This window comes from Dipodomys merriami, unplaced genomic scaffold (assembly GCF_024711535.1).
Source record: "Dipodomys merriami isolate MVZ:Mamm:240054 unplaced genomic scaffold, mDipMer1.0.p SCAF_7, whole genome shotgun sequence".
NCBI classification, from domain to species: Eukaryota; Metazoa; Chordata; class Mammalia; order Rodentia; family Heteromyidae; genus Dipodomys; species Dipodomys merriami.
The window spans coordinates 34,201,596-34,345,774 of record NW_027206290.1 but is presented as its reverse complement, the minus strand read 5'-3'; the positions used below and the strand labels follow the sequence as shown (position 1 = coordinate 34,345,774).

Sequence of the window (144,179 nt, the reverse complement as noted above, 5' to 3'; positions counted from 1 at the left end):
AAGATCCTGATTGGCTAAGATCAGGTTCAAAGGCTCTATCCTTGGCCAATCAGGTATAAGCAAGAAACAGTGGGATGGGTGACTGTGGTCAATGAGAAATCCCTGCGAATCCTATAATCAGACTTTCCTTCATTCTTATTGTATTCTTTAAGACTACAACTAGGAAGGGGAAGCCCTTCACTAAGAGTACATTCAGTAGGGAGTCAGAAGTTTCCTAATGTCTCCATGGAGTCTCTTTTTTTTTTTTTTTTTGTCGGTCATGGGGCTTGAACTCTGGGCCTGGGAGCTGTCCCTCAGCTCTTCAGCTCAAGGCGAGCGCTCTACCACTTGAGCTACAGTGCCACTTCCGGTTTTCTGGTGGTTTATTGGAGATAGGAGTCTCACGGTCTCTCCTGCCCGGGCTGGCTTTGAACCGCGATCCTCAGATCTCAGCCTCCTGAGTAGCTAGGATTACAGGCGTGAGCCACCAGCGCCCGGCTCCATGGAGTCTCTTTAGGTCTGTGAGTAACCTGGAACTTATTTGCAAGGCTTATGGGTTTCTGTGCTTTAAAAAAATGATTTTTCTTTCCACTGTCAGTCATGCTGGTGAATAGGTCTTATGTACCCCACTCTCTGATAAACTGATAAATCTGATAAACTTTAGAGATGGCAGAAGCCTGAGGATTTTCTGAGGCTATGACTTGAGGGAGTTGGAAGTAAGGAGAAAGGCATGTGAGCAAGGGTGAAGCTGTAGAGAAACTCTATTGTCATCTGGGGGCTAAAGAGAAATGTGCTACTTTCCGAAGTCTAATTTGGGTTTATCCAAGTGAATAATTTCTTCAGGCAGCCAGGAGGAGCCATAAGCCCCCTGAGACCAAGGCTGCTCAGAATTCAAACTGCAGTTCTGACAGCTTCAAATTGGAATCAGGCTCAGCCTTGGGACTTGCAGTAGGAGGGGGGGGCTGTACTGCCTTGCTCTCTTCTCCAGGCCCAGGGCAGAATTCCCGGGGACTGAAGGCAATCACTCTGCTAAGTCTGCATATATATGAAGAGGACAGTTGAGTCTTAGGCTACTCATCTTTTATCACTTGCTCACCCAACAACTGGTTTAATGTCCCTCCACCTCCTTCCTTTCCTGCCTCAGCAGCCTGGGGAGTATGAAGCAGTCTGGCCCTAAAACAGAAATCTTTGCCTATTCTTATTGGGAAGTTTACTGCTCAGCATTTTCCTCATTCTCCCAGATGTCCCTAGCTGGTTGGGTGGGCTACTGTCCTAAGTCTGTTAGAATCTCAGATTCATAGGCAATCAAATATGGAAGGCATCTCAGGTATGCCCAGGAGGAGGTTGAATGTTGTTTAGCACACCTCTACTGTCTATGGAGGACTTGGTATTCTGGGACCTCAGAGCCAGCTATCCCTCTTGCTGACACCCTCCTTCAAGGGTGGCACTGGTTTTAATTCAGCTCTGGGAGGAAGTGCAGTTCTCATACCTTCCTCCCTTCCATGACAAAAAAGATCTTTGGTTTCTGGGTCCAAGAGTCATGTCCAGGCTTAGCCAAGGAGAAGGAGTTTATTCATCCATGTGAGGAGCCTTCCAAGCTGGGCACTGGTAGCTCACATCTGTAACCCTAGCTATTCAGGAGGCTGAGATCTAAGAATTGAGATTCAAAGCCAACCTGTACAGAATCTGAGAGATTCTTGTCTCCAAGAAGTCAGCAAAAAAAGCTGGAAGTATAGTTCAAGTGGTAGAGTGCCAGCTTTGAGAAGAAAAAAAAACCTGCCAAGTGCTAGCAAGAAACCTTGTTACAAATTAAAAGAAAGGAGAATCTGGTCCCTGAACCTGAGTGGCACTGGGGACAAGTGTTCTATTGGTAGCAGGCCCCTTGTCATATCTGAACTACAGAGGAAAAAGGAACTAGGTTACTTGTTATCTTGGAGACTTGTTTTTTATGTAATTTTTTTTCTTTTTTTTGGGGGGGTCCGGTCATGGGGCCTGAACTCTGGGCCTGGGCACTCTCCCTCCGCTCTTCAACTCAAGGCTAGTGCTCTACCACTTGAGCCACAGCGCCACTTCTGGCTTTTTTCTTTTTGCTTATGTGTTGCTGAGGAATCGAACCCAGGGCCTCAGGCATGCAAGGTAGGCGCTCTACCACTGAGCCACCTTCCCAGCCCTCTTTATGTAAATTTCTATGGATAAAGTAGCAGTGGTAGCACTTCAAACACCTTGAGGTCTAGAGATTGTATGACCTGTGGAAGGCACTCCCCTTGCTGTCTCCAAGATTCAGCCAGCCCTTAAGATGAGAGATGATCTGGTTCTATCAATCTACCCCTTTCTTTTCTTCAGATTTGAATGCCAACCTCACTTAAATGATATTAATTTGATCTCTTTTTTAGAAAGTTGTTTGATGTTTTTCTTTTTCTTTTTTTGAGTAGGGAACAGTAAAATGATCAAAAGAAATATTTGCAGGTTCATATAGAAATCATTTGGAGATCTGATTAGGAATTCTTATTTATTTGGTATAGTATGCTGCTTGGATATTAGGCTTTTAAAAACTCACTAGCTTTCCCCCCCCCCCCCCATGATTCAAGATTGAAAACCACTGGGTTTTAACCAGGACCACATGAGAATATAATTTTTGTGAGAGCAGGGATTTTTTTCTCTTTTGTTTGAGGTTAGATTCTCAGCATTAATGAAAATATGTAAAGTATAGGACATCTTTATCAGAAAACATTTACTGATGAATGAATGTATCCTTTGTACATCATATACTTACCATTTTTATTACCTCTTCATGGGAAAGTAATGGTTGAAGTGAATAGAGAACCACCTTTGTCTTAGATGAGTAGGAAGTATAGTTGTGTCTTTGGCTGACCCTCAGTTAAAATGATCCAACTAGGGCAGTTCAGAACTTGCTGGCACAGGGGAAGAGCTCCAGGGTCACAGTGCCTGTGAAAGAGAATGGATTGAGAACATGACGACAACTTTGTGATTAATTAATGTGGATCCAGAGGGATCAGGAGCAGAATTTAATGGAAACTAAGATTACCCACAAGCTGGGAAAAGGTCATATCAGATCAAAGGAAGTATCTGGAAGCATGGAATAAAGCCTCTTTGAAAAATAGGCAGATCTTTCAGTGGCTGGAGTTTCTGTGAGGAGTTTCTTGTTGGAAAGAACTAACCCTAGGTGGTTGGAAGGGCCCACTGTGAAGGCTGCAGCTGTAGCTTGGAGTCCATAGGCTCCTCCTGTCTCCAGCTACTGTCTCTTTGGAGATTGGGGGGCATTTGTCCATTCCTCTCTGCTATCTTCTATCCTAATTTGTGTGTGTGGCTTCATAGTGGGTTCAACAGGGAGAGTCAATGTGGAATCATATAGAAGGATGAGGGAAGGGCATTGAGTACAAGAAGATAAGCTGAGAGCCTGGGTGTGACAGGGTACAGGGCACATGATCCCTGGGGCAGAAGGAACCCTATGGGGCAGATTCCCAAAGACAGACAATGTGGACATGTAAGGAATGTCGCTGGGTGCTGGTGGCTCACGCCAGTGATCCTAGCCACTTAGGAGGATGAGATCTGAGGATCTCAGTTTGAAACCAGACCAAACAAGAAAGTCCATGAGATTCTGATCCCCAATTAAGTATTAAAAAATAAAGAGGGAGAGTTCCCGGGAAGATGGCAGAGGAGAAGCTGGAGGCTAAACAAGGTCTCGCATAGAAAGCAGTTTTAGTGTTCCAGTGAACAGTCCTAGACCAGAGAATCACACCAAGTGTGCCATCACAGTACAGAGAGTTTGGCCAGAGAGGGAAAATCCAGGCAAGGAGACAGATCTGAGCACTTGATGGCAGCTGAGGCTATGGCTGCAGCAGCTGTGGTGGCAGCTGTAACCGCCATACCCGCAACACAAAGAGTCTTGGACGAAGGCACCAGATGCAGCGGGCGAGCAGATTCTACTCAACACCAGCAAGAACTGAAGGGAGCAGACATCTTCATCCTGCAGATCGCAGACCAGAGATGGCCCAGGAACCAAGACTCTGGGGTGAGTAGAACCCTGATATCCTCACTACTACTACTCAGGGAGCAGAGGAGGGAAGGCCACTTCTCACCCCCCTCCCCACACTACCGGAGATCTCCATCTTTGATACTGACAAAGGCTTGGCTGAGCTGCTAGCTCCAACTCAGGCCTTGGAAGAAAACAAAAGAATCATTTAGCAGGTCACAGGAACCTGACCTGACCTGCCAGGCTCAGCTCCATCCGAGGAAAGTCACCCAGCCCAGGCAGAGATAGCTCTGCCCCCAGAGGAGAGGCTTTCTTCACTGGGTAAACAGAACCAGAGGTTGCCCCTCCCTACAGTAGCCTAGACAATCAATTGAAATTTAGTAAACATAAATCCTGAGAATGGCTCCAGGCTGGGCTCTGTGAGTGTCTCCAAAGCTAGCCCCTCAGGGAAAAGCCACTGTTTACTGAAAGGCCTCAACTCTACCCAGAACCTAGCCTCATCACAGCATCTCCAAACTAGAGGAAACAGCCATCTCCCTCTTTTGTGATACTCAAAGCAGATCTCCCTCCCACTGAACTAGCCTGGAAGGAGGATCACAACATCCTGGGTAAAGCAGAGCATTTTTCTGCCTGCCCAAAAAAACTGACTTAAGAAACCAATCAAGCCACAGGAAAACCAAACACCACAAGCAGACCAGAGACACCACTAAGAGACTGGTTATGGACACAAGGGAGATACAGGATCTTCCCATCCACTCCCCCACTCCTCCCCCCCCAAAAAAATCAAAGAACTCTTTTTTTGGAACCTTTTTAAAAATTTTTAATTTTTAAAATTGTTTTCTATTAATCTTTTTTTTCTTCCTCTTATAATTTTTATTTTAGGTGTATATGTGTGGGGTGCTTTAAAAAAATCTCTACTGACATTATGATCCTTTTTTTTCTTTCTTCTTCATTCTTTTTTTTTCTCTTTTATTCTTTTTTGTGTGACTTAATTGCTGTTCTGCTCATCCTCAGATATACCCGTCATCAATTATTAGGCCTTATCCCCCATTGTACACACTCTTAATCCAGAAATTTATTACTTATTCCTTAAAAGCAGTATTCTCTCTTTATACCTATATAATATTTTAAGTATTTTTATTTTTTAGTTTTTCATGTTTCCTTTCTATCCCTCCCCTCCTCTCATCCAATCCACGTTCTTCTCTCAATATTACTTCTTTAAACTTGCATAATTTTTAAGTGTTGAATTTTTTAAATTTAAATTTTTGTTTTTCCATTTTTTCTTGTCTCTTTTTTTCTTCTTATTTTCTCTTCTCTCTCTCCTACCATTCTGTCCAATCCATATCCCTCTTTGAGATTAGGACTTGGTTAATTTCACTCTCCTTTTACCTTTCCATATCCCTCTAATCCTATTTTTCCCCACATTTCTCCCTAAACCTAATAATTTCTGGTTTGACAAATTCCTCTTTGCTGTTCATAGCCCATTAATACATAGTTGTTTGATGTTGAATAGATTGTATCTGTTGAACTAGATTGTATCTTCAGACTTTTGACTGTGCAACTTACAGGACTTTGGTTGATTCTTGCCTTAAAATAGTGTTCTAGCACAAAACTGGTGTTACTTCCATACCAAATTGGCAGAACAAGCCAGAAAAACACAAGAAAAATGGCAAGTCCAGGTACTCATGATAATCAGGTGGCAGAACAGACAATGAATAATCCAGAGGATAGTTCCCAAAAAATTCTAGAAACACTACTGGTAAAAAAGGTGAATGAAAAGATTGAAAACCTGCAAAGGACTTAGTGTGAGCCTGATAGGGAGAAAGAGAAGGCAAACCAAAGAAAATACAGGACGCTCATGAGAGTGAGGAAGCCACTCAAAGATTGATAAAGGACTTGCGTGAGCAGGTTGAGAACACTCAGAAATAAAGGAATTGCGTGATCAGGCTGACATCAGTCAAAGAGATAGACAGGAATTGCATGAGCAGGCTGAGAACAGAAAAAGAGAAAGTCAGGAATGGCATGAGCAGGCTGAGAACACTCAAAGAGAACTATAGGAATTGTGTGAACGTGAGGAATTTAATCAAAGAGTAATATAGGAATTGAGAGAGTGGGATGAGAATAGACAAAGATCAATAGCGGCATTCATGGAATCCATAAACAGACAGCTGAAAGAAGTCAGGGAGACCACAAAGGAAATGCTGAATGGAGCCCAACAGAAGGAATGGGAGACCAAGGAAATCATAACCAATCAACTAAGTGATTTGAGAACAAACACTGAACACCAAATTAAGGAAGTAAAGAAGTTCATCCAAGACCTAAAACAAAGCTCCAACAAAGAATTTGAAGCCATCAAAGCCGACCAATTAGAAGGAAAAGAAATAAAAATCAAAGTAGAAAGTCTTGACAGTAGGTTAGACCATGCAGAAGATCGAATCTTGGGGATTGAAGACAGCCTAGATATTATAGAGAAAGAACATACAACTATCCAAGACAAATCCAAGAAATATGATAGATCTATTCAACATCTGGAAGACACCATCAGAAGGCCTAATCTGAGGATAATGGGTGTAGTGGAGCACCTAGAGACAGAAGTTAATGGTCTAGGAAATTTGTTTAACAGGATCCTAGCAGAGAACTTCCCAAACATGTAAAAAGATAGTCCTATTCAGATACAAGAAGCTTTTAGAACCCCAAATAGACCAGACCAGAACAGGACATCCCACCATCACATTATAATCTGCACAGGATCAATTCAGACCAAAGGAAAGATCCTTAAAGCTGTCAAGGAGAAAAGATCAATCACCTATAAAGGAAAACCAATTAGAATCACCTCAGATTTCTCAGCAGAGACAATTAAAGCAAGAAGAGCCTGGAATGATGTATGCCAAGCCCTAAACACAAACAGCTATCAACCAAGAAAACTTGTACCCAGCTAAACTCTCCTTCATAACCAAAGGTCAAATAAAAACCTTCCATAGCAAAGAAAAACTGAAAAAATATATCTCCACAAAACCAGCACTACAAAAGATACTTAAAGATGTCCTACACATAGAAAACCAACAAGACCACAATAAAGGCCAAAAAACCACACTCAAACTGAGAATCCAAGAACCATAGGAAGAACCCAGTTGCCGCAACCCCCAAGAAGGTGGATAAAATGGCAGGAACTCCCAAATACCTCTCAGTCCTATCTCTCAACATTAATGGACTTAACTCTCCAATTAAGTGACATAGACTGTCTAGTTGAATTAAAAAGCAAGTTCCTTCTATCTGCTGCCTTCAGGAGTCATACCCTGCCCATTAAAAGAAACACATTTTGAAAGTGAAAGGCTGGAACAAAATCTACCAAGCAAATGGCTCCCCAAAACAGGCAGGAATTGCAATCCTAATATCAGAAAAAATAGACTTCAAAATAAAATTAGTGAGAAGAGATAAAGGTCCCTACATACTAATTAAGGGATCTCTTCTTCAAGAGGATATTACAATTCTAAATATCTATTCACCAAACAACTGAGCACCCGAATATATCCAAAAACACCACTTTCCCTCAAATCTCACATAGATCCAAAGACATTAATTATTGGGGACTTTAACACACCACTATCTCCACTAGATAGATCAACTTGGCAAAAACTCAAAGAGAAACCACAGATCTAAACAGCTGCATAGATCAACTAGATTTATCAGACATCTACTGAATATTTCACCCAGCAGCGTCAGAATACATGTTTTTCTCAGCAGCACATGGAACATTTTCCAAAACAGACCACATTTTAGGTCACAAAGCAAACTTGTCCAAATTCAGAAACCTTGAAGTTATACCTTGCATTCTCTCAGATCACAAGCGAATAAAATTAGAACTCAACAACAAAAGCCACCAAAGAAAGTCCTGTAACACATGGAGGCTGAACAACACACTGCTGAATCATGAGTGGGCCACGGAAGAGATTAGACAGGAAATTCAAATGTTCATGATATTCAACAAAAATGAACACACAAATTACCAGCTCCTCTGGGACACAGCAAAGGCAGTACTCAGAGGCAAGTTTATAGCTCTGAATGCCTACATCAACAAATTGGAGGTATCTGAAACCAAAAATTTAATGACAGATCTAAACCTCCTTGAAAAAGAGCAGCAGGATAAACCCCAATCCAGTAGAGGGAAAGAAATAATTAAAATTAAATCAGAAGTAAATGAATTAGAATTTAAAAAAAAATAGAAAGAATCAACAAAACAAAGAGTTGTTCTTCAAAAAAATTAACAAAATTGACAGACCCTTAGCAAATCCTATCAGAAAAAGAAGAGAACACACCCAAATAAATAAACTGAGAGATGAGAATGGAAACATCACCACAGAAACAACCAAGATTCAGAACATTATAAGGGAATACTTCTCAAACCTTTATGCTATTAAGTTTGAGAACTTGGCAGAAATGGACCTTTTCCTAGCAAATATGGACATGCAGAAACTAAACCAAGATGAGTTAAACCATCTTAACAGGCCCATATCAAGCATTGAAATAGAAACAACAATAAGAGACTTTCCATCTAAGAAAAGTCCAGGACCAGATGGTTTTACAGCGGAATTCTATAAGGCCTTCAAAATAGAACTCACACCAATACTACTCCAACTCTTCAATGAAATTGAAAGAGAAAGTTCACTACCGAACTCATTCTATGAAGCCATCATAGCCTTCATCCCTGAACCAGTCAGAGACTCATCAAAGAAAGAGAACTAGAGACCCATTTCTTTGATGAACATTGATGTAAAACTTCTCAATAAAATTTTGGCCAATCAACTTCAACAATTCATCCAAAAAATCATACACCACGATCATACATGATTCATTTCAGGGATGCAAAACTGGTTTAATATACCCAAATCAATTAACATAATTCATCACATCAACAAGAGTAAGGATAAGAACCACCTGGTTATTTCAATTGATGCAGAAAAAGCATTTGACAAGATCCAACACCCTTTGTGATGAAGGCTCTGGAAAAATTAGGAATCCATGGAACATTCCTCAATACAATAAAGGCTGTATATGACAATCCTACAGCCAGGATTATACTTAACGGTGAAAAACTAAAGCCATTTCCTCTTAACTCAGGAACAAGACAAGGATGTCCACTCTCTCCACTTCTGTTCAATCTAGTATTAGAATGCCTAGCTACAGCAATAAGACAAAATGCAAACATAAAGGGGATCCAAATAGGGAAAACTGAAGTAAAACTCTCCCTCTTTGCAGATGACATAATCTTGTATTTAAAGAATTCCACAGACTCCACTCCCTAATTACTCAAGCTGATTCAAAACTTTGGAAAGTAGCAGGGTATAAAATTAACCCTAAAATATCAACGGCTTTTCTGTATGCCAACAATGAGGAAAGCGTGGCTGAAATTTGGATAGCAACTCCATTCGTAATAGCCCCACAAAAATAAAATACCTAGGAATTAAGTTAACCAAAGAAGTGAAGGACCTCTATGATAAAAACTTTAAAAACCTGAAAAAGGAAATCAAAACAGAACTTAGAAAATGGGAAAAACTCCCATGCTCCTGGATTGGAAGGATCAACATCGTGAAAATGGCAATACTTCCCAAGGCTATCTACAAATTCAATGCGATACCTATCAATATTCCAACCTCATTCTTCAAGGAAATAGAAGAGGCAATCCAAAAATGCATATGGAACAATAAAAGACCCCGACTAGCAAAAACGATCCTCAACAGAAAGAACAGTGCTGGAAGAATATCAATACCAAATTTCAAACTCTACTACAAAGCCATAATAATCAAAACAGCTTGGTACTGGCACAAGAACAGACCTGAGGACCAATGGAATAGAATTGAAAACCCAGAAATGAACCCACAGACCTAGAGCCACCTAATCTTTGATAAAGGAGCTAAAAAAATAGAATGGAAGAAAGACAGCCTCTTCAGTAAATGGTGCTGACAAAATTGGTTAATCACCTGTAGAAAACTAAAGCTAGATCCTTATATATCACCATGCTCTAGAATCAACTCCAAATGGATCAAAGACCTTGAAGTCAAAGCAGACACCCTGAAAACATTACAGGATGGAATAGGAGAAACCCTAGGTCTCCTTGGCACAGGCCCAAATTTTCTTAATAGAGACCCAGAAACACAACAAATCAAAGAAAGGTTGGACAAATGGGATTGCATGAAATTGCAGAGCTTCTGCATGGCAAGATCAATACAAAGCCTATGAGACAAGGGTCTCATATCTAAAATATACATGGAACTCAAAAAACTAAAACCCCAACAACAAATCTTCAAAGAAACAACAGCCCAATAAATAAGTGGGCTAAAGTGTTAAAGAGAAATTTCTCTGAAGAAGAAAGGAGGCCAATAGACACATGAAGAAATGCTCAATCTCCCTAGCCATAAAAGAAATGCAAATCAAAACAACATTGAGATACCACCTCACCCCAGTTAGAATGGCTATAATCAAGAACTCTAATAACAACAGCTGCTGGAGGGGATGTGGACAGAAGGGAACCCTACTGCATTGTTGGTGGGAGTGTAAACTTTTCAACCACTTTGGAAAGCAGTATGGAGGTTCCTCAAAAGACTCCACATAGAGCTCCCCTATGGCCCAGCAATCCCACTTTTGGGCATTTACCCAAATGATCACAAGCAAGACTGTACTAAAGCTACCAGCACGACTATGTTTATTGCAGCATTATTTACCGTAGCTAAGATATGGAACCAGCCCAGATGCCCCTCAGTAGATGAATGGATCAAGAAAAGGTGGTATATATACACAATGGAATTCTATGCCTCCATCAGAAAGAATGACATTTCCCCATTTATTAGGAAATGGAAAGATTTGGGAAAAATTATATTAAGTGACACAAGCCAGGCCCAGAGAAACATAGGTCCCATGGTTTCCCTTATTTGCAATAACTGGTATATGTCTGAGACAAGCAAAAAAGGTCAGGTAAGTTGATGTTAGGTTAAATTAACTCCAAGATAAGGATTCAAATGTTTTTCCTTTCATGCAATTGTTTCTAACTTATTTATAAGATGATTTCTTTGTTACTTTGTATGTCCCTCCCCTACGGTATAACCCCTGCTTTCACTGTATTTGATGTTGGTATAATTTGTGGAGGGGAAGGGCAAAAGCAAATCGTTTAAATAGGTATACAGGTGGACCTGTTAGAACAATGAGATGTACAAATTGTTATGTCGAAAAATGAACTTTACAACTTTTTGGGGGGTGGGGTATGGAGGTGGGGGTGAGGGGGAAATGGGAAGGAATGGGAAGGGGAAACAAAGGAGGAGGTGACAATGCTTGCTTGATAAGAAATGTACTCATTATCTCGCCTGTGTAATTGTAACCCCTCTGTAGCGTATTTTCACAATTAAAAAAAATAAACATACTAAAAAAATAAAATAAATAATAAAGAGGAAAAAAGCTAGAAGTGGAGCTATGCTTAGGTGAGGGCCTTGAGCAAAAAAGCTCTGGGAAACTGCTCAGGCCCTGGATTCAAGCCCCAGGACTGATATGTGTGTGTGTGTGTGTGTGTGTGTGTGTGTGTGTGTGTGTGTGTGTGTGTGTGTGTGTGTGTGTGAGAGAGAGAGAGAGAGAGAGAGAGAGAGACAGTGACAGAGAGAGACAGAGAGACAGTGACAGAGAGAGACAGTGACAGAGAGAGATAGAGAGAGACAGAGAGACAGAGAAACAGAGAGAGAGACAGACAGAGACAGAGACAGAGACAGAGAGAAAGGCTTAGATAGATAGGACTTAAAGGTCCTCAGAAGTCAGCAGGTAGAGCCTTTGTCTTGGTAATCAGGGAGAGCAAATTAGCTTCTGCCAGAGATGTACTCTGTGAGAGACAATGTATGCATGTTTCCCTATGTAATTCTCATAACTCTCCTATGAACTACAGAGTATTAACTTTTTCACAGATAAGTACATTGAGTCTCAGAGATATCAAATGACTTGCCTAAAGTCATCAAGCCAAGTAAGTTGAGAGTTGGCTTAAGTATAAATTTGCCTGTCTCCAAAGCTTGAGTTCAGAGGGACAAATAGAGATGCTTGAACTTCAAACCTCCAACCTCAGTGTTTACTAAGTCTGTATTAGTATAAGAAACTCAGAGGAGAGTGTCTTAACTTCCAATTAATTTCCCAGTCTGTATAGAAACCACCAGACAATCAGGAGAATATGAGTTGCTTGCAGGGAGAAACAGTACAGATCTGAATCCTTTACCCAAGGTTTTGGCTTTCAGATTCCCTTCAGATGACATTCACTTAGACAGTGTGTGTGTGTGTGTGTGTGTGTGTGTGTGTGTGTGTGTGTGTGTGTGTGTGTGTGTGTGTGTGTGTGTGTGTGTGTGTGTCTATTTAATGCCAACTACAGTTGGGGTAGTTTGTCTTTGTTTTTCCTTTTCATCTGGAAATATGAAGCACTTATAGTCAATTATAAAAAGGAAAGAGCCTAGGCATGGAAATGGGACATTTGAATTGCAAGAGGTTTCTTTCATTGTCTCTTCACATGTTTTCTCCTTTGTTTTTTGTTTTTGTCAGTCATAGGGCTTGAACTCTGGGCTTGGGCACTGTCCTTCAGCTCCTCAGCTCAAGGTGAGTGCTCTACCACTTGAGCCACAGCACCACTTCCAGTTTCCTGGTGGTTAATTGGAGATAAGAGTCTCTTGAACTTTCCTGCTCAGGCTGGCTTTGAATCTTGATCCTCAGATCTCAGCCTTTTGAGTAGCTAGGATTACAGGTGTGAGCCACTGGCACCTGGCTGTTTTCTCCTTTGGACTAATAGAAACCCTCTTTTCCATGGGGGAATTCATTGTATGTAAGCTATATGGAACTGTCCCATGGCTTTTTCTGCAGCGGTACTGTAAGCCAGAGCTGCTGAGAGATGAACAGAGAGTACTGACAATGTTTGAGTATCTAAATCCTTCTGTACTAGGTTTTTACTGATGTTGGTTAGAAGACAGTTTCTGTAGTATAGTGGTTATCATGTTTGTTTGCTTCACACATGTTAGATGCCCCAACAAGTCACAGATTGTTTGAAAGATGACCCCAGCAACTTCTACAATCACTGTGTACATGCTCGTTTGCAATATGACTTTGTTTATTCCCAGAGTGAAATAAAATCTATTTCCCCTGCCCTTGACTCTGGCTAGGTCTCTGTAATGTGATTTGATCAATAGAACAAAGCAACAATGACACACGTGGCTTCTAAACTTTTGTCTGAAGAAGTCAGGCAGCCTCAGTTCTTTTCCTCTTGGAAACTGAGAATACCACACTGAGAAGCTTGGGCTAGTCCCCTTTAGGATGGAAGAATTTATGAAGCAAGAGGCTCAGCAAACCTACCAAAGGAAAGAGGCTGCAAAGAACCCTGGCAAGATCTGAATCCAGAAAAGCCATATCATTATGAGAGATAATAGATTGTCATTGGTTTCATGTCTCTAGGTCTGGAGTAGTTTGTTATGCAGTGATAAGTAATTCATTTACAAGAATATAGTCACCAATTTATTCCATGACTGTGTATATTACAGTTTTGTATTTTGATAAAAATTAAGTTAGCTTTTGCTAACTTGGTGTGTATAATAACTTATCTAAAGGATGTTATGTTGTCAGAAAGATTGAAATAACATGATCAATGCTACTCAACCAGAAATATGTTCCTAAATTTGCTCCACCAAGTGTTGTACCAGGTGTTTAATTGTGATACCAGAAAGAATCCCTTACTACTCTCTTTTCTTTCCTTGTTTCTTTTCTTATCACCAGTTTCTGGTTCAAAGAACCCATGGTGAGTGCTTCTAATTTGATCACTCTGGGCTATGTGACTATTTCCTAGCTACAGGGAATCTGGAAAAATAAATATATATCATTTCAGATTGTTGTAACAGGAGGTATATTGGAAAGATGGTGATTTTTTTTCAAATGTAGTACCATAGTTCTAGCATATCATATCCTCCAAAGCTGATCTGCTGGAAACACAATCTTGGTACATTACTGTTGGGAGGTGAGATCTTTAAGAGGCAGAAAGGTGATTAGGTCACAAAGGCTCTGCTCTCATGAATGGATTAATATTATTATGGGTTTATTATTGGAAGAATGTGTTTTTTTAAATAAAAGTAGGTGTTTTTCTTTTTGTGTCTCTGTATAGCTGTCTTTGTCTCCGTGTCTCTCTGGCTACCTCAAACTCTCATTCTCTTTCTCTCTCTGTGTGATATCTTCTACTATGTAGCCCTCACCAGAAGTGCCCCTTGTTCCTGAACTTCCCAGCATCCTGAACTGTGATCCAAATAAACTTCTATTGTTCATAAAGTACACAGTTTTGGGTGGTATTCTATTATAGAAGGACAAAGCAAACTGACACATGTAGGAAGTGGACCAAAAATCAATGAGCACTGTGCTACAGTTTACTCCTGTTTCCAGATCATCACCAGATTCATATTTCTAAAAGAAAAAAAATTCTTCCTAAGAAAATTTATCTCTTTTTTTAAAATTTTATTTTATTTTATTTGTGAACATACTGTACAGAGGAGTTACAATTACATGGGCAGGACAGTGCGTACATTTCTTACCAAGCATTGCAGCCTCCTCCTTTGTTTACCCTTCACATCCCTTCCTAGCCTCCCCCCTCCCCCCCAGAAAATTTATCTCTTGTTTTACCAAAAATAGCGTATCTTCGCCCAAATCCTTCCTCATCTGCATTTAGCTTCAAGTTTAGGACTTGGGTTTGATAACCATTTTTCTTCTAGCTCTGGCATGGATTTGCATTAATATTCTGCAGTGTACAGAATACATTATAAACCTATTTATGGTGAAGAGACCCTATATTGTAAAAGTGAGGGGAAAAGGAGAAGAACGGAGAGTAACAGTGGTTGAAATATATAAATATATTCCTCATGCTATGTGGAAGATAATACAAATAGATATCTGTCCTTGTATTAATCATATTTGAAATATAAAGTTGCTTTATATTACTATTTAAGGTTTTATCTTCCATTAACTCATTCATGTTTTCTTTATTTTCATTTAGTACTCATCAGTTCAGGTGTTTTTTGTTTTGTTTTGTTGCTTTTGATGTCTTTTTATTGTGAAAATACTGTACAGAGGGGTTACAATTACATGGGCAACATAATGAGTACATTTCTTATCAAACATTGTAGCCTCCTCCTTTATTTTCCCTTCCCATCCTCCCTCCTCTGCCCACCCACCCAATCCTCCCCCCCTCCCACCAAAGTTGTAAAGTTCGTTTTTGACATAACAACTTGTACATCTCATTGTTGCAATGGGTCCGCCTGTATCCCTATTTAAACGATTTGTTTTTTCCCTTCCCCTCCACAAATTATACCAACATCAAATACAGTGAAAGCAGGGGTTATACCATGGGGGAGGTACATACAAAACAACGAAGAAATCATCTTATAAATGTGTTAGAAACAATTGCATGAAAGAAAAAAAACACTTGAATACATATCTTAGGGTTCATTTCCCTAACATCAACTTATCTGACCTTTTCTGCTTGACTCAGACATATACTAGTTATTGCAAATAAGGGAAACCATGGGACCTATGTTTCTTTGGGCCTGGCATACTTCACTTCATATAATTTTTTCCTAGTCTTTCCATTTCCTAACAAATGGGGCAATGTCATGTTTTCTGACAGAGGCATAGAATTCCATTGTGTATATATACCACATTTTCTTGATCCATTCATCTACTGAGGGGCATCTGGGTTGGTTCCATATCTTAGCTATGGTAAATAATGATGCAATAAACATAGTCATGCTGGTAGCTTTAGTGTGTTCTTGTTTGTGAACATTTGGGTAAATGCCCAAAAGTGGGATTGCTGGGTCAGAGGGGACCTCTATGTGGAGCCTTTTGAGGAACCTCCATACTGCTTTCCAAAGTGGTTGAACAAGTTTACACTCCCACCAACAATGCAGTAGGGTTCCCTTCTGTCCACATCCCCTCCGTCATCTGTTGTTATTACAGTTCTTGATTGTAGCCATTCTAACTGGGGTGAGGTGGTATCTCAATGTTGTTTTGATTTGCATTTCTTTTATGGCTAGGGAGATTGAGCATTTCTTCATGTGTCTATTGGCCATCCTTCTTTCCTCTTCAGAGAAGTTTCTCTTTAAGTCTTTAGCCCACTTATTTATTGGGTAGTTGTTTCTTTGAAGATTTGTTGTTGGGGGACTTAATGTTTTGAATTCCATGTATATTTTAGATATGAGACCCTTGTCTGTTTTATGGCTAGTGAAGACCTTCTCCCAATCCGTGAGCTTTCTATTGATCTTGCTAGCTATGTCCTTTGCCATGCAGAAGCTCTGCAATTTCATGCAATCCCATTTGTCCAACCTTTCTTTGATTTGTTGTGTTTCTGGGTCTCTATTAAGAAAATTTGGGCCTGTGCCAAGGAGACCTACGGTTTCTCCTATTCCATCCTGTAATGTTTTCAGAGTATCTGCTTTGACTCCGAGGTCTTTGATCCACTTGGAGTTGATTCTGGTGCAGGGTGATATATAAGCTTAATTTTCTATATAGCTTAATTTTCTACAAGTAGTTAACCAAATTTTCCAGCACCATTTACTGAAGAGGCTGTCTTTCTTCCATTCTATTTTTTTTAGCTCCCTTATCGAAGATTAGATGGCTATAGGTCTGTGGGTTCATTTCTGGGTTTTCAATTCTATTTCATTGGTCCTGAGGTCTGTTCTTGTGCCAGTACTAAGCTGTTTTGATTACTATGGCTTTGTAGTAGAGTTTGAAATTTGGTATTGATATTCTTCCAGCACTGTTCTTTCTGTTGAGGATCGTTTTTGCTATTTGGGGTCTTTTATTTTTCCATATGAATTTTTGGATTGCCTCTTCTATTTCCTTGAAGAATGAGGTTGGAATATTGATAGGTATCACATTGAATTTGTAGATAGCCTTGGGAAGTATTGCCATTTTCATGATGTTGATCTTTCCAATCCAGGAGCATGGGAGTTTTTGCCACTTTCTAAGTTCTGTTTTGATTTTCAGGTGTTTTTTTTTGGTTTTTAGTTTTGTTTTTTTTAGTGCTGGACATCAAACCCAATGCTTCATCCATGGGAGGCAAATACTCTACCAAATGAACTGCATCCCTTTTTTTTTTTTTGTCAGTCGTGAGGCCTGAACTCTGGGCCTGGGCACTGTCTCTCAGCTCTTCAACTCAAAGCTAGCGCTTTATCACTTGAGCCACAGTGCCACTTCTGGCTTTTTCTGCTTATGTGGTGCAGAGGAAGCGAACCTAGGGCCTCATGAGTGCAAGGCAAGCGCTCTACCACTGAGCCACCTTCCCAGCCCTCCCCCCGTTCTCTTTTATATGGCAGTGTTTTACTATGTTTTCTAGACTGGGAGTTGACCTTGTGATCTTCTTGCTTCAACCTTCCAAGAAGGTGGGATTATAGGTATATACCACTACACTTAAAAAGATAATTGGAGGTTATGCAAACATCTATTTTTAAGGGCTTTATCCCCTCAGTAGTTATTTTTTCTTGTTTTCTTTTGTTTTCTTTCTTTTTCCTTTTTTTTTAAATTGTGAAAATACCGTACAGAGGGGTTACAGTTACATGGGCAAGGTACTGAGTATATTTCTTATCAAGCATTGTTGCCTCCTTGTTTGTTTCCCCTTCCTATCCCTTCCCATCTCCCCGCCTCACCGCCCCCACACGGTCCACCCCCCACCAAAGTTGTAAAATATTTTTCAACATAACGACTTGTACATCTCATTGTTGCAATGGGTCCACCTGTATCCCTATTTAAATGATTTGTTTTTCCCTTCCCCTTCACAAATTATACCAACATCAAATACAGTGAAAGCAGGGGTTATATTGTGGGGGAGGGACATACAAAGCAACAAAGAAATATCTTATAAATATGTTAGAAACAATGGCAAGAAAGAAAAAAAACATTTGAGTCCTTATGTTGGGGTACATTTTGTCTAACATTAACTTATCTGTTTCTGCTTGACTCAGACATATACTAGTTATTGCAAATAAGGGAAACCATGGGACCTATGTTTCTTTGGGCCTGGCATACTTCACTTCATATAATTTTTTCCTAGTCTTTCCATTTCCTAACAAATGGGGCAATGTCATGTTTTCTGACAGAGGCATAGAATTCCATTGTGTATATATACCACATTTTCTTGATCCATTCATCTACTGAGGGGCATCTGGGTTGGTTCCATATCTTAGCTATGGTAAATAATGATGCAATAAACATAGTCATGCTGGTAGCTTTAGTGTGTTCTTGTTTGTGAACATTTGGGTAAATGCCCAAAAGTGGGATTGCTGGGTCAGAGGGGACCTCTATGTGGAGCCTTTTGAGGAACCTCCATACTGCTTTCCAAAGTGGTTGAACAAGTTTACACTCCCACCAACAATGCAGTAGGGTTCCCTTCTGTCCACATCCCCTCCGGCATCTGTTGTTATTACAGTTCTTGATTGTAGCCATTCTAACTGGGGTGAGGTGGTATCTCAATGTTGTTTTGATTTGCATTTCTTTTATGGCTAGGGAGATTGAGCATTTCTTCATGTGTCTATTGGCCATCCTTCTTTCCTCTTCAGAGAAGTTTCTCTTTAAGTCTTTAGCCCACTTATTTATTGGGTAGTTGTTTCTTTGAAGATTTGTTGTTGGGGGACTTAATGTTTTGAATTCCATGTATATTTTAGATATGAGACCCTTGTCTGTTTTATGGCTAGTGAAGACCTTCTCCCAATCCGTGAGCTTTCTATTGATCTTGCTAGCTATGTCCTTTGCCATGCAGAAGCTCTGCAATTTCATGCAATCCCATTTGTCCAACCTTTCTTTGATTTGTAGTGTTTCTGGGTCTCTATTAAGTAAATTTGTGCCTGTGCCGAGGAGACCTAAGGTTTATCCTATTCTATCCTATAAGGTTTTCAGAGTGTTATATACCACATTTACTTGATCCATACATGTACTGAGGGGCATCTGGGTTGATTCCATATCTTAGCTATGGTAAATAATGCTGCAATAAACATAGTTGTCCTGGTTGCTTTAGTATGATCTTGTTTCTCTCAGTTTTTGTCTGTGTGAGATTTCAATAGTGTTCCACCACTGGAAATTGAAGAAGTATAAATCACTATAGGGGATCCTTGGAGCCATTCTTTTTTTAAAAAAAAATATGTTTTTAATTGTAGAAATACTGTATGGAGGGGTTCCAGTTACATGAGCAAGGTAATGAGTACATTTCCTATCAAGCATTGTTACCTCTTCCTTTGTTTTTCTCCTACCATCCATTCCTTCCCACCTCCACAAATACACCTCCACCCTATACCCCCCCCCCCCGGCCTAAATTGTCAAGTTCATTTTTCAACATAGTGTCTTGTGTATCTCATTGTTACAATGGGTCAACTTGTATTGCTATTTAAGGATTTTGTTTTTTCCCTTCCCTTCCCCAAATTAGAAAATTGTATATACAAGATGCAGGGCACAGACACCAAACAGTGAAAACAGGAGTTATACCATGGAAGAGGAACATAAAAAGAAACAAAAAAAAATCACATGGTACATTAAAAATACGTTAGAAACAATAGCAAGAAAGGAAAAACCACTTGTGTCCCTCTCTTGGGGTTCATTTCACCTAACATCATCTTATCTGGTGTATGTACATAGCTCTTTGGGGTCATTCTTTTTATTCTTCCCAAATTTTTTATTTTATTTTATTTTTTCTTTTTTTCTAGTCTCTTTTTATCTTTTTATTGTGAAAATACTGTACAGAGGGGTTACAATTACATGGGCAAGATAATGAGTACATTTCTTATCAAGCATTGCAGCCTCCTCCTTTGTTTCCCCTTCCCATCCCTTCCCATCCTGCGCCCTTCCCTCCAATCCTCCCTGCCCCCCCACAACCAAGGTTGTAAAGTTCGTTTTCAACATAATGACTTGTACATCTCATTGTTGCAATGGGGTCACCTGTATCCCTATTTAAACGATTTGTTTCTCCCCTTCCTTGGGGTTATTCTTATGTGACCCCAAGAATCCTTATTCACCTTGATGGTTTAGAGCACTTACTCTAGGAATGCCTAATTCAATAAACTAACTATTGCTTTTCTTAGTAGAAAACCATAGGATCCTCAGGGCATCAGTGGCCCATGAATATAATACTAAAGACTCAGGAAGCTGAGATCTGAGGATCCTAGTTCAAAGAAAGACAGGATGGGAGGTTCATGAGACTCTTATCTCCAATTGACCACCAAAAACTAGAAGTGGAACCATGGTTCAGTGGTAGAGCACTAGCCTTGAGCATAAAAGCTCAAGGAAAGGGGCTGGGAAGGTGGCTCAGTGGTCGAGCGCTTGCTTTGCATGCATGAGGCCATGGGTTCGATTCCTCAGCACCACATACGCAAAAAAAAGCCAGAAGTGGAGCTATGGCTCAAGTGGTAGAGCGCTAGCCTTGAGCTGAAGAAGAGCTGAGGGACAGTGCTCAGGCCCAGAGTTCAGGCCTCATGACTGACCCAAAAAAAAAAAAAAAGCTCAACGAAAGCACCCAGGCCCTGAGTTCAAGCCCTAGGACCACAGACACACAAACACACACACACACACACATACATACACACGAACACACACACATATGCACAAAAGACTATGGGATTCTTGGAGATGGAATGAACGCATTTTGTATTATGAGATGGGCAAAGCTTTTTGGAGACTGGGAATGGAATGTTACACTTTAATGAGATACATTTAAGTGTTAACTTGACAAGTGGTTTGTGATGCAATGCTTAATCTTGACTGTCAACTTGATTGTGTTTAGAATTGTCTAGGAGATTAGTAAAGCACACTTTTGGGTTTGTCTTGAGCGTTTCCAGAGAAGCTAAATGAAGGAGTAAAGATCTAATAATGTGGTTAGTACCACCTTACAGGTTTCCAGAGAAGCTAAATGAAGGAGTAAAGATCTAATAATGTGGTTAGTACCACCTTACAGGTTTGGGGCTTAAACAGAATGAGTGGGAGAGGCCTTCTCTCTCTCTCTGCTTCCTGGCTGTTATGACATGAGCAGCTCTACTTTACCAAGCCTTTCTCAGCGATGATGGACAAGCCCCTGAAACAGTAAACAGAATAACTTCTTCCCCCGAAGTTGTTCCTGTCAGATATTGTATTACAGGAATGAAAATTCTGACGAACACATAGCCCCAGGTTAGATCACTGCAGAATTTTTAAACAAGCTAGGATGCATAGGGAAGGAGGCACTGATTTGGTTGACAAGAGAGATTGGAATCAATGCAGTTTGGAAATTCAGTGCTCCCTGAGTCATCTGAATTGTTCCATAAATCTGTTTCAAGTCTTAGATCTACCTACTTTCTAATCAATGTTCTAATTTTTATCTAAGCTACAGTGTGAGCCTGCAAGTTAACCAATCTTATTATTCAGCAGCCTGAAGGATCAAATATTGGTTTGTTTTGTTTATTTCAGCAATGTAGATAGAACAGAGTCTTCTTGTACATAGGAAATCATTGTTTTTCATTTTGTACCCTAAGTTGAGAACTTAAAGATTTGTGTTTTTCTGATGATGATGATGATGATGATGATGATGTGTCCCAACCATAATTGGGGCTTGAACTCAGGGAATAGGCTCTGCTCCTTAGCTTTTCTACTCAAGGCTGTGCTCTACCACTTGAATCACAACTCTACTTCTGACTTCATGGTTAATTGGAGATAGGAGTCTTACAGACTTTCCTGTTTCAGCTGAGTTTGAACTGTGATCCTCAGATCTCAGCATTCTGAGTAGATAGGATTACAGGTATGGGCCACCAGTCCCTGGCTTATTTTTATTTTATTTATATTTTACAAATCTGGTTAGCAGTATTAGAAGCAAGTATTTTATCCTGAGGCCCTTGGATTTCTCATGCTTTTTGATATTTGTTTGTTGGTGGCATCTGGCATACCCTACATCTTGATTAGATATTTTACTTTAGGTAACCACAGGTAAACCAGTATTGGTTTGTTATTCATTGCCATGTTTTGAAAGGCACAGCTTATATTCCTACCTAGATTTTTACAGCTTTCAGACATGAGCATGCCTAACAAATCATCCCAGATTTCTGCTAATTTCTGCAGGGTCTGTTTTTGCCTAATACTTGATATCAGCTAAGGTTTTTATTTACAAATAATAGAAAAATACTGGATAAGTTAGGAAGGAAATTAAAAGAATGATTAAAAAGTTATTTGGTAATTCATTGAATCATGAGTTTTACAGGGAGGAATAATATCCAGAGCTATGGTCCTGGAGGTAAAATTTTCCTTTAGCCCTTGTCATTGAGTGACTTTCTCATAGCCATGGTATGAGACAGAAGTGTTTGGTTGGTAAGAAGCATGGAAAATTATTTTCTGGAGTTTCCAGCTTTTATTGTTGAAGACAGATCTTAGGATTCACTGATGCCCCTGAGGTGGGAAATCTCCCTCTCTCCCTCGCTCCCTCTCTCTCTCTGTCTCTCTCTTTCTCTCTCTTTCTCCTTCCCTCCCTTCCTTCCTCCCTTCCTCCCTTCCTCCCTTCCCTCCTTCCCTCCCTGCCTCCCTCCCTCCCTCCCTCCCTCCTTCCTTCCTTCCTTCCTTCCTTCCTTCCTTCCTTCCTTCCTTCCTTCCTTCCTTCCTTCCTTCTTTCCTCCCTCCCTACCTCTCTTCTTTCCTTCCTTCCTTCCTTCCTTCCTTCCTTCCTTCCTTCCTTCCTTCCTTCCTTCCTTCCTTCTTTCCTCCCTCCCTATCTCTCTTCCTTCCTTCCTTCCTTCCTTCCTTCCTTCCTTCCTTCCTTCCTTCCTTCCTTCCTTCCTTCCTTCCTTCCTTCCCTCTCCTTTCTTCTGCAGATGTCAGGGCTTGAAATTGGCCTTGTGCTCTTGTGCTTTCTTACTCATAGCTGGTACTCTACCATTTGAACTACAACTCCACTCTGGCATTCTGCTGCTTAATTGGAAATAGAATCTCAAAGACTTTTCTACCAGGCTGGTTTGGAACCTCGATCCTCTAGATTTCAACTTCCCGATTACAAGAATTACAAGGATTAGAAGAATGAGCCACTGGTGGTGGGCTATGATGGAGACTTCCTCAACAAAGCTCGAGCAGTGTTACAGTCCAGTCAAAGCAAATGCGAAATGTTCTGTCCTAGAGCAAGTCATTGCCTTCCTTGCTTCTCAGCTTCCTCATCTACAGAGAAAAGGCTTAGAGTAGACCATCATGAAATCGCTCTCAGACGTGTGCTGTGAAGGATCTACTCCTCTTTGGTTTGTGTAGACAGACTAAAGCTCCCATTATGTCATTGAGAGGTTATGGATGAGACCTTGGATGGCTTCCAGGCACAGGGAAGAAGGGGCTAGAGGACAGAGGCCACTCTTCCTGGCTTCTGGTAGCTGCTGTGCTGAGAACTGGTGCAGCTGTTTTTGCAGCAGATTTCACACTGTTGCAGAAAATAGAAGCAGTGTCAGGCCAGAGCTCTGAGCGATCCAGAGAACAAAGTCATTTCTCCAGACAGTGCCCTGTTTGAACACTGGGTGTCAAGGTGACAGATTTTGTAGACACTTTATGGGTGAAAAAAAATCCACCACTTTGACTGATTTTGAAACCTTTAGAAATACTTGGCAAGTGTGAACAGTTGGCTCCCTACATATTGTCTTTAATCCATTGCTTCTTGAAGAAATGGCTGTGCTGAAGGGAGAGAGAGCTGGATGTTTCTCCTCCCACCCCACACCTCTGGCTGCCTTTCTAGAGCATTGGTTTTTCAATAGGAAGAAGCAAAACTTTCACCACAACTCCCCAAATGGTTCCTGCATATTAAAATACACCAGCTTTTTTTGCTGTTTGCCTGCGGATTCGTTTCATTTCATACCTCACTGAAGCCTCCTCTCTGTTCCGAACACGCTGTACCCAGTTGTAAAGAGAGAAGGGAGGGGAGGGACTTGAGAGAGCATCGTTTGTTTTCTTAGCAACCTCAAGCAATGCTGAAATTGAAGTTTGAACTTTGAATGGACTCAAAAATAATTTTAATTCACTGGCTTGCCAGGAGCTTTAAGATTTCTTTTTCTCTTCCTCATCTGAAGATGGAACCCAGAGATGACCTCTCAAAAGATAGGCATTGGGTCTACATCACCATTACCTTTGAGCCCACATCCAGTAAGGATCCAAAAACATATCTTGCCTGAGTGGCTAGAGCAGATATTTGCTTCACTGACTGTGACAGGCTACATGAGACATCAATCCTTTCTTTTATATTTGTTTACCATCAGTGGTAGTTTAAATGTGTCTCCTCAAACATCGTTTTCACCCCAAAACTTTGATGTTACTTGGAAACAGGATCTTTGCAGTTATAATCAAGAATCTTGAGATGAAACCCTTTTAGAATGAGGGTGGACCTAAGAAGGAATCTCTCTCTAGGAAAAGGAGAAGGCACAGAGAGCTAGCCAAAGGAGGCACCTCAAGGTAGAGGCTGAGATTGGGGTACTGAAGAGTTTACAAGCCAGGAGAACTAAGGGTGGCCAGCAACCACCAGAAACTGAGAGAGAGGCATTGGGTAGTTCTTCTGAGCCTCCCGAGGGAAGCTAACTCTTGACATCTTGATTTTCTGTTGTGTTCAGCCGTTCAATTGTGGGTAATTTGTAATGGCAGCCATGGGAAACCAATATGTCCTTTGAACATCCTCCTACTACTCTGCCCTCAGCCCACAGTGTCCTCTAAAACTTTCTCTTTCCCTAAGTTTCAGCTCAAATGTCATTTCCACAGTAAAGTTCCCTGAATCATCATTAAAAATTAAACCATTTTTCCCCTCTGTGCTCTAGCAGACTTTTGCACTGTGTTCTTGCATTTAGTTAGAGGTTTACAAAGAGTGTTCCTCTCTCCTTGATCATGGGCTTTTGGAGGGCAAAGACAGAATTTTCCATCTCTCTTTCCAATGCCTGGTAAAGTCCTTGGTACCATAACAGATCCTAAAAAATTTACATTCAGAAAGTAGAGGTCTTCTACCTCCTTGGTAAAATTGATCTCTTAAGTATTTAATATTTTTGGTAGTTATTCTAAAAGAGATTGTTTTCTTGATTTCTTCCTCAAATTGTTTGCTGCTGGAATATGGTACTGATATTTTTGTATGTTGACTTTAATCCTGTAACATTGCTGAATTTGTTGATTAGTTCTTACAGTTTTTCTTTTGTGTGTAAAGTCTTTAGGGTTTTTTTCTATATAGGATCACATCATAGGTAAACAACATCTATTTGGCTTCTTTTCTAGTTTGGATGCTCTTTCTTTCTTTCTCTGATTCTGTTAAGACTTCCAGTGCTGTGTTGAATAAATGTAATGAGAATGGGCATCCTTGTCCTCTCCTGGATCGTACAGAGAGAACATTAGGCTTCCTTGCATTCAGTATGATGTTTAGGTATGGGTTGTATACAGAGATGGAGGGAAACTTTGGCATTCTATAAAGATGATATGACAGGTGCCTCTGAACATCTGCACAGGCAGCTTGTCCCTGGTGGTCTTTCACACCCTATAATTGTATTCATTTCTTCTCTCCTGATGTCATCTCGGTATGCTTTGCTTAGCTGCTGACTTGTTAATACATCTCTGTGGTGTTAAATGGAGATTTTGGTGTTGGTGGGTCCCAATTTAAGATGAGACTACACAGACATGAGCTACAGAAGCATCTGTCCTTAGGAACATCCAATGTGGGGTGGAAGGATGACCTGCTGGTTCTACAGGGAGATGGATGATATGAAAGAGCCTGGGCTTCTTATGTCACTTTTGAAACAGTATCTTTTTGAGAAGGACTCCATGGTGGCTCTCCCTCTCTCTCACTGTGTCCATTGTGACTCTTCTCATTTGATCTTCTGCCTAAGTCTTTCCATTACTCACCTCCAGTTCTTGCTCACTACTAAGTGATTTAGATCATTTGGTAGAAAGAATACTGTCCCTTTTTCAATGATAAGTTTTTAGTGTTCTTAGATTTCTCAAAAGGAAATTCCTTAATTTGGAATCACTATAAAGTACTATAGAATATAAATAAATACTAAGAAAATTTCGGCCTGTGCCAAGGAGTCCTAGGGTTTCTCCTATTCCATCCTGTAATGTTTTCAGGGTGTCTGCTTTGACTCCGAGATCTTTGATCCATTTGGTGTTGATTCTGGTGCAGGGTGGTATATAAGGATCTAGCTTTAGTTTTCTACAAGTGATTAACCAATTTTGCCAGCACCATTTACTGAAGAGGCTGTCTTTCTTCCATTCTACTTTTTTAGCTCCCTTATCGAAGATTAGATGGCTATAGGTCTGTAGGTTCATTTCTGGGTTTTCAATTCTATTCCATTGGTCCTGAGGCCTGTTCTTGTGCCAGTACCAAGCTGCTTTGATTACTATGGCTTTGTAGTAGAGTTTGAAATTTGGTATTGATATTCCTCCAGCAGTGTTCTTTCTGTTGAGGAGCGTTTGTGCTATTCAGGGTCTTTTATTGTTCCATATAAATTTTTGGATTGCCTCTTCTATTTCCTTGAAGAATGAGGATGGAATATTGATAGAAACATAACAAATCAAAGAAAGGTTGGACAAATGGGATTGCATGAAATTGCAGAGCTTCTGCATGGAAAGGATATAGTTAACAAGATTAATAGAAAGCCCATGGATTGGGAGAAAATCTTCACTAGCCATATGACAGGGGGTCTCATATCTAAAATATACCTGGAAATCAAAAAATTAAATCCCTTAACAACAAATCTTCAAAGAAATAACTGCCCAATATATAAGTGGGCTAAAGACCTAAAGAGAAACTTCTCTGAAGAGGAAAGAAGGATGGCCAATAGACACATGAAGAAATGCTCAACCTCCCTAGCCATAAAAGAAATGTAAATCAAAACAACATTGAGATACCACCTCACCCCAGTTAGAATGGCTAAAATCAAGAACTTTAATAAGAACAGATGCTGGAGGGGATGTGGACAGAAGGGAACCCTACTGCATTGTTAGTGGGAGTGTAAACTTGTTCAACCACTTTGGAAAGCAGTATGGAGGTTCCTCAAAAGACTTCACATAGAGCTCCCCTATGACCCAGCAATCCCACTTTTGGGCATTTACCCAAATGATCACAAACAAGGCCACATTAAAGCTACCAGCACGATTATGTTTATTGCAACATTATTTCCTATAGCTAAAATATGGAACCAATCCAGATGCCCCTCAGTAGATGAATGGATCAAGAAAAGGTGGTATATATACACAATGGAATTCTATGCCTCCATCAGAAAGAATGACATTCCCTCATTTGTTAGGAAATGGAAAGATTTGGAAAATATTATATGGAGTGAAGTAAGCCATGCCCAAAGAAACATAGGTCCCATGGTTTCCCTTATTTGCAATAACTAGTATATGTCTGAGTCAAGCAGAAAAGGTCAGATAAGTTGATGTTAGGGAAATGAACCCTAAGATATGTATTCAGATGTTTTTTTCTTTCAGGTGATTTTTTTTTTTGGGTCTGGTCATGGGGTCTGAACTCTGGGCCTGGGCGCTGTCCCTCAGCTCTTCAGCTCAAGGCTAGCACTTTACCACTTGAGCCACAGCGCCACTTCTGACTTTTTTTTTCTGCTTATGTGGTGCTGAGGAATGGAACCCAGGGCCTCAAGCATGCAAGGCAAGCGCTCTACCACTGAGCCACCTTCCCAGACCTCAGGTGATTGTTTCTAACACATTTATAAGATTATTTCTTTGTTGCTTTGTATGTCCCTCCCCCATGGTATAACCCCTGCTTTCACTGTATTTGAGGTTGGTATAATTTGTGGAGGGGAAGGGAAAAAACAAATCGTTTAAATAGGGATACAGGTGGACCCATTGCAACAATGAGATGTACAAGTCGTTATGTCAAAATGAGCTTTACAACTTTGCGGGGGGAGGAGGCTTGAGGGAGTGGGGGGGGGGAGTATGGGATGGGAAGGGGAAACAAAGGAGGAGGCTACAATGCTTGATAAGAAATGTACTCATTATGTTGCCCATGTAATTGTAACCCCTCTGTACAGTATTTTCACAATAAAGATAAAATCAAAAAAGAATATAAATAAATAAATATTAGCTAAGTAATGGTAGTAAGTAGTGACAAAACATATAAAATATGCCAAAGCTATAAGAACATCAACATTCTTGTTATATAAAATTAAGAACCAATTTTAACCGTTTTAAGGAATACTTTCTATTGTCCCTATTGGATTATGAGACAAAACTCCAAGAATTTGATAAAACAAAAATATTATTTTGTGTGTGTATGTATGTGTGTGTTTATTAGTGTTTGGGCTTGGACTCTGTACCTTTCACTCTCTCTTAACTTTTTTACTTTAGTATGGTGCTCTACCAATTGAGCAACACCTCTACTTTTGGCTGTTTGATAGTTAATTGGAGGTAACACCCTTATTGATTTGTCTGCCCAGGCTGGCAATTCTCAAATCTTACCCTCCTGAATAGTTAGAATTATAGGCATGTGTCACAGGTGCCTGGTTGAAAATGAAATTATTTTTTATTGTTTACATTTTAAACAAAAAAGAAAGACAGAAAGAAAGAAGATTTTAAAAAGGAAGAGGGGAAGTTATGTTCACCAACTTTTTAGTGTATAGCAAAGGGGAGGTGATGAGTCTCAGGGTGATTTGTGGACCCCACAGTCTCCTTCTGTGTCCTGGAGCTGTATATGCTGTTGGTGCCATGTGGTCTCAAGGGTTTGGGTGATATCCATGAGGAATTTTCTCAGTGTGACACATTAAAGATGGGACACAGACTGCTGTGACTTCAGCAAGCTGGCACATGGAAGGGGCCTGGGAGAAGGCATCCAGGGAAAGGCAATTTTCCTCCTTAGTAAGAAAGATTGCTACCTCTGTGTCTCCAAATGTTCTCCTGCAGGTTCCTGGGGCCTTTCCTCCCATGGCTGCACCCCAGCAAGTCAGGAGAGCTTACAATACTCAGCTGCTTGGAGAATTGGCTGAGTGGAGCAGGAAACTGTGGGGACCATGACGGATTCTGGCATAGAAGCCCCAGACTCTGAGGCTGAAGATGATTTATGAGAAAGCTTTAGTCTCTCTTACTGCAGCTCCCTCTGGAACTCTCTGGAAGAGTTTGGCCATTTAATTTCGTTTCTAAATCTCCAGATTGCCCTTCACCCTTTGCACCCGGCCCTGGAACTTGAAAAGAGAGCAGCTTCAGTGTAGCCATTAATCATAGAAGCCTGGTGGGGATTGGGAAGTGCTCTCTTCTCTCCTTCCATGGTCCACTTAAATTTCAGGATTCTCTGCCCTTTCAGCATCGTAGTCAATGACTTGGATTTACCAAGAGTGGGCCTTCTATGGAGTTTTGTTTTTTTAGAAAGAGCAAGAGAAAACTTCCCACTGCTATAACAAAAGAACCCCACAGAATAGGAAGATTAGCTTTTTAAATTTTGGCATCCTTGGTTTGTTAATAATTTTATTATCTATCCAAGTAGACCATTCAAATCACAAGTAGAAGTTAAGATTGTCCAAAGCTTTTTAGAGGATTTTTGACATTACCAATTTGATTTCTCAGTGATGAGCTAACTAGGTAAACTGTAGAAGTTTGGTCAACAGATAATTTTGTTAAAGCTACAGCCATTTGACACAAGTTTTAATTTACCCTTAGCTCCTTTATGAGCTCAGATGTCTTGAGTCTTTGAGGAAAGTTTAATGAATGAGGACCATTTCAGTCAACTCCAAAATATTCTCTACAGTATCTTTTCAAGTTTTGAATGTAAACTTTCATCATAAATCAATGTAAAAGAAACCATCAGCTTTCAAAATTTAAACTCTAGACTGCATAAGTAGCCACTTTTTCATATTAACTTTTCTGTTCTTGACTTTTTCTAGATAAAACTTGATTCACAAGGAATATTGCGTCTGCTTATTCTCGTAGATCACTAGTTCTGGGGGAAGCCAGAGGCAAGCTGTTAGTCAAGCAATCCTATGGAGGCACCTATCATACTAGGAATTTTTTTTAAAAATCAAAATTTATTCCTCACGGTTAAAGGAGGCTGAGATCAAGAGGAGGGCTGTGCTGTCCTCAAATGGCAGAGCAGGTGAAGGACTAGGGTGCTCCCTGATACCTCTTTTACACGGTCACTCTCATGCATGAGGGTGGAATAATGATCATGACTTAATCATTTCTCCAGAGGCTCCATATCTCCATACTATCACTCTGGAGGGACACATGCCCTCAAACCATAGCAGAAAAGACTGGCTTATTCATTTATTCATGCCATCAATATGTATTGAGCATCTCCTTTGTGCAAACCTTCATCTTAGGTTTGCCATGAACAAACCACACACAATCTTCCCTCATGAGAGCTTATACTCAAGTTCTAGCCTCAAGTCAGACTAGTATATGTGTTGTGCTTTCTTTCTGGGGGTTTCAAAACAAGGAAAGAATAGGAAGGTTGTACTGCCATGCTGAGGTAGAGAGTAAATGAGAAGGATGGCCAAGCATTCACATGCAAGTCTCTCTCCCTCTTTCCTTCTCTCCCTCTCCCTGTCTCCCTCTCCCTCTCCCTCTTCTTCCTTCCCTCCCTCTCCCACCCCTCCCTCTCTCTGTGCTGGTCCTGGGGCTTGAACTCAAGGCCTGGGTACTATCCATGAGCTTATATGCTCAAGGCTAGTTCTCTATCACTTGAACTACAGTTCTACTTCTGGCATTTTGGTAGCTATTAGAGATAAGACTTTCACAGACTTTCCTTCCAAGGCTGTCTTTGAACTGTGATCCTCAGATCTCAGCCTCCTGAGGAGGCTAAGATTACAGGGGCTAGCCACCAGTGCCCAGATCACACAAGTCTTTATTATCAGACACCTTCTTGTCGGTGGGGTTGCCTGGGGATCGCGGGATGTTGCCAAACGTATTATTTATTTTATTTTATTTTATTTTATTTATTTTTTACCAAAGAGGTTGTTTCTCGCTTGTAAATCTGTGGATGGGGATGGAAGGCAGCCTGCACAATTCCCCTAGCCTCTGCAGGTAGGTCCCAGAAGAGGCCATGTACCATCTTGGGAAGAGATCCAAAGCTGGAAGGAAACATGAATGTTTATCTACCTATGTGACAGGGACAAAAGTGTCCTGAGCAGTGAGAAGCCTTTATTTTAGCACTTGTTTTCCTGGTTCTGTGCCTCTGCTAGCTGTGGAAGGTGCTGGCTTGATTAGAGAGGTAGAATGCCCTGCCAAACGACCTTGGGACCAAGTTGTCTAAAGAAGGGCTACAGGGTTTGCCTCACCCTTCAGGGGGCCAGGGAACAACATCACACCAGCGAGTGAATTTGAGAAGAAAAGGGATGAGGAAGGCAGAGCTGGGAGGGTGAGCCACAAGGAGTACAATGAATGAATGGCTGAGCGGCAGAGCTGTCAGGCCCTGGGCTCCTGGCAGTGCCCTAGAGCGTCAACAGAAGTTAGAAGCAGCAGGAGAACAGCCTGGGCTGGAAGGTCTCTGGTCTCCAGGGAGAGAGCAGTCACAGGCCCCAGGCACCTCTGCTTGGCTGTCTGACAGTCCAGACATCTGCTGGGCCACTGCACAGCCGGTGCTAGCTCTAGGCCAGAGACTTGCTTATACAAGTTCCTAGGTCTCCTGATCTCTATAAACAAGGCTTGGCTTTGATCTGTGGTTTTCAGCTATTTTCCTTTTTTTTTTTTTTTTTTTTTTAATCGGAGAACTGCCATTTCAACAAAACTTCACAAGGATCCTGGTTTTAGGACATTGGGAATTTTATCTCACCCTGGTCAGAATGGCTATCATCAAGAACACAAACAAGAGCAAGTGCTGGCAAGGATGTGGAAAGCAGTGAGTGTGGAGATGTGGTGGGGACAGAACCTTTATACACTATTGGCAGGAATGGAAATTACTGTCACTATTATGAAAATGAGTATGATGTTTTTAAAAACAAACTGAAAGTAGCAATACCCTACAACCCAGCAATACCATGTTGGATAGTTATCCAAAGAAATTCATGTCAGGATACAATAGAAGCCCTTGCTTTATATTTTTACAAAATGATTCACAATTGCCAAGTTATGGAGATGGCCTAGGTGGAATATTATTCAGCCATAAATACGATGGAAATTATGGTGTTTACTGAAAATGGATGAAAGTAGAGATTATCATGTTATATATATGTATACTATATATACATATATCACATATAGATATAAAATTGTAATTATAAGAGAGTTACCATCTGAGGAGGGAGGGGAGGACAGGGAAAAGAAAGAATGATGTGGGGTGAATAGTACCTAAATATAGTGTGCTTATGTATGAAAACAGCCCAAGGCAATCACCTGAAATCTCTTGAAATATAGGGGGAAGAAGGATAGGGAAATAGAGCAACAGAGGATTAATCAGTCTATGTAGAATATATACATGTGTGAAGTACTACATGAAACCCATTTGTGTAATTAATATACACTAATATAGAAAGCTGTCTCCCATACTCATTAGCTGACCAATTAATCTGTACCTCCTCTATATATCACAGGTTCCTCAAAAAAAGTAAAACATAAAAAAAGTGAAAATATGTCTCCTACAAAAAGAAAGGGATCGTGTGTGTGTGTGTGTGTGTGTGTGTGTGTGTGTGTGTGTGTGTGTGTGTGTGTGTGTGTGTGTGTGCCAGTACTAGGATGTGAACTCAAGGCTTGGCAGCTTTTGTGTTCAAGGCTAGCATTCTACCACTTGAGCCACAGCTCCACTTCCATTGTGTGTGTGTGTGTGTGTGTGTGTGTGTGTGTGTGTGTGTGTGTGTGTGTGTGTGTGTGTGTGTGTGTGTGTGTGTGTGTGTGTGTGTTTAATTGGTGATAAGAGTCTCAACTTTCCTGCCTGGGCTGGCTTTGAACTGCAATCATCAGATTTCAGCTTTCTGAGTAGCTAGGATTACAGGCATGAGCCACTGATGCTGACAGGCATCTCATTACAAAGTAGGCTATTTTGGTTGAAGCAAATCAGGTAGGGGCTGCAGTCCTGTCTTCTCCCCTCACTATGGCCCTCAGTGGACTCTTGAAGCCCAGGTTCTTGACAGAGAACTACTGGACAGGTGGTTTTATGCAAGGGCCCTTTAGCTTGTGACATTCATACTATGTTCCATGGACAGGCAGAGAAGCAAAGGGCAAACAGTGCCAAAGGTATGAATGAGTATGAATCACTAGAACTTTCAAATGGGGCCTAATTGTTAAGTGATCTTCTTTATGAGTTCCTGCTTAGCTTCCCGAGTAGGTTTTTTCTGTTTAGTGTCTTTTTTTCATTTCTTTTTTATTTTTGAATATTTTTATGTTTAAGTAGTTGCACTACTGCACAACTGAAGAAGTTATGAATACAGTGCATCTTGATCAATGTCATCCTTTTCAGAATTCTCACCCACTCTTCCAACCCACCTTTTCCCTTACTTATCTTAATTTTAGGTTATGTATTGCAATTTTTTTTGCTTTTTTTTGTGTTTGATTGTGGGGCTTGATCTCAGGGCTGAGCGCTGTCCCTGAGCTCTTTTGTTCAAGGCTAGTGCTCTACTGCTTTGAGCCACAGCTCCATTTCCACTTTTCGGGTGGCTGATTGGAAATGTGTCTCATGTACTCCTGACAGGGCTGACTTTGAACTGCAATCCTCAGATTTCAGCCTCTTGGTTAGCTAGCGTTATAGGCATAAGCCACCAGCAACTGGCTTTTTTTTTTTTTGCCATTTAATAAAGCAGTTTATGTGAACAATGTATCTTTTTTCTTTTAAGTATTTTTTATTGAGATTAAGTGATTACATAAATTTCACAAATTTCATAGTATGTGGGCTAGTGATACTTAGTTACAAACACATTTTAACCTTCACAAGGCAAATTGTCATTATCATGGTCTATAACGTTTGTGAATCCTATGAGCTTTGACAATACAACTATTTCTTCCACATTGCATGATATGTACACTTCTTCCCTTTTGCTTAACATAAGCTGCTCCCTCTTTCCAGCTCATTCCTTTCCTCCCATCACTGCCCTTGAGTTGCTTAGCTTGTCTTTAGTCAATGTCCAGTGCAGCTGATAGGCCCCTCTGTTGTATATTTCCCCCCTGTTTCCTTCTGATTCTGGCCCAGGGTTCAAGCTCCATGACTGACAAAAAAAGAAAAAAAGATTAAGGGTACATCTTCAACATATTCACCCCCATTCAACCTATACTTTCCCTTATATTTCTCAGTTCTGTGATATATACAATGAATTATTGTCTGCATTTTCTTCCCATTTTCCCTTTATTATTCTACTCCTCTCTTCTTGGCATACCTTCTCTTCTTGCAAGTACCCATTTCCTGGTAGTTTGTTGGGGTTAGAATTAGTCTTTAAAAACAATTACACTAGTTGCACTCTCCATAGAGTCTATTATACTTCAGTTAATTCATTTGTAACCCATGGCTTTCTGCCCAGTGTGTTTACTTGAAGATTTATAGCCACAGTCTCGCTACCAAAAATGAGGGAAATCATGCACCTTATGTTTCTCTGAGTCTGGTTTACTTTACTTAATATAACTTTTCCCACATCTTTCCATTTCCTTATAGATGACACAGTATTACTCTTTCTGATGGATGAGTAGAATTCCATTGTGTAGTACATATACCACATTTTCTTGCCATCCAATGAGGGGAGTCTGGGCTGATTCTATATAATAATGCTGCAACAAACATGGTTGTGCTGGTAGCTTTAGTGTAGCCTTGTTTGCGTTGTATTGGATAAATGCCCTGGAGTGGAATTGCTGGGCCATAGGATAGCTTTATGTTTAGTTTTTTGTTTTTGAGGAATCTCCATACTGTTTTCCTAAGTGGTTACACAAGCTTATATTCCCACTAGCTGTGTAATAGTGTTCCCTTTTGGCCACATCCCCTTCAGCATTTGGTATTGTTAATTTTCTTGATATTGGACATTCTAAGTGGGGTAAGGTGGAATCTGAGTGTTTTGATTTTCATTTCTTTTATGGTCAGAAATGTTGAACATTTCTTTATGAATCTATTGGCCATTTTTACTTCTTCTGAGAAGTCTCTAAGTTATTATCCCATTTATTAATTGGGTTGTTCTTCCTTTGAGAGTGTATTTTCCTTTAAAATGAGGAACAAGACAACAATGTCCATTCTTTCCACTCCTCTTCAATATATAGTACTGGAATTCCTAGCAAGAGCAATAAAGTAAGAGCAAAACATAAAGAGGATCCAAATAGGAAAGAAGAAGTAAAACTGTTCCTCTTTGCAGATGACATGATTCTGTATTTAAAGAACCCTATAGATTCCTTCATCAAGTTACTTGAGCTTATCCTAAACTTTGGCAAAGTAGTAGTATATAAAATCAACCCATAAAAATCAGTAGCTTTTCTGTATGCCAACAATGAGAAGAGAAGACTGAAATCAGGAAAGCAACCCTATTTGTAATAGTCTCAAAAAGAAATACCTAGGAATTAACTTAACCAAAGATGTGAAGGACCCCTATTGTGAAAATTTTTAAAAATTTGAAAAAAAGTTGAGCTGATATAAGGAAATGGAAACACCTTCCATGCTCCTGGATTGGAAGAATTAACTGCGAAAATCACAGACTGCCCAAAGCAATTTATAAATTCAATGCAATACCCATCAAAATCCCAGCAACATCCTTCAATGAAGTAGAAAAAGCAATCAAAAAATTCATTTGGAATGATAAAATACCCCAAATAGCAAAAATAATCCTTACCAGGAAGAACACTGTTGAAGGACTATCAATACCAAACTTCAGATTCTATTACAAAGTCAAAGTAATAGAAACAGCTTTGTACTGGCATAAGAATGGGACTGAGGACTAATAGAATAGAAGACCCAGAAATGAACCCACAGACCTACAGCCACCTAATATTGGCTAAAAGAGCCATAAGCACAGGATGGAAGAAAGACAGCCTCTTCAACAAATGGTGCTATCCACATGCAGAAACTGAAGCTAGATCCTTGCATGCTCTCTCTCTCTCTCTGTCTCTGTCTCTCTCTGTCTTTCTTTTTCTCTCTCTGTCTCTCTCTCTCTTTCTCTCTCTCTCTCTCTTTTCCTCCTTGTGTGACAGTACTATGCTTTGAACTCATAGCCTTATACTCTTGCTTGACCTTTTCAGTCAAGGCTGATGCTATACAATTTGAACCATATCTCCACTTCTGGTTTTCTGCTGGTTACAGATGAGTCTCTTGGATTTGTCTGCCCCAGCTGGTTTTGAATCTTGATCCTCAGTTCTGAGTCTCCTGAATAGCTGGAATTATAGGTGTGATCTACTGGTGCCTGGCTATTTTCTCCATTGTTTTCATCATAGGCTCTTGTCTGCTATTGACTAATGTTTGAAAACTATTCCCTTATTCTGTTTCTCAGATCCTTGGTTCTACTCTACAGATTGCAAGCCTGCAGTCAGCAAATGTGTGGATGGCACTGCCCTATGCCCCAGTGGATGCTTTAACAGTTTCTATTTGGTTCCTTATTTTAGTGCTTTCCACTCCACAAATGACTGGTGCTGCCAACTCCAGGGCACTTTGAGGGTTCAGTGGAATCTCTTGGGCTGCCTCTTAGCTTTCCTCACTCCCAGTTGACTTAGATTTCTTTCTTTCTTTCTTTCTTTCTTTCTTTCTTTCTTTCTTTCTTTCTTTCTTTCTTTCTTTCTTTCTTTCTTTCTTTCTTTCTTTTCTTCTGTTGGCTGTGGGGCTTGAACTCTGGGCTTGGGTGCTATGCCTGTGCTCTTCAGCTCAAGGAAAGTGCTCTACCGCTTGAACCACAGTGCCACTTCCAGTTTTCTAGTGGGTTAATGGAGATAAGAGTCTCACAGACTTTCCTGCCTCAGCTGGCTTTGTACCGTGATCCTCAGATCTCAGCCTCCTGAGTAGCTAGGATTACAGGCAAGAGCCACCGGTGCCAGGCTATATTTCTTTCTTTTACTTTTTGTTTAAGTAGTTATATACAAAGGGGTTTTAATACAGATCAGATTCTGAGTACAATGCATCTTGATGACATAGATCTCTTGAATCTGTCATGTTAATTATCCTTTGTATATGTACTTGACAGTTTCAAATGTTTATGCCTTTTATTCTCCTTTCCTGCTTTGTCCATGTTTTTGTGGGTTTTCCTTTTTGTAAACAGTGCCTTTGCTGTAGCCCTCAATCTGAAGCCAGGCCCTGTGTGTTATCAGGAAAATCTCCACTGCCCCTGTTGGCATCCACTAGATCACTGCTCCTAGTTTCAGGCCCAGCACCTCTGCCTCTGTCCTGATGATACCCCAGCCATTCCTCTGTCTTACTTCATTATTTTCGCTATTTCTGTACATCATTCTTTCCACTTAGGTGCCCTTGAGGCCTTGTCAAAACATTTTTAATCCATCAAGGAAAAATAAATCAGTGGGTTTTTTAAAAGTGATTTTTTAAAACGGAGTACCTAGGTAGGTATGCAGGCATGGGAATCAGACTTTTCTGGTCTCAAACTGAGATTTTTTTTTTGTTCTGGGCTTATATTAAAAAAGATTGTTTTGCTGATGGAGGATTTTTTAAAATTAAATTTATTTTTAAAACAGAAACAGCAAAGCAAAAATTGCTGCAAACTGCTATATCAACTGTTCATGTTCATGGAGTACATATAAGGTTCCATGCATGAATTCATGATGTGATATTTAAATCAAATTAAACATATTTAGTTTTTAAGCATTTGTCATTTCTTTAGGGCAAAACATTCAAAATCCTTTCCTCTATTTTTGACATATATACTACATATTTGTTCTATGGATGTAGATTAAACACTAATATTTTTTTTTTTTTTTTTTTTTGTCGGTCGTGGGGCTTGAACTCTGGGCTTGGGTGCTGTCCCTCAGCTCTTCAGCTCAAGGCGAGCACTCTACCACTTGAGCCACAGCGCCACTTCCGGTTTTCTGGTGGTTTATTGGAGATAGGAGTCTCACGGTCTCTCCTGCCCGGGCTGGCTTTGAACCGCGATCCTCAGATCTCAGCCTCCTGAGTAGCTAGGATTACAGGCGTGAGCCACCAGTGCCCGGCTTAAACACTAATATTTTTGAAATTCAGAGGGCACCAGATAGAATTCTTCCAATCTAGTGTAGCCCAGAGAAAGGTGGGATAGCCCTCCAGAGGCATCACTGGAGGAGAGGAAGAGGAGAAATTGGGTCTTGTTTGGATTGAAATAAATGGAAGCACCAGAAAAAGACAGTATTGAACAATTTGGCAAGTGCCAGATAAACAATATGGTGTCCTAGGACACCATAGAGGACAGGAGATTCTGGAGGTGCTGGTCTGGGCAAGAGAAAAGAGGCATTCTGGAGACAGGCTGTAAGGATAAGATTTGCAAACAGCTGGAGCTGGGCGAGAAAGTTAAAGCACACTTGGCATCAGCCTTTCCACCTACCATCTATTATTCCTTCTCTACTAGTAACCTTCCACCAACTGGTTGGCAAAAATCCCTCTTTGTATCAATTAAGATTCAGCTCAGCTTTGAATAACAGAAATTCCAAAAAATGAAGGTTTAGGTGAGAATTATTATTTTCCTTGTGAGTCCAGTAAGCTACAGTTTGTTTTCATACTAATAAACCAAGAGGGATATTAGTGCCCCAACCATCATATCTACAATCCAAACTGCAGGCCAGCAGAAGGAATAAAGAAGAAACAGGAGTAAAGAACAAGTACCAGCCATCTTATATTCCTGTAAGTGATTATATAACATATGTATGTCAGATAGGCCATAAGTTAGTCAAATACAAATTGGGTACATAGGCAATGTATGATGGGATGGCTAGCTTTTGTTCTCAGTATCATTATTCCTATAAAAAAGGGGAAGAGTGAATACTGGGACAACTAAAAGTCATGGCTACACTGTTGCCATTAATCACACCCAGTTCTCTTTCGGCCATCCTATCTATTTGTCCTTCTCTCCTTGGTACATTCTTCCATCAATCTTTCTCTGAGTGGCTCTCGTCATTTAAAGTTGATGAATGTCAGCTGCAAACAAAGTAAAACATTTCATTTGATCTTTTCCTTGAGCCATTGAAATGAAGGTGCTAAAAGGGATGAGTTGGATAAGCTCAGTCACATTGCTTAATTGTTAGCAGAATGGTGATTAGACCACCAGAATAAACACGTGTGCAAATTGTATACCTAACTGCTAAGGAATCAAGAGAGAACGAAAGTGCTCAAAGCCAGGCTGTCAAGATGTTGGGTGAGGCCGGCAATGGTAAAAGTGTGGGGAGGCTGAAGTAATTTAGAAGGAAAGGGAGTATTTCTGGAAATGGTCTAAATAAAGCCAGAGTCAGGTTAAAACACTGTGGTAGGCCTGTGAGTTTGAACCAAATGGAAGATATGCTGTCAGAGAGAATGGAAACTGAATTGAGGGAAGGGATGGAGGATTGCTGATTGACTGGAGAGATGGTTGATTGAGAGAGCTGCTTGTTAAAGCTGGTTGACTGTACCTAGGAGCTAGGAACCAATAAGAAATATGTCCATTTGGGACTTTAGTCCAAGACCATCTCTGTCTACCTGTCTCTGTCTTCACCCCATTTCTGTTTCTGATTCCTTCTCAGTTTCTATTTCTTTATCTTGTTTGTTCTCTCTCTCTGGTCCCAGGCAGTGGCTTTTATGTGCACAAAATGATTCCTGTAATTCCCTAAATAAGCATTGATGGGTTTTTGACTCTGAATCCACATAGATCTCTAATCCCACACCTCTGAGGTCGATATTCCCTTTGCCAGTCTCCTGTATTTTATGAAAAGATCCAGGCTGCTGTTCTCTGTCCTGTTCTCAGGGTAGGGCTAATGCTGAAAAGTCTGGATAATTATTCCTCTCCTTTGGGTTTGGGAGAGAGAAATCACTCCACACACTGTGTGGACTCAAAGCTTCTCTTTTCCCTTGAATTCTATCAGCTCAGAAATTTATGATGAATTCCCTGTCCCTACTCCCAGAGGTAGCTGCCAAGGAGACAGGTTAAAAGCCCATATTTATGGCAAGTGACAGGTTTTGAACAAGATGTTGATTAAGGAGTATGTTGGACCCTGACTGTGCCACCACTTCCAGAGGCTGAGCGATGACGGTGAAGACCATGTGTGGGCGAAGACACCCACCTCCTGTCCAAGCTCCCAAGCCCTCAGGAAAGTGTGGTGAGGTGGGGGGCGCAGGAGACCTGACTGAGCTGTATAGAAGCTGGCTTACACTGGCAGATTGTTAAACGTTCAGGAATCTTACAAGCTGCTTGTTAAAGCTGTTGGTTGCTTGAAATTGGTCATGGTGGGTGTTTTTACACCATGAAAATTGGCAAACACTGTAACTCAGGGTTTATTTTGTCCCCCTGGAGAGCTGGTTATGCAGCACTTTGTGAGGAAACCTACATTTTGGAAGCTCTGTGGGCAGAGAGGAAGCAATTGGAGGATCCACGAGGCTTTGTTCAAGAATTGGGTTGGAGGGATTCTTGGCCTGCCTGTGGAGAACCGATTCCCTGGAGGGCAGGAAGGCTGGTATTGGGAGAGGAACAGAAAAGCAAATGAAACAAACCTTCAATCTATAAAGCAAGGCAGAGCTGTGGCCAAGCTCCTGTTTGGTCCATAGTCTCAGGGCAGGGGGAAAATGCATCATGATGACTCTTGTTTGGTTACAGTGGAAAAAACCCCAGTTGTTTGGATATATTTGTTAGTCAATTTATTCCTCCCATGGTTATCTTAAGTCTACTATATCCTTGCTTCCTTACCAGCTTCTTCCTTAAGTAGAGGGCAAAGCTGGCTTTGTGATTGTAACCCCAATCTACAAATGTCTAAACATGTCATGATAGGCATTTAACAGCTGACAATGTTCACAGTGTTGTAAAAAGCAATTAATAATCTAAACTATAAGACATTTTCGTAAATGTCTAACTTGCGGTGTCAGTCCTCAAAGGTCAACTATGGCCTTTTTTTTTTGCAGGAAGTGAAAATCTCTTCTGAACACTCTAGTAAATGTTTTGGCTTTAACTGAACCTTTTTTGGGGGGGAAGAGGGAGGAGAGTCCTGGGGCTTGAATATAGGCCCTGTACCTGTGTTTTCATGCTCAAGGCTAATGCTCTACCACTTGAGCTACAGCTCCACTTCTGGATCTTTGCTGGTTAATTGGAGATCTCACAGACTTTCCTGGCTTCAAACTGCAATCCTCAGATCTCAGGCTCTTGAGCAGCTAGGATTATAAGCATGAGCTACTGGTGCCCAGCTTTCACTGAATCTTTAACCAGTGGGATCTCTTAGGTTAATGTTGGATATTAGTCTATTGGTAAACATGAGACACTGAAGATTATTTCCTGTAACTGTTACAGTACACACTATACATGCATTGAAAACACAGACCCTCTGACATGTAGAGAAGGAAGCTTTGGAGAGTCAGTGTAGGAAAGAAACCCAGAGCTATAAACTGCTGAGAACAAACCCGAGGAAAGTAATGTAATTGCTATTAACCAGAGTGAATGGCCCAGCTGATGGATGCCAGCAACGTGTGAAGGCTTAATAATCGCCTGCTCATCTCAGGATGAATGTGATGCTCTCATTTCCCCTGCAAAGTATTTATTTGTGCAAGATTAGATTTGACTAGGGAATGCTTCTCCCTTTTCTAAATTATTAACATCTAATAAAAGATTATAGCCAAATTCCCTGACAACCTCACATGTGGAAATAAAACTACCATTTTTTTTACACAGCGTTTTTTTTTTCTTTACACAGCATTTTCCCTTCACTATTGAGGAATACAAGAAAAGAGGAAAAGGAACTGGGATTGTGTTCAGTGTTTCTTTTGCCATTGGCCTTCCTTCCCGGAAGTATGTTTCTTGAGGGTGAGAACCTCTATCTATCTATCTATCTGTCTGTCTGTCTGTCTGTCTGTCTGTCTGTCTGTCTGTCTGTCTGTCTGTCTGTCTGTCTGTCTGTCTGTCTGTCTGTCTGTCTGTCTGCCTGCCTGCCTGCCTGCCTGCCTGCCTGCCTATCTATCTATCTATCTATCTATCTATCTATCTATCTATCTATCTATCTATCTATCTATCTATCTATCTATCTATCTATCTATCTACTATTTTCCATTTACAAAGACATCATTTTGGCTCTTTCTATTCATGTTTAGCTTCATCTCTGGGCCCACTTTTAGGCAAAGCTGCCACTGTGGGTAGATTATGAAGGAAGGGATTTCTGACAGAGATGGGCTTCAGGTTTAGAGGCAGTGTGTCAATCAGCCTGTCTATCAGTCAGTCAACAAGTCTTTATTTATCTCAGTGGGAGCAGAGTGGCCTATTAGATAGGACACGTGGTCTCCCTGACTTCAGTTTCTCCCCCACACATCATCCTACACACAACTGTCACTTTAACTCTCTCAGACTCAATTCTGATCTCGTTGAACTCGTGCTTAAACATTTTTAATGGCTCCCTATTTCCTGAAAGGAATAAAATGTCCATGCGTTGTCGTAGACTAGCATTCTGGGGTCACTTCACTCTGGCCATCTTCTGAGTTTCGTTCTTATCTTTAGTAAAGCCTCTTTACGACCTCAAGGGAACAACTTCCTGCCTTTTTAATACATTGTGCAACTTTTCATCTCTCTGCCTTTGTTTACTCTGTCCCCATATTAACTCTTCTAAATGTGTACAGTTTCTTCTCATCCTCATAGGCTCTGCTCAGAGGTCACCTCTTCTCTGAGGCCTCCCCGCTCAATCCAGTCAGAAAACACCTTAATAGCACTACAGATAGCTCTCTGTGCCTTTTGTTTCTAACTATTTTTTTTGACACAGTAGTTTTTATCTTGTTACCCAGGAATTTGTGGGGCAGAAGAGTGCAGTAAATTTTAGCTCTGATAAAATCGATGCCCGAACTCAGTCATCTGTTATTGTATCTACTTGGTGAGGATAATTTCAAAAATTAAAAGTCTTAATTTATATAAAAATGCTTAGAGGGGCTGGGAAGTTGGCTCAGTGGTAGAGTGCTTGCCTTGCTTGCATGAGGCCCTGGGTTCGATTCCTCAGCACCACATAAGCAAAAAAGAAAAAAGCTGGAAGTGGCGCTGTGACTCAAGTGGTAGAGCGCTAGCCTTGAGCTGAAGAGCTGAGGGGCAGCGCCCAGGCCCAGAATTCAGGCCCCATGACCGGACCCCCCCCCAAAAAATGCTTAGAATATGTTCTACTATATAGCAAGGGCCATAGTTATATTAGTGGTCATTAAAAATTGGAACACTATTAATTTACAATAGCTGAAATTCACTAAAACTCATTGGTCAACTAAGTAACAAAATTCCAACTCTAAAAAGCCTATATAATAATAATAGTGACATGTAAAAGTTAACATTTATAAGCATCTCCTCCTCTGTGATTCAGTTCTACCAATATTCAACAAGAGTAAGCTCATTTTTAACTTTTGTTATGAAGGATTTTCCTCCATCTTGAAGCACAAACACTAAAATTCATAGAGGTTCAAGGACCTCTCCAAGGAAGCTTTGCATGAATGGATTAGAACATGGTCTTCTCTCAACACATTTTCTTTTTTTAAAAATATGTTTTTATTGTGAAAATACTGTATAGAGGGGTTACAATCACATGAGCAAGGTAATGAGTACATTTCTTATCAAGCATTGTTGCCTCCTCCTTTGTTTTTCCCCTACCATCCCTTCCTTCCCATCTCCACAACTACATTCTCTCCCCTCCCACCCCACCCTGCTTAAATTGTAAAGCTCGTTTTTTGACATAGCGTCTTGTACATCTCATGGTTGCAATGCGTCAACCTGTATCCTTATTTAACTAATTTGTTTTTTCCCTTCCACTCCCCAAGTCATACCAACATCAAATACAGTGAAAACAGGGGTTACATCATGGGGGAGGGACATACAACGCAACAAAAAAATCACATGGTATCTTATAAATACATTAGAAACAATAGCAAGAAAGAAAAAAACCACTGTGTCCTTATCTTGAGGTTCATTTCGCTTAACATCATCTTATCAGACCTTTTCTGATTGTCTCAGATATATACTAGTTATTGTAAATAAGGGACCTATGGGACCTATGTTTCTTTGAGCCTGGCTTACATCACTTAATATATTTTTTTCCAAGTCTTTCCATGTCCTAACAAATGGGACAATGTCATTTTTTCTGATGGAAGCATAGAATTCCATTGTGTATATATGCCACATTAGCAAGATCAATAGAAAGCCCACGGATTGGGAGAAGATCTTCACTAGTCATACAATGGACAAGGGTCTCATATCTAAAATATACCTGGAACTCTAAAAATTAAATACCCCAACAACAAATCTTCAAAGAAACCACTGCCCAATAAATAAGTGGGCTAAAGACTTACAGAGACACTTCTCTGAAAAGGAAAGAAGGATGGCCAATAGACACATGAAGAAATGCTCAACCTCCCTAGCCATAAAAGAAATGCAAATCAAAACAACATTGAGATACCACCTCACCCCAGTTAGAATGGCTATAATCAAGAACTCTAATAACAACAGATGCTGGAGAGGATGTGGACAGAAGGGAACCCTACTGCATTGTTGGTGGGAGTGTAAACTTGTTCAACCACTTTGGAAAGCAGTATGGAGGTTCCTCAAAAAACTCCACATAGAGCTCCCCTATGACCCAGCAATCCCACTTTTGGGCATTTACTCAAATGATCACACACAAGACCATACTAAAGCTACCAGCACAACTATGTTTATTGCAGCATTATTTACCATAGCTAAGACATGGAACCAACCCAGATGCCCCTCAGTAGATGAATGGATCAAGAATGTGGTATATAGATACAATGGAATTCTATGCCTCCATTAGAAAGAATGACATTGCCCCATTTGTTAGGAAATGGAAAGACTTGGAAAAAACTTATATGAAGTGAAGTAAGCCAGGCCTAAAGAAACATAGGTCCCATGGTTTCCCTTATTTACAATAGCTAGTATATGTCTGTGACAAGCAGTAGAGGTCAGATAAGATGACGTTAAGCGAAATGAACCCCAAGATAAGGATTCAAATGTGTTTGCTTTCTTGCTATTGTTTCTAATGTATTTATAAGGTACCACATGAATTTTTTGTTTCTTTGTATGTCCCTCCCTCACGGTATAGCTGTTTTCAACTGCATTTTCTTTACTGCTATCTTCCATCTGTGATTCAGTTACTGTGCTATGGCTTTTGTGTCCATGGGGGATGGTGGACAGCTACAGTAAGCCAGCCATGAAATCTGAACCATGTTCCACAAGGCATAATCTCAGATCTTAACAAGTGAAAATGTGAAATCAAAGCAAAACTGGGCAGGCTACTATGGTGGGCTAAATATGAGCAATCAGCTTGTTATCCAATTCCAGAAACTTCAGAGGCCAAATTGCTTTGTTAGTACTTCACAGGTAGCAGTAGTATATGTGAACACCAGGAATACTAACTCTCTTCACTAGTAGTCTAAAGAACATTAATTAGATAAGCATATTTGCAGCAGAAATCCCCAAGCAAATCAATGGTGTATTGTCTAATCATGCTAATCAAAGCCAAGCGGAAATATTTTGGGATCATTTGCAATTTGTGTTCTACCACCAAGTTTAGAAATAGAACTGCTTTTCTATAGATGTTCAGCCCTCACAATACATTGGCTCTCATTCAGTAGGATGATCCAACCCTTTCAACCCTTGCTGCCTGGCTAGGTATTGGTTTGGGCTGTCTTTGCCAAGGGCATGTACTCTACATAGTGGTCTGAGTCCCTTGCTCGATGCAGCAATGAACCCAATGCAGTGCCAAGCCAACCATGGAACTAAAGCTTTGATAGCAATGACAATTAATGTGTCTGTGTCTGGAGCAAATTAAAATTGTCTAAATTATTCAGGCATGGATTCCTAGGGTTTTGATGAACCGGGTTCAGGTTCCAGCACTTATTTGTTGTGTGTCTCAGTTGGAGTCCTGGCAAGAAACAGTGGACACTTTCTTTTTTAAATTTTTTTTTTTATTGTGAAAATACTGTATAGAGGGGTTACAATTACATGGGCAAGATAATGAGTACATTTCTTATCAAGCATTGTAGCCTCCTCCTTTGTTTCCCCTTCCCACCCCTTCCCATCCTCCCCCCACACTCTCACCCAATCCTCCCCGCGGGGGGCCTCCCCACCAAAGTTGTAAAGTTCGTTTTCGACATAATGACTTGTACATCTCATTGTTGCAATGGGAACAGTGGACACTTTCTAAAAAGGCAACACAAAGGGTTGAAAAAAGGTGTGCATGCATGCATATATGCGTGAATCCATGCATGTGTGTGTGTGTGTGTGTGTGTGTGTGTGTGTGTGTGTGTGTGTGTGTTTAAAGAAGACCAGCTAGGATGGTAGAGCACTCTGGGGCTGGCAACACCGGGGACAATACTGCCTCCTTAGGCATGTAAGGTAAAGGAAGTAATTGATTATCTGGAGTTGGAGAGACCCATGGCTATTGATAAGGACAGGCTACCTGGCAGATCCTGAGACTGTAATAAATGAACATATTCAACCACAACCCAACAGGGAAGGACCAGTGTGGGGAATCTCAATTTTTCTCTTCTTCCACCATTTTCTTGTCATTGCCTCTGATTGGCCCAATGCAGCTAGAAGCCAGAGAGTAATGTAGCCTGACAGAGTTCCTTGAATGCAGCTTCCTAGGGCTCAGAACAAGATAGAGAAGGCTAAAGAATGCATCTGGGGTGGAGCAGGAGGGTGCCAACGAATAGTATTCATTCCTAGCCACAGGGTTGTTAAATATGAGAACTTTAAGACATGATGTGCAATTGAACTTTCAAAATTGCTTAGCTGGCTTTTATTTGTTTGGATCAATTTGACAAGTCATGAGAGATGCAAGCCTAGAGCAGTGAGCAAACTCTAGCAGGCACTCAGGAGGCCAGTGGCCATGAAGGAGCCAAGCTTTTCATTGCTACTAACTCCACAGAAGTTTGAATTTGTTCTTGATTCATATTGAAGTTATCTTTTCTCTTTGCTGCAATTTATTCAGGTTTATGGAGCACATAAAGAGCTACAAAGGCAGACTTTTGATGTAGTTATGCAGCTATAAACTTATACAACTGTAATAATTGCATTTTAATGATTTCTTTATATTGCCATAATTGGTAGAGTTAATGATCACGTCAACTGGATGATGACAAGGATGCTTATTGTAGCCAATGCCCTTTCTCAGCTGCTTTCTGGAGAGTGTGGAAAGATAGATGTTCTTTGAGTTCCCCTTTATCTACAACTTATAGACCTCCAACTGGTAATCACTGAACACTCCTACTTCTCTTGAAAAAGGCTACCATTTGATACATACATTTAATTAGCCCCTATTTTGGGAGCCAAGTACTCACTTCTTTCTCTGGAAGGAGCTGGCTGGCATTCTACTCTTTGTCTTGCTACCACAGTTTCTCTGCACAGTAATTTTCCATTTCAGGCTTCATTACTGTAGAAAGAGCTGGGAAATGAAAGGGACCAGGGATGGTGTGTGCACGTGTGTCTTTTATTTAATCATGTCCCAAGTGCTGAGAAAAAAAGTCCCTTTGAGATCAGAGCTGGATGAAAGATCTTGATTTTAGCTGGAGGGGAAAGGGGAGCTAAAAATCAGCTTGCCTGAAAATTCTCATAAAATTTGCAAAATCCCGAAACTGAAAGTTCTGCAGTGTGGAGGCACTTACAGACAATGTAAACAGGGTCAATTAGGGCCTCTTGAAATTCTACGGGGGTAGGGGAAACTATCAGTCAAGCTAGTGTTGGGCTCAGGGGTGGAGGGAACTGACCCTCAAAGTAGAGAATGCTTTGGGCAAGACTAGAAAATAGTCCTCTCCCACCCCTCCCACCTTTCCTATCTACTCTGACACATAGGAAGAGAGGAAGCCAGTTAGCCCCTCTCCCCTATCTTATCTTAGTTTGACAATGCTGAAATTCTGGACAGCTCCCAGAGACCTGTCAATTGGATTATTGATGATTAGTGATGGCTGTGAGAAGGGTGGGATGTAAGTAAGAGGGGGAAGGTATAAAAGAAGCTGTGAAGAGCAACTGTGTGTGTGTGTGTGTGTGTGTGTGTGTGTGTGTGTGTGTGTGTGTGTGTGTGTGTGTGTGTGTGTGTGTGTGTGTACTCTGAGCAGAGCATAATCAAAGCTGGTTGGTGCTCAATAAGTGACTATTGATTTACTTGATCATTTAAATTGGTTCTGCGATGCATTGCATGAGTCAGTGCCAGCAGACTTCCCAATTTCCTTATGCTTTGTTGAGGCTCAAATGAAAAGGAGGTTTATACTCTGAACACTTACCAACCCATGGTGAAGAGAGGAAATAGAGCACAGGCACAGTGTCAAGGTGGGCCAGAATGGTATAAATCCAGAAAGATTCTATAAACTGATTTGTCCTCTTGAAAATGCCTAGAAGTTGGCTACAAACTTGTCTTGGATAAAATAGGAATCTCTGCCATCCCAAGAGCTATCAACACAAAGAACCTCCTAGAGATATGAAGAGATAAAAAATTCTCTGGGTTAAGTTTACTTTTGACCCTTAACTTCTTATTTGCCTAAGAGGATGAAGCGTAGACTCTATCTGATTTGTTCTTAAGAGTGTAACCTCAAAGACTTGAAAAAAATTATATTAGGTGAAGTAAGCCAGGCCCAGAGAAACATAGGTCCCATGGTTTCCCTTAATTGCAATAACTAGTATATGTCTGGGACAAGCAGAAAGGCTCAGATAAGATGATGTTAAGTAAAATGAACCCCAAGATAGGGACACAAGTGGTTTTTTCTTCCTTCCTTCTGACTCTTCCTCCTCCTCCTCTTCCTCCTCCTCTTCCCTCTCCTCTTATCATTCTCTATCTTTCTCCTTTTCCCTCATTCTTCTCTTCCTTTCTTTTTCCTCTATGTTTTCATGTGCCTCTTCCTCACTCTGGTGTCACTATGCAACTCAGATTGGCCTTAAACCTTTTCTTCCTTGTTTCTAACATATTTATAAGGAACCATGTGATATTTTTGTTGCTTTGTATGTCCCTCCCCCATGGTATAACCCCTCTTTTCACTGTATTTGATGTTGGTATAATTTGGGGAGGGGAAGGGAAAAAGCAAAATGTTTAAATAAGGATACAGATTGACCTACTGCAACAATAAGAAGTACAAGATGCTATGTCAAAAAATGAACTTTACAATTTGAGAGTGGGTGGGGGGGGAGTGGGAGTGTAGTTGAGAAGGTGGGAAGCAAGGGATGGTAGGGGAAAAACAAAGGAGGAGGCAACAATGCTGGATAAGAAATGTACTCATTACCTTGCTCATGTGATTGTAACCCCTCTGTACAGTATTTTCACAATAAAAACCTTATTTTTTAAAACAAGAGTGTAACCTCAGGGTCTTCAGGAAGTATCTCTCTTCCACATGCTGGGATTCTTTGCTCTTTCTGAAATGACAGCTAAAGGCATTAGGACCAATGTCCAACCTCAGAAAGTTAGCATTCTAAAGGAAATTGAGAGTCCAGCAGACTTCACAATTGCTTGGCATGGCAGGACCAATCCGCAGTTTTATTCATGACAACAAGGTAACATTAACATCACTGGAAGAAGAAGGGATGATATAGGGAAGTAGAAGGAATGAACAAAATTTGGAACACTGATCTTTGGAGGAAATCTTAGATGAGTAGTTTTTCTTGGGAATAAGAAGGGTCCAAGTAGGTAACAAACACAAAGATATACTCTATCTACTTTGGAGCTTTCATCAATGAAGATATGGTTGGTGATAGAAAAAAATTAATTCTAGTTCCCTTCCAGTCCTCCCTCCCTCCCTCCCTCCCTTCCCTCCCTTCCTTCCCTCCCTCCCTCCTTCCTTCCTTCCTTCCTTCCTTCCTTCCTTCCTTCCTTCCTTCCTTCCTTCCTTCCTTCCTTCCTTCTGCCTCTTCCTCCTCCTCCTTCTCCTCTCCCTCCTCCTCCTTCTCCTCTCCCTCCTCCTCCTTCTCCTCTCCCCTCTCCTCTTCTTATCATTATCTTTCTCCTTTTCCCTCATTCTTCTTTTCCTTTTTCCTCTATGTTTTCATGTGCATCTTCCTCACTCTGGTGTCACTATGCAGCTCAGATTGGCCTTAAACTCAGTATCCTCATGCCTCAGTCTTTTGGTATGGTGTGCACCATCATGTTCATCTTTCTCTGTGACAGTTGTTATGACTCCTTGCATTGTGGTCTGTCAATAGGCAGACCCATCTGAGATGATAGGACAAGGTGATCTTGGATTACCGTGCAACTAATGAGTTTTTGTTTCGATCCATATGGGAAACAGAGTAATTGGAAAAACAAATGGCAGTGTGGCACTGAGCTTTAATGGTTTTACATTTGCTTTTAAAATAATGCACAATGCTCTTATATGCCAGCGTCAGTGGCTAAGATGGAAACATCTCTTTTATTGAACATCTTTCAGCCTAGCCCTGCTCACCAGGGGAATGAACAAAGTGGCTTTGGAAGGGCTAGGTCTTTGAGATGTTAATTATTCAAGGCAATATACTCAGAAAAAGGATGTGAGATTCTGAGAATGTAATTGTTGAATATCCCAAAGAACCCCACAGACAGCATTTGTCTGGCCGACCAGCTCCTTCCCAGCTCGAGACTGTAGTTATTTGGCATCTTTTCCAAATGCACATGACTAGGAATCAATGGTGATGGAGTTCCTTCCATTCCATTCTATCTCCTCCATTTTGCAGAGACTCAGGCATAATAAATGCAATGGAAATGTCAGCCAGATGAAAATTGAGACTATTTGCCACTAACACTCCCCTCCCCTGCTAATAGAGGAAGAGATCTAGGAGAGAGAAGCAGTGAGTGGCTTAATTAAGATGCAACAAGGAATAGTTACCTCTGCTTCTGAGCTTTTCCAATGGCTAGGTTTTCTCTTGGCTCAACTTAATGGGAGTTCATCCATTTAAAACTCTGGTCATAGTTCTCTTTGAACTTACTCCTTTATTTTCACGAAAGCACAAGATTCTCACTAAATCATTAAGATCCATCCATCCTTTCATTCACCCAATCACGCTGCCATCCATCTATTTAATCACCAATCTTTCCATCTGTCCATCTAATAAATATTGAGCACTTACTCAGAAAATCATTGTGTCAGGTGCTGATGGGCCCCTGGGAATGACTGGGATGTAGTCTATTAGTCAGAGTGCAAACTGGAAGACAGAGCCCACTTTAAGTATTTATAAGAAGAAATATACCATAAGAACCTAGTGACAGAAAATGGGATAGTAGGTGGTAGATAGCATGGTAACACAAACTTAGGAATGTGTAAAAGGTACTACCACCCCTTGGCTAGGAAGACAAAAGGAGGGTGAGATGGTACTAGCATCAGAGCGCGTTACTGATCAGAGCTGAGCCAGAAGCATATGGTTATGTGTGGTGGGAACTTGCCTAGTTGGAATGGGAACCTGAGCAAAAGGAGTGCCTAACTGCCACAAATATGCTACATAAAGCAAAGAAGAAGGTTACATATCCTAATTTCTCCTCTCTCCTTCCCTTCATTCACCTGACAATTCTTCCCACCGGTTGAACCAAGCATGAAATCTGGGAGATACAAAACATGTCCTAGGGGCCAATCTCCCTTGTCTTCACGATAGTGCAGAATGGAGCATGGGAAGAGTGAGGGATGTAGCTGGGCGCTGGTGGCTCACGCCTGTCATCCTAGCTACTCAGGAGGCTGAGATCTGAGGATCACAGTTCAAAGCCAGCCCAGGCAGGAAAGTCTATGAGACTCCTATCTCCAATAAACCACCAGAAAACCGGAAGTGGCCACTGTGGCTCAAGCAGTAGAGCGCTCGCCTTGAGCTGAAGAGCACAGGGACAGCACCCAAGCCCAGAGTTCAAGCCCATAACTGACCAAAAAAAAAAAAAAAAGAGTGAGGGTTGAATCTGAAGAACAACAGACTAGTGCTAGCATGACTCTAGTATGACAGGTGGGTAAAACCAGCCCAGAATCGAGTTCACTCAACCTTTCTGATTTTAGAACAGCTTCAGGAAGGAAATTGGAAATTTGCAAAATTATTCTAATGATCCTTTGGGGAATCAAATGCAAGTCTTGTATTCCTTCCTTTTTAGAATTCCAGTAAAACATCTTTAATGCTTCCTCAGATAGTATTATAGGATAGAGATGTTTGGGTCTTATGGAAGGTCCAGTTACGATTAGGGACAATCGAGTTTTGGTGTAAATATACCCCCTTCGTGCTTTTTTAAAAAAACCAGATGCCTAGTGTTTAGTAAGAGATTGTCTCTGGTGCCTGAGCATCAATCACCACTCCAGGCTCCAGGCATTCCATACTACAACCAAACCAAATCATTCATAGCCGTCTTCATCTTGTCTTGGCTGAAGCTCAGTTTCCTCAGTCTGAGGAGTTCTCCTTCCTCTTTTCTCTTTGGAGAATTCTTATTCACCTTTGCTAACTAGTCCCAATATCACATTTTCTGGACAGATACCTTCTGTCCATCACTTTCTACATCTTTATTATTGCATGTAGCATGGTGTATATCAGTGGTTCTATTAGTGTGTCTCCATCAGTTTTCATTAGTCAAGAATACCTGGGGCACCAGGCACACTATGTATTCAGACACAAATGTAGCACAATGTCTAGCACAAAATAATCAATAAATATTAATCAAGGGATTGCATGTGCTACCATTTGTATGCACCCCAAGTATATAGATGGATAAAAAACACATCCTGTCAGATAGATAAATAAAACATTTATTCTTTCCTTCCCCAGGGGGCTGGTTAGCAGTTATTAAGGAAGATGGAGTGGTCTACCAAGGGAATCTCCAAGCCTGGCTTTCTCATATATGAGGCCCTAGAACTATCCCTCTGGGAAGACATTCCCAGGGGACTGAGTCTGAGGGCTGTGAGCAGCTACTCTTGTCTTCCTTTTGATGTTTTATAGATGTGGCTTTCTCAGCTCAGCCCAGCCTCGCACTACCAGGCAGCGCTTTCTTCTATCTTGAACAGCTCAGACAGCTTGGAAGGCTTGATCATTTGATGGAAGTTTTACATGTAGAAAACAAGATTTTTTTTCTCCTTCCTGTTCCATATTTTAACTTTCTTCTTTTCTGCCACGTGAGAGACCCTTTGTACCTGGCCTTGCTGAAATCTTGGGGGTGTAGGTGAAACAGCACTATCTTGTCTTTTTCAGGGCATCTGTTCCCTTTCGGAGTCCAAACACTTTGAATCTTTGGCCAAATCTGTCTACAAGGGCTGTCATGGCTGAGGGAGAGAGGGTCTGGGTAGGAATCTCCCTCTGTTATTCAGGCACAGTGTTAATGCAAACAACTAACACTTTCCTTTGTAGAATTCCAATAAAACATCTTTAATGCTTCCTCAGATGGCCTTATAGGATAGAGATGTTGGTATTATCCCTTTTATAGTGGGTAAAATGAGGCATTTCAGTGCTTTACCAAATATGGGAGTAATGAGGGACCCCTCTCTTACCTTAGTTGTTCATGGGGGCAAAGTGGAGTCCTGTATTTTCCCCCATAGTCCCTTCTCCAAACCACTTCTCTGCTGGTAGAAGCTCAGATAGTCATTGACCAGTAGCCGGGTTATCTGAATCCTGGCCTTGGCTACGGTGTCTTTGGGCCAATCACTTTATCTGTGCATGGTGCATAGTAAATACATATTGTCTATGATGGGGCTCATTTTTATGTACCAGCTTACCCCCTCCCACATGTTCTATACCTTGCCCTCAGCTGGGCCTGGCTTACAGCTGCTATTGACCGTTTTCTGAGTAAGATCCCCAGGGCTCCCTCCACTGCCTTGAGTCCCAGCCCCTCCTCCCTTTAGTGCCCAGGTGCAGGGTGATACCCTGGGAAGGAGCTGAAGGGGTGGAAGTCTCAGGGGTGAAGGACTGCAGGCTCTGGGAACACTGCTGAGCAAGGAGAAATGGCTGGACTATTCAAAAGGAAGGAGAGGCCAGGATCCTTCTTCTAAACATTTTGGGGAAGTAGTGAAGATATAAACACTGGTATGTAGTTGACTTGGAATTAGACAAAGGAAGAAAGGCTCAGCTGAGAAGTATGGCAGAGGAGAATTCTAGTGAACGGAGTGAAGGGAGATAGGCCAGATACAATCTTTCTGTGTGAGGCAGCTGGCCACCTCTCTCTATGCCCTTCCCCATCCCTTGTGGGAGTAGACTCAGTCTTTTACTATCTTTGAGCCCGTTCTGCTCCTGATGTTCTGAACCGCTCTTGTTTCTGTTCTGGTAGGAGCTACCACACTCTTTCATGTTCCCCAAGAAACTTGCTCTGCAGATCTGGCTTCTGACGGAATCCCAGGTTCTGGGCTCTTAACTTCCCTTGAAGGGCTTCAAAGTATTCCTGGTTAATCTCCCTTAAAGCAATTTCCTGACTAGGTCCCCTACACTCAAGGTGAGGGCTCAGTTCTCTCTGCCACATCCCCTGTGCCTTGTGCAATTTCCCTTCTTTGCCTTTATTCTTGGGTGTAGTTAGAGCTGAGCTGTACTGTGAGCAGAGCTGGCCTTCATTGCTGTCTAGGAAGATTGGATCTCACTGCTTGTGGACATTTGTAGGCCATGTGATGAATGGGTGTATGTAAATGCTGGTGGTGAGTGCCTGGCAGGTAGTGTGGGAAGGGGAGAGAAGGCTCCTTGCCTGCACTGAGATTTTGTTTTGGAAGTTTCTGCAGTGAGAGATGCTCCTCCTTTTCCATCCCAATTCTTGGCTTCCCTTTCTCACTGTCACTTCCTCTTCTACTTAAAGCAAAGACTTGATTGTTCTTAAAAAAGCATTTGTCTTCAGTGCCACTTGTAGCTAGAGGAGCTGTGCTTCTTATATCTCTAGAGTATAGCCTTGTAGGTATTCCCAGTGTTGGTGAGGCAGAGTGTTCCTTGACCTGTACCTTGACCTGGACCCCAGGCAGGGTCAAGAGAAGTGACAGAGTTGAGCCAGACTAGGCTACAGCTTCACATTTGCAAGATGAGGGATCGTATTCTAGGGAACACTTTACTGATCCTTAGGGAATGTCTGAAGACAGAAGTTTCAGGTTTGGGGCTCCATTTTCACTGGCTATAGCATGTGGTGGAGGTCACAGACTGGCACATTCACATGACAGCATCCACAGTTCTATGTCCCATTGCTCAGTTACACCAGCATCCATGCGGCTGTCTATACTACCTCTTGTCTTTTTATGAAGTAACTTTTTAAAAAAAAATCTGGCATGTATGTTCAGCAAGTGGATTTGAACTCACCTGCTGGTCAACACCATTCTAGAAAGACTGCAGATTCTAAATCTACTTCTGAACTATTTGTCTTCTTCATTCTGCTCTCAGGTTGTTCTGATCTAACCAGACCCAAAGCTCATAGAAAACCCCAATTCTTCCTATGCTGACATAAAATTTAAGGCTATTTCAGGATGAATCTTGTTGGATTTTCCAGGAATTCTAGGCCCACAAAGGAAGACAAATTACAGTGTGACAAGAGGATAGATTTCCTTGGGTTCAAACTCTCTTAGGTCTGGGTTAGTTCAGAGTTTGAGCCATATCTTGAATGACAGTGTGGTGGGGTATATTCTAGCTAGGGCCCATCCACAGGAAGGGTCAGGCCTAGGGGAAATAGCCCCTATGAGTATGCACGTGAATGGCAGGAGCAATGGTCCAGGCTTGGGTGAGGGTGTGAGCTAGGGAGGAGGTAGGTCTGATGGGAGGCACTCCAACAGTTGGGTTTTGGCAGAGAGATGAAAGGAATCCAACTTAGTTTCTGAAGACAAGACAAGTATGCAGTTGTCATCAGATACATTTCCTCCACATTGTTCACTACAGCATTTGTTTACAGCATTCCATCACACCAAAAGCCATTACCACATGACTTGATTGTATACATGTTGCCAAAAATCATTCTCCAGCTTTTAATTGTTAATGTAAATGGGCAATATGGACCAGGACTCCAAAAATAACTATAAATAGATACACAAATTGAATCAGAACTCTATACTCTTGGAAGTTCTAAATTCTTACTTAATTTCATGCATATCGAAAAGTTACAAGAATGTCACTTTGTAACAATTTGCCAATTGCTGTCATTTTTGGCCCATTTGTCTTCTTATACTCAGGTACTCTTAAAAGCCAAGAACAAGCCTGTGCATGGCTGTGATATTGCTACTGAGGGAAGATGACAGTGAGGCACAGATTGTGGTTACAACTCAGTCCAGTCTGTGAGATTCCATTTCTAAAGTAACTAGCAAAACAGCAGCATCAGAAACAATGGTAGAATGACAACTGAACAAGCCAGCCAAGCAAATGCAAGGCCCTCAGTTAAAAGTCTGATCTTCAGCACCCTCGCCATTAGACCCAGGTTCAGAGAAGTGGTTTAGGCTTGAGAGCACAATCAACCTAGGCAAGGTAGGTCGCTAAAGGGAAGAGGCAGAGCTGGCCCACAGAATAGCAGAGAACATGTGAACCTGGCTAATAAAGAAACATGCTGGAGGGATAAGACTTCTTAGGGACAGTTTGCCAACTCCTGCCTCTATAATTCTGAGTAAATTACTGACCTTTTTTTGAGCCACCATTTCCTCACTGGTATGTAAAGAAATAGCTTTTCTGTCCAGGTTTGTGAGGATGGAATAAGCTGATGTGTATAAAGAGTCTCACAGCAATAGGGACACAGTGTTCAGTTATTGGTAGGGATTAGTGATGGTGCTGAGAATACTTTTAAAAAAGAATATGTCCTTAAGGATGGAGCCAGAGGCCTGAGCTAGCTTGACACCACAGGTGGGGCTAGCTGGTGGAGCCTGCTGTGTGGGAGGATGCCCACAGACCGCTGGAGTCCAAGCAAGATTCATGCTTCTCCAGGCAATGTGGGGTGACTGCTGGTATTGGGAAGAGTGTGAGATGCTTGGTCTGCTTGAGGAAATCACACTGGCCACACTCCAGAGGTTGGAGATCTTGGGTAAGGAAAGATTAGAACTGACAGCCATTCAATGCCGCTCCCTTGGCTTGAGAAAGGGTGAATGGAATATTTGAGAGACTGGAAGTCCTTCTGCATGGGTAAGTTCGAAGAACAGAAAGTGTCTTGCTTCTCTGAGGATTCCAAACAGACTTTGCTAAAATGTAATTAAGTTCCAAGTCCCTAGAAATCAATCATGCTCCCAGGAACTAATACCTTGGCTTGTTGATTAGAAGTGAGGGGAGCCAGGGGGCAATTACTCTTTGATGAAGGAAATTCTGAGCTCACAGATTCAGGTGCTTGGAAGCTAGGGCCAGTGAACTGGGGTTTGGGGTAGGGGGAGTGAAGCAGCCCCTGGGAACTGTCACTAATTATACTTGACCTGTTTCTTTGGGCTGAAGGTCTCCATTGGCCACAAAGTTCACTTCCTGATCTATACTTGAGTCTCAGGGGGCTTTTCTTGATTTAGGAGGAAAAGGGAGTAGAAACAATTACTGGAACCCAGAGCTTACTGAGACTATCAGTTATTGTTTGGTCCATTCCCTCCCTGCCAAGCCAGACTGGGGGGGAGGTAAGAGCCTTCCTATTAGCCATTCTTGCTGACAGGGGCTCCTGGGAATCTGGTCCTGCTTGAGGCATGGTACTGGCTTCCAGGCCTTGGCCATCTTTCCTCTGGAGGGAGGGTAACACTGGACAGATACAGGAATCCTGGCATCAAGCTAGACCTGGACAAAAGCAAATTGTGGGGGAAAAAAAGCAAATTGTGGCAGAAAGTGAGTGATTGGTGGATCTAGAGGAAAGATATTTAGGCATTCCCTTAGTCTATTATTTTGTAGAGTTCCTTGTTTCTAACCAGCCACATGAGTTAAGATCAACTGTAGAACAACGGTGGAACAGGGAAACCTCAGCCCTCCTTCTTTCCAATTCTCTGCTGCATGAGAGCATAGCCTAGTAGTTGGGAGCCAGGCTATGTGCAGAGAGCAATGGGGGAGGTGGAGTACAGAGGGGATGGGATGGAGGGCTGACTACTGGGTAAAGACTCGGAAGCTTCAGTCTGCTGAACCATGTGATTCTGGCTGTGCAGCTGATGGTCTGCGAGGGTGGAGAGGAAGTGGGGGAATTTATCCTTTGAATACCGATTAGCCTAGCAAGAGATTTGTCCCAACTGGATGAACTAGGACCAGATTGAGCTGACTCAGCGACACCCTCTCCAGCTGGTCCTGCCAAGGAGGGTAAGAATTCGGGACAAGATGACGACAGTATCAAGCACTCTTCAGAAGTAGTGCCACCATGTTCTTTTCCCTTGAAGTTTTGAGCAGCTCCATGTGGGCTTCAGACCCAAAGCCCCCATGTCGAGTCAGTGTCAAGTCACAGGTGGCTGGACAACCCAGAGCAGAAAAAGGCACAGGATTGGAGGTGGCTGCTGAATAGCCCTTGGGCCTTTTTCTCTTAGGCTGGGGAGTTGGGAGGGAATGGAAGGGGACTGGATGTCATACATTAAAGAAGATATAAAAGAAGATACTTCAAAGCCCTTTCTATAAAACAATGTAAAAGGAAAACTATTATAGCTTCCTGCATGGATATCATCTTCAAGCCTGGCCTCCTGGATGGACCCTTGTCTTTTCCTTGAGCAAGTTAACCCCACGTCATCTGGCAGGACATAGAAGGCCATAGCTTCCTCTTCTGGAAGTTCTCCTTCTAGGGTGTCCAACAGAACTTTGGGCTAGAAAGTCTTCCTTTTACATTTGAAGGAGCTGAGCTTGCCCAGGAAAAGCCACTGACCATAGAAAGTGGCTTATAGCATGCGCTTAGGAGTCACCAGAAGTTGAGTTTGAGTCCCAGATACCCCCACTTAGCTGGGTGACTTAAGGGGGTGTTTTTATTGGAGACATGTCCTGGTCTATAACATAGAAAATCATGCCTCCCTCAAAAAGCTCTTGGTGAGGATTAGCTGAGATCCGTTAGCACAGTACCTGGCTCATAATATGTGTTAAGTTACTACTACTACTACTACTACTACTACTACTACTACTACTACTACTACTACTACTTTTTTTTGTCGGTCGTGGGGCTTGAACTCTGGGCCTGGGTGCTGTCCCTCAGCTCTTCAGCTCAAGTTGAGCGCTCTACCACTTGAGCTACAGCGCCACTTCCGGTTTTCTGGTGGTTTTTATTAGAGATAGGAGTCCCACGGTCTTTCCTGCCCGGGCTGGCTTTGAACCGCGATCCTCAGATCTCAGCCTCCTGAGTAGCTAGGATTACAGGCGTGAGCCACCAGCGCCCGGCTACTACTACTACTTTTTAACAGTTCAGTAATTTATTTTAAGAGTTGAATTGTGATATTTGTACCTGTTGTCCAACCTGTTTCCATCTTTGCTTGGGTAATAAGTTCTGATGTTATGTGGCCTAATTGTATAAATATAGTTATAAACAGTGCACAGTACATCTCAAAAAAGCTAAAAGACTTTGAATGTATTCACCACAAAGAAATGATCAAAGTTTTAAGGTGATAGATATGGTTTGGTTATTACTAGTTATGTCAATCAAGTCAGGTGCCAGTGGCTCATGCCTATAATCCTAGCTAATCAGGAAGCTGAGATCTGAGGGTCATGGTTTGAAGCAAGCCTGGACAAGAAAAGTCAGTGAGACTCATCTCCAATTAGTCACCAAAAAGCCTGAAGTGGAGCTGTGGCTCAAGTTGTAGTGTTAGCCTTGAACAAAAAAATCTCAGAGATAGCACCCAGGCTCTGAGTTCAAGACCCAGAACCAGCACACACACAAACACACACATAGACACACACACACACACACACACACACACACACACACACACACACACACACACACACACATACACACACACGTTTGTATCTCAAAAATAAAATTTTAACCTAATTTTTATCATATCAGCAATATAGCAAAAACATAAATTCACCCAAAATGAACATTCATAGATTATTAACAGTGTCCCCAAACAAGATATTATCCAAATGTTCATTATATGTATCCTATACAATATAGACACTCAATAGTTGCCTGACTGACCTCCTACTTTGCTGCTACTTATTGATAGAGTAATAAAATCATACTATTATTGCAATCAAGTTCTTGACAGAGATGAATCTTGAGTAGAATCCAGGTCACCTTACCCGGGGATATTCCCATGAAACTTCACCTGACTATTCTAGGTTCTTCAGAGGCAGAGGGATAGATGACTCGAAAGAACTTTGGACCTTTGGGCCTCAGAGCAATTCTCTTAGTGTTTCTGTGGATGACCCTACTGTAATAGTTAAATCCTGCCTCCTTCCGCTTCCCACTTCTTGGACCTGCATTTGATGGGCAGAAGGTCTTTGACCTGGGCTTTCACAGGTGGCTTCTCCTCTAAAGAGCAGAGGCCTGGAACCCATCTTTCCCTCGGCTCTTCGTGGGCCTCTTTCTTGACCTGGTGTTGCTATTGAGCCATGGAGAGCTATTTGCTTTTTCTGGCCACACTGCTAATGGCCAATTTTCCATGAATCATAATCACCTTACTCTATTAGGCAGGATAATTAAGACTGGATGTTAGGCCTGTTTGCTCAATACTGGGAATTGGCAGCTGTTCTGGACTCTCCATACCTGTCCACACCTGCAGCTTTCAATACCACCATGAAATCTGGTATCATTCCCCCTTCAGAAAGCTTAGCAAACTTGCTACTGCCTCTGAGGTCCTTCAGTGAATTGCATAAGATAGAATGGAGCACAGAGTTTTGTAGACTAGCTACCCAGCTTGTTGAGAACAGACTTCATTAATATTTCCTGGAAATATTTTACATCTCCCAAGTCCTATCTGTGTGCCAAACCCTGGGCTAAACACATTTCTTAGATGACCCCATTTTCTCCTCTCAACATCCTTACAATATTACTAGCATTATTTTCTTTTGTATGTGTGTGAGGGGGTACTGGGGGGGGTAGTTCAAGGGCCTTACACTGTCATTTGTCATTCAAGGCTGGCACTCTCACTTGAGTTATACCCCCACTTTTGGCTTTCTGCTGGTTACTTGAATATAAGAATCTCATGGACTTTTCTTCCCAGGTGAGCTTCGAATTGGGATCCTCAGATCTCAGCCTCCTAAGTGGCTAGGATTGCAGACATGAGCCACCGAGAGTCTAGTGGAATTACTTATTTTTCTCAGTTTACAGACAAGAAAACAGGCTGTAAGAGTTAAATAACCTGCCTAAAGATACACCTAGAAGGAGACACAGCTGGGATTTAAGTGGAACAGCCTGACTGCATAGCCTAGACTTTTAATCATTTCTTTTTTTGCGGGGGGGGGGGCGCGGTCGTGGGGCCTGAACTCTTGGCCTGGGCGCTGTCCCTCAGCTCTTCAGCTCAAGGCTAGCACTCTACTGCTTGAGCCACAGCGCCACTTCTGGCTTTTTTCTTTCTGCTTATGTGGTGCTGAGGAATCGAACCCAGGGCCTCTTGCATGCAAGGCAAGCGCTCTACCACTGAGCCACCTTCCTAGCCCTTTTAATCATTTCTTCTTGATATATAGGTATAAAGCACCAATGTCAACAGTTTTTCTTCTTTCTCCTTTCCTTTATCTTCATTATCTGGCAAGCACTTTTATCTACCAATATAATCCAGGCACCTCTTGCATTGCAAGTCATAGCACTAAAACCTTAGTTGTTTTGCAATTAAAAGGAGGTTATAGCTGGTAGACCATACCCCGAAGACAACTAAATACAGAAAGATAAAAATGTTGAGGGAAAAACCATTCTGTATTATGAAACCAAATAGAAATCACTTTGAGGTGTCTGTTGTCTTTTGGACTGTGTGAAGAATTAAAGAGTTAGCTGTATTTTTAGGCACCCAACTCAATCCGCACCTTCTAAACACTACCTCCACTACAATTTTGGACAACAAATTTGTTTCAGATGAGGGAGTCTTGCTTCTTCTTGAAAAACATTCTTCATTTCAAATTATCCTCGCTGCCAGCCATCAGGGCTAACAAGAAAGCAGAGAATTAAACTGTTGATACAATCCTAGCCCTGGGCTGACTCTCATCTGCTCATCACAGATTCTCTTTGTGTCTTTCCCTTCAGGGGACGTCCTGAGCTGGAAGGAGGAGCTGGGCCAGCATTATGGCGGCTTCAAAGCTTTGCCTGAGCTTTCTTTTATCTTCCTGGAGGCTTCTGTTGCTTTGAGGAGCCTTCAGCCAATTCTAGAAATGAGGCCAGCTCAGAGGGGCCTCGGAGCAGCTAGGATCGAACCAGCGGCTTCTCCTCTAGGCAGAGCTCCCTGGTGTAAGACCACACCAGGAGAGTATGGCCACCTGCTTGAGTTCTTCTGTTCCCAGACAGCCAGTAAAATTTTTTCAGGGAGGTAGGGATGGAGAGGTATAGTGAGGATCTGCAGCAGAGCAGGCTGCAGATGGGTGCTCTATAGACCTGGTCTTGATTATAGTAATAGTGCCTTCTCTCTGTGGACAGGAAATGGAAGCGTAGGGAAGTATCACTTCCCCAAGGTCATCCTTTGGGGATTTGACCTCTGGCCCAATGAGAACTCTTTGCTCTTTCACTTTCTGAGATACTACTTGGTTTTCAGCTGCTGTTTGTTTTTCACTTGGATGTGTGGGTAGCGGGGGAGCTCCCTTTATCTCCAATTTTAGGCAGAATAGTTTCTGGATTGGACTCACACATCAAATTCTACACATAGGTGGCAGATGCCCCTGACTGCCTAGAAGAGAAGAAAATTCTGTCAGAAATCAATATAAGTGCCAGGCACTGGTGGCTCACTCATATGGTCCTTCATATTCAGGAGACTGAGATCTGTAGGATCATGGTTCAAAGGCCAACCCATGAAGACAATTAACCAGTATAAAGCTGGACTGGAGGCTGACTGGAGGCATGGCTAAGTAGCATAGCACCAGTTTAGCAAGTGCAAGGCCCTAAATTCAAATTCCAGTACTAATAAAAATAAAGGTATATCTAGAACTGCCTGCAAATGAAGATAGAATTGGCAGCATAGGCTGTGGCTCTATTTGCTTTGTGACAGTACAATAAAACTCACTTTTCATATTTATCCAGTCTCCAGTCAGCCCTTCTATCCATATCAATTGTTTTATTATTTTTCTTAATAGAAAACCGCAGTAGCAAATATAAACATAGCACTTACTATATACCAGGGACTGTTCTATGGCTTTTGCTCCACAGCTTCTTTGTTCATAACTTTAGTTGTCCTCAACAAATCTCTGGTGGAGACCATTATCATTCCTAACTTAGATGAGCAAAGTCAAGCAGAGATTAAAACTAGCTTGGTTAAGATTATGGAGTAAGAGACAGAACTGGGATTGGAACTTGAATAGTTTGGCTCCTGTGCACACACAGTGCGTGGATTTCTTGCTTTCCTTTGGTGATCCACTCTGGTGGGTATGACCCTCAGTCAAGGTCTCTTGTTTGGTTGTCATACTATGTTTGTCTATATTCAAGCATTTCTGAGGACAGCTGTTGCATCAGTGGTGGAGTTCTGGCCCTGTTGTTTCATTCTCCACGTGCAGACCATGAATCATGCTCCATTTGGTAGCATTTACATATTGTCTGTGTGTGGGGAAGCATTTACATATTGTGTGTGTTGGGAGGGGGCATGTTGAGTTTTGACTTCAAGCTTTTCACTTGCCAGGCAGGCTTTCTTACTTGTGGGCCATACCTGCCAGAGAGGCTCTTATGTTCTTCATCTAGGCTAGCCTCCATCGACCTTATCCTTCTGACCTCTGCCTCCTGAGTAACCGGGAGTACACACGGTTAAGTGCACATTGGCCTTACACTCCTGTTGGCTCTGGCTTACATGTTGAGAGGCAGGCAAGCAGCACAAGACCCACCGTGGAACTCTCCTTGCTATACTCTTCACTCTGTCTTCATCTAGAAGTGAAGGAAAGTTGAAGATCCTGGGCAGTCTTCAATGGGAAAGCCATCACATCATGGTAGCCTGACAGATGTGGCAAGCAGGCAGCACTTCCAGCCCTTGGCTGTGAGAGCAGTGATCCCCAAACCTTCCAGTCAACTCAGTTTTCTATGAGGCCATACATATAACACATTCCTCCTGCTGTATCTGATTTGCTCCTCTGCTTTTGTCTGTCTCCCCTCTGTTCATCTGACATGCCAGGCACATTCCTACATTGGGTTGCTAGTGTCTGTTCTGTTTACCTGAAATGCTCCTCTTTTCCGTGCATACCTGCATTGCTCACTCCCTTCTCCCCTTCAGCCCTTTGCTCAAAGGCTTTCTTTCCCCAGGAGCTCATCATCTATCATCTCAAATATGATGATTCACTGACACTCCTATCCCCGTTATTTTCTTTTCAAGGCTCACTATATAAACAGCACATTCTTTTACTTTCCCTACATATATTTTTTATTTGCTCCCCAGTCTATTTCCAAAGGTGTTCTATTCTCCATATTCATCATATTTGTTTTGTTTATGGTTGTATCCCTGGAACCTGACCATGACAGATGCTCCTTAGGCCCTTACTGAGGGAATGTATGAACTGGACGAAACAGCACTGGGAGAAAGAACTTCCTCCTTGCTGCAAGGTTGGTCAGGTCTTCTCACTCTCACCAGCTCTATGAGTATGGGGACCATAGGCAGAGGGAGTATGCATAGGCACAGCAGGAGAACTGAAGACATTTTGATGGCTGCTGGACTCATTTCTGTGTCTCCAGGACCCAATCTGCTCCACCCTGGTTCCTAGTTCCTCCAGGAAACTTCTTCTGGCTTAGTTACTTTGAGTTTGGGTTGATCACTTACAACAGAATGAATCCCGGTCACAGAAGCCTGGCTCTTGGGAACTGTGATGAGGCAGTGAAGAGACCTTGGAGGACAGGCTGGCCATTCTGGTATTCTGCTGCTTGCTCTCAACCACAGATAAGCAGAGACAGTTGCTATGATAGAATCCTCCCAGGACAGGGGCAATTTCCCCTGGTCCCTCTTTTGTAGGTCAACAATCACAGGTTATGTTTCAACCTGGAACTCAAAGGAAAACAACATAGGTCTGGTGTTCTCTTCTTGAGCCTCTACAATCCCTGGAAAGATGCCACCACAGGAAAGAGCTCTGACATGTCTGAATCCTAGGCCACGTTCTTGGATTTGCCATGTACCAACTGCATGACCTCGTACAAATCTCCGTCTTCTTGCCTAACCATTCTAATTTGCTGAACTAAATGATTTCCGAAGTTCCTTGTAGCATAACTTCTCAATGGAAGCTGTAGAGCACTGTGGGTAAGTATTCAGGCAATGGGTTCAGCCTGAGTCTAGTTCTCTTTGCTACATGTTAAGCTCACTTCCTCATCTTGAAAGGAGATGCCTAGCAGTACCTTCTTCATGGCATGGTAGTGACAACAGAACCATCATGGAACATGGAGGGCTCCAGAGTGACCTACAACACAGTAAGTTCTTTAAATGTTATTTCTATTACTTAAAAGGTTTATTTTGCATCCTACAGTGCATTCTGATCCATCCCTAGATAGACCTCTCCCTCAAAGGCAGGGCCAACTCCCCAGGCACTGCCGCGACCACATCTATGCTTGTGCACTGGCCATAGCCTCTTTCTCCCTGCAGAAACCGGAGGTGGCACAGCATGCCCCAAGAACCATGACTCAGTGTCCTTGTGTCTTGCCTAAAGGCTGAGCTGGCATAAGTCACTTAATTTGGAGAGTTTCCACAGCCCTTTTAGCATATTTTGCTTGGGCTAGCTTATTTACACCAACCATACATCTTATTGCTGTCATAAATTTTTATTCCTATGGACATGTCTAAACTTATGGGTTGAAATAGCGTAATTTGCATGCTTTTAGTATGCAGATTGGACTAATCTGCTTCTGTAAATTTAGCACCAAGCCTGTGCAGCTGCCCTCCCTCTTTCCCTCCAGGACCACAGCCTGATTTGAATATCACACTTTATTTTGCGTGGGGTGGTATAAGAAGCTTGGGTCACCAGCCACCCCCAGACAGCATCAGTACCTCCTGTCCATCCGTAGCCCACCCTGTACACAGCTGCCCATGAAGAGGCCTCCTGATCTTGTGTGTGTCCACTGAGGGTAGAGAAGCCCCAGGCCCCAGCTAAGCTTTTTGTCCTGGACTGTGCTTTTGAAAACAGAGCTCTGTGTAAGTGAAGCTAGGGGGAACAGAAAGGCCTGGCAGGTCAAAGGGAGGGAAGCCAGTGCAGGGCATTTGGCAGGTAGGTTATCCCACTAAACACATGGCTCAGTTCCACCAGAGATTTTGGGAGATGGCTTTGAACATAACTCAGAATTTTGTCCCAGAAAAGGTGTGAGAGCGCTAAAGTGCTTACTTTTTAACTTGTTGCCATTGGCTACTTTCAAGGATACTTGACCCTAACCTATGTGCAGGTGAGAAAAGTTTTCAGGTGAGAGAGGTAGGTAGATAAACACCAATGGTGTTTATCTGAATAAAGAATGACAAGGAAATGGAGCTGGCATAGTGGTTCTTAGCTACTTAGGGGGCAGAGATAGGGAGGATTGTGGTTTGAGGCCAACTTGGCAAAAAGTTCAAGAGACACCATCTAAAGCAATGGCTGAGTATGTTGACATTCACTTGACATACCCAGTAATACACAGGGATGCAGTAATATGAGATTACAACCCAGAAAGACCCGGAGAGAAAGCAAGATCATACTTATAACTAATGGAAAAAAAAAGGCTTGGGGATAAGGCTCAAGTGGTGGAGTACCTTTCCAGAAAGTGTAAGATCCTGAGTTCAGTCTCAAGGATCACTAAAGTAACAGGGTAGAACATCCGTTAATAGCTTCTTTCTTGTGTTTTATCCCTCATCACCTAGATTTTGACTTCATTTCATTGCTTCAGGGAGGTCTTTCCTGATCATTCTGTTGAAAATAAGGCCCCTCTCACATTCTAGCCCTTCCGTTCCTCTTGTAGTTTTTGTGCTGGACTGGGGAGAAGTTGGGGCCTTAAGCTCTCAAATGGCTTTTTCATTCAAGGTTGACGCTTGAACACTTGACCTCCATTTCCAGTGTTCTACTTGTTAATTCATTAATTGGAAATAATCTCACATGCTTTTCTGCCAAGGCTGGCTTCAAACCTCAATCCTCAGATCTTAGCCTCCCAAATATCTAGGATTACTGATGTGAGCCACCAGTGCCCAGCACTTGTTTTCCACTATGTAATATATCATTGACGGATAATAACTATCTGTGTGCTTGTCCAACTTATTTATTTATGTATTCATTTATTTACACAAGTACAAGGGTATTAGATATATTTGATTGGAATTCAGGTGCAGTTTTGCTCAGTTTAGTGCTCAATAAATATTGAGATATTCATTGTAGGAACAATTAGACTGGTAGGAGCAGTTAGATTTCTCCCATGAGTCCCTACAATATTTTGCACAGTGCTAGTGCTTCAGTAGGTGCCATCTAGGTCTCTGCTGATCACGGTGGTGTGCTTGCTCCTTCTCCAATCATGTAGAATTGAGGTCAGTGTTTCTAGCTGAGGCCTGGTGGCTCACACCTACAATCCTAGCTACTCAGGAGACAGATCTGGAGGACTGTGTTTTAAAGCCAGCTTTGGCTGAGAAATGTGTGAGAATCCATCTCAAAAGTGATTAGCATAAAGCAGAGTTGGAATCATAGCTCAAAGCAAGTGCAAGGCCTTGAATTCAAACCCCATTACTCTGTCTGTCTGTCTGTCTGTCTATTATCTACCAGTGATTATGGTATTGGGATTTGAACTCAGGGCATTGTGCTTGCTAGGCAGACACTCCATCACTTGAGCCATACCTCCAGCCCTTTTTTTGTTATTTTTCAAATAGTGTCTTATTTTTCCTCACCTGATTTGTACCATAATTATTTGACTTATGCTTTCCATGTAGCTGGTCTGACAGGTTCACACGCCTCAGAGCCTAGGTTTTTGTTGATTAAGTTTAGAGAGTCTTGTGACTTGCATGGCTGGCCTTGAAACCAATCTCAGACTCCTGAGTAGCTAGGATTACAGGCATGAGCTAAAGTGCCTAGTTATCTAGAGACCTTTAAATATCTTGTATTGACAAATTTCTGCTTTAGATTCGGCTGGATTAGGTGGTACTTTCATATTGGCAATTGTGAAGTCTTCTGCAGTTTGACGCAAAATCACTTGAAAACAAATCTCTCTCATTAGGTTAAAAAAAGTTCTACACATAAAGGCACTTGGCATAACATTATGTTTGATAGTGGCAATTTAGAAGCCACCAAAATGGAATATGATGCAACCAGAACAAATGGTTTTGTAGCTAGGGTATAACTTACAAATGGTATTATTTTTTAAATAAAAATATTTAATTTTTAAGTATAAAAGCTCAGCCTGCCAAACTGCATCTGCATAAGGAGTACAGCAATATAAAATTATGCGTGCATATAAAGAAAGGACTATGGGGAAAACAAAGAAAAGGAAACAGTTGGTATGTTAGTGTAATAAGATAGTAGATGATGCTTATTTTCTTCTTAAATTGCTTCTTTATTGTTGTTTGGGAGTTTGTGTGGTAAGTAGCAGAAATAAAGATGATATTGCTCCCAGCACACAGGCAGATTTCCTGACTCCATAGGAAAGGGCTTCTCAGGTTTGGTTTTCCCTTCAGCACCTTTGTGATACAAAGACCAACTTCTGGACTTACTAGGAAATGTCTCTCTGCCTAGCATGTACCTAACATATGTTAGTGCTAACCTATGTCAGCACTATACTGAGCTGAATCCAGTAGGGGATGCTTAAATCCATCTTTGCTCTAGAGGAGCTCACAGGAAAGAGGGAGAAATGGATTGATATATAAGCAAATGACGACAACATGTAAGACATGAATATAATAGTACTTGGACATATTTCTGGGGAAGGTCACATAAATCTGTTCCAATGGGATCTGGAAAGTTAGAAATGAGAATGTGATGCTGATCTTGGCCTTGAAGTAAAGTAGGCATTTTCCAGGTGAAGAAAGAGTGGGCAAGGGATGGGGACAGGAATTCTAAACAAAATATGTAAGCATAAAAGGTATGGAATGTCTGGGAAATCGAAACTTGCTGGATTGGGTGGAATATGTTCATTTATTAATTATCTCAGTAAGGTTTGTCATAGGCTCAATTTGCATTGTCTCTAGCCAGGGATGGAGACAGTGCAGAATGAGTGTTGTGAACCTGGTCTATGCAATGTTTACAGATCATAACCTTAGCAGATATTTATTGGATTCTTCTGGTATGTATCCTTAGCTCAAGTACCAATCCAGTGAGAGGACCACCTTTTTATTCTCACAAATAATGGAATTGAAACTTAGGTTAAAAGACTTGTCCATGAGGGCACATTTGTCACTAGGAGGAGCCTGTAGAGCTCACAGACAGGTGGAGGACACAAGGAAATGTGTAAGTGTAGGGTGGAAGGGAAGGAGTTAGTTCAATGATATCTTAGAGGCAGTCAAGAGAGACACTTGGAGAACGTGACTTCTGCAGGGTCCTGGAGCAGCTTTTGGACACAGAAAGTAGGGTTGTGGGGAGGAACAAAAGGGGATTACATTAACAGTGTATGATAGAATCAGAGAGATTGGTTGGAGCCAATTTAGGAAAGTATTTGAATTTCCTGCCAGTAGGTTGTTGAGTTATTCAGTAAATAGTGGTGAACTCACTCTTTTAGTCTGTTTTTAATAAGGATGTTGAGTCACTTTGGCAATGATTCAGCCACACCAACTGTGAACTCTCAATGACTTGGGCTAATAAGGAAAAGAATAGTATGGATAATCTAAAAATAATGGACATTTGGAAAAAAAATCTCCAGCCTGCTGTGGAGAGCACCGGGTCATGGTTTCCCTCAGTGAGGGACAAGCTGATTGTGTAATTCATTCTGGGTCCCTGACCACAGGCTGATATTAAATCTGCCTGGTCTTAAGTTGCACCTGTGCTTGGCAGGCCAGTCTGTATTGCAAGGGCTGAGCAAGAAAATTCCTTCTAGCCTAGGGTGGCAGAATGCACATGTAATGGAGTTCCACAATTGTATGTTAATGCTTCCTACCAATGGATTGTGGAGATATCATCAGGATCTAGGAAGGTGGCCACAGACTGTCACCCAGGGCTGGGGTTACTGGAATGGCTGTAGTGGATAGAAACTTGGAAGATTTTTGGAAAAGCACTGGCCTCATAAAGAAGGAAGGCCACACAGTGATTAATGTCACAGGTTGCAAGGAACAACCAATTGAAAAAGCTATAAAAGTCATAGCAGCACGGGAAACATTGACCCTGAAGCCCACATGCCTGGGAGAGGTGCGTTTTTTTTAACCTTCTCTGCTTTTTATTACAGCAGTGAAGGGACATTCTGTGAATAGAATCCAGGGAAAGTCAAGTCTGCATCTGGGTGACTATACTGTACAGGGAGGGATTTTGTACCTTCTCTCAGGAAACAGTCATGGGCCAAGCAAAGATGACTTTGAGCCTTCAATAGTTAAAGTTGAAAGTGGTAAAGGAACCTATAAATAGCTGCAGAATTCTGAACTAACTCTGCACCTTCTGTGCCAGACACAGAGGACTGGAGGCTTGAGGTCACAGCCCACCTCTGTCACTAACTTGGGTCTGCCACGCCATCTCTTGAGCTTAATTCTTTCTTGTGAAATGAAAAAGTTGGGTTACATGCTAACAACAGCCCCCTAGGTCTCAATCACCTGCTGCTGTGGATGTTATTTTATGGCTAGATCATCAAAGACTATGGCTAAGGAAAACAGAAAATACAGAGCTGCTCACACTGCCTGGTTCAGAGCTGGTCAGTACCAAGGGCAATGAAATGGTCTGCCCTGGGTGTAGACTGGTTCAAAGTCTTATAGAGAATTTTAACACACAGTAAGGGCAAGGCAAAATCCAACTGATTTATGTTACCATCATGAACTGACAATTCTAAATAATCTTAGTGGAAACGTTTCTTCTTCATCTTTGTGGAGGACTCCAGTAACCCCTCTTTGGTCTGCTACTGTTTGTTTTACAGCTCTTTAACTGAAAGTTCTTTCAGTTCTTCTAGATAGGGAGAGGGACATCTTTAAGGTGTTAATCCTTTCTTCACCACCTTTCTCTACCACCTCCTAGCATTGATTTGTCTCCAGTTATTTCCACAGATAACATTATGCTACAGTGGCAGACTGAGTAGGACACAGGAAGCAGGGAGAAGAAAGATGGGGAGATTAGAATTTGCAGTTAGTGAAAGTAGATTTTTAGAGTCCAGGACCAAAGTCCAGGAGTCCCATGTTAGGTCTGGCCACTTGCCCCCATATGCCGAATAGTCATGGTGGAGGACAGAGGAAGATCTATTACTTGGCAGCCATGAGAAGACAGCACTTCAGTAAATCTTCAGCTGTCTGGGTTATAGACATTGGCTTGTTAGGTAAGGGAAGAAAGAAAGGTTTGTACAGTTAAAATAGTCTCAGGTCACCAATATGGCTCGGTTGACCATCTGGCTTAGTGTTTGGTTTTTGGAGGTCTGGCAGGTGATCTCTAGCATTTGGCTGTTCTCTTCAAGATGATAAGAAGGCATCACCTGTCTGAGGGACAGTTTGCCCTTTGTCACAAGATGTGATCTGTGAATCCTGTTCTTCCTGATGCCCAAGGTGACTGCAAAGTGACTGCAGCAGGAAATAGCTCAGATCAAAGGACACAGACACAAAGTTAGGACGTTGGGCCGAGTGTCCAGCTTTTAGTTAATTCACAGGCCCAGAAAAAGCAGCCTTTAAGTTGCTTCTTCCAAAAGGTCTGGAACAGCTAACTATGTGAGGTCCTTTAGCTGAGCAAGTCAAGTCCTGAACACATGGCCAGTGGGCAGAGTGGGGATAGCTCCTCCAAAGCCCAAGTTGGTCAGGTTGGACATGTGGTGCCTACTATGTATAGCCCCTGACGGACAGTTCATATTTCTCAGCTTTTTTCTCACCCAGACTCTTCCTGGGGCTTTCTTTTAGGGCACCTTAAGTGTATTTCTAAGAAATTATTTTCCTGCATAGCTCAGGTCATACCAGCGCTGTCATTTTATTTTTGCACAGATTCCCAAATTCAGGGTACCTCTAGGCACCCTGAGTTGGTGCCTAGAATCCAAAGGGACTTGGTCATCTTTTGGGATGTTCTATCCTACACCTGGGGTTCCCATTGGTCTTCTTGGTGCTCAACACTTTCCTCGAGGGTTTCTGCCACAAGGTGTCTTTGTATTCTCCAAGGTCCGTTCTTGCACTTTCTTTGGGGCCTGAATGGGCTCTTCTGGACATCCCTAGGGACTTCTAGGAAAATATGACTGTGGTGGGGGAGGAGGCTGGAGGATGACTGTGAAACCCATAGTCAGATTGTTTTCTATCAAGTTAATATAAAATTCTGTGGGGTTGCAGTGTCTTTTTTTCTTTTTGTCTTTCTTTTCCTTCCTTCCTTCCTTCCTTCCTTCCTTCCTTCCTTCCTTCCTTCCTTCCTTCCTTCCTTCCTTCCTTCCTTCCTTCCTTCCTTCCTTCCTTTCTTTCTTTCTTTCTTTCTTTCTTTCTTTCTTTCTTTCTTTCTTTCTTTCCTTTCTTTCTTTCTTTCTTTCTTTCTTTCCTTAAGTGAGAGCTCAGTTGGGAGCAATTAAATCCACAATCATCCTAAACCAAACCATTCTACACCAAACCATGATGGCTGCTAGTTTCTTTGAGATTTACAATTTGCTAATTTTTCTCTTTGACATCCACACCAGACACATATTCCCTTTTGTACATTTAGTTCCTAATTGTTATCCTAAGATGATTTATTTACTCTGACAGGAAGAGAAAACAAAGAGGACAACTCTCACTGGAGTTCGTCTATTTTTTCACCCTTTCTTTTCTGATTACAAAAAGCTTCCTGTGGAAAGCTTAGGAAAGAAATAATCTCGATAGCAATAAGCACTTGTGAATGCGGTCACTTATCGCTGACCATTACCAATCCAACTGTGGTTTGGGTGGAACTACTAGAGGGTTCTTTTTGTAAGGGCTGCTCTGTCTTTTATTTATGACCACATCATTGCCAGCCTTCTGGGGGGCCGGTGGGCTTGTTCATGCTAGGTCCTGGCCCAGCCTGACAATGGTCCCTGCTTCTTCTTCATCAGATTTCCTGATGCTGGTTCTGTTCTCTGGCTCTAGTGCTGTCTTCTCTAAGTAGTGTCCTTCCATTTTCTGTTGAAGTCCTTGTTGAAAGCTTCTTCATTTATTTACACAGTCATTTCAAACCCATCTGAATTCTGGTTATTCATGGACACCATTGGGTTATAGCATGGTGCAGTATTGATATAGAGCAACATGGTGAAAGGCAGAGAAAGGAGATTTATTACATGGAGGCCCTGGTAACAGCACTTCAGTATATCTTCAGGGGTATAGACAGTGGCTTCAGGCTGAATAGGGAGAATTGAATACAAGAGATGAGAAAAGTATGCATTGTTAAAAACAGTTCTAAGTCACAATTATCGCCTGGTGGACCATTACCTAAGTCTTTTTCCTTGGTGAAGTTCCAGAAAATTGTTATAACTTTATTGCTGGAGGAGGACAGGGGCAAGGTGGGCTTCTGTATTTTTAGCTGTTTGTTGTAAGAGAATAATATGACATTGCTTGTTTGAGGGGCAGTTTGACTTTCACACAAGATGGTCAATGCTGAATCTTCCCTTTCTTCCTGCAATAAAGCCAACTGCCAAGGGACTGCAGTAGAGAGTAGTTCAGCTTAAAGAGCATAGCTACAAAGTTGAGGGAATTCTAGTTAATTCAAAAGACCCAACAAAACCATCTTACAGTATTATCATGCTACAGTGAATATTTGTTCTTTTTTCACTCAGAAAGCAATACCCCCATCTAGCTCCCCGCTTATGTGTAGACTGATCTTCTCTCACTGTGGAAACCCAAGGGGAGAGATTCTCTTCCAGGCCAGACTATGAGGGAGCCAGCCAGTGATGATCTCAATTCAGCCAATCAGGCCCTACTGCTTCACACTTTGAATCTTGGGGCAGCCTTGTGAAGATTCTGGATCAACTCAGACATTATTTATGGTGGTACAGAGCCTTTGAGATTTGGCTCTTAGCCATGTTATTTTGAGTCTCTCTAGGCTGCGGTGGCATATGGCAGTAGAGATGCTATCCTTCCAGAAAGGTCTTGAGGAGTGACCTGGATTGTTGATGCTGGCTGCCTTGTGTGTTGGCATATTTCTGAGCTTAGATCTCCAGCTTGCTGATGTTGTGAAGCTATCTGATATTCTTCAATGATGCTTCTTCTTTTCTTTTGTTTTTCTTTTTTCTTTTTTTTGCCAGTCCTGGGGCTTGAACTCAGAGCCTGTGCACTGTCCTTGAGTTTCTTTTACTCAAGCCTGGCACTCTACCATTTGAACCACAGTGCCACTTCCAGCTTTTTCTGTTTATGTGGGGCTTCATGCATGCTAGGCAAGCACTCTGCCGCTAAAGCCACATTCCCAGCCCTCCCTTTTTCTTAATACTATTCAGAATTGCTTTAAAAACCCTACCTTATAACCTTTATTTAACATGTGTGTTACAGAAAACATATTCACTAAGTGCTAACTGCTACATGCAGTTCAGGTGGACATGACTGTTTAGATCCTCCATGTACATACACCAATCCCTTTTCAGGTAACAGATTTATGGTGTGTGTCATGTTTTTCCAAATGTTACGAATTCACCAATTCAAAATCCCAAAGCTACATGAATATTTTGATAACCAAGAATAAACTACACCAACGCAATCTGGTAAAAAAAATGCATTTCTGCTTTTCTTAGGGATAAATATTTCACTGAAGACAAAAATACTTAAATACTCAAATGCTACTTAACAACTCAAAAAATGTTAGTATCTCAGTTGTAACAACCTTTGTTTCTCCAGGCTTGCAAATGATAAGAGGAAAGGAATGGAAGGTAGTTGTGGAAATGGGAGGGAAGTGCTGGTAGGGGGAAAAAAAGGGCAGAGGCACCAATGCTTGATAAGAAATGTACTCCTTACCTTGCTCATGTAATTGGAACCCCTCTGTACAGTATTTTCACAATTAAAACTTATTTTAAAAATAGTCACAAGAGTATTCCTCTGGTTTCCTTCTTAGCTGTGAAGATGAAGAGAACTCAAATTCTTCCTTCTAAGAACTTCAGCAATAGTATGTTCAGGCTTTGAACTGCGTGGGGGCTAGCTAGTCCTGCAGACTTCTTGGCCAGTCTCCCAGGTTTCTAGAGACTCTGCTCTTGTGAGTTTTCTCTTCTTTTGATGAGTGGACAGGTTTGCTTGGTTCATATCCACCCACCAATCACTAAGATTGGTTCTTCTCTTTAATGCAGTTCAGCTTCTTCAGCTATTACTCCAGGCTATATACTCTGTGCTCAGAAATGGCCATGAACTCAGTGGTGACCTCATGGCCACAATACTTTTCTAGGCTCTTTTTTTCAGTCCAGTCCTATATCCTCTCCACAGTCAAGGATCATGCCAGGCCATATGCAATATGCTTGAAGTACAGAGCAGGAGGAGGGGTGATCAGAAACTGTATCTGTCTACTGTGCTAGAACAAAGGGACACAGGCAAATACCTCTACAAGTGCAAGAAGGAAAGTGCCTCAGAGCACAGCATGAGAGGAGTGTGGGCCCTCCAAAATCTTGCCTCAGAGTATGGTCTTTTTCAAGACAACATAACTAAGACATTTCTAGGAGCCTAGGAACCAGCATTGAGCAGGAAGTTCCCTAGGCAGATTGAGAAGTGCTGTCCTAGACAGCTATGGTTGGAACTAAATATGTAGAAATAAATGGCTACTGGTTGGGGGTGGGAGATGGGACACAGCACAAGAACACACTATTAGAAAGGTGGTTGTCCCCCGCCCTCAAGTCCTATTTGTGTTTTAGGTCTAAATATTGCATGGTTTAAAGAGTTTGAACAGCTGGGCCCCATGGCTCACACTTGTAATCCTAGCTTCTCAGAATCTGAGATCTGAGGATCATAAGTTGAAGTCAGTCCAGGCAGAAAAGTCTGTGAGACTCTTATTTCCAATTAACCAGCAAAAAGCTGGGAATGGGGTGTGGCTCAAGTGGTAGAGCACCAGAGTAGAGTGAAATAGAGAGGAAAATTGTGAGGCTCTGAATTCAAGCCCCCAATACTACACACAGGACACAGTTGAATATAATGTTTTATAGCACAGTAGGTTAATATGAACTGTCCATGAGCATAGAGTAGTGTATCTATCTATCTATCTATCTATCTATCTATCTATCTATCTATCTATCTATCTATCTATCTATCTATCTCTATATATACATTGTATACATAGATATACATTGTATACATATACATTTTATACATATATGTATATGTATACAATGTATATCTATCTATCTATCTATCTATCTATCTATCTATCTATCTATCTATCTATCTATCTATCTATCTATCTATCTATCTATCTATCTATCTATCCATCCATCCATCCATCCATCCATCCATCCATCCATCGATGTAAGCACTATGCCCACCTTCGGTCCTCAGCTCCACCCAGACCTGAGCTCCTCCCTGCTATAGAGGTCCGGCCACGCAGCTGTCCTCTCCCTCTCTCCGCCCAGACCCACCTGAGCTCCCATCTACCTCACTTCCTACCCTCAGACCCTGCTGCTACCTAGAGAGTGGAGGCTGCCATGTGCTCTCTCTCCGGGGGGAAATATGGCTCCTCTAATAAACCTTGTAATAATCTTTCTTCTGTGCCTGCCTGCCTCTGCATTGTCCCCTGGGATGGATGTGATGGATCCTTTCAATTGATAACTAATTATATATTTTAGACTAAGTAGCAAAGAGGAGTGTGTACTCCCAGTATGAAGAAATAATACTTGTCTGAGATGGATAAGCTGATTATCCTGATTTGATTATTACACACTGTACACGTGTCCAGCTACTGCACTGTAATTGTCATAAAGATGTGCAATTTTTTTTGGGGGGGGTCTGGTCGTGGGGTCTGAACTCTGGGTCTGGGCGCTGTCCCTCAGCTCTTCAGCTCAAGGATAGCACCACTTCCGGCTTTTTTCTTTTTTCTTATGTGGTGCCGAGGAATCGAACCCAGGGCCTCACGCGTGCAAGGCAAGCACTCTACCACTGAGCCACCTTCCCAGCCCCAAGATGTGCAATTGTTATGTGACAGTTAAGTTTTTTGTTAAGCATGAAACCATGAAACAATTACAGGAAGGAGTGGGAGAAACACTGGGACCTCTTGGCAGAAGAAAGAACATTCACAGTAAAAACTCAGAAACACAGCAAATCAAAGAAAAATCAAAGATAAATTGGACTGCATCAAAACTGCATAAAAAGTTTCTGCATGGCAAAGGACATAGCCAACAAGCTAAAGGACAGCCTACAAAAATGGGAAAATTTTTGCCACCTACACATCAGATAATTGTCTACTGTCCAGAATATGCAGAGAACTTAAAAAATTAAACCCTCAAAAAATCCCCAAAATTCTGATTAATATATGGGCTAAAAACTTAGACTTCAGAAGAAGTAAAAATGGCCATTAGACAAATAAAGAAATGCCCAACATTTCTGGCCATAAAGGCAGTACAAATCAAAACAATGAGATTCTACCTCTCCCTAGTTAGAATGTTTATTATCAAGAAAATAAAAGATAATATACTGGTGAGGAGGGGCTAAAAGGGAGCCCCCAATACACTGTTGATGGAAATATAAACTTGTTCAATCACTTTGGAAAGCAATATGGAGAGATTCCTCAAAAAATTAAACAGAACGACTGGGCATTTATCCAAAGGTTACAAATCAGGATATAGTAAAGTCACCAGCACCACCTCAGTGGACAAATGAATCAAGAAAATGTGATGTGGTGTGGAGTGTGTGTGTGTGTGGGGTGTGTGTGTGTGTGTGTGTGTGTGTGTGTGTGTGTGTGTGTGTGTGTGTGTGTGTGTGTGTGTGTGAATTTTACTCATCATTTGTAATGAAATGGAAAAACTTATGTTAAGTGAACTAGCTGAGTCAGGCCCAGAAAGATAAAAGAGGTGTTTTTTTCCTTATATGTGGAAGCTAGATTTAGCTTATAAACTTATATGTAAATATATTGTGTGCTCTACAAGTATTTAAATATATATTAATGAAATACAGTAGGTTCAAGGGAGAAGCAAGTAATGGGGTCAAGGGGAAAAAAGGGTAGACAAATGAAGAGGAGAATGTAGCCAAGCATTCAATGTATAGCCCACAAAATTAAGAAGAGCAAGGGAAAAGGTGGGTAAGGGGGGAATGAGGATGTTGAAAGTGATGACACGTATTGTATTCATAAATTGAATTCATAGATTGCTTTGTTAAATTGCAACTCCTTTCTACAACTGCTTAAAGAGAAAAAATCAAATCAAATCAAAACATCAAAAGTTTTTTGTTAAAAGTCTGGTAATTATGGACTAAATGTCTTAGAGATGCATTATTCACATTAGTATATTTAAAACAGTGAGTTCTGCAATAATAAGCAAAACAAAACCTGTTTAGCAAGTAAACAAGATTATTTAGGCAGAAGACATTTAAATTTTTTTCTCAACTTCATAAGCATTTCCAGAGGCAGCCATCTGAGTCATAAAATTACTTTTTAAAAACCCTGACTTTATAATGGGAAAACACTACATATAATACATGTACATGGTTTGAGAATTTTAGTAAATTAATACTACTAGGTTGCCATTCCCGTTGAAGTCACCAATGTGTTCTACTAGATTTTTGTTTCCTTTCTCTTTAGAAGTATCTACAATTTGACTTTTGTCTCTCTTCTATGAATCCTCAAATAGTATAGTTTAGTTTTACCTCTTTAAAATAAGATACAAATTCAGAATTCTTCTCTACGTAATTTTTAGTGATTTTCTCATTTTCACATTAAACATTTTAGCAGTAGATTGATCTAGGTTGATGTATGTTGCATGATTAATTCATTTTCATAGTTGTTTAATATCTCATCTTATGGATACATCTCAGGCTATCATCTGCCTATCAAACATTTGGGAGTTTTCCACTCAATTCTTTTTTGTTGTTACAAACAATGCTACTGAGAACATTCTGTGTGCGTGTGTGTGTGTGTGTGTGTGTGTGTGTGTGTGTGTGTGTGTGTGTGTGTGTGTGTGTGTGTGTGTGCCAGTACTGGGGGTTGAACTCAAGACCTCAAGTTCTGGCTCAGCTATTTTGCTTAAGGCTGGTGCTCTACACTTGAGCCACCCCCCCCACTACCAGCTTTTTACTTGGAGATAAGGGTCTTATGGACTTTTTTTTTTCTCAGACTGGCTTTGAACCATAATCCTTAGGTCTCAGCCCCCTACGAAGCTAGGATTTTGAACATTTAAACATTCTTAAATTTTACATTTTTGAACATTTGAACATTCTTAACGTTTGTTCCTACATGTATAGGCATGATTGTCTCTGTCCTCTAATTCCTGAAAATGGATATTGCCAGGCCAGAAGAGTGGCACATGTCACTATGAGAAATTACTTCCAAAGTGCCTTTTCTATTTATAGTTCCAACACTATTCACATACTGACATTTGGTGTTTATAGAAGTTTAAGTTTTTCTACAACCTTGTAGGTGTACAATATCTCATATGGTTTTAATTTCCATTTTCTTGATTTGCTATCCCTACAACACTTTCTTGCAATGTTCTTTATGGTCATGTCTCCAAACAGAGATGTTACCATTAAAATTATCCATCATGTGGGCTATTAAATAGCCTTGGTAGCCAAAAGATAAAAGTGGTAATTGTGTAATGCATGGTTCTTTGTTGCAGACAACTTTGGCTAATTTCAATGAGAAAGGATTTGGAGTAGAATGTCAAACTGTAATAACCCATGAGGCCCCGATAATCAGCTTGGCCCCGTGGCCATGCCTGCTGCTGGAGGGGGCGGGGCATCAAGCAGCGAGCCTCACCATTCCTCTGACCCGGCCACCTGACAGAGCAGGACTTTGAGAGGCTGACGTCACTGCCCCACCGGGCACCGCCGGAGGGGCGTGCCATGACACGGAAAGGGGGCGGGGCGTGCTTTTGGAGGGGGTGGGGCGTCGAGCTCCACATGGTGAGCTGCCTGTTGCGATTGGACAGGGGGCAGCTTAGGGGAGGAGCGTGAATGGCGGTTTGAAACCATTTGTGGGGGAGGGACCCAGCCTATCTCGGTATGTGGAGGCTGCGTGCTGCGGGGCACCGAGGGAGGTTCGGGGGAAAATTGTCCAGAGGAGACCGCGAGTCCTGAGGGAAGAGGAGTCCGGAGGAGACCGCGAGTCCTGAGGAGAGGAGAGAGTAAGGGGAAAACCGGATTTCTGAGGGGAGTAGAGGAGGGAGTAGGGGAAAGCCTGCTGGAGCAGGGCAGGGCAGGCCTGTGGAGGGCAGGGCAGCCTCGAGAGGTCAATTGGGGCCTCCTCGGGAGGTCATCCGGGGCCTCCTCGGGAAGTCATTTGAGCCTACCCTGGAGGTCATTCGGGGCCTCCCCTGGGGGTCATTTGGGCCTCCCCTGGGGGTCATTCGGGCCTCCCCTGGGGGTCATTTGGGCCTCCCCTGGGGGTCATTCGGGCTCCTCTGGAGAGGCCTGTGGAGAGGCCTCCGGAGCAGAGCAGGCAGGCAGGCCTGTGCAGAGTGGAGAGGCCTGCGGTGAAGGAGGAAGGTTAGAAAGGGAAAGCCTTGCCCTTTGGAGGTTCTGAGCTCTGGAGCTTTGGAGGTCTGAGGTTTGGAGGTTTGCAGACCGACTAATAAAGGTCGGGGGTCGGGGTTGCCCATTGGAGGCTTGGAGATTTGGTGGTTGAGGCTGCTCTGGGTTCTGGGTTTCTAGCCCAAGACAAGGTAGTCTCAGGACTCCTTTCCTGGTGTAAATAGTGTAAATAAACTTTTGTTCACCTATCACTGTGCCTTGATGGATTGTCTCGCTCTCCTGAGGTCATAAGCAAACTAAAGACAGTACTTATCTCAAGCAGGCTGGAGGACCAGGTTCAGCAAAGGCCAGACTCGAGGAGGGAGGAGGACTGACAGGAACCACAGTTGGTTCCCAGAACCTATATGGTTTATGAGACCAATGTTGCTTAGGGAACAACTGTCTGGAATGCTGGTGACCCCAGAATTCCGAGTCAGTTGTTCAGTTTCATTTATTATAGATCATTGTTGAAACCAAATTTGAGTGAATTGAGGAAACGATTACAGCCATTCCTAACATGTAGTAAAGCTAATGTATTAAGTACAGAATCTCAGGTGAGAATATTGATATTAAGATCTCTTTAAAACCTACTTCTATACACATTTCCTAGGTTTCTAATAATACAGTCAAAAGTATACCATTTTTCTGGTGTGTATGGCCAATGTCCTCTTACATGAGACTAATCTGCTACAATCATGACCTGGAAACAACAGGTATAAGCTGAGTCTTGGGGAACACCTTACCTTTCAAGGTAAGGTAAACAAGAAGAGGCCAGTCTTCTTGGACAGGGAAGAAATAATCATTAGCAAGGAAAGCTCATGGGACTTGCAGGAATTCATGTCTTAGATTCTTTCAAGAGAACTAACATGTCTCTGGTCTCAGGTTCCTATTCTTTTCTACTCAAGGTCTACTTTTCATAAAGGAGGATTGATGAAACAAACCTGTACAATTCTGGCACATGCACCATAATGTTTGGAGACATTTTTTTTATTGTGAAAATACTGTACAGAAGAGTTACAATTACATGGGCAAGATAATGAGTTTCTTATCAAGCATTGTAGCCTCCTCCTTTGTTTCCCCTTCCCATCCCTTTCCATCCTCCTCCCAGCCCCCCATCTCCCCCCCCCCAGAAGTTGTAAAGTTTGTTTTCGACATAACGACTTGTACATCTCATTGTTGCAATGGGTCCACCTGTATCCCTATTTAAATGATTTGTTTTTCCCCTTCCCCTCCACAAATTATACCCACATCAAATACAGTGAAAGCAGGGGTTATACTGTGGGAGGGACATACAAAGCAACAAAGAAATAATCTTATAAATGTGTTAGAAACAATCGCATGAAAGAAAATAAAACATTTGAATACATATCTTAGGGTTAATTTCCCTAACATCACCTTATCTGACCTTTTCTGCTTGACTCAGACATATACTAGATATTGTAAATAAGGGAAATCATGGGACCTATGATTCTTTGGGCCTGGCTTACTTAATATAATTTTTTTCTAAGTCTTTCCATTTCCTAACAAATGGGGCAATGCCATTCTTTCTGATTGAGGCATAGAATTCCATTGTGTATATATACCACATTTTCTTGATGTTTGGAGACTTATTGTCAGCTTAATCTGCAGTGTGCACAAGAAGGGGTCATTTTAATGCTTCCATAGATACCCCCTGATTCTCTGATCATGCCTGGCCCTGGAAGTTGAAGTCTTTGACTTGTCACCTCTCTGTGACCACCTCAGTCTTTATAGTTGCCATTACTATCAAGAGTCAAGTGAAGCAGCCATTTGGCCTTCTAGAGTTGAGGCTTTAAAATAGGCTCTCAGTCAAACACAGGTGGTAATTAGGGAAATCACAATGGCATGATACTACTAATGATAGATGTACTCATATGCAAATAGGTCAGTAACCCAATCTCAGAATCACATTTTCAGTTGCTCTTTTTGCTAGCTCCAAATACTAAGTTTGTACCAGTCGATGTCTAGCTGGGGATATGGAATAGCTGTCTTGAAAAAAGGGAATAAAAGAAATGAGGTATATTTTGGAAGGGCCTATGAAGCAAAATGAAGGGAAAGAACTGGAGGAATAGAAAGGGAGGAGGAAGATAATCCCTAAAAGTTAGCATCCTTTATTGGAAACCATTAGCAATACCTACTTCTGCGCTATTATAGAAATCTGTCAGTTCTGGACCTGTCAAAGAAGTGCCATCCTAGTTGGGTTAGAATCACTAAACAGATGATGTCTTAGGCTGGGCTTCATGAATCTGGAATCCCCCTATGTTTGATGTTACTATAGAAATCTGCCACTTCCCTACTATTGGAAACAAATTCAAGAATTTATTATTTACTGCACTTTCAATAGTAATTTTTCTTTTTTATTTTTTTAGTTAATATTTCTGTGATAAGTAATTTGGGGCATTTTCTTTTTCCTTTTTTTAAATTTTTCTTTCTCTTTTTTTTGGGGGAGGGAGGTCGGTCGTGGGGCCTGAACTCTGGGCCTGGGTGCTGTCCCTCAGTTCTTCAGCTCAAGGCTAGTGCTCTACCACTTGAGCCACAGCGCCACTTCTGGCTTTTTTTTGTTGTTGTTATGTGGTGCTGAGGAATCAAACCCAGTGCCTCATGCATGTATGGCAAGCGCTCTACCACTGAGCCAGCCCATTTTTCTTTTTTCTGTTTCATTTGTTTGCTTGTTTGTTTGGTTCAGGTCTGGTCCTGGGGCTTGAACTCAAGGCCTGGGCACCGTCCCTGATTTTTTTTGCTTCAGGCTAGCACTCTACTATTTGAGCCACAGTTCCACTTCTGGCCTTTTGTTTGTTTGTTTGTTTTCTTTTTGATATTGTTGTTGCTCTGGGCAGAAGAGTAAATCTAATCCCTGTTACTCACTTGGCTAAGAAAGGAAATCTATCAGCTTTATTATGGTTAGCAGTTGAAAGGTATATCTTTTTTTTTTTTTTTTTTTTTTTGGTCAGTTGTAGGGCTTGAACTCTACGCCTGAGCCTGAGCGCTGTCTGTGAGCTCTTCAGGCACTCTACCACTTGAGCCACAGTGCCACTTCCGGTTTTCTGGTGGTTAGTTGGAGATAAGAATCCCATGGACTTTGCTGCCCAGGCTGGCTTTGAATGCAATCCTCAGATCTCAGCCTCCTGAGTAGCTAGGATTACAGGCATGAGACACCAGCATCTGGCTGAAAGAAATATCTTTTTAATTTCTTTTACAACTTTACTTTCAATCTTTAAGTATTGTTAGATTCATCTAGTCTAATTGTCTTTCTAAACTATAAAATATGATTTCTTTAAAATTAGTGATTTTACTGATATTTTTAGTTTAAATTTATCATTAGGTTCATGCTTCCTGTTTTACCTTTTAGTTTTTTGTCTTACCTGGGTTTTTTTTGTTACTTTCTTTTGTATTGGGTTTAAAGATCTTGCAGTTTTATTCCCATTAATTAAGAAGTTGTATGTTTTATTCTTATTATTGTGCATTTTCCTATTATGTGAATCCTATAACTGCATGTTTTATTCATTTTTAATGATTATGCTTAAAATTATGCTATGTAACCTTAATTTATCAAAAGCTAATATTAATGTTTTACATTTCTGAAAAATATATTCTTAAATTGTGAGATCATACTTACTGAAGCTTAATTGTGAAAATTCTTCAAGACTAGTATATTAAGATGTATTACTATAAAGAGGATTTACATCTCTCTATTCAGTCTGAAATTATGATCATCTTAAAATCTTTTAAATTTATTCATGAGTGGAAAAGGCATTTCTGATTTATGAATTTAAGACATGAGTTGGTATGTTTTCTTTTCTTCAGTTTTTTGGGGGAGGTGGTATTGCAACTTGAACTCAGGGCCTTATCATTTTGCTCAAAGCTGGAGCCACAGCTCCACTTCTGGCTTAATCAGAGATAAGCCTCTGATTTTTCTTCCCAAGGTGGCTTCAATTCAGGATCCTCAGATCTCAGCCTCCTGAATAGCTAGGCATGAGCCACTGGCACTTAGATCCTTTCTTCAATTCTAAGGGTAAGACAGGGAAGTTTCATTGTTAGCCTTTTTGTGGTTCTTTTCCCTAGTCAACCCTTTTACTTAGCTTTTTAGGGTCTAAGAACATACTGGTCTCAAAATTTCTTTCTTCCCATATAACAGCACCAGACCTGTCTTCCTTCCCTGCAGGCAAGCCACTTGAGGGATAAACCCCAAGTTGGAAGTGAGGAGCAGGTATCCCTAGGGAAGCTGGCTTTTTAACACTGGCTCTCCAGGTTGGTGCTTTGTGTTATTTTTGATTTAGGAGGGATTTCTTTACTGTAATGTCACCTCCAAAACATATTATGTACTCCGAAACATATTTAAATATATGCTATTATCTTTTGGAGAGTTCTTTGCACCTGCATAATTTAAAAAATCTTGTCTTACATATTGTTAGAAATGGAAATCAAGGTTTCATTTTGTGTCTACTTAGCAGTTAACATCTTCCGAAGTACTTTTCTATTAACATCAGTTTGAGAGACATTGTGCATCACAAAGAAGGTTATAGTTTAGCATATGGGGAGCTGTTAGGGTCTGGAAGACAGTGTGTGTTGAGAATGTGGTGATTTCTCTGGAGGTTTTAGTGGCAGACATGATGACTTTTGGAACGCAAATGATGAACAATGGACAGAAGAATGGAGAAATCTGATGCCCTGACATCTGTTAACATGCATGATTCTTTGTTACTTGTGGTTATCCTACTAATAACAGCAGTGGCAGAAGTATACTAAAATATGTACTTCTATATACATGGAAACATACATGACTTCTAATCTATTCCTGCTAATAATCTTACTGAGGTAGGTATTGATATGCCTAATTTATAGATGGTAAAAGGGAGGTTACAAAGCAATTAATTTCCTCAGGTCACACATTTTGAGTGCCTGCATTAGATTTTAAATCAGAATCAGTTGGCTTCATAGCCAGGCCACTTTACTCTGTTCTATGCTGCCAATGGCTCTTCAGAAGAACAGCAGAGAGGCTGGCTGTCATCGCCATCTCCCAGGGGGCAGTGCATCGAGTCCTTCCTACCCTTGCTGAAACACCTCCCCATTTTTCTTCTTAATCCCCACCATTCACATTTCCAATTGCTATTTGAAAGGAAGAATTATATACAACCCCAGATCAATTTGGACTGAAAAAGAAGGAGCCCTTCCAAGTACATGCCACTGGGGGAATCCTATAATGGCATCACTTTGATTTTTATGGTGAATGCTTAGGGATAAACGTGGTAGTAAATATGCTATCTTGTTTAGCAATTTAAATATTCTCTGCAAGCCCATTAGGTCTTGTCACTTTTGCACACACTATTCCTGTGTGGGAATGATACTTCTGCACCACCCTCCTCAAAGCCCACTCTTCCAAAAACAGATGTTGCTCAAGTGGGCACTTCAGGAGCTGCTCCTCATATTGAGGGTGAAAAGTGGGAGGAAGCTCGTTGAAGGACTTACTGACTTCAAAGGACTATTTTTGAAGTTTGACTATTGAAAGCAGTCTAGTCTCATCATTCCTTTTTCTCCTCTTGCTCCATAGCTGGAAAAAAACCTTTAAGAAAGCTAGAAGCCTCCTGCTTTAGGACCAATGGAAGTGCAAATCATGCCATACTCCAGCCTACTCCATGGTCACTATTACAACTCCAATCCCATTGTCCCTTGCTATTCTCAATGATTTGTAGCCCAACTTGGAAGCCCATCCTGCCGTTTTCCAGAAAGCCTCCTATATGAGCAATAAGTCTCTGAATACATATACAGTGTAAATCTTGACATCTGGAACCAAATTCTTTTGAGGAGGGGCAATCCATTCTGCCTGTGTGGATAAGGGGAAGACCAAGGAGTCTTTGGCTTTTTCTCTCAACCACTGATAGCTCTCCAGGGTTCCTGGAAGCAGTGGATGCTGAGGGCAAGTTTGTCAAATGCTTAGTTTTATCATTATAAGGCTGTGACTCCACTCCCTATGTACTCTTCTGACACGTCACATGGACAACTTTTTCTGCTTAGATTTAGAGGCAACTTTGTGTTAAAGAATGGAGGAAAGTTGAGTCCCTGAGCCTCTTCTTCCCTAAGTTCAAATACAATCTGTTCCCAGGCAAAAGAGAGAATTTACCTAGCAAGGATAGCTTAGTAAGATACATACTTGATTCCCGTAACTTCTCTTCAGTATTTTCAGTGTTTCTTTGAACACTCAGGCATAGCAACTTCTGAGACTGTTTTATGTATCTGTACTCTTGGCAATGAGGGGATCAGAAGAGGAGAGAAATGGGTAAACATCTTTAAGCAGAAGCTCAGCAGCAACCTCATTAACACTCTAGTCTCTGGAGAAGAGAGATTCTTGGAGAGGAGGGGGGAGAGAGAGAGAGCAAGAGAGAGAGGAAGAGGGAGAGAAGGAAGAGGGAGAGGGAGAGGGAAAGAGGCACTATGACATCATAATAGATACTTCTGACTGTCCAATCCTAGGCAGTCTTCCTGTTACACATAGGACGATGGAAAAAGGGGCAGGATATGCTACCCAGTAAGCATAGGAGTGCAACTATTTAATATTCTTCCATATCAGGGTAATGAGCTTATGAAGTTTTACTTATTTGTTTACTTACTTCACCTAATGGGATCTGGCTAGTACCTCTAGTTCAGTGTGACTTGAAGTGGAAAGTACAAACATTTTTGCCTTGTTCCTGATCTTAGAAGGAAAAGATCCAGTTTGTCACCTCTTATTATTATGTTGGGTGTAGATTTCCAAGAGACATCCTCTGCTAGGTTGAAAAAGTTTTATGGTTGCTACGAAATGTTATTCCAGATGGATGCTTTGAGTTTTGGAAAATGGCTTTTCTTGGTCTCTTGAGATTATATGATTTTTATATTTTTAAGATTATTATTATAGTGAATTCACTGATTTTTGAATGCCAACTGATCTTGTATTCTGGCAATAAACTCCACTTGGTCATGTTATATTAGCTTTTTGTATTTGAGGTATTTAATTTGCTTAAAAATTTCAGGATTTTGGTCTATATTCATGAAGGAAATTGTAGCTTAATGTTTATAAGATAGCCATCTGGTTTAAAGATCAGGGCAATGCTGGAACAATAGAATGAATTTTTTGTTTTATTTTGTGGTAAGAGTTTATGTAGACTAAGCATTATGCATTCCTTAATTTTGATAAATTTCTCCAGAATTCTATTTACACTAGAATTTTCTTTATGGAAAAGGACAAATTCAAATTTCTTTCATAGATACAGGGCTACTTGCTATTTCTTCATGTTTTGGTTTTGTGTCTCTAGAGAAAAATTTTCTATTTTATCAAAGTTGTATGTATTGGTATAAAGTTTTGGTGATAGTCACTTGCTCTCCTTTTAACGTTGACAAGGTTTATAATTTGCTTCTCTCATTTTGTGATGACAGTGAAAATTTGCTTTTTCCTGCTTCACACTTTCTTTCTTCTTCTCCCTACCCCATTTTCCCCTGTTCAATCTGAATAGGAAGTTACACTTCTATTGATGTTTTCAAAGAAACAAGTTTGGTTTTTATTCATTCTTTTTCTATTTCAATTTCCTATTCTTTCATTAAAATTTACTTCCTTTTGCTTTTGGATTTGCGTTTATCTTTCTAATTTCTTAAGGAAAGCCTAAGTAATTGGTTTTACACCTTTCTATTTTTTTTGGATAGTATCCTTTGAATGCTACAAATTATCCTGCACATCCTGACTTAGCGTTAAAAATGAATTGTGTGTGTGTGTGTGTGTGTGTGTGTGTGTGTGTGTGTGTGTGTGTGTGTGTGTGTGTGTGTGTACTTGATCTCAGAGCCTGGGCACTGTCCCTGAACTTTTCTGCTCAATGCTAGCATTCTACCACTTGAGCCACAGCTTCACTTCCAGTTTTGGGTGGTTAATTGAAGATAAAATTGTCATAGGCTTTTCTGCTGGGTGTGGCTCTGAATCATGGTCCTCAGATTTCAGCTGACTAAGTAATAAGGATTAGCTGGCAAAAATAAATTTTGATATGTTTTTCAGTCAAAACATTTTCTGATTTCTCTTGTGATTTTTTTGACTCATAGGTTATTTGAAAGAGACCAAGATTCCAAATATTTTGTTTTTCTTTTTTTCTATTATCAATGCCTATTTAAATTCCATTGTGTCCAGAGAAAATTCCCTAAATGATGTTTACACTGTTAAACTGAGACTTGTTTTATGGTCTACAATTCAATCTCCTTTGGAAAATATTTAGTGCAATCTCTTGAAAAGAATGTTTTCTACTGTTTGATAGAATATTCTATAAATGTTTACTCAGGTTAGTTAGTAGTGTTGGTCATGCCTTCAAATGTCTTTATTTTCTTATTATTGGTTTTTATCAATTATTAGTGAATAATTGAAATTTCTGACCAGAATTGTAATTTTATCAATTTCTTTCTAGAATTTTGTTTCATACATTTCAAAGTCGATTATTAGATATATAAATATTTATTATTATGGTATTTGATATTGATATTGGTGAATTGGTTTCTTTATTCCTGATGATTTTCCTATTCCTGATTTTCCTACTTCATCTTTTAATATTAACATGCAGATCTTTCTCTCTCTCTCTTTCTCTCTCTCTCTCTCTCTCTCTCTCTCTCTCTCTCTCTCTCTCTCTCTCTCTCTCTCTCTCTCTCTCTCTCTCTCTCTCTCTCTCTCTCTGTGTGTGTGTCTCTCCATGCCCCCCTACCCCTCCTCTCCTTTTATTCCTATCTTGGCCCTTCCTCTTTCCTGTTTTTGAGACAATGCCTCACTATTTAGTCTAGGGTATCTCCAAACTCAGCATAGCCTGGGCTGGTCTTGAGTTTGCCTCAGACTCAACAGTGTTATGATTACAGGTACGTGACACCATGCCATGTTTCTTGGCTTTTTTTAATGGTGAAGCATATATAATATGCCTGAGCTCAAAACCCCACTGATATATATGTATATATATATAAACTATGTAATTATATATTTATGTGTATAATTATATAAAAACATGCAATATATTACAATTATATTCTATAATATATTACATAATATAATTCATTATATTTTGTGTAATATATAATGTATAATATATAATTTTAATATAATAATATGTACCAGAAATATATTATTATATGATATATCATATAATTATAATTAATATATAAAATATATAATATATTTATTTTTATTTTGACTTATCTATCTTATTTCATCTTTATAGTGGTTACTACAGAGATTATACCTTTTTAAACATATTTTTTAAAAAGGTATTATTAAGGAATTCATTGGAAATCTTTCAAACTTTAAGAGAAGAATGAAGAAATGGTAGATATAGATGATTATTTAAGAATTGTCTTCAAAATTCCTAACCTCTCAGTAGTTCTTTTCTTCTCAGAAAAGAAAATAGAGTATAGAAAATGTCATAAGCATAGAAAAATGTCATAAACACCTTGTTATTTTTTATGCTGTTTCTGGGAACTCTTAAATACAGGACACTCATTTATTATCCATGAATTATTTCCTTTTTAAATGGTCTTTAAGTAGTTGTACAAAAGGGTTTCAATTCAACATGTCAGCTTATGAGTGCAATTCATCTTTATAATGTCTTCCCTTTCATGTGTGTGTATATATGCATATATTTTTTTTCTTTACTTGTCTGTCATGAGGCTTGAACTCAGGGTCTGGGCACTATCTCTGAGCTTTTATGCTCTAGGCTAGTGCTCTAGCCACAGTGCCACTTCTAGTTTCTGATGGTTAATTGGAGATGAGTGTCATAGACTTTCCTGCCAGGGATGGCTTTGAACTGCTATAATCAGATCTCAGCCTCCTGATTGGCTAGGATTATAGGTGTGAGCCACTGGCACCCAGCTTATATATATGTATCTATATCTATATATAGATCTGGTAGTGGGGCCTGAACTCTGGGCCTGGGCACTGTCCCTCAGCTCTTCAGCTCAAGACTAGCGCTCTACCACTTGAGCCACAGCGTCACTTCTGGCTTTTTTCTTTTTGTTTATGTGGTGCTGAGGAATTGAACCCAGGGCCTCAGACATGCAAGGCAAGTGCTCTACCACTGAGCCACCTTCCCAGCCCCATCCAGCTTATATTTTTTAACTTAACATATCCCACCTACAGATGATATTAAACTGTTGAACATATTTTTTTCTACTGAACATATTGTACATAATAGTATCTGGTTCCATTGCTATTTTGTCCTCCCAACCTTTGTGCTTTTGTTGTTACACATTTGAGTTTGATATATATTGCAATATCCTAAAATGGGTTGTTATTATTATTTTTACTCTAAACAATCAATTATCCTTTAAATAGATTTAAAAACAAGAAAAATATCTTTTGTATCCACTCTCATATTTACCATTTTGGGTTTCTCCGGGGCATTGTGCAGATCCTAATTTGCATTTGCATTGTTTTCTTCCATCTGAAGATTTTAAACACAGGTTTCAACAGTGTTGCTTTCTTGGTAATGAATTATCTCAATTTTTTTTATACCAGAAAAAGCCTTTTTTGTTAGAATGATTTTAACTCTATAGAATTCTAGGATGACAGGTTTTTTCTTTCAGATCTTTAAAAGATATGACTGCTGTCTTCTGAGTTGATTTATTTCTTTGGGATATCTGTGGTAATTCTTGTTTCTTTTGTTTCTTTGGATGTAATATTCTTGGACTTATTTTTTAAGATTTTTATCTCCACTAGGAGTTCAACAACTTCCTGATTATAAGATTCTTCAGGGTGGTTTTCTTCATATTTGTTCCGTTTTAGGACTTACTGAGCTTCTTGGATCTGTGGGTTTCTAGGTTTTATTTCCTTTAACTTTTAGGATAACTTAAAGGACATTTCACAGGTCAGGAAATATATCTTTTGATGGATTTTTTTTTTTGCTGGTTGTGGGGCCTGAACTCTGGGCCTGGGTGCTGTCCCTCAGCTCTTCAACTCAAGGCTAGCACTCTACCACTTGAGCCACAGCGCCACTTCCAGCTTTTTCTGCTTATGTGGTGCTGAGGAATCGAACCCAGGGCCTCATGAATGCTAGGCAAGCACTCTACCGCTGAGCCCCTTCCCAGCCATGGAAATTTTTATATGTACTCACATGAGCAATGCCTAAGAGAAGCAGGATTGCCGGGGAAGACTACTTGACCAGGGAGAAGAGAAGATGATAGCTAGTCTGATGGAGTGTTGTCGAGCTGACATGGTTCTTCATATTTATTTCACATACAGACAAGGGAGACATGCCCCTAGTTGGCTAATCAAGGGTAATCAGCTCTCAGAAAGATAGCATGGTATAAGCAAGGAAGCTCTCTTTGGCCAAGAGCTTATATAGTTAACACACTTAGTACATGGAGTCCATGAGTATCTCACTTCATAAATGCCTCCTTTTAAAATGTGGTGAACTTCAATCCAATACTAGTGCAAGTGGGATGTACCTCATTACCACAGCAGACATGGATTCCATTACTATTTTTTGGCACGTCCATCACTGATGGTCTTTGTTACTCACTTTGTTGTGTGTATGAGTCCCCAAACATCTAGAAGGCAGGTTCTATTTTTACTAGTCTTATCTCTCCTAGAGGTAATATATAGTATTGTGTTCACTTATTCATACAGTAATAATTCACCAAAGAATCTTTTGGATTATCTCATCTGATTGCATGGATGGATAAACTAAGATTCAGAGAGATTGTACAGTCAGTCCATGAGCATCTTACCTGAGACTAGAACCCAGGTCTCTCAATCTGTAATTCACTGCTTCTTTTTACTGTGTCTGGGTATATAACTGTGAGTTATCAGTAAATGAATACATAGATATAACTGAGTATTTATTACTATGACTCTAAAGAGTAAATAACTCTAACAAGACTTAATGCACACATGAATGGTATGTTTAGTAGATGTTTTAGGGGAACGTTGAATTTTAAGAAGATTCATTTACATAAATTTACATAAAAATTATGAATAGTGAATTTTATATTTGTAAACAAATATAGATTTTAAGTGCTTAAATATCTAAAATAGGACTATAAGGATATATTCCATGTCTGCCTGTTAACATTGATTAACTCTGGGTGATGGAATTGAGAACATTTTACTTTTATTTACAGTTAAAAGGTTTTCAACAATAAACATAGATTAATTGTGTAATTGTAAATGAAGTTAAATCAAGTAGCTATTTCAATAAGCCATCTCAAAATTGTATTTTTTTCTTGAGTATTCCTGTGGCACGTTGCTCACTACCTCTGTAGTACGCTTATCCATTTTTAGAGATGATTGCTTCTTTAATATCTTATGGGTGATCGGGAGTCTATTTTTAAGTTGCTTTTAAATATTTTTTTCTGGTGTGTCCATTCTATATAAAAAGCCGTGAGACAAGTGAAGACAGCCAGTCTACTTTTTGTTAGCCATATATCTGCCTTCATTCTTTTCCCTTTCCCAATCTTAAGATATCTGGGGATGTCTCTAGTCACTAAGAACCATCCTAAATCATGTCTGCACACATTCTTGCAAGCATCAGTCAGACAAAAACTGTTAGGATTCAATACAATAAAAGCTGTATATGACAAACCTACAGCCAGCATTATACTTAATGGTGAAAAACTAAAGCCATTTCCTCTTAACTCAGGATGTCCACTCTCTCCACTGCTCTTCAATTTAGTATTAGAATGCCTAGCTACAGCAATAAGAAATGATCCAAACATAAAAAGGATCCAAATATGGAAACCTGAAGTAAAACTCTCCCACTTTGCAGATGACATGATCTTGTATTTAAAGAATCCCACAGACTCCACTCCCAAATTACTCAAGCTGATTCAAAACTTTGGCAAAGTAGCAGGGTATAAAATTAACCCTAAAATATCAACGGCTTTTCTGCATGCCAACAATGAGAAAAGTGTGGCTAAAATCAGGAAAGAAGCTCCATTTGTAATAGCCCCACAAAAAACAAAATACCTAGGAATTAACCAAAGAAGTGAAGGACCTCTATGATGAAAACTTTAAAAACCTGAAAAAGGAAATGAAAACAGAACTTGGAAAGTGGAAAAACCTCCCATAATTCTGGATCAGAAGGATAAGAAGGATCAACATGGTGAAAATGATAATAATTCCCAAAGCTATCTACAAATTCAATGCCATACCTATCAATATTACAATCTCATTATTCAAAGAAATAGAAGAGGCTATCCAAAAATTCATATGGAACAATAAAAGACCCTGAATAGCAAAAATGATCCTTAACAGAAAGAACGGTGCTGGAGGAATATCAATACCAAAATTTAAACTCTACTACAAAGCCATAATAACCAAAAGAACTTGGTACTGGCACAAGAACAGACCTCAGGACCAATGGAATAGAATTGAAAACCCAGAAATGAACCTACAGACCTATAGCCATCTAATTTTCGCTAAGGGAGCTAAAAAAAAATAGAATGGAAGAAAGACAGTCTCATCAGTAAATGGTCCTGGCAAAATTGGTTAATCGCTTGTAGAAAACTAAAGCTAGATCCTTATATGTCACCCTGCACCAGAATCAACTCCAAATGGATCAAAGACCTCGGAGTCAAAGCAGACACTCTGAAAACATTACAGGATGGAATAGGAGAAACCCTAGGTCTCCTTGGCACAGGCCCAAATTTTCTTAATAGAGACCCAGAAACAGAACAAATCAAAGAAAGGTTGGACAAATGGGATTGCATGAAATTGCAGAGCTTCTGTATGGCAAATGACATAGCTAGCAAGATCAATAGAAAGCCCACGGATTGGGAGAAGATCTTCACTAGCCATACAATGGACAAGGGTCTCCTATCTAAAATATACCTGGAACTCTAAAAATTAACAAATCTTCAAAGAAGCAACTGCCCGATAAGTGGGCTAAAGACTTAAAGAGAAACTTCTCTGAAGAGGAAAGAAGGATGGCCAATAGACACATGAAGAAATGCTCAACCTCCCTATCCATAAAAGAAATGCAAATCAAAACAACATTGAGATACCACCTCACCCCAGTTAGAATAGCTATACTCAAGAACTGTAATAACAACAGATGCTGGAGGGGATGTGGCCAGAAGGGAACCTTACTGCATTGTTGGTGGAAGTGTAAACTTGTTCAACCACTTTGGAAAGTAGTATGGAGGTTCCTCAAAAGACTCCACATAGAGCTCCCCTATGACCCAGCAATCCCACTTTTGGGCATTTACCCAAATGATCACAAACAAGACCATACTAAAGGTACCACCACAACTGTGTTTATCAAAGCATTATTTGCCATAGCTAAGATATGGAACCAACCCAGATGCCCCTCAGTAGCTGAATGGATCAAGAAAATGTAGTATATATACACAATAGAATTCTCTGCCTCCATCAGAAAGAATGACATTGCCTCATTTGTTAGGAAATAGAAAGACTTGGAAAAATTATATGAAGTGAAGTAAGCCAGGTCCAAAGAAACATAGGTCCCATGGTTTCCCTTATTTCCCTTATTGTTTCCCTTATCTAGTATATGTCTGAGACAAGCAGAAATGGTCAGATAAGTTGATGTTAGGCGAAATGAGCCCCAAGATAAGGATTCAAATGTTTTTGCTGTCATGGAATTGTTTCTAACATATGTATAAGATGATTTTTTGTTACTTTGTATGTCCCTCCCCCACGGTATAACCCCTGCTTTCACTGTATTTGATGGTGTACTTTGTGAAGGGGAAGGGAAAAAACAAATCATTTAAATAGGAATACAGGTGGACCCATTGCAACAATGAGATGTACAAAAAAGGAACTTTACAATTTTGTGGAGCAGGTGCTGGCGGGGGCAGGGAGATGGGAAGGGATTGGAAGGGGAAACAGAGGAGGAGGCAACAATTTTTGATAAAAAATGTACTCATTACCTTGCCCATGTAATTGTAAGCTGTTTGAATGGTATTTTCACAATAAACAAAACAAAAAAAACTGTTAGGTGTACTTATACTTGTAATTACTGGAATATTTACCAATGGAACTTTAGTCAAATCTTCAACATGTGCCATGCGGTGAGCTGAGGATACAAAAATGAGTGTTCAGATGCATCTCCTTGAACTCAGTCTGGAAAAGACAGATTCATGATGGATGATGATCATGTAGTACAATGAAGACATGAGAAGCTGTGACTAATTCTCCCTGAGGGAGCACAGAAATGGTTACCTAGGAAGTGGCATTAGACCTGTATGTTGAAAGGAGAGAACAAGTTTACCTTGGTCCAAAAGTCATACTGAGGCCACAAACATTTCCCAGGGGAGTTCTGCTGCTCCCAATACAATGATAATTTCCTCAGCAGCTCCTTTCTAGACAGTGTATTGGCTTCTTCTTGGGTAGGTGAGATATGGAAAGGGAATATAGCATAGACACGAGGCAACAGAGAGACGCTGTAAGCCAACAGGTGAATCTTTAGATATATCTCTCCCTTTGCTAGCAATTTGAACAAAGAGCTTTCTCAAAAGAAGTTGAAAGATTAGAATCAACTTTTCCCATAGCACCAGGTGTCCCTTATCCAGACTCTCTGAGTTAAATGTGTCAATCATCATCTCCCCATGTCACCTCCTTCTTAGCCTGGAAAACATGTCTAATTATTTGTTTCTGCATCTATACTATCTAATTATACTAACACAGATACATCACTTAACCTGAGCCAGTAAATAGTTGTTATTGTTATTTTCAGAGAATAAAGAATGGGAATACAGAGGCTTTGATCTAGAAGAACAAGATTTACTGCAAAATTATCAACTCCATGGTGAGGGCTGTCACTCATTCCGCGGCATTCACAGTGGGCCATTAAAAGTGGGATTATGAGCACAGACATCAGTTTGGGCAGAGAGAAACATGAGGCAGATATGTAGATGTGAAACACATTCAGAATGCAGCAGAACACAGAGGGAGAAAGACAGAAAGGGAAATGTAAGAAACTTCCCATTTCCTATAAGGCTGGCTGTAATTTTTAAATGATTTTGTTCTATGAGGTTCCTCTGGGTCTTTGAAATCAATTCCATTTCATTCAAGCCAGCATAAGTGAACATCAGTTCCTCTAAGGCATCCCATTTACTCAGTTTACGTCTGTAATTTCTTTGTGATGTCTCATATAATTAAGCCTCTAGCTTTTCTAGAGCTTTGTCTTGATATGGAAGCAAGAATCCACTTTAAGCAAAAACAAAACCAAACCCCAGTTTCTGTTAGCATTGTATTTGACTAATAATGATTCATGGTGTCAATTTGGAAACATGATCTTGGCCATTCCTGTCTACTTTCTGCTTTCTCCAAATCTGTTTTGGTATAATATACAGGAAACCATGGGCAGCTGGTACCAGGAACTCACCAGGCTTTGAGAATGCAGCGCTATTTCTGTGTTTCCATGGGTGTAGCCTGAGGGAACTGTTGCATCCTGAGATGTGAATTCTGAGAGATGCCTCCTTCTACAAGTCACCTAACATGTAGGACAGAGGCAAAAAAAAATATTCTCAGTGTCCCTTGAGCTGTATTTAACTTTATTCCCCTCATACCAGGTGGTTTTAATTAACTTGTGCATATTTATTGAGCATCTACTGTGCATCAATCATCCCACTTTTCTTTTCCTTCTTTGTCCTCCTTTGACTCTGATCTCTCAATTTATATCCCAAGAACCTTTTCTTCTCCAACACTCCCTTTCCCTTGGGTTACTGACTCATATCTCTATTTCATTGCTGAACTTTCTCAACGAGCCATCCACAGCTTCTGTTTCTACTTCCTTAATCTTTCGTAACTCCTTATCTCCATGCCATCTATCTTTTACTTTCCCCAACATATAATTTTTTTCTCTCTGAATTTCCCTACATCGTTCAAATAAACAACTCCCTTTCTGTTCCTTATAATTAAGCACTTTCTAAGACATTCTCATTTCTCCAGTTTACCTATCTGACCCCTATGTGAGACCAGTATACTGTGACTTAGTGGTTTTTCTTTCTCTCTCTTTCTTTCTTTCTTTCTTTCTTTCTTTCTTTCTTTCTTTCTTTCTTTCTTTCTTTCTTTCTTTCTTTCTTTCTTTCTTTCTCTTTCTCTTTCTCTTTCTTTCTTTCTTTCTTTTCTTCTTCCTTCCTTCCTCTTCCTTCCTTGTTTCTTTCTCTTTCTTTTCTTTCTTTCTTCTTTCTTTCTTTCTTTCTTTCTTTCTTTCTTTCTTTCTTTCTTTCTTTCTTTCTTTCTTTCTTTCTTTCTTTCTTTCCTTTTTCCTTCCTTCCTTCCTTCCTTGCTTCCTTCCTTCTTTCCTTCCTTTCTTTCTTTTTTCCTTTCTTCTCTCCCTCCCCCCTTTTTTTGTCAGTCATGGGGCTTGAACTCTGGGCCTGAGCACTATCCCTCAGCTTTTCAGCTCAAAGCTAGCACTCTACCGCTTGAGCCACAGAGCCACTTCTGGTTTTCTAGTGGTTTATTAGAGATAAGAGTTTCATGGACTTTCCTGCCCAGGCTGGCTTTAAACCACTCAGCCTCCTGAGTAGCTAGGATTATAGGTGTGAGCCATCGGTGCTGAGCCTAGGGATTTCTTTCCTAAAGCAACCAAAAGTATTGTGGGATTCTCAAAAGCTAATTGGTCCTGAAAGACTCAGATTTAACCTTGACTTCATCCTACAGGAGTTGTTGCTAAAGTGGATTGGAGCATCCATTTCAGGCTCTAAGTCTAAGGAGGGTTTCTTTGAAGATAGTCTTCAAGTTTAAGTAAACAATAGCATAATTACTTTTTCTGAGATAGGAAGCAGCCAAGGACAATCAATGACTTGACTGGAAATCTTGCCAGTGAAGTCAGCATGGGGTCATTATCCCCTGGGATTTTTTTTTGTTGTTGTAGTCCAAGGGTTTGAACTCAGGGCCCCATTTTTGCTAAGCAAGCATTCTGTCATTTGAGCCCTCCCCTGGGATCTTGCAGAAGAGGTGAGGGTGATGAAACAGAACTTAATCTCCATTGTGGAGCTAGGCGCCAGTGGCTCACGCCTGTAATCCTAGCTACTCAGGAGGCTGAGATCTGAGGATCACGGTTCAAAGCCAATCTGGGCAGGAAAGTCCATGAGACTTATGAGTCTCCAATAAGCCACTAGAAAACCAGAAGTGGCTCTGTGGCTCAAGTGGTAGAGTGCTTGCCTTGAACTGAGGAACTGAGGGATAACACCCAAGCCCAGAGTTCATTCCCACTATCGAAAAAAAGAATCTCCATTGTGGGATCAGAATGAATTCATCCTGAATATTACTTTCTTCTAGAGTGTAGAAATGAACAGGTAGGTAATGAATGAACATGTAGGTAATGGCCATAGTCTAGTTTTAGTATAGACACTAATATAGTAAATCCTGTATTTGTGTTTTAATTACACTTGCCCAATCAAATAATTGTCATCAAGGCAATTTGATATATAATTATTGTATCATTAGTTCATTCATAAAACTTCATTCTTGCTGAGTGCTGGTGGCTCACGTTTATAATCCTAGCTACTTAGGAAGCTGAGATCTGAGGATTCCAGTTTGAAGCTATCACAGGCAGGAAAGTCTTTGAGACTCTTGTCACCAATTAACCACCCCACCAAAGATATCCAGAAGTGGAGCTATGGCTCAAATGGTAGAGTGCTAGCCTTGAGAACTGAGTTCAAGCATCAGACCATCACATACACAAAACCCTAAACAACAACACAAAAACCCTGTTCATTCTTTCAGCAAATAGTTACTCATCTAAGCAGTAAAGTTAAAGAGTGAGGCATTGATCAAGATGCACTGTACTCCTAAACTGACATACTAAATGGAAACTCCTTCGGATAACTCAGGAAGAAGGAGGAGGAGGAGGAGGAAGAGGAAGGAGAAAGAGAAGGACGGTAGGAGGAGAAGGAGAAGGAGAGGAAGAAGAAGAAAAGGAGGGGGAGGAGGAGGAGGAGGTGGTATAAAGTGCATCTGAAGACAATGTCTGTTGGAGCAAATCTTGTGAACTTATAGAAGATGAGAATAAAATGGAAATGACAGAGTTAGAAATGGTTAAGTACCACAAGGGTCAGAATAGTGTACAAGGAGAAAGCAAAAGAGAGCAGCTATGAGCTGATAGATAAATAAAGGGACTCCCCAGTCCATCTAGCTGGCATCATTGCAGGCCCAGCTAAGAGGAGTGGTGAAAACCTAGTTTGTCTTGGAAAGACCCTTAGAAACCTTCTAGTTCTACCCCATCAGTCAAAAGATAAGGAAGCAGACTCACGAAGGGAAGGAAGTAGAAATCTCTTTGTTGATATTTCTCCCATCTGCATACTCATCCCTGGAAGACTTGGCACAGACTCTGGAGCCCAAGCTAGGCTAGCCATGACCCATGTTGTGCTTTCTGGCTTCCATTTCCCATGTCTCTCTCTAGTCTTCCTGAGGGATGAAGGCCCACTGTCACTGCTTGGAGCTGGTTGCTACTTTTCTCTGTTCTCTAATTTGTCATCTTTTTGCAACATTGCTTCTTTGGCCTGATTGCATCATTGGCCTGATTTCGTTTCTCCAGTCAGCCTCCCTCACCCTGCAGCCATTTCTCCTCTGCCTTCTGTCCCCCATTCCTCTGACAGGTCCTCTTCCCCAGCTGTAGTCCTCAGCTAGTCACAGGGGATCTTAACCTATCCTTAGATACAGGCTTTCTGGCTGTCTGGTGATGCCTGGTTACCACTTCTCACAACAATGCACTAAGTAAAACATAGAAAACAACAAAGGAAAGAATTCTGAAAAATAAGCACATAAAAAGCTAAATTTGTGCTACAGCAATATATGCTTTTTGTAATGTGTATTAAATAGCAAGATCTATTGGTAAGTCTAATGACCTCTATAATAATGTCAAAGCACAAATTATTTTGTGAGACAGTTATAATGTGAAATAAAATATATGTAATTTCTATTACTGACAAAAGCCACAGGTAGTAAATATACTGCTATAGTTTATAGCTCATATTCAAAGAAATGCCAAACTTCAGTTAGAAGTTAATAAAAGTGAGCATATAGCCAGGCACGCGCAATTCATACCTGTAATCTGGCAACTCAGGAAGTTGAAGTCTGAAGTATTGTAGTTGGAAGCCAGAAAATTTTGTGAGATTCCATCTCAAAAATAATCAGCAAAATGTAGGGGTGGAGGTGTAGCTCAAGTAGAACAGCAACCAAGCAGAGCAAGTGAGAGACCCTATGTTTTAATCCCAGTAGTGCTAGGAAAAATGTGAAGATACAACATTTTTCCCATTCAAGCTTATGGATCCTCTTATTATTATGTGCAGGTCCTTGGTCATTGTAGTGTCTTGATCAAGGAATCCTGTGCTAGATGGTCCTATGATGTATCTATGTACTTAGCATTTAAATTAATAGATTCAAATAAGATTATCCATTTGGATACCTACCAAGCATCTATACAATATGTCCAATGATGATTTTCTTATTGTCTAAACATCTCATTTTTCTCACCTCCAACTTTCTTGTTGCTGAAGCACCAAGATGGAATTCATTCTCTCTCTATATTGTTCTTTCATATTCACCTCCTTTTTACAAGTTGCAATATAATAATTTTAGTCAACAAGTATTTACTCAGCACCTGTTACATGCCAAGAATTTCTGTGGGCACTGGGGACTCACAAACACATGACCAGACCTTGACCTCGTGGAACTCATGTTCCAGTTGAGGAACATTGACGATAGGTAAGAGAACACATGGGACAAATTGAGGTAGCAACATAATTACTACTCTCCTTATTCACTACTGATCTTTAAGCCACTTCAGACTCCTGACTGCAGGTTATAGTCTTATAACTAAAATATCCACAGCCAGTTCTAGTCCAGACTTTCATCCACCAAGCAGCCATACAAAGGAGGGAAAATGCCCCTTCACCACTCAGATCTTCAGTGCTGCCCAATGATCAGATAAACCCAAGCTCCCTTACCTAGAGGAACTGCTACTAGCATGCCCCTGTGTATCCTCCCATCTTCCCCCCAACCCCCATTAATCCCTCTGCAAGGCATTTGGGTCCTCCTGGTCCTGCTGTTTCTTGAGGCATCCGTCTTGAGATTTGTTTTTTTTAGTCTTGAGATTTTGTCTTTCCCTAGCCTATTTGACTGCCACTCACCCTGTGGGTCTTAGCCTAGTTAACTGTCACCAGAAATGTGATCTCCTTAGAGAGCTCTTAAAAAGAAAACATTAGTTCTGGGGCTTGAACTCAGGGCCTGCATGATATCTCTCTGCGCATTTGTGCTCAAGGCTAGTGCTCCACTACTTGAGCTACAACACCATTGAAGACTTTTTTGGTAGTTGATTAGTGATGAAAGTCTCATGGACTTTCCTGCTTAGGCTGGCTTCAAACTGTGATCCTCATATCTCAGTCTCTAGAATAGCTAGGTTACAGGCGTGAGCCATTGCCATTTGGCAAAGAGAGCTCTTTTACTGATCCTTCCATCTAAATAATTTCTTTCCTACTCTTCCCCTAGAGCAACTTGTTCAATTCTTTATTTAATAAGCTACTTGTGACCATTGTTACTTAATAGAAGCATCAGTATCTACTTAATATCTGTTTTTCCCACTTCATTGCAATTTTCAAGAAAGTAAGAACTTTTTCTGTTGCATACCATCAGCCAACAGTCCCCAGCATGGCATATCATTAGTGAAAACCAATGTGTAGCTGTTGAATGAGTTATGAGTTGCTGCATCTTTTGTCTCTGACCCTTGCCCCCAGGTTCATCATATATTCCAGTCTCACACTTCCTACTTTATGCACAGGCATATTAAAAGCTCCATCTATACTTAAGTTGTTCCCAACCTAATCAGATACAATTATTCTCAAATTCATTTATCTATCCATCCATTCTTTCTTTTAACCATTATTTATTGTGTACCTTCAAATTACAAGGCACCATGCCAAACACTATGTAAGATTAAAAATGAATTTAAGACATGGTTCTTGTCCTTAAGATATTTATAATGGAGAGGGAGATTTAAGAAGTTTTAGCTATAGCAAGAAAATAGGTGCAATGTGTTACATTCAGCATTGTCATTGGTGACAGAAGTGCAGGAGAGGTACGAATAATATTTCCAACTAGAGATTTCAGAGAAGGCTTTATGGAGAGATGGCATCTGAGGTGGGCAAGATTTAAATAGTAGTGGTACAAGAGGCAGTTTAGATGAAGAAATAATGTTTAGAAGCAGAAACATACAGATAAAAGAGTGTAGAGGGCCTATGAATGGCCAATAGCCTAGAGAAAATAAGTAGAAATGGAAGCCAGGGATGGGGTGTGTGACATTTTTATGTTGATTTGGTACTTACCAGGAAGACAGCAGAGTTTGTTTGAAAGGGGGCTAAAACAAGAGTTTGGAGGGAGCACTGGAAAGATCTGGCTACTTATACAGTTTTAAGCTAGGTGGATTTTTCTCATTCGATCAACATATACTAAAACAAAATATGGGAGAGGTAGAGTTCAGGTCTATGTGACCTGGAGCAGATGGAGAAGCCTTTTGGTAGAAGTTGATCTCCCTTTGTCTTTAAACTGGAACCCTGAATCAGGCACATGAAAGGAATTGATTCAGAGTGATGATAGATATTCTCATCCTTACACTGAGAAGTTAATGACTCCATAGCTGGAATGCATTAGTTCTGCATGATACAACCAAAATACCACAGAGTTGGTGGCTTACACAACAGATATGTATTTCTCATAGTTGTAGAATCTGGAAGTCCATGATCAAAGTGTGCCGTCTGACTTTGTCCCTTGTGGAGGTTTCCTTCTCCTTAGTAGCGCCTTCTGGAAACTCCCACTCCACAGCAAAATATAGGTAGACTCTGCTTTACCTGTTTGGGCCTCCACATAAATTACTTCTGAAGAAAAGGTTATGTGATTAGAAATATATGTTTGTAAATCCCGGATGTAGTTTGCAAGCCTCATTATATGAGAAAAAGAAGACTTTAAGGTATAGAAAAGTAAAGTCACACAGCAACACAGAGACAATTCTTAGTAGGCACTGATCAGAATATAACCCTGCCTACAGATAGATAGTGTTTTGTCCATCCTTTCTCTGATTTTTCTGGGTTCAAGAAGAGGAGACCCTACATGTCCCTACTGTGGGAATGAGTAACGAGGAACTTTCCTGCACAGCATAGTCACTTGAAGGTCTGGTCCAGGGGCAGAATTAATGCCCTGGGCTTCAGTCAGGATGTTGATCTGTTATCTGTTTCCTTCTCCACCTGGTTTGTAGATCCAGACTTATATAATGAGTTGGCAGAAGTTATGGACTATTAAATAATTTAGGGATTTTTCTAAATAAATGTGCTTAGAAAATTATGCCGTAAATGCCTAAGTGTTGTTCTAATGTGCTGTCTGTCAGCCACCCAGAGGAATCAGAGGTAAATGGTTTCTTTTCTAAGGAGGGCGAGAGAGATCTATGCCACCTAGAGAGAGATTGGTGTGCTGAGGGTTTTTAGATCAGTGTTAGTCCTTTAAGAAAACAAAAACTCATAATGAAGACATGGAACAGGGTTGGCCAAAAGAAAAATCTGCCTGGTCTTCCAAGTTTAGAATAACCAGATTTGGAATTATTTATATTTATAATAAATGTAACTTATAGTTTCAGAAAAGTTACTTTTCAAAAAAATTCAATTTCCTTTGTAATTGAAAGGGGTCCCTGGTTTCTGGAATAAGGGCTCCATCACTGTATCTTATCCAGCAGAAATAAATTTTCATCACTGCTTTAAGATGCAGGCCATGCAGATGCCAAGCTTTTTCCTTTGGACCATTTCCCTTCTACTCATCACTCATTAGCCTTCCAGTTGTAGCCTAAATGTTTTGTTTTCTCTTCAGAGAAGCATTTCTCGACTATCGTCTTCCCTGGTGTTATTCTCAACAGGACACTTTCTCTCCTTCACAGCTCTTAACCCAGGCATAATTATATATTTATAAGTCGAATACTTGTTTCTTCCCAACTTGAAGCTCTATTCAGAGTGTTCTGAGTGCCTGAGCATGTCGGGCATATCATAGGTAGCCAGTGAATATTTACTAAATGAATAAGAATGGTTTATTTCCATGAATATGGAAGTTTTGTTGCTCTGTTTTGATCAACCATCTGTGCCTTCACAGTACAGTCAATAGTCTTGGTAGCTATGGATTTGCAATCTAGCCTGTGATAAAATGAAAACTCAAATCCTGGCAGCAAATCCTGTGATGAATTAATTCATTTAGTCTTTTGATAAATGTTTATTTATAAATGCTATATTACCTGCACTGTAAAACTACAAAGACACTCCATGAATAAAAATGAAGCATCTCATGGGAGCATATAGAAAAGATAAGTAAAGGGAATGCTTGAGAAAATAAACAGGAAGATCAGCTGAGTGCAATTGGGAATGGGGACGATGCTGAGAAGAGGCAAAGAAGACCTGGATGAGAAACATTGTCCATAAAACAGGCATAGAGTAAGAGCTTTAAGATGAGAATGAACTTATCAATGTTGGAGCAACAGAAAGGAACAGCCAGGGAGTGAGCAAGAGGGAGTGTGGCTTCAGTTGACTATAACTATGAAGAGCTCCAAATCATGATAAGTTTGGAATCTGTAACAAGATGCCAATGCAAAAATCATAAATGGAAAAGTAACATACTGTGGTCAGTATTTTGGAAAGATTTCTGAGTGAGGATTGGATTGGAAAGAGCCACTATGACAAAATAATCCACTGTAATAGTCAGAGAGAGGAATCAGGGGCTTGACCTTGTGTGAAGCAGTGGGAACAAAGAGAAATGGATACTTGAGATTTACTTGACGGTGGAAATGACAGGTCTCAGTGATAGATTGAATGTAGAGGGCGAAGGAGAGGGAGGAATTGAGGATGACTTTAATGTGATAAATGGCTTTTTCCTTGAAGTCATGCATCTTTTCAATTTGCTACTGACTTGACCCATCACGCTTTCCATCATTATGAGCTACCAATGCTTTCACTATTCCTTCCTTGGCATCAGTTAGGCTTCATATTTAGCATCTTAATTCAATAATGTACAACCTGTGTGGCTCATATTTTGATCTTCACAGCTCATTGAGCCTCTTTAAATGGTCTGCAACACACATGAATTAAACATGGTGGGCAAAGTGAGAGAGATTCTAAGTGGCAGATACCCTGGCTCTTTTAGCCAAAAGTTCTGAATAGCATCCAGCTAGAGCTTATGATGACAACACACTGCTGAGGACTACTGTCAATACTGAAAATAGTATTTTTCAGGAAAGATGGAGAAAAGAAAATGTCTTAAGGATAAACAGATGTGGGGAACTGAAGAGAGAGATAAAATTTTGCAGTACCAGTGACTACCCAGTCAAGCACATTGGCTAACTTGAGATACTGGAATGGATTATGTTTGGTGTTTATTAAGCCACATTATGTGTGTGTGGGGGGGGGTGGATGTGGGTGTGGGTATGTGGTTATGTACCTAGAGAGAAAGGTAAACATTAAGGGAGGAATTTTGGAGAGGAGAAATGAGATGAATAATGAGACTAACGTAACTATCATTTATTGAAATCTTACTATTTGTCATACCTCATGCTAAACCTTTCATGAAATGTGTACTATTTAATCCTCACAACTACCCTGTAAGGATTACCTCCATTTTGCTGAAATTAAAATGGAGACTCAAATTGCAACAATGAGATTAAACATGTGATTGTAAAGTGCGGGGGGGGGGGGGTGGAGTGTAGTTGTGGAGATGGGAGGGAAGGGATGTTAGGGGAAAAACAAAAGAGGAGGCAACATCGCTTGATAAGAAATGTACTCATGTCTATTGGCCATCCTTCTGTCCTCTTCAGAGAAGTTTCTCTTAAGTCTATAACCCACTTATTTATTGGGCAGTTGTTTCTTTGAGGATTTGTTGTTGGGGGATTTAATTTTTTGAGTTCTAGGTATATTTCAGATATGAGACCCTTGTCCGTTGTATGGCTAGTGAAGATCTTCTCCCAATCTGTTGGCTTTCTATTGATCTTGCTAGCTATGTCATTTGCCATGCAGAAGCTCTGCAATTTCACACAATCCCATTTGTCCAACCTTTCTTTGATTTGTTGTGTTTCTGGGTCTCTATTAAAAAATTTTGGCCTGTGCCAAGGAGACCTAGGGTTTCTCCTATTCTGTCTTGTAATATTTTCAGGGGGTCTGCCTTGACTCCAAGGTCTTTGATCCATTTGGAGTTGATTCTGGTTTAGGGTCATATATAAGGATCTAGCTTTAGTTTTCTACAAGTGATTAACCAATTTTGCCAGCACCATTTACTGAAGAGACTGTCTCTCTTCCATTCTATTTTTTTTTTAGCTCCCTTATCGAAGATTAGATGGCTCTAGGTCTGTGGTTTCATTTCTGGGTTTTCAATTCTGTTCCATTGGTCCTGAGGTCTTTTCTTGTGCCAGTACCAAGCTGTTTTGATTACTATGGCTTTGTAGTAGAATTTGAAATTTGGTATTGCTATTCCTCCAGCACTATTCTTTCTGTTAAGGATCATTTTTGCTATTCAGGGTCTTTTATTGTTCCATATATAAGGTGATTTATTTGTTGCTTTGTTTGTCCCTCCCCCACGGTATAACCTCTGTTTTCACTGCATTTGATATTGGCATAATTTGGGGAGGGGAAAGGAAAAAAAACAAATTGTTTAAATAGGGATACAGGTGGACCCATTGCAACAATGAGATATACAAGATGCTATGTTGAAAAACGAACTTTACAACTTTGGCAGGGGTGGGGGTGGAGTGACGGGGTGGGGTGGGTGGGAGATGGGGGAAGGGGAGTGTAGTCATGGAGATGGGAGGGCAGGGATGGTAGGGGAAAAACAAAGGAGGAGGCAACAATGCTTGATAAGAAATGTACTCATTACCTTGCTCATGTAATTATAACCCTTCTGTATGGTATTTTCATTACCTTGCCTGTTTAATTGTAACCCCTCTGTACGGTATTTTCACAATAAAAAAATAAAAAATAAAAATAAAATTGAGACTCAAGCAGTTTTAGATAACTTGTTTACAGACAAATAACTAGTATCTGGCAGAGCAAGAGTTTAAATCCTTAGTGTGATTGCAGAAACTTTATTACACTGCCTTCTTAAGGCTGGGAAGGTCTAGATGGGAGGAAGAAGAAGCAGATAGAAAGAGAGAGCTTAAGAGGACAAGTAGACTTAATATTGCAAAAAGTAGTTGACTAAAATGAAGGGGAATCTAACCTGAAGGAAAAAGAAGTATATTAGTACATGACATGAGAGTGGATCAGGTCTTATGAAATTTCGAGATATGAATATGGTGCGTTAGCAGCCTCCCACATGATTTCCCTGCTGGCTGTAGACTCATAACTTCTGTCTTTATTGCTGTTTCTGCTCTAAGCCATGAAACTCTCTAACTTGAGATCAGCCAACACCCTTTCTCTGACTTGAACTGGTCTACCTTCGGACTGGAGGAAAGCAGCATTCCTGAGTGAAGAGAATTCATCTACTCCTGAGTGAACATAATTCATGCCTGGTGAGGACCCCAAAGGACATGTATTACAGTACAATTAGCTGAGATTTAGAACTTGGCATAAAACCCACTCATGTTAGATATTCAATTTCCCTATTCTTGCTACAGATGTTCAAGGAGATTTCTTTAGTATCTTTGTCACTTGGCATCCTAGGGGACACTCCAGGAAAAGACTATTTTACTACTCAAAGGAAAAGGACTAGAATAAGGGAGGGCTTGTGTCTTCTGTGTGTATGCCTTGAGTTCTCAGCCAGTCTATGTATAAGTAGGCATTGGAAGCCAACTACATGGCAGTTTACTGACTAGCATATCTATCTATCTATCTATCTATCTATCTATCTATCTATCTATCTATCTATCTATCTATCTATCTATCTATCTATCTATCTATCTATCTATCTATCTATCTATCTATCTATCTATCTATCTATCTATCTATCTATCTATCTATCTATCTATCTATCTATCTATCTATCTATCTATCTATCTATCTATGGGATACATATGGTTGATGTACTACATCCTGTACTAGATAGCTGAGTTACACAGGATGTACCTGGAAGACAAACCCTATTCTCATAAAGATTTCAAAATACTGAGGTAAATAGGCATTGAATAATAACAATGTCTAGGTGTACTCACAGCACAGGAGTAATATGAATATTATAGTATTCTGATGATAGATGAGCTCCATTTATGACTTCGTGTCAATTTCTGGCCATAGACAAGTAACTTATAGCCAAAGTGGGCCTTGGTGTTCCTCATCTACATAAAGGAGGTCACTGAATAATAAATATTGGTCAATAAAAATTTGTTGAACCACTCTGGGATTGTTTTTTACCTTGAGTGATAAGGGAATGCCTCTCTGAAGACAGTGTTGACATTGAGATCGGATGGGTGTGAAGGCATCAGTCATGTGAAGGCTGAGATGAGGAGAGGTGCTACAGCCAGAAAGGTTGCTTGCAAAGGCCACAAGAGATGAATATGCGCTTCACGTTTTGCAGGCAAATTATTATAAACCACTGATAATTGTTTATTCCAGTAAACACATTAAAGTTTGGTTATCATTCAATATTCATAAATACAGTTATTACTCTGGTACAATAATTTCTGCTTCAAAGAAGCTTTCTTTATAGTTGGAGGAGAATATAAAACAATGGATAGAAAAGTTTCAAGCAATGTAACTTACAGAGACTATACCATGGGAGGCCTGAGAGGGGGGAAGATCAGTGCAAGAAGGGAAGGTGTGTCTTCTTTGGTGTGGAGGATACACCAAAGATTGACAGCAGACTGGGAAATAGATATGTCCAGAGAATGCCACAGCATTATGCTGTTGCGGACAGTATCACTTTTCTTAGTTGCTACACTTGCCCTCAGAGTGGAAAATCACATTATACAGGACATTTTAGCTCCCTGTAGAGCCATTGGCTTTTGGAAGAATCCTTCTATGGGGTGAGAGGCGATGAATCCAAAAAGAGCAAGGAAGAAGAATGAGAACTGGAGTGGGGGAACCAAAGAAATAGCCCCAAGTAATGAATGAGTTGACTCAGTTGAGTAGATCTTTGGTGGTGTTCAGAGCTCAGGTTCATGCTGCCATTTCTGGAGCACTTGGGAATCTGAGTGGCATGGTTCGTAGACTTCATTCTGCCTTCATTTCAATTCCAAGATTGTTTTTTAAGCTGTAACTTGTGTTGGAGCTCATAGAAGCATTGTAGACGTCCCATGACTATAAACCAATAAATGTAAATGAAAACAAATCATTTCAAAATATGTTTTCTCTGTTGTAGGCCGAGCCCCAGTGGTGACAGCTACAGAGGAGGTGAAGATCCCCCATACTGTTGCCAGATGGGCTGTCCCTGGGCTCCTCCTGCAGTGGCAACCTTTTAATTGCACTGATTCATGTGAAGGGAAATACTCACCCAAGGTAGCTTTTGCACCACTGGTGGGAGACCAGACAAGCTGCAGCCTTGGCTTCAGTACCAGGGCTTCTTGATTTCTCTCCAGTGGGTGGAGATTTCTCTCCACCAATGGGTGGTCCACTCACCCAGCAGGTAGCAGCAGACCTTTCCAATCTCCACAGCCCTCCCCACAGATGCAACAGTTTCCAAAGGTGAGTGGCCTTGTCTCTTGGTGAGTGTACTTGTCTAGGCCAGGGGAGGGGACAGAGCAGACCCCAGCTCATAGAAGAGCCAAGCTAGGAATGAACCCTCTTGACATAAATTCAAGGAAAAAATGGACCAGCTTTCCCATGAAACTATATTCACAGGACTATTTATTGGTGCTGTCTCATGAATTTAAGTGACTTCAAAAGCAATTCACATGTACTGAGTACCTACTGTTTGTCAAGGTCTTCCCATCCCAATTCTCTTTAGATCTATGTTGCTGCTGTAGATGGGGGCCAGTAAACTATGGCCTTCGGGTAAATCTAGCCTCCAGCTTTTGTCAGTAAACTTTGCATGTTACACAGTCATGCCCACTCATGTACATACCGTCTGTGCCTGATTTCATCTGACACAGAAAGAGGTAAATAGTTGTGACAGAAATGGCTTGGCTCAGAAAGCTGGAAAACACTATTTTTGCTTTATACAGGCAAAGTTTATTGGCCTCTGCTGTCAAGCCTTGTGTCTTGACAGAGACATTTACAGCGAGGCACCAGCTGAATAGAAAGTGGGTAGAAAGAAAGAAGTAAGAGCCGGGCGCTGGTGGCTCACGCCTGTAATCCTAGCTACTCAGGAGGCTGAGGACTATCCTAGGCATATACTAATTATTACAGATGTGGGAAACCATAGAGCCTATGTTTCTTTGGGTGTGGCTTACTTCACTTCATATGATTTCTTTTGGTTGCTGACCTTGTTGTCACCAATGTGCTGTATCTAGTTCTTTTTTCTTATTTTATATCATTTTTTCTTTTCCATTGGTTTATCCCTGGCCTTTGTTTCCGGTATCCTGCATCTTGTATATACATTTATCTGATTTAGGGAAGGGAAGGGAATAACAAATGCTGAAACAAGGACACAGGATGACCCATTGCAACAATGATACTCACAAGACACTAGGTCAGAAGTGAACATTTCAACTTCAGGGGAGGGGGAAGTGGGGAAGGGAAGGGTTAGTGGAAGAAAAACAAAGGAGTGGGTAACAATATTCAACAAGAAATGTACTTATTACCTTACTCATGTAACTCTAACCCCTCTGTACAGCAATACAATTTAAAAAAGAGTGGGAGGCCCTGAATTAACGCCCTGGTATCAGCCCAAACAAACCAAAAGCCTGGAATCAAATGGTGTGGGTTCAATTCCTAGCTCTGTCACTTGTCTTAGTTGTGGATTTGGGCCAGTTGTTTCATTTCATTTGTCTGTATCCTAGCTTCCTTCTACATTTGTGGATGGCTCAGACAATGGCATTTAGGATGGTCATAAGGATTAGGGTGATTAATATAAGTACTGTCTAATACATTATAAGTGTTCAGGTGGGAGTACCTGTTAATTTTACTACTAATGCTGTGTACCAGGAGAAGGCTAAACATTTTTAGCTGTTAATCCGTACACTGTTCCTGTGAGTTAAATGTTTCTTATAATCTTTCTTACAGAGAGACATCTGTGGTCCAGAACACCATTCAGATCACAGGGCTGTAGATCCATAAAGTGGTCTGTGCTGCCTCTTTTCTGGGCTGAGTGGGTTCACAGAGCCTATGTCAGCACCCAGCTCAGGAATCTGTAAAGATCTTTTCTGGGTGGGCACAGAGCAGAGGGGTTTCTGGGGAGGAAGAAGCAGAATGCCCCCCTCCAGCCTATAGGGAGGATAGCAGCTCTCAGATGACCTCATCGTGTGAGAGAGGGCAGCCTGAGGAACTTTGCCTCAGGGAGTAGATAGTGTCTGATCTGGAACAGGGGATGGAATCACATGGTTTTTTTTTCTATTTCCTGTCACCTTCACCTTTTATTTTTATACATAGCCTCTTCAAGTCATCCACAGACTGGATAGGAAGCATCTAGACTGGGGAAGGAGGGCAGAGTTAAGATGCAGATGCCATTTAGTAGTCAGGATGGATGGAAAGTGAGGCCAGGCAGGGTGTGGAAGCTTCCAGGTGGTATCTTGAGACTACATCATACATCTTTTAAGGCTAACTCCAGAAGCTTTATTCACTTACCTGGGTCTATTGATGTCACTTGGACTGGATCAATATATCTGCCTGGAGAATTCAAAGGAGAAAAATCTATGTGGGGCCCGCTCAGTAAAGAGAGCACGTTGGTGCCAGAGTGACAGCTCTGTGAGGAGACTGTTAAGATGAGCTTTAGTATCTGCTGTCTCTCCACCCTCACAATGGGACAGATGATGTGAGAGGAGAGGGAACAAGTGGGAAGTTGTCATACATTCACACACCTAAGAATCTAGTCTCTGTTGAACTCCTAGGATATGTTAGGCTGCATGTTGGACACCAGAATTATCAGACTAGTGGGCAGTCCATAGAACAAGCTCCTGTGTGAATGTGTGTGTGTGTGTGTGTGTGTGTGTGTGTGTGTGTGTGTGTGTGTGAGAGAGAGAGAGAGAGAGAGAGAGAGAGAGAGAGAGAGAGAGAGAGAGAGAGAGAGAGAGAGGTTGAGTGGGAAAATTTTGCATGTACCTTAAAACACACATGGGTACTGAATACTATATTGCACTATTTTCAGCATTTTATTTGTGAAATTGAGAGATATATAGAGAGGCTTAAATAATTTTACAGTTAATACCATATACCCAGCAATCAGGTTCTAGTCTTGGCACTTATTCATCCTATTATATAACCATGTTTTTTCCTATCGTGATAGTCACCCACTAAACCATCTTAGTTCCCATCCCAGATCATGAGCCAACTAAACCAGAAACTCTGGAGACGTACCCAAAAATCTGTATTTTAACCTACATTCTAGGTTATTTTGTCATTTGTTCAAATTTAAGGACCACCAAACTTTTTGGAGCATTTCAATAAAAGCTGAACATATTGGTATATTTTACCCATTTATTCAATAAATGTTTATTGAGTACTTACCAAGTGCAAGGCATTTTTCTTGATGACAGGGACACAAAATACCTGTCACTAAAGGGAATGAGAAAAAGAGGAGGGGAGGGAACATTGAAGGAAGGGAGAAGAAGGAAGAAACAGAAAGAAGAGAAGAAAGAAAAAAGGAAGGGGAGGAGAAAGATAAGGGCAATGGACATGAAAGCAGAGCTGAAAAGTTTTCATGTAGTTATTGGCGCATACCACTGAGTAGAGGCATATGGATTAGAAGCCTACTAAATATTTGAAAGCCTTGTACTATTATCAAGGGATTTCACAATATCTGACACAGTGGGATTCATGAATTTGTCACAGATCAGGGTCTGCTGTGTGCTTCTCATTCTTCCTCTTCATAGGGAATAATTACTGTAGTGCCTTTGTCCTTGTTGAATTATGGTGCAGAGCACGGAGGCTGCTCTCCAAGGTGCTGAAACTGGCTCTCACCAAATTTCTGCTGAGGACTAACCCAGCATGGAGCAACCCTAACTATGGGGTACATATTCAGGCTCCATAGGGAATTTTGGAATTTACCTCTAGACTCATGATTACACACACACACACACACACACACACACACACACACACACACACACACACACACACACACACACACACACACACACACACACACACACACACACACACACAAAACCTCCCCAGATCCTATCAATAGAGAAAGGCAAAAGAAATGTGTGTGTGTGTGTGTGTGTGTGTGTGTGTGTGTGTGTGTGTGTGTGAGTGTGTATGTAGAGAGAAAGAGAGGGGAGAGGGAGAGGGGAGAAAGAGGGGGGAGGGAGAGAGAGAGAGGGAGGAGAGAGAGCGCAAGCACCTAGATCAAGTTTTATTTTTTGTTGCTTCACATTGCATCAGGTAAGTAAATATTTCTAAATAAGTGGAACCATCTGATAATCATCGAGTGCCATTTCCTATAAATTGACAGAGTTTGGCTGAACTGGTTTTGACCTGTAAATATTTTGTAGACATGTAAAGTGCCTTGTGACACTTCAGTGATTTTTAAAGGGTAGTCCTTTGATCAACAACGTTAGCTTATAATGCTCATAAGCTTCCTTATTATAGCAGGAAGCATTTGTAAATGTAGACTCTTATCTCCCACACCATACCAGCTGAAGGGGGTTCCAGAATCTGTGATTTTTGAATAAAGAGTCCAGGTGATTTAGGTACTTACAAAAGTGTGAGAACTTCTGCATCTAGAATAATGGGTCTCAATGTTGGATGCACATTAAAGTCACCTGAAGTTTAATACAATTTTGAGGACAGGTGACTGCCCCACCCCAAATTAGATTAGATGTCCAGGCTTTGGTGTGTTTTTAAAGTTTCATTTGTGATTCTAGTGTGCAACCAGAGTTGAATAACTTGCCTTTACATTTCATTTGTTACATATAGTAATATTTATAGAATCAGGAAAGGGGGATACTGTTTGCAACACTTTAGCATCTAGCTATCAGACTAAGACTTCTGGGGTCAGATGCCTTCATGGAATTTATTCAAAACTGATTATAAAGCTAGGTGCCAGTGGCTCATGCCTGTGTCCTAGTTACTCACCAGGAGGCTGAGATCTGAGGATTGTGGTTTGAAGCAAGCCTGAAAAGGGAAGTCTGTGTGATTCTTATCTCCAATTAACCACTAAAAAGCTTTCAAATGAAGACTTGGTTCAAGTAACAGAGCACCAGCTTTAAGCAAAAAAGCTGAAGGATAGTGCCCAGGCCCTGAGTTCAAGCCCTACTTTTGGCACAAATAAACAACAAACTAATCAGAGCTTTTATAACTGCATAAATTCATCACACAGATAGGAAGTAAGAGACTCCTGAGGATGTTGTATAGTGGCATGAATCAGTAGAGTTTTTCTGTGAGAGTTTATATTGACCTTGTTGCATTTGCCTTATGATGACTTCACCAAATTTCTATTCACCTCTGATCTTACCCCAAATATCCCTTTTGATTCTGAACGGACAGTGAGATGCAGCCATGTGGAGCCACAGTTATGAAAGATGTAGACTTTCTAAGACATTTTGTAAAGTGAGGATGGAAAGCTCTCAAAAAGCACTTCTCATTTCTGTAGGTTAAGATATACAAATCCACATTTCTTTAAGGTGTTTTATAATTACTAGTAATTATAATTATTACTAATGATGCAGGTTGATATAATCTAGCAGTCTTGTTTGATTCTAGAAGAATCTGAATGCTGTATGTCAAGTGAAGCATATTAGCATTTTCAACAAGTAAAACTTTCTGTGAGCTATTGAAACTTCACTATTTAACACCAGCCCATAGCTTCACCTCCCATCCCGTCTCTAGGTTTCAAAAGATGACCTAGATCAGAGATCCTCTAAGATCCTATCATATTATGTCTGTTTTAAAGGCACTACAAAATGATATTTTAGAAGGAATTGAACATTAGGGGACATTTGGGGGCAGGGGTAGCAAAACAGCCAGAATGCCTTTCATTTGTCTCATTTGTTTTTCCCTTAAATCTCAGAGACATATTTAATAAGTGGTTGGAAATTGGATATATTTTTAAGAAGCTGAGGTTTCAGGCATAGCTGGGATAGTGTTAGAAAAAAGTCAAAAATAAACTTGTTTCCTTTTACTTTGATCAGATGTGAAAAGATATCTCTTCATCCCAGAACAAAGTGAGTTGAGAGACATTGAAAACTGTTCCTTTCCAAAGTTGCTTTTGGAGCCTTCATGCTATTCCCTTGCATTATTTACCATGATGAGTACCCAGAATAGCATTAGCCTGGCAAATATAGGGCATGAAACAGGAGTTGGGTGTGGAAAGGTAATTACTAGTCCATCATGGAAGCCAGGCCTGAGTTAAATAAGAGAGTTGAGCTACTTGTTTGGGCACCATTAAAACTGGAAGTGTTTTCAGATTTAATCTTGTAAGCTTTAGATCACAATAGGGGAGGTTGTAGCAAAATAAACATTTTTCTGCAGTCTTGGATAAACAAAATCCAATGGATGGAGAAGGTATAGCTTATATCTAAAGCTAGACTTGCACATCATTTTGCTGCTATGAAGCACTTTGTCTTTATGATTTTTTCCCCTACTCTTTGCTTTGTGATCTCATTCTGAATCTTCTGTTCAAGGGTCAGGATTAGGGTGAGGCAAGAAAGGTTCCTAGTATGAAGGAAAGAAAGTAAGGAGACACTTTCAGGGTTGTGTAAGTGTTGACTGTATACTTGCATGGTCCTCCTTAATTTTAAAACTTTAGTCCTAGCCCTGCTCCAACCACTCCAAACACCCAGTATTTACATGCTGGTGTAAACCTGCTGCTCTTATCTTTCTTCCCTATGTTATCACCAGGAAAGCCATCTAATAGTTTATTCACTGGCACTAATTCCTGCTAGTATGTTACAGCCCTCCCACTTACTTTCTGCAATGCATGTTGTTCAAAGATTAGAAGGAATATTGGAGGATTAGAAGGTAATATGTGTTCCCCAAGAAAGGTCCATTTCAACCGTGTTGGTCTCTCCTTTCTTTTCACTACCAGACCGTGCCTTGTTGGTATCATCGGATACAAAACTGGAAGATCCATAGCAGCACTGTAGGCTGCAATGGGGGGCATTTCCAAATTTCCCTCACAGTCCCAGCTTGCAAAAACAAATGGGAAGTCATTATGCTGATGAAATGAGAGCCAAAAGGTGAAATTTCAGGGGTCAATGGAGAATGTATTTTGGGAATGGGCTCCTTCTTGGGTGAAGATGCACTCAGGATTAATAATTGCACAGAATGGCTATGGAGAAGCGTTGGGGAAGCATTGTGGAAGAGGAGGGGAGTGTGCCTGTGCTGGGGGAGTCAAGGGATGTTTTGTGCAGATAATGGGCTTTGAGTTGCAGACAGGAAGACATAGACATTCTAAGCAGTTGGAAGAGCATAGACACATATAGAGACTAGAAAGTATGGAATATGCAGTGTGAAATAACAAAAGGTATTATTTGGCTACAAGGAAAACTTCAGAGAGGTAATACAACATATAGGAGGGAAGTAATGTTGGAGTAAAACTGCAAAGAGCTCTCAAGAAAGGTTTTGCATAGCATTTTAAGAACTAAGAACTTTAATGGCAACCCCTCTCTGTACATCAGCTTTATAATAACAATAAAAAGAAGAGAGAAGTAGGCTTTTCACAACACCAAGATTAAATCCCAACTGTTGTCAACTTTAAAAGAATAGCCCAATCTTGCATATGCAAACAAACATAAACCATGCTGCGGATGGACAAAAAGGGAGATTGGTTTTTTATGAAATCCATAGTACATTGAATAAATGGATGCATTGCCAAAAAAAGCCCCGACATAACAAAGAACCAAGGACTTTGTGGAACAGACAGAAATATGAGTGGGTTGAGAGTATGCTTAATTTGAGGAACGTGGGAAGATTCCTTTTATGTGTAATATGTCTTCTCTGGCCAATTGAAATTGAATTTGAGATTCCATTAGAGATTCACATAATTTGGAGTGATGGGTCCACAGTGGTGAGCAGATAACCAGTCCTGTCTATGAAAACATTTATTCACACTTTTAGTGTAAAATAGTGACATGCTATTTTCCTTCTAATAATTCATGAAAATTAGGCAATTGGGCTATATGTATAAAACATTCTGAGACCTTGAGAGGATTCTCCAGAATGGTACTCAGGGAATGGACAAGAACCAAAACATGATTATAACCCAGTAACAGCTATGGGATAATGATGTTAACTACTTGTGAAATCATTGTGATAAAGTTAACTAGTAGAGAAATTGTGAATGGGACTCACCTTTGTTATTTCAGTTTGTCATCACAACAGATGCAAGAGAGAGATGCATCAGAGATGGATTTATGAATAAGGAGCCTGAGCACCACGGGCTTCCTACCAAAGGTCAGACAGTGGTCTTTAGATTTGAACTCAGGTCTCTAGAATCTAATTGATCTTTTCACCACTCTGTAAAGCTCATCTATTTCACATTCTTTACCGAAGGAAGGTCAGCCCCTGGGAAGTTAAACTTTTGGTTCTTTCATTAAATACTATCTCATATCTGAGATTGTCACCTTCAATGCCATAAACACAATTTTGTGAGTGACAAAATCAAGGAGTCCAGATAGTTCTCAATCTTGAACCTGCATATCTGAACTTCTGTTTATTTTCTACCAGAGAGTGGATTTTCAGAACAGATAAAATAGAAAGAAGGGGTACAGAGAATTATAGAAGATGAACAAATAGTATTACTTTTATGAAAGCATTGAACATTTAATATTACAAGTATTGTTTAGACATGTTGCTGGCACAGTACAGAGAGGACCATTCCTAGAGTCCTGTTTATATGGTTATTAATACTGCATGCATGCTATGCTTATTGCCTCAAAGCCCTAAGCAACTTGTTTCCTATCGAGTCTTGGCTTTGCTCTACTCCCCACGGAGACTCCTGTTTCCTGAGATTGGAGTCTGCAGCTGGGAACAGATGCTTGGGGCCTTCATAGCAGCCCCAAGGGATCTGTCTAGAAGCTTGGAGTTTTTGTGTCAGGGAAGGAAGTCCTTTGTCAAGCTCAGGAGGCAGAGAGGAAGGGATCTGCCAAAACAGAGAAAAACAATGACTCACTTCTACAGTAACACAGCTGACAGTGTGTGTACCAGTTTATATTCTGGGTTCTTTACAACTACCTGAGGAGGCAGACAGGGCAGATAGCACCTTGAGAAAAACACTGGGCAAAGTAAAATGCCTCTCCAAGGCCATTTGGTTGGAGAGCATCAAGGCTGGTACTCAAATGCAGAGCATATGATGCACCACCCTGCATCTCAAAAGGAGCCACAAGTATTGACAGTCTATGTATCTCCAGAAAACAGAAATGGTCCAGACTTTGAGAGCATTTCTGTCCAGTTTCAACCACATATGGCCATTTCCTTTTCAAACATTGGTACAGTGGACCCTTAGTTCTATGCTGCCACCATAACCAAGCAGCTCTCCTTCTTGACCTCTATCTCTTAGCTAGATCTAATGGCCCCTTTATCACACAGTCACCATAACTGTACCATAACCATAAATCATCGCACTTGCAATGCATTTCTTTACTTACTACTTGCTTATTAGGTAACAGTTATTAAGCTATTAGCTGCTCTGGATGGAAGTCATACTCACTGTTTGTCCTTGCACTCAAAACAATGTCTAGGACATGGTTGGTGGGCAATAAAATTACAGCAGAATAAAATTATAGTTGAATGATTGAGGGTATTGCAACTGTCCTTGCCTGAGTCCTTTGTCCCTGCTTAGAGTTGGTTGCCTCTCTTCCGCTTGACATTGTTTTTTTCCAGGGCTGAGGACCGAACCCAGGGCCTTGCACGTGCGGGGCGGGCACCCTTCCGCTGGGCTAAACCCCCAGCCCCCCGCTTGACATTTTTTTTATTCTCACTACTCTCCACTCAGAAAGGATCTGTGGTTCCCCCTCACCCAGAGAAGACTGAATACAAGATTCTTCCCAGAATCAAGAATACAAGATTCTTCTCATTTTAATGAATGGATGCTGCCAATATAGAATTCCCAGCCCTTAGAACCCTGGTTTTTGATGGGGGTGGAGGTTGTAGGGATGTGCTTTTTTGCTGTAGCTACTTTTCTCCTGTTGTACAATTGCAAAACAGAATGGTGAGTTGAAGGAGGGAATCTCAGAGGTTGTGAGTCTTTTACTTAGAGTATTGTTGATGTGCATCTGTCAGAACATGAGTGTGCACGAGTGTGTGTGTGCTTGTGCTGATACTTCTGCATCCTGGAGCTCCTAGAATGAGAAGAGAGAAAAGAAGGTAGATCATACATGTTTTGTTTCTTCTCCACAGTCAAGGCCATCAGAGGGAGGGCCTCACAAGGAAGAAATACCTCCTAATATATTATAGTTGGAGGCAATTGCTTTCTTTTCACTACCCTTTTCCCTTCCATTACAACTGGGAAAAGCCTAGGCAGGGCTGTAATATAATTTGGGAAATGGCCACACAAAATCACCATCAGACCCACCATGAGTCCAGTAAACTTCTCCAGTGTATCAGGAAACACAGGCTAGGGTAGAGAAAAGGGACTTAACAAACAACCAAGAACAAAGAGTTCCACATGTCATTTACACTCTACATAACAATCCCAGTTCAAATCCAGGACTTCAGTGGCGTCTCTACTCCTGACATTGCCCTCAGCTTTGGGTAGGCTTTAAATTCTTAAGGGTAGGATCTTACTTCTAATCACATCTTTATTCCTCTATGCACTCCTCTGGCCTTCAAACACAATTCTCCCTTTTCTTCCTCTTCCTCTCCTTTCCTTCTCTCTCCTTTCCCCACCTCATTTCTGTCCCTTCCTCCCTCCTGCCCACCTTCCTTCCTTCCTTCCTTCCTTTTTTCCCTCCCTCCCCTTTCTTTCTTTTCTTTGTCGGTCATGGGGCTTGAACTCAGGGCCTGGGCACTGTCCCTGAGCTTTTGTGCTCAAGGCTAGAGCTCTACTACTTTGAGACACAGCTCCATTTCCAGTTTTCTGGTGGTTAATTGGAGATAAGAGTCTCACAGACTTTGCTTCCCTGGCTGGCTTTGAACCACGATCCTCAGATCTCAGAGTAGCTAGGGTTACAGTCATGAGCCACCAGCACCTGGATTCTTTCTTTCTCTTTAAACATAGGGATACACATATTGGCAAGTGCTTTGCCACTGATTTATAGTCCCAGTCCATACACATTGCTTAAATGAAATTAAAAAAAAGAAATTAATGAAGTACAGGAAATCACCCTTACATCCAAGGAGTTTCCAGTTTATTAAGATTGAAAATACTTACACTACTTCTATTTTATGATTCTGTTTTCATGAAATATCTACAATAATGCAATACAGAATATAACAAGTTCCACTTATGCATATATTATCTCAGAAGAGAAGCCCAGGTGAAGATCCTAGCAATTATTGAATGTATATAGCATTTCCTGCATGTTTGAATTATTGCCTGATACCATCATTTCACATTTGTAGTGCAGTAGTTTAGTGATAGTTTAGTAGATACTTCTATTCTGAGCTGGCTCAGAGGCTGCATCCATTTTTTGTATGAAACCATTTAATCCTCCAACAAACCTGTCACCATATTTTCCTACATTAGAAATGAGGAAATAGGCTGAGGAAAGTAAACAAATTGTGCACAACAAAGGGAAGTCAGTTACTGGCCATGATGCAGCTTGGTTCTCATTTGTTTAACATCTTCATTGCTTTGCCTGGGATGGGTGGGCTTTCTAGGGCACATCCCACGTTTGACAAGTCCTGGACCAGAACTTGATAGCTATGTGATTTGAGATCCTTGATTTACACAACAGAAATGGTAACCCTACCTTGAAAGATTGCCCTATAGTAGATGTCAATGTGCACTAGTTCCTTCCTTAAAAAGTAATATAACTTTAAAAAATGGAGCAGCAAATAACACCTGCCCTATTGTGTCACCATTCCCTGCCCCTGGCTAGAGTCTACAGATTTTCCAGTCACTTTCAAATATTAGAAGTTTTACTTACAGGTATTAAAAAGGCCAGGTGGATCTAAATCAATACTTTCATTTCACATCCAATTTAACTTTTTCTCTGTCTTCCCAACTCAGGGCCCTATGTGTGCTCAGTAACCTGCTATAGGTTGTGTGTAGTTGTTAATTTATTTAAGCTCCCCTTCTTATCACATCCTGCCTACTGACCACTGCCTGGGGCTGCTGTATGGCTAGGATAGGAGGAGAAAGGAGCGGGGAGGGCACATCTAGCTCCGTGCTGTAGCAATTTGTAGCAGGTGCTCTTTGGGTTGGCATATACTGACTCTCTTCAATGAGGTGCTTCTCTGGGTCCTTTAAAAGGTTTTTCTTCATAGAGGACTCAGCTCAGATTCCAAGAGAATAAAAACTCTGCCATTGAACATGCTAATTCTTGCCCCTGCAAACTCACACATGCACACACACACATACAAACATACATGCACACACATGCACATACTTCTAATCAGAGTAACAATGCTCATGGTTTTGAAAGCAAATGGTATTATGAAATCACAACAGGATAGAACATTTGCCTCTTCTATTCATCCTGACTCTATGATTACCTCAAAGCTCCCACTTTCAACTTATCCTGCTACTTATTTTGGTCGTTCCTTCCTTTCTTCTAAATAACCCACACCGAACTATTGCTGGGTTTAATTTATTTTTTTATTTTTTATTGTGAAAATACTAAACAGAGGGGTTACAATTACATGGACAAGATAATGAATACATTTCTTATCAAGCATTGTAGCCTCCTCCTTTGTTTCCCCTTCCCATCCCTTCCCATCCTTCCTCTGCCCCCCCATCCCCACCCAAGCCTCCCCCGCTCCCAGATTTAATTTCTTTTAGGCATGATCTATGTCTTCTTGATGCGGAAAAAAGAGAATTTAGATCTTTCACTATCTTCCACTTCCTTTCTACTATCTTCCTAATGCAGTTACTAGAAAATTCTTGGTTGGTGTATCTGGTTTAGTGTAATAGTGTTATAATGTAATAATCATAATCATGGAATGATTATATTTCTGTTCTTGAATAACTATTTCTTTTCCCTGGGATCTATCTTTGCTCATTTTAGTTGTTTGCTTAAATTGTAATATATAGGTAATTCATCTCCAGGCTCTTCAATAAAACTATCAAACTCCTCTTAGAAAGTTGAGCACACAAAGTAATCTGTTCTAATAAATTATTTTTAGGAAAAGTATCCACAAGACCCCTCAGTCAGTTTCTAATCCCGGGACTATCTGCTCTCTGCAGCCCAATACAACTGCTTTCTCTTTGGGTTCCCTCTGCTCTCACGCTGAGGAATCATGTGTTTCTGCTGTTAACTTCTAGCTTGTGTGTTTAATACCTATTAATATATCTATTAAATTGATATTTTAATATAGATTAATAATTAAATAATAGATGTTCAATTAATTTGCCTTCCTGTGAAAAGTCCATAATGGATCTATATTTGAGATATCTCAGAAAATGTTAAAGTAAGAGAAAATTGGGCTAGATATTGAATTCCAGGTTAGTAGTTAGTTTTTTCCTCACAATTTTAAAGGAAATGGTTGTCTCCCAGCTCTAATATTTCTTATATAAATTATATCTGGTTTTTAGATGTCTTTTCCCTCCTGGAGTTCTTTTCTTTATTCTTATTTAAAATGTCACAATCATATATCATGATATGATTCTTTTAAAATTCAAAGCTGGGTGCCAGTGGCTCATGCATGTAATCCTAGCTACTTAAGAGTCTAAGAACTGAGGCTCATAGTTCAAAGCCAGCCCAGGCAAGAAAGTCTATGAGACTCTCATCTCCAATTAACCAACAAAAAGCTAGAAGAGGAGCTGGGGTTCAAGCAGTAGAGCATGAACTTTGAGCTAAAATGCTAAGGGACAGCACCCAGGCCCTGAGTCCAAGCACCAACACTAGCACACACACACAAAATTATTATAGTGAGCAGACTCTGTGCCCACTCATTTTTCTTTGGAATTTTGATTAGTTGGATATTAAGCCCTATTGATCTTGATCCCTATTTTAAAAAAACCTTTTATTTCTTTGTACTCTCATTTTACTACCTGAATTTATTCAGTTTTCCTTCAAGTCTATTAAAACTTGTGCTTCTATTATATTTTTAATTTATTAAAAAGTATTCTGTAGGTTGGGTGCCGGTGGCTCATACCTGTAATCCCAGCTACTCAGGAGGCTGAGATCTAAAGATTGTGATTCAAAGCCAGCCAGGTCAGGAAAGTCCATGAGACTCTTATCTCCAATAGCTCAGGGACAGAGCCCAGGCCCTGAGTCCACAACCGACACAAAAGAAGTATTGTGTGCCTTTTTATTGTTCACAATACTCTGACCTTATTCAATAGATGAAATACATTCACTTTTAGAAAATCATATTTTTTCCTGTTATCTACAGTCTCCATTTCCTTCTAACCTTTTATTTCTATTTGTCTATATAGACCTTGTCTCCTAGCATTTAGACTTCTAGCCCACCTCCATGCTTTCAGTTGCGTGACTCTGTCTTTCTCTCAGTTGTGTTGGATGCTCCCAAGTACCAAGTCTCACTGTATCTAATGAATTAGCTTTGTTCAAGGTTTAAGCAGAATAGGGTGGTATAATTGATGGTGCCTCAGACTAGGAGTGGTTCTGGGGTGCTGAATTTGTTCTATAGACTTAAAAATATCCCTCAGAGGTCTCTGGAAGCCATGCATTGTTGAATCTTTGTGTGGTTTTGTGGCAGTATCTTAGCTAGATTGCCTTAATATTGCTCTTCTTTACTGATATGAAGTAGCATAATCCAAGGATGCAGGAATAAGAAAAAAAATGAGAGTTATTTAGGGATTCAGAGACCCAACACACACTTGTGTTCCTGTGTTGACTTATGATTTGCTTCAACAGCCACTAGTTCCTTGGTCTTTTAGGACCAACTTTCAATTATAAATGAGTAAATTTGTATGTACTCTGTGTGAGAATTGGGAATCAGGAGTATTTAGCTATTAGTCCCCTAATCCCACTGGTCAAAGGTTCATCATACTGGGTAAACTTTTCTTCAGCTCTGGGTTGCTCATGATGGGTACGAAGCAAGTCACATAGCATCAACAGGGCCGAGAAGACATGCGATGAGGTACAGCGTGCTTGTGACTACACGAATTCTCTTGGCACAGCTGACTATGGTACTCTGAGGAATGAAGAACAAGCAGCCAAAGGCAAAAGTGGATCTGAAATGAGGCATGAGAAGCATTTGATATGGGGGGAATTAACTTGCCTCTCATTAGCTTCCTGACTATGGGCATTTAGGTGCCTCTACTCTGTCAAATCAGCTCTTTTCTATTTGCTTTCCAGGTCCTAAAAGTCTACAGATATTTTTCTTTTGCTATAATCTTTTACTTTCAAGATTTTCATGATATGGTTGTTTTTTTTTTTTTAAATTTTATTTTATTTGAGAACATACTGTACAGAGGGGTTACAATTACATTGGCAGGATAATGCATACATTTCTTACCAAGCATTGCAGCCTCCTCCTTTGTTTACCCTTCACCTCCCTTCCCAGCCTCCCCCCTCTCCCCCACCCAATCATACCTCCCTCCCCCCCCACTCTGACATTGTAAAGCTTGCTTTGACATGACATTTTGTAATTCTCCTTGTTACAACAGGTCCACCTGAATCCTTAAACGAATTGTTTGTCCCCCTCTCCTCCACATGTTATACTGACATCAAATAAAGTGAAAGCGGGGGTTACACTGTGGGGGAGGGACATACAAAGCAACAAAGAAATAATCTTATAAATGCGTTAGAAACACATGCATGAAAGAAACGAAAACATTAAAATACATATTTAAGGGTTCGTTTTCCTAACATCACATTATCTGATCTTTTCCGCTTGACTCATACCTATACTAGATATTGCAAATAAGGGAAACCATGGGACCTATGTTTCTTTGGGCCTGGCTTACTTCACTTAATATAATTTTTTCCAAGCCTTTCCATTTCCTAACAAATGGGGAAATGTCATTCTTTCTGATGGAGGCATAGAATTCCATTGTGTATATATACCACATTTTCTTGATCCATTCATCTACTGAGGGGCTTCTGGGTTGGTTCCATATCTTAGCTATGGTAAATAATGCTGCAATAAACATAGTTGTGCTGGTAGCTTTAGTGTGGTCTTGTTTGTATACATTTGGGTAAATGCCCAAAAGTGCGATTGCTGGATCATAGGGGAGATCTATGTGAAGTCTTTTGAGGAACCTCCATACTGCTTTCCAAAGTGGTTGAACAAGTTTACATTCCCACCAACAATGAAGTAAGGTTCCTTTCTGTCCACATCCCCTCCAGCATCTGTTGTTGTTAGAGTTCTTGATTTTTGCTGTTCTAACTGGAGTGAGGTGATATCTCAATGTTGTTTTGATTTGCATTTCTTTTATGGCTAGGGATGTTGAACATTTCTTCATGTGTCTATTGGCCATCCTTCTTTCTTCTTCAGAGAAGCTTCTCTTTAAGTCTTTCGCCCACTTATTTATTGGGCAGTTGTTTCTTTGAGGATTTGTTGTTGGGTGGTTTAATTTTTTGAGTTCCAAGTATATTTTAGATATGAGACCCTTGTCCGTTGTATGGCTAGTAAAGATCTTCTCCCAATCCGTGGGCTTTCTATTGATCTTGCTAGCTATGTCATTTGCCCTGCAGAAGCTCTGCAACCTTATGCAATCCCATTTGTCCAACCTTTCTTTGATTTGTTGTGTTTCCGGGTCTCTATTCAGAAAATTTCGGCCTGAGCCAAGGAGACCTAGGGTTTCTCCTATTCCATCCTGTAATGTTTTCAGAGTGTCTGCTTTGAGTTCAAGGTCTTTGATCCATTTGGAGTTGATTCTGGTGCAGGGTGATATATAAGGATCTAGGTTTAGTTTTCTACATGTAGTTAACCAATTTTGCCAGCACCATTTACTGAAGAGGCTGTCTTTCTTCCATTCTATTGTTTTAGCATCCTTATCGAAGATTAGATGGCTATAGGTCTGTAGGTTCATTTCTGGGTTTTCAATTCTATTCCATTGGTCCTGAGGTCTGTTCTTATGCCAATACCAAGCTGTTTTGATTACTATGGCTTTATAGTAGAGTTTGAAATTTGGTATTGATATTCCTCCAGCAGTGTTCTTTCCGTTGAGAAGTGTTTTTGCTATTCGGGGTCTTTTATTGTTCCATATGAATTTTTGGATTGCCTCTTCTATTTCCTTGAAGAATGAGGGTGGAATTTTGATTGGTATTGCGTTGAATTTGTAGATAGCCTTGGGAAGTATTGCCATTTTCACGATGTTAATCTTGCCAATCCAGGAGCATGGGAGGTTTTGCCATTTTTTAAGTTCTGTGTTGATTTCCTTTTTCAAGATTTTAAAGTTTTCATCATAGAGGTCCTTCACTTCTTTAGTTAAGTTAATTCCTAGGTATTTTATTTTTTGTGGGGCTATTACAAATGGAGTTGCTTTCCTAATTTCAGCCACACTTTTCTCATTGTTGGCATACAGAAAAGCCATTGATTTTGGGGGGTTAATTTTATAACCTGCTACTTTGCCAAAGTTTTGAATCAGCTTGAGTAATTTGGGAGTGGAGTCTATGGGATTCTTTAAATACAAGATCATGTCATCTGCAAAGAGGGAGAGTTTTATTTCTTCTTTCCCTATTTGGATCCCCTTTATGTCTGCATCTTGTCTTATTGCTCTACGTAGGCATTCTAATACTAGATTGAAGAGAAGTGGAGAGAGTGGGCATCCTTGTCTTGTTCCTGAGTTAAGAGGAAATGGCTTTAGTTTTTCACCATTGAGTATAATGCTGGCTGTAGGTTTGTCATATACAGCCTTTATTGTATTGAGGAATGTTCCATGGATTCCTAATTTTTCCAAAACCTTCATCATAAAGGGGTGTTGGATCTTGTCGAATGCTTTTTCTGCGTCTATTGAGATAACCATGTGGTTCTTGTTCTTGCTCCTGTTGATGTGATGAATAATATTAATTGATTTGCGTATATTGAACCAGCTTTGCATCCCTGAAATGAATCCTGTTTGATCGTGGTGTATGATTTTTTGGATGAATTGTTGAAGTCGATTGGCCAAAATTTTGTTGAGAAGTTTTGCATCGATGTTCATCAAAGAAATGGGTCTATAGTTCTCTTTCTTTGATGAGTCCCTGCCTGTTTTTGGGATGAGGGTTATGATGGCTTCATAGAATGTGTTCGGTAGTGAGCTTTCTTTTTCAATTTCGTTGAAGAGTTGGAGGAGAATTGGTGTGAGTTCTGCTTTGAAGGCCTTGTAAAATTCCGCTCTAAAACCATCTGGTCCTGGACTTTTCTTAGCTGGGAGGTCTCTTATTGATGTTTCTATTTCAATGCTTGATATGGGCCTGTTAAGCTGGTTTAACTCATCTTGGTTTAGTTTTGGCATGTCAATATTTGCTAGGAAGAGGTCCATTTCTGTCAAGTTGTCGAACTTATTAGCATAAAGTTTTGAGAAGTATTCCCTTATAATGTTCTGAATCTTGGTTGTTTCCGTGGTGATGTTTCCATTCTCATCTCTGAGTTTATTAATTTGGGTGTGTTCTCTTCTTTTTCTGATAAGATTTGCTAAGGGTCTGTCAATTTTGTTAAGTTTTTCAAAGAACCAACTCTTTGTTTTGTTGATTCTTTCTATAGTTTTTTTGGATTCTAATTCATTTAATTCTGATTTAATTTTGATTATTTCTTTCCGTCTACTGGATTGGGGTTTATCTTGCTGCTCTTTTTCAAGGAGGTTTAGATGTGTCATTAAATTGTTAGTTTCAGATCTCTCCAATTTGTTGATGTAGGAGCTCAGAGCTATAAACTTGCCTCTAAGTACTGCCTTTGCTGTGTCCCAGAGGAGCTGGTAATTTGTGTGTTCATTTTTGTTGAATAGCATGAACATTTGAATTTCCTTTCTAATCTCTTCCATGACCCACTCATGATTCAGCAGTGTGTTGTTTAGCCTCCATGTGATACCGGACTTTCTTTGGTGGCTTTTGGTGTTGAGTTCTAATTTTATTCCCTTGTGATCAGAGAGAATGCAGGGTATAACTTCAATGTTTCTGAATTTAGACAAGTTTGCTTTGTGGCCTAGAATGTGGTCTATTTTAGAAAACATTCCATGTGCTGCTGAGAAGAATGTGTATTCTGATGCTGCTGGGTGAAATGTTCGGTAAATGTCTGTTAAGTCTAGTTGATCTATGCAGCTGTTTAGATCTGCGGTTTCTCTGTTGAGTTTTTGCCGAGTTGATCTGTCTAGTGGGGAGAGTGGTGTGTTGAAATCCCCAACAATTAATGTCTTTGGATCTATATGGGATTTGAGGGAAAGTAGTGTTTCTTTGATAAATTTGGGTGCTCCATTGTTTGGCGAATAGATATTTAGAATTGTAATATCCTCCTGAAGGAGAGATCCTTTAATTAGTATGTAGCGACCTTCTTTATCTCTTCTCACGATTTTTAATTTGAAGTCTATTTTATCTGATATTAGGATTGCAACTCCCACCTGTTTATGAGGGCCGTTTGCTTGGTAGATTTTGCTCCAGCCTTTAACATTGAAGATGTGTTTGTTTTTACGGGCAAGATGTGACTCCTGCAGGCAGCAGATAGAAGGGTCTTGTTTTTTAATCCAACTAGACAGTCTATGTCGCTTAATTGGAGAGTTCAGTCCGTTAACGTTAAGAGATAGGACTGAGAGGTATTTGGGAGTTCCTGCCATGTTATCTACCTTCTTGGGGGCTGCGAAAGCTGGGTTCTTCCTATGGTTCTTGGATTCTCAGTTTGGGTGCAGTTTGTTGGCCTTCATTGTGGTCTTGTTGGTTTTCTATGTGTAGGACATCTTTAAGAATCTTTTTTGTAGGGCTGGTTTGGTGGAGATGTATTGTTTCAATTTTTCTTTGCTGTGGAAGGTTTTTATTTGGCCTTCAGTTATAAAGGAGAGTTTAGCTGGGTACAGTATTCTTGGTTGATAGTTGTTTGTTTTTAGGGCATGGCATACATCATTCCAGGCTCTTCTTGCTTTGATCGTCTCTGCTGAGAAATCTGAGGTGATTCTAATTGGTTTCCCTTTATAGGTGATTACCCTTTCCTCCCTCACAGCTTTAAGGATCTTTTCCTTGTTCTGAGTTGATCCTGTTTGGATTATAATGTGACGGTGGGATGTCCTCTTCTGGTCTGGTCTATTTGGGGTTCTAAAGGCTTCTTGTATCTGAATAGGCCTATCTTTTTGCATGTTTGGGAAGTTCTCTGCTAGGATCCTGTTAAACAAATTTCCTAGACCATTAACTTCTGTTTCTAGGTGCTCCTCTACACCCATTATCCTTAAGTTAGGCCTTCTGATGGTGTCTTCCAGGTGTTGGATAGATCTATCATATTTCTTGGACTTGTCTTGGATGGTTGTATGTTCTTTCTCTATAATATCTAGGCTGTCTTCAATCCCTGAGATTCGATCTTCTGCATGGTCTAAACTGCTGTCAAGACTCTCTACTTTGTTTTTAATCTCTTTTCCTTGTAATTGGTCAGCTTTGATGGCGTCAAGTTCTTTGTTGAAGCTCTGTTTTAGGTCTTGTATGAATCTCTTTACTTCCTTAATTTGGTGTTCAGTGTTTGTCCTCAAATCACTTAGTTGATTGGATATGGTTTCTTTGGACTCCCATTCCTTCTGTTGGGTTCCATTCAGCATTCCCTTTGTGGTCTCCCTGACTTCCTTCAGCTCTTTGTTAATGGATTCTATGGATGCCTTTAGTGATCTTTGTGTGTTCTCTACCTGGTCTCTCAATTCCTGTATTACTCTTTGTTTAGCTTCCTCACGTTCGTGGGATTCCTGCAGTTCTCTTTGAGTGTTCTCAGCCTGCTCACGCCATTCCTCCCTTTCTCTTTGAGTATTCTCAAGTTGTTCACGCAAATCCTGTATCAGTTTTTGAGTAGCTTCCTCACGCTTATGATATTCCTGTATAAACTTCTGGGATGCCTCCTCTTTCTCCCTATCACGCTCATAGAGAGTCCTTTGTAAGTTGTCAAGCTTCTCATTTATCATGTTTGCCACCAGTGTTTGTAGAGCTATTTGGGAACTCTGCTCTGGATTGTTCATTATCTGATCTGACCCCTGATTATCAAGATTGGGAATTGAGATACCCGAATTTTCCATTTTTCTTGTGTTTTTCCGGCTTACTCTGCCCATTTGAGATGAAGATAGGACCAGTTTTGTGCTAGAACACTATCTTAAGGCAACCATCAACCAAAGTTTGCATTTGTACAGTCAATAGTCTACAGATACAATCTAGTTCAACAGATACATCTATTCAACATCAAACAACTATATTTTAAAGGACTTCGAACCACAGAAAAGAATTTGGAAAACCAGAAATTATTAGGATTAGGGAGAGATGTGGGTGAAAAATAGGAATAGATTGGTGTGGGGAGGCACAGGGAGAGTTAACTATGTCCTAATCACAATGCAGGAAATGGGTTGGGTAGGATGCAAGTAGAGAGAGAAAAAGAAGAGAGGGATAGGGGAATGAAAAGAGACCAGAAAAAAAAATAGAAACGTAAAAATTAATGTTATTGTAGAGATTAAAAGACCATCTATTTAGAGAGGAATGTGAATATGTTGTGAGAAAGGGAGGGACATAGAGGAGATGTGAAAAAACTTTAAGGATGGGAAAGGGAGAAGAAAAGATCAGAAGTTCAGTAGAGCTAGACAAAAAACAAAAAGATAATTATGAAAGCAAGAAAAAGAGAAAGAAGATAAGAAAAGAAAGGAAAACGCTCATTTACATATTCCTAAAATAAAAATTATAAGAGGAGAAAAAACAAAAAAAAAAGTTACTGGAAATCAATTATTTTTTCAGAAGAGGCAAAAATTAAAGATTAATAAAAGTTTTAAAAGAGAAAAAAATTTATATATATATATATAAGGTAGCAAAAAACAAAAAACAAACAATAAAAAAGAAAAGAAGAAGAAAAAAAGAAAGAAAAAAAAGAAGAAAAAAGAAAAAAAAAGTCCTTTGATTTTTTTTGGGGGGGGGGAGGGGTGGGAAGAATCCTGTATCTCCCTTTTGTCTGTAACCAGCCTTTTGTTGGAGTCTCTGGTCGGCTTGAGGTCCTGTGGCTTGATTGGTTTCTTAAGTCGGTTTGTTGGAAGAGGCAGAAAAATGCTCTGCTTTACCCAAGATTTTGAGATCCCCCTCCCAGGTTAGTTTTCTAGGAGGGTGATCTGCTTTGAGAATCACAAAAGAAGGGGATGCAGTGGTGAGGCTAGGTTCTGGGTAGAGTTGAGGCCTTTCAACAATCAGTAGCTTTTTCCTGGGGCTGTTTTGTGCAAAAAAAAAAAAAAAAAAAAAAAATCTCCCAGAGCCCAGCCTGGAGCTGTTCTCAGGGATTCTGTTTTTCAATTGATTGTTGAGGCTGCTAGAGGGAGGGGCAGCCTCTGTCTCTGGTTACCCAGTGAGTGCCTGAGCTGGGTGACTTTTCCCTGGATGGAGCTGAGTCTGGCAGGTCACTTCGCCGTTAAGTTCTTGTGACCTGCTAAATGACTCGTTTTATTCCAAGGCCTGGGTTGGAGCTGGCAGCTCCTCCGAGCTTTGTCGGTATCCAAGATGGAGATCACCGGTGCTGGGGGGGGAGGGGTGGCCTTCCCTCCTCTGCTCCCTAAGAAGGAGTGAGGAAGTCAGGCTTCTACTCACGCCGAGTCTTGGATCCTGGGTCGTCTCTGGTCTGCAAGCTGCAGGGTGAAGATGTCCGCTCTTTGTTGGTTCTTGCTGGTGTTGAGTAGAATCCGCTCGCCCGCTGCGTCTGGCTCCTTCGTCCCGGACTCTCTGTGTGAGCGCTCAGGTATGGCCCCCGGCTGTGGTCTCTGCTGCTTGCGACCCTGCCGCCGCAGCCGCTGCCGCCGTGGCAGCTGCTGGCGAGCACTCAGGTGCTTCTTTTTGCCTTGGCTTCCCCTCTCTTGTCTAACTCTCTGTCCTGTGATGGCACACTTGGTGTGATTCTCTGGCTTAGGACTGTTCACTGGAACTCTAAAGCTGCTTTCTATGCGAGAGCTTGTTCAGATTCCAGCTTCTCCTCCGCCATCTTCCCGGAACTCCCATGATATGGTTGTTTGATCCAGGTAGATTTACATTTTAAAGACACATGAATATAAACTTGTGTATGTATCTTGTCATGAGTCAATGTTGATATCAATTCATGTGGAAATATTCAATAATTCTTTTTGTGTGTGTATGTAGGTGTGGTACTGGGGCTTGAACTCAGGGGGCACTATCACTTAGCTTTTACACTCAAAGTTAGCCTTCTATCACTTGAGCTATCCACTTTAGGCTCTTTTGGTGGTTAATAGAGTCTCAGGGATCTTCCTGCCTGAATGGCTTTGAACCTTGATATCTTTGATATCTTGACCCTCAGATATCAGCCTCCTGAGTAGCTAAGATTACAGGCATGAGCCACTGGCACCAGATCTTTAATGGCTCATTCCAGATGCTGATTCTTGATGTTTAATGTATGTCTGTTCCCAAAACACATAAACTTTCTAAAATTCAAATATTATCAAACTGATGTATTACAAACCAACTTGTTAGTGGCGCTAGACCTTTGCAAGCTTGTGTTCATATACTCCTAATTGTAACATGACTATCATCTTGAAGTGAAGGTAGTTAGACATGCTCAAACACTGTAGTTGAAGCAGTGACACTCAAATAATTAAAAGGGCTGAACACCATTCACTTAAGAGGACATCTGTAAACAAGTACATTGCACCTTAGTTTTTAAAATGATCAATTTAAACAATGTGAATTTGTGTTTAAAAGTAACTTTGGGTGGATGGATAGACAGTCATCTTCACACTGAAAATTAAAATGTGTTATTGAGAGGCTAGCCAGTGGGGCTATGTCAGATGGTTCTGACATAATGCTATCAATCATAAATAATAATTATTATTATAAATATTAAGTAAATATTATTATAATTATTATCCTAAAATAGTATATGAAGTGGAAGGTCCTACCCTGGTTTGTCGATTGCTAGCACGTGTTATTTTTTTTCAAAATTCTAACCATAGTTGCTTTACTTATTTTATTTGGTTCTTTCCTAAAGCTTCAGACTCCTGAAAAACAACTGCAGCAACTTCGTTTTTCTTTAATTTTTTTTTGTTTTGGTCGATTGTGGGGCTTGAACTCTGGGCTTGGGCACTGTCCCTGCACTCTTTAGCTCAAGGCAAGTACTCTACCTCTTGAGCCACAGTGCCACATGCGATTTTCTAGTGGCTTTTTATTGGAGATCAGAGTCTCATGGACTTTTCTACCTGGGTTGGCTCTGAATCGTGATCCTCAGATCCCAGCCTCCTGAGTAGCTAGGATTACAGGCGTGAGCAACTGTCACCTGGCTTTAAATATTTTTGTAAGGATTTGGTTTGTATTGTCCCTGTAATACTTTGTAACTATTGTCTGCTGATACACAACTGTAGAAGTGTGACTTCTAAAAAGTGTGAGCAGTGTTGTGAGATGCTAGGACCTACTGAACAGAATTAAACTTAAGAATGGATGTTAGGTAAGCCCAGTCTAAGGAGCAACTTTGAAAGCTCTTAGTGGCTTAAATTTGGACAAAAAGGTCCAAACTAATTCCTAGCCATCAGACACTAACTTCTGTCTGTCACTTCTATCTGGAGATTGGATCAAAGCAGACCATTTGAAGCAGGGTTCATTCTGTGATGAAGTGCAATTAGAACCAAACCACAGTGATTCCTTCAAACAGAATTGTTAAAAAGGGAAGTTGTCAGAAGTACAGTCACAGTGGATGGTAGCACATGTCTGTCTAATCCCAGTGCTAGAGAGGCTGAAGCAGTGGGATCATGAGTTCAGGGCCAGCTTGGACTACATAATAAGACCCTGTTTCCAAAAAATGACAAAAATAGAGCCACTTGTATCAGTGCTTCCAAAAGTAAGCAAAGCCAAGAGATTACATGGAAAGGTTCTTACACATGATTACTGACACTCTGAGAGAAGATGGACTCATATCTTCTGACTTGATTCTAATTCCTTCAAAATTGAGCATTGTAGGTGGTGTGGAGTAGGGGTGGGGGTGGATTAGAATAAGTACTTAAAAACTGCTATTACTAACTGGGTGCAGGTGGCTCATACCTGTAATCCTGAACTTCAAAGCCAAGCCAGACAGGAAAGTCCACTTAAAAGTGACACTTCGCTCCAATTAGCAATCAAAAAGCCAGAAGTGGAGCTGTGCCTCAAGTGGCAAAGGGCTAGTCTTGAGTGAAAAAGTTAAGGACCTGGACACTGGTGGCTCACACCTGTAATCCTATAATCCTAGCTACTCAGGAGGCTGAGATCTGTTTGAAGCCAGCCAAAAGGCGAGAGAGTCTGAGAGAATCTGATCTCCAATTAATCATGAAAAAGCCAGAAGCGGTGATGAGGCTCAAGTGGTATAGTGCTACACTTTTGCTCAAGGCCCCTGGTTCAAGCCTCAGGACAGGCCAAAAAAAAAAGTGTATATACAAGATGCAGGGCACTGGAATCAAATACAGTGAAAACAGGGGTTATAGCATGGGGGAGGAACATACCAAAGAAACCAAAAATTCACATAGTACATTATAAATACATTAAAAACAATAGCAAGAAAGAAAACCCATTTGTGTACCTGTCTTGGGGTTCATTTCGCCTAACATTATCTTGTATATACACTTTTCTAATTTTGGGAAGGGAAGGAAAACAACAAAATTCTTAAATAGGGATACAAGTTGACCCTTTGTAACAATGAGATGTACAAGACACTATGTTGAAAACAAACTTTACAACTTTGGCAGGAGGAGGGTAGTTGGGGAGGTGGGGAAGGAAGGGATGGTAGGGGAAAAACAAAGGAGGAGGCAACAATACTCGATAGGAAATGTACTCATTACCTTACTCATGTAACTGTAACCCTTCTATACAGAATTTTTACAATAAAAAACGTATTAAAAAAAGAAAGAGAGAGACACACACAGAGTGAGACAGAGACTGTGTGTGTGTGTGTGTGAAAGAGAGAGAGAGAGAGAGAGAGAGAGAGAGAGAGAGAGAGAGAGAGAGAGAGAGAGAGAGAGAGAGAGAGAGAGAGAGAGAGAACCAGAACCAAAGCTAACGAACAGTGCTCAGGCCCCATGTTTAAGCCCTAGTACTGGCATAAAACAGCAACAACAACAACAGTAAAACCAAGCAAGCAAACAAAAAATGGCTTTTGTTATAAGTCACTAACTTCTCATGTGGGCCCTTTAAGTTAAAAGCAGGATAAAAAAATGAATCTTTGCCTTTATATTTTTATCTTGACTGGTTTGCTCTGAGCCATTCTCTTCTGCACTTTCAGGAACTACAAGATAGAGCAGTGGCCTAAACATCTTGTTATCTTGTGAGAAGATAACTTCAACCTCTACCTAGGCACAGGTGGCTTGCTTTACTTCAGCTTTTTTGCTTAAGGCCAATTCTGTACGACTTCAGCCACACTTCCACTTCTGGCTTTAACTGGAGATAAGAGTCTCACAGATGTTCCTGCCTTGTCTGCCTTTGAACCATGATTCTCAGATCTCAGCCTCTTGAGTAACTAGGATTGCAAGTGTGAGTCACTGGTGCCCATCTTCCTGACCACCTTTTGGATGGAGATTACTTCATTATAAAGATCTCCTGCCCTCCCTACCTACTTTTGTTCCAGTCTTTAATTTTTGACACCCTGGTTAAAAATTCCTTGTCTCCAAGCTAGAGAATATCATACTCCCTAGACAATACCAACATTTCCTACCTATACTTTTCTTCCTTCTTTGCAACCATTATAGTCCTGCTGGTCCAACAATGGAAAGATTATAGTCTTATCAGCTGCCCCTACCTGCACCTAATCAATAACAGGGAGAAAAACTCTTGACCCTGGGTACCCCCATCATTAACAGGGAATATCCAGGTCAATCTCATCATCCATACTTTTGATAGAATTCAGGATTCTGCACTCTTGAAGGAGGAATGTTAGCATCAATATGGTCTGCAGTTAAGAAATGCCTCATGCTGCAAGAGTCCATTCTAAAAACCTCATATGGTCCATATTCAGCTGGAACCAGTGATTAAGATGATGGCCCTATACTGTCTTTATGGGGCTCACTTCTCATATCCAAGTCATGCTTCTTCCTTGAAGATGTTACAGTTGCTATATGACATCCCCTTGGAGGGTGCTAAACTAAGAAGGACAAAGAAGAACAAAACCTTACAACCACTGGTGGCTCATGCCTGTAATCTTAGCTGTACAAGTGGCTGAGATCTGATGATCTCAGGTAGACAGGTACAAAAATCCATGAGACTGTTATCTTCTATTAATTAGCAAAAAGCCAGAAAAGGAGGTGTGCCTAAGTGATAGAGCAACCAGCCTTGAGTGAAGAAAGCTAAGTGAGAATGAGAGGCCCTGTGTGTATGCCCCAGTACCAGCACCAAAACCCAAACAATGTGAACAAAAACAAAACCACAGCAAAAACAAAAAGCCCAGGCCTAATAATAATCAAAACAGCTTGGTATTGGCATAAGAACAGACCTCAGGACCAATGGAATAGAATTGAAAACCCAGAAATGAACCTACAGACCTATAGCCATCTAATCTTCCATAAGGATGCTAAAACAATAGAATGGAAGAAAGACAGCCTCTTCAGTAAATGGTGCTGGCAAAATTGGTTAACTACATGTAGAAAACTAAAGCTAGATCCTTATATATCACCCTGCACCAGAATCAACTCCAAATGGATCAAAGACCTTGAACTCAAAGCAGATACTCTGAAAACATTACAGGATGGAATAGGAGAAACCCTAGGTCTCCTTGGCTCAGGCCGAAATTTTCTGAATAGAGACCTGGAAACACAACAAATCAAAGAAAGGTTGGACAAATGGGATTGCATAAAGTTGCAGAGCTTCTGCAGGGCAAATGACATAGCTAGCAAGATCAATAGAAAGCCCACGGATTGGGAGAAGATCTTTACTAGCCATACAACGGACAAGGGTCTCATATCTAAAATATACTTGGAACTCAAAAAATTAAACCACCCAACAACAAATCCTCAAAGAAACAACTGCCCAATAAATAAGTGGGCGAAAGACTTAAAGAGAAGCTTCTCTGAAGAAGAAAGAAGGATGGCCAATAGACACATGAAGAAATGTTCAACATCCCTAGCCATAAAAGAAATGCAAATCAAAACAACATTGAGATATCACCTCACTCCAGTTAGAACGGCAAAAATTAAGAACTCTAACAACAACAGATGCTGGAAGGGATGTGGACAGAAAGGAACCTTACTTCATTGTTGGTGGGAATGTAAACTTGTTCAACCACTTTGGAAAGCAGTATGGAGGTTCCTCAAAAGACTTCACATAGAACTCCCCTATGACCTAGCAATCCCACTTTTGGGCATTTACCCAAATGTTTACAAACAAGACCACACTAAAGCTACCAGCATGACTATGTTTATTGCAGCATTATTTACCATAGCTAAGATATGGAACCAACCCAGATGCCCCTCAGTAGATGAATGGATCAAGAAAATGTGGTATATATACACAATGGAATTCTATGCCTCCATCAGAAAGAATGACATTGCCCCATTTGTTAGGAAATGGAAAAACTTGGAAAAAATTATATTAAGTGATGTAAGCCAGGTCCAAAGAAACATAGGTCCCATGCTTTCCCTTATTTGTAATATCTAGTATATGTATGAGTCAAGCGGAAAAGGTCAGATAATGTGATGTCAGGAAAATGAACCCTTAGATGTGTATTTTAATGTTTTTTTCTTTCATGCATGTGTTTCTAACGCATTTATAAGATTATCTCTTTGCTATATTTGATGTCAGTATAACTTGTGGAGGAGATGGGGAAAAACCAGTTGTTTAAGGATACAGGTGGACCTGTTGCAACAATGAGAAGTACAAGTTGTCATATCCAAAATGAGCTTTACAATGTTGGTGCGGGGGGGGGGGGGGAGGAAGGGGGGAAGGAGAAGGATGGGGATTGGCGGGGGAGGGGGAGGCTGGGAAGTGATGTGAAGGGTAAACAAAGGAGGAGGCTGCAGTGCTTGGTAAGAAATGTACGCATTATCCTGCCCATGCAATTGTAACCCCTCTGTACGATATGTTCACAAATAAAATAAAATTAAATAAAAAAAAAAAGCCCAGGCCTATAACTTGCATTCCCTCACCCTGGCAGCCACTGTATAGTGACCAAATCATCTGAGGAGAGCCACAGGACAGAGCCTCTGTTTCTCTTCACCTAGTAACTCCATTCCCTTGGATAGTAAAGTCTCAAGCCCCTAATAGCTTTCACAAAGTTGGTTCTTATTCAACTGCCTGCATCATGCCTTGACTATTCTTCCTCTTTGCTAGTAAATAATTCCTTACTCTTTCCTTACTCCTTGTGGTTCTTTGGATGCACCTGGGGCAGTGTGCTAACCTTAGACATTGCAACTTAGGAACTGAGGGCTACCTACCCATAACATCCAATTAGCCCATCGCTACCCCAACAATCAGTGACATCCCCACTTTATAGGTGAGGCTAGTGGAGCTCACGTAACATGAGGGTATTAGGTGCCAGAGTTGGAACTCAAGCTCCTTAAGTTCAAGACCATTCTGATGTCATCATACACATGTATTATCTTGACACATCCACATGCACAGATCATAAAAGCGCACATAGACACAGACACCCCGAAATCATTAGTGGTTTATTTTATGGGGTCTTTCAAAAACCCATGTCTCTCCGGCTGTCAGTCTGCACAAGCTGCTGGAGAATGAAGGAGAAAAAAAACTCAAAGAATCTCTTTGACAGCTCCCATTAAGTGAAATATGAGGTGAAACAGAATGAAGTAAAATTGGGGCTGAGATGACAGGGTTTTTCTATCTGACAGAAAACGTTTGGAAACCATTGGCTTGATCGCTGCCATCCATCACTTGCCGAAGCTGGCACAGCCCCTCTCTGCAGGTACCTTTCTCATTCTCACCAAGGAGACTAGCTTTTTGTAAAGACAACATCATGCCAAGGCTGCTCAGAAAACCAGTGGGCTTGTACCCTCCTAAGTGCATTTTCTCTACTTTTTGTACTGAGTTCCATTTCAGTTGGGTCCTCTTTCCAGCACATTTCCTCTTCCCAGTTCTTAATTCCTACACAGTCTTCACATTCTCAGAACAATCCTACAGGCACGGACATGTTCTCCCTTCTCTAGCAGCACCTTCTCAATTTACCCCAATCAGTAATCAACAGTGTCCCACTCCTTGGGTCATCCTGCGTTTCCAAATTATCGTTCTGTTAAGAACTTAGGTTCTCATTTCAGGCCAGTTTCTCATTTCCACAACACACTTCCCAAGTCAGGGAGCACAAGCACAGGTAGGTATTGCAAATCACTCACTCTAACCCCTGCCTCCTTTGAGCCAGGCCTTGGCTTGTTGAGACATTTGAGGCTTTTCTCATCACTTCACTGTCTCTATTTCAAACTAATTCCCTCCCTGCATATCCTGCAGCCATAGATGACTGAGAAACTCAGAGAGGTTTATAAGGTCTAGGGTACAAGGAAATGCAAGGCCACTATGAATCAAGAAGTCCAAGAAGGTTGGCTCATTCCTTGAAAAGGTTTCTTCAGCTCTGTCAAAACTTCATTCCGATCTGAGCCTACAAAGAGGCTTGATCTTCATTTCTCTGCCTTCTCTAACCTGAGCACTGCAGTCAGGACAGGAGCTGTTGTTATATATCATTAGGATTAGATATTGAAATAAACTTCCCCACCCCTAGCTACTCTATCTATCTATCTATCTATCTATCTATCTATCTATCTATCTATCTATCTATCTATCTATCTATCTATCTATCTATCTATCTATCTGTCTGTCTGTCTGTCTGTCTGTCTGTCTGTCTGTCTGTCTGTCTGTCTGTCTGTCTGTCTGTCTGTCTGTCTATCTATCTATCTATCTATCTATCTATCTATCTATCTATCTATCTATTATAGAACTGAGAGTTAAACTCATGGCTTCATGCTTGCTAGATAGGCACTCTACTACCCAGCCCTTTTTGTTTTAGTTGTTTTTGGAGTTTTGCTTGGGCCAGACTTGGTCACAGTTCTATTTATGCTTCCCATATAGCTGGCATGAAGGTGTATATGATCAGGGCCAACTTGTTGAGATTGGAATATCACTAATGTTTTCTCTAGACTGGCTTTCAATGGTGAGCCTCCTGATTTCTATCTCCTGAATAGCTCTGCCTCACCTGTAAGGTGTAAGCTATTGTGCCTGGTGAATTCATGCTCTTCTGATATGAACTCTAAGCATTCATCTTGAGTGCTATTTTATTCTATTAATTACTAATTTAAAATATATACTGATTCCTAATGTTCTCCCTTTCAGATCCTTCTACATGTATCACACAGCTTCTTTGTTCTCCCACATAACTACTTTTCTGGTCACACCACCAGAAGGACTAGTTATTAATCTCAGGTCTTGTGTGGTTGTGTTGTGACCTTGAGATATCACCCTCAGCCTCTACTTTCTCATCTAGATTAAAGGGCAATGATTCTTACCTTGGAGGATTGCAAAGAAGTTTTATTGAAAAAATGTGTGTGAAGTGCTAAGGACCAAGTCTATCTTCACATCCTCAGGGCTTTGTGCTTCTTTGTCAGCCCTGCTGAGGTCAGTCAGTTCTCTGCCTTCAGAACATGGCTTATTCTCTCCTGGCTTCATGCTTTACCATCAAGAAACAAGAACCTACTCTATGAATTCAAGACTTACATTTATAATTCACAGGTACCTACCTAGTTATGTAGTATATAAAATAGGCAGGGGGTAGGAAGTCAGGCTCTCAGAGTCCCTTTATCCATTTTGCTGGGCTATATGGTATATTGTCATTTTTCTCTGCTTCTGCTCTGCCACCCCCAATTCTCATTGATGTTTTCTGTTTTGGGCACTGGATTCAATGATCTTCCAGGTTTAACCCCATTATCAGTGCTAATGACAAAAAGCAACAAACACAAGTCTCTGGGTCTCAATTCTAAACCGGTGGCAGAGAGAATCTGATTGATATTACATGTCAAGTCTTCCTGCAGTCTCTCACTTCTCCTTCCATCCTTTAAAGATTTATCCACCTGCTGTCCCTTCTGTCCTTTTTCTATTGTCTTCTTATTGACCTTCTCTATTCCCATAGCTCCAGGGACCATATCAATGACAACTTTACAAATAATCCCAGACCTCTCTTCTGAGCTCAAAACCAAAACCTCTAGGCGTCTGCTTGATATATCCATTCATTTCTGCACTTCTAATGTCTTATGTGCAAAATAAAGTTCATGACCTTCCCATCTACTTCTACTCCTGCTCACACAGGAGTGATTTTCCTGTGTTTCACGTGTCACTTTCTCCTTTACTCTCTATATTTAGTCTATCATCAACTTTATAGATTTTATTCCATAACTATCCTTAAATCAAGTCTCTATTTTCTCTTCCACCTCTCTAGCTAAGCTGCCATTATTTCTTGCCTACTGTATTAACCAGCATCCTCAGAGCAACTTTTATCCTTTCCTTAACATTTTGGCCATTTTTTTTACATTGAGCCCGATCAAACTGCTAGTGTCACTTCAAGTCCCTTAAAGGATTCCCTGTGAGTTTAGAATAAGATCCTAAATCCTTATTTTCCTGCCTTTTCTGGCCTGACTGTACCTCCAACTTCATTTTTGAGTCTCTCTCTACTCTCTCTATTTTTTTTGTTGCATTGGTTTTAGTCAAGGTCATCCAGACAAACACAGTTAAAAAAAAAACTAGCTTGGGCTGGGTGCTTGTGGTTCAAGCCTGTAATCCTAGTTACTCAAGTGGCTGAGATCACGTTCAAGGTAGCCTGGGCAGGAAAGTCCATGAGAAACTCTAATCTCCAATTAACCACCAGAAAGCCAGAAGTAGAGCTATGGCTCAAAGTAGCACAGTGCTAGTCTTGAGCAAAAGAATTCAGGGACAGCACCTAGGCCCAAAGTTCAAGTCCCATGACTGACAAAAAAAATCTGGTCAAGCACTCATGAAGGGTATTGCTAGTCCAAAGATACTAGTGATTGGTAGTCTCTCTCCATCACTGACCACCTCGTCTTGGCCTCAGTTTCAATTTCTTAAAAGTAAAAGCTCTCTCTAAAGTTGGCCTTCTTACCCTGCCATTTGCAAATCTTATTCATCATCATGCTTTCAGCTAAAGTACCAGTTTTTCAAGGGAAAACTTCATGGAACCCTCAATATTGCCAGGTCAACTGTATCAAGCACTCTTAGTACCCTGCCAATGCCTGTCATTCAGTGTTCAATTGTCACAGCTGAATCTTATAATTTTATTATAATTCAATTAATGTTATTTCCTGAATGTAGAATGTAGTTGGGTAAAAAGTGATCACATCTATTTTTTTTCACTGTTGTATTCTCTCTATGATGGTTTGTATCATAAGAGTTCAATAAGATAAAATTTGTTGCATGCATGAGTGGTCCGTTTGGATTGAATTCTTGCTTGAACAGTGAAGGAAGGGAGATGCCTATCAATTCATGACAGGCAGCAGGTACTGACAAGTACTGGAAAGCTACTGTAAATTAGACCTCATAAATGTTGGCTGGTCTAAACATTTCTAAGTCTAACTATCTATGGATATATTCAAGATTTATAAAATAGCCCATACAAAAACAAAGAAAACTTAATGGAAATTGTGCTATCAGAAAAGGGTCTGTTATTTCTTATCTCCACTGACACAAGGAGTACCCATTTCCTCATTCAAGACATTTATTGAGCACCTATTATAACCTGGCACACAGTAGAAATCCACCATAAATAGGACCAATACAGAAATTCATTTTGTAATCCTACTCCCACATCAGTTTTAGATCTGTCAAGATTTTTCAATTTGTCAACCTGATAGTTAAGAATATCTTCTTCCAATGGGTATGAACCCATTTTCTTCTTGATTTAGAGGATCATCTATCTGTATCCAATAGTATTTCCCAATAAATGAATCCCCTGCTTTCTGGTGAGCAAAAACAAAGGCAAAATTGCCCAAAATCCAAACCTCAGTCAAAAACTCATTCCCCATAAGCCCTTGCTCAGGGATTCTTTAGTAGTATAGGTGGAAGATGCTTTTCAGCAGGGCCACTAAATTCCTTGTTCTTTGGGGATAGATAAGTAGGCAGGAAGGAATCATAAAGTAGGTTGGGAAGAAAGGAAAGATAGGAAGGAAGGAAGGAAGGAAGGAAGGAAGGAAGGAAGGAAGGAAGGAAGGAAGGAAAGAAGGAAGGAAGGAAGGAGGGAAGGGGAGAGGGAGGGAGGGAGGGAGGGATGGATGGAGGGAGGGAGGGAGGGAGAGAAGGGAAGGGAAGGAAAAGAAAAGAAAAGAAAGGGTTACTTGTGGTCCAGATCTTTTGTCATTCTCTTAATTGTGATTCTTGTAATAAACCTGCCTATGGGGTGAAGATGCTTAGAGCACATGGCTTTCCCTTTGTACAATGATGTCATTTGTCTTCCCTGTCTGTGATGAACATCTGTTGAACCAAACTGATAACAATAGGGGAGCTGTTATTGACATAGTACAGGATGTATCAT

At 40.7% G+C, this 144,179-nt stretch overlaps 2 long non-coding RNA genes and 1 other non-coding gene across 3 annotated transcripts; 1 reads left to right on the top strand and 2 right to left on the bottom strand.

Moving 5' to 3' along the window:
* Positions 1–61,303: 61,303 nt before the first annotated feature.
* On the bottom strand, positions 61,304–61,384 carry Trnaa-ugc (transfer RNA alanine (anticodon UGC)). The gene has a single exon. It is a non-coding gene; the product is annotated as a tRNA-Ala (tRNA).
* A 265-nt stretch (positions 61,385–61,649) lies between these two features.
* LOC138817042 (uncharacterized) lies at positions 61,650–86,931 on the bottom strand. Its single transcript, XR_011368753.1, has 3 exons — positions 86,704–86,931; positions 63,036–65,289; positions 61,650–62,597 (listed from the first exon to the last, which is right to left on the bottom strand). It is a non-coding gene; the product is annotated as an uncharacterized lncRNA (long non-coding RNA).
* Positions 86,932–96,237: 9,306 nt separating this feature from the next.
* On the top strand, positions 96,238–109,932 carry LOC138817043 (uncharacterized). The gene is made up of 3 exons (XR_011368754.1): positions 96,238–96,304; positions 107,894–108,028; positions 109,813–109,932. It is a non-coding gene; the product is annotated as an uncharacterized lncRNA (long non-coding RNA).
* The last annotated feature ends 34,247 nt before the right edge of the window (positions 109,933–144,179 follow it).